The sequence below is a fragment of the Orcinus orca genome, chromosome 3, assembly GCF_937001465.1.
Source record: "Orcinus orca chromosome 3, mOrcOrc1.1, whole genome shotgun sequence".
NCBI classification, from domain to species: Eukaryota; Metazoa; Chordata; class Mammalia; order Artiodactyla; family Delphinidae; genus Orcinus; species Orcinus orca.
In genome coordinates, this window is record NC_064561.1 from 143,465,049 (window position 1) to 143,609,227 (window position 144,179).

General features: G+C 43.2%; 2 protein-coding genes across 4 annotated transcripts; both read right to left on the reverse strand.

Moving 5' to 3' along the window:
* Positions 1 to 12,956: 12,956 nt before the first annotated feature.
* On the reverse strand, positions 12,957 to 104,080 carry SNX18 (sorting nexin 18). 3 transcript variants are annotated; one of them, XM_049707143.1, is made up of 2 exons: positions 102,223 to 103,988; positions 12,957 to 13,412 (listed from the first exon to the last, which is right to left on the reverse strand). In XM_049707143.1, exons 1-2 carry the CDS (start codon positions 103,844 to 103,846, stop codon positions 13,399 to 13,401), a joined length of 1,638 nt encoding a protein of 545 aa, XP_049563100.1. In that variant the 5' UTR covers positions 103,847 to 103,988; the 3' UTR covers positions 12,957 to 13,398. The 3 variants fall into 3 exon arrangements, with proteins under 3 accessions (XP_049563100.1, XP_049563099.1, XP_004275182.1); XM_049707142.1 differs by lacking the exon at positions 12,957 to 13,412 and adding an exon at positions 54,017 to 54,593; XM_004275134.3 differs by lacking the exon at positions 12,957 to 13,412 and adding an exon at positions 76,591 to 79,337 and having other exon boundaries at positions 102,223 to 104,080.
* LOC101282486 (elongation factor 1-alpha 1-like) lies at positions 29,746 to 32,100 on the reverse strand. Its single transcript, XM_033437852.2, has one exon. It carries the CDS (start codon positions 32,017 to 32,019, stop codon positions 30,631 to 30,633), a length of 1,389 nt encoding a protein of 462 aa, XP_033293743.2. The 5' UTR covers positions 32,020 to 32,100; the 3' UTR covers positions 29,746 to 30,630.
* Positions 104,081 to 144,179: the final 40,099 nt, after the last annotated feature.

Below are 144,179 nucleotides of genomic sequence, written 5' to 3' on the forward strand. Positions count from 1 at the left end.
CACTGATTTAAAACAAACACCTCCAAAGAGAACTGACTTCCTGTGACGCCAGCAGAGAGCAAATGGCCTGTGTCCAGGTACCCTAGTTCTGAGGAGGGGTGAACAGCCAGCAGCCCCTCCCCAGGTCTCCACAGGGCCTCTGAGTCACAGAACACCCTATGCTGTGACCAGCCAACATAGACATTGACCCAAACAACCTGGGTGACTTTAGTTCCATTTCATTTAATTAATGTGGTGAACTCACAAATGTATTTTTAAAGGTACATTGCCCCTTTCTGAATTGTCTGCTTCCCCACTCTCCTAAAGTCCATTCAGTGGTTTTTCCCAGCATTAATTCCGTAGTGGCATGTGCCCAAAGTGCTCCTAGGGTAGCAAAGGTATCAGTGCCCCTAAGCTGCCGTGGGCCTGTGTGCTAGACATCCACTTCCCGTTAGAGCATGAGAGAAAGGGAGAAAGGAGGGAGAAAGGGATGAAGTGAACACGATGTGACACAGGCTTCTTAGACCTGAAAAACTTACATGTAAGGGATGAGATGGAGCGTTACATCCCTAAGTCCACGAAGATTTTTAAATGCAGAGTAAAATATACCTCCAATAGGCTCATGGAACAGAAAAGGGACATTAGGGAAAAACCGAGAAAATCTGAATAAAATATGGACTGTCTAGTTAATAATGTATCAATGTTGGTTCGTTAATTATCACAAATGTAATTACTAGTGCAAAATGTTAATGATAGGGGAAACTGGGTATTTAGATTTTAAAGAAATCTAAATTCTTTAGATTTAAAACTTTCAAAATAAAAAGTTTATGTAAAAAAATATATTTTAGGGAATTCCCTGACGGTCCAGTGGTCAGGACTCTGTGCTCTCAGTGCCAAGGGCCTGAGTTCAATCCCTGGTCGGGGAGGTAAGATCCCACAAGCCATGCAGTGCAGCCAAAAAATAAAATAAAATAAAAATTAAAAATATATTTTATATATATAATTATGTAATATTTTATACACTACATATGTAGTATATTTAATCTTCAATAGATTTGTTTCAAAATAATCTATAATCTGAGGGACGGGGGATATTGGCCGCAGTATAGAGGAAATAAGATTGGCTATAACTTAATAATTGCTGGAATTGGGTGATGGATACAAGGATGGGTATATTATATTATCCCTTCTACTCTACTTTCATATATGCTTAAAATCCTCCATAATAAAAAATTCAAAAATATATACACTCATGACCGGTTTGCAGGGCAGAAATAGAGACACAGATGTAGAGAACAAACGTATGGACACCAAGCGGGGGAAGTAGGGGGGGAGGGGGTGCTGGGTGGGATGAACTGGGAGATTGGGATTGACATGTATACACTATTATGTATAAAATGGATAACTAATAAGAGCCTGCTGTATGAAAAATAAATAAAATTCTAAAACTCAAAAAAATATATACACTCATTAAATTGAGAACTTAGAAGAAGAATTATAAAGTATATAAACTGTAGTCCTGGCCTCTTTTTTACTCTGTGAGTGTACACATAACTTGCAGTTGAAGGGTAGCGTGTTTTATTAGTGCTAAAGAGTGTGGTCTTCCCATTATGTAGGGTAAGTCAATGGTATTGACGTGTGTCACAGCATGTGCTTCAGAGGTTTTCCTTTCAGGGGGATGCATTATGTCAGGCTGGCCCACCAACCCACTGCCCCCTACGAGCAATGGCAGACACTGCCTTCTCCAGACTGAGTCAGAGCCAACGGAGCCATAGTTTTGGAAGGATATTTTTCTCTGTGTGATGATAGAGTAGGCAGCTCAAGTTCTGGGTCTGATCTGGGTAAAAATTCTTCAGTCATCTGTGACATGAAGTGGGGACTGATAAGCTCCTCTGCACTTTGCCTGCCACACCTCCCACTGCTGCCAAAACAGTACCATAAACAGACGGTAGCCATTGGTAAGACAGCGCCCAGCATTCTTCCTCTGAGAGTACCCCCATTAAGCACCTCTTCCCCCTGCATCCCTCTTAAGTGAAAAGTACCGGCAACCATCCAGGATCCCAAACAAGACGCCCTGGAGCCATTCATCCTTAACACCCAAATCTCTTCCTCTTCTAAAATCCCACCAATCCCCAGATTCTACCACCTTCTGCAGATCCTACCACCTTTTCTTCTCTCAAATCTATTCTCACCTCTTCAGCCCTGTTGCCTGTTGAAAGTTCAAACACACTCTCCATCACCTGGACTATTTCATGGTCTCCTACTGCTGTTTTCAACACCTGCAACCCATTCTGATGCTGCCATGAAGATGAGTAATGTGATCGTCTCACTTGTTTTCTGGGAACCCCCTCAATGTTGCCCTACAACCTTCAGAATGAAGGATTTTCTTCTTAGTTTGGAACACAGGGTCGATTACAACCAGGCCTCTGCCTACCTCTCCTTCCTTTTATGCCCCATCCCACCAAGTTCAACTGCTTGTAGTACCAGGACTGTGCCAGGTGGTGTCATATCTATTTACCTTTGCTCCACGGTCCCCTCCTCCTGGCATGCTGTTTATACCTGTCCTCTCAGCAGACACCTCCATATCTTTCAAGACTGAGCTCAAGCACCACCCCTGAAGAAAACTGTCCTGATCAGGACTTGCTGCAGAGGTGAGTGTGGCATCAAAACAGCCCATACTCCACTCACCAAATCCCATGTTCTGGGGTAGAGAATACCTGAGCCCAGAGGATGTGTCTCTGATTTACAAAAAAGTACTGTATGTACTAGCTGCAACCCTCCTGCATAAGTGGAATCTACTACTCCCTTTTTTGCATTCCCACTATACTCCCTACATACCAGCGGTCACTTACTGAACTTGTAGTTTAGTGGAGAGAGGTGAGACAGAGATTTGAATCCTTGGCCCACTTAGGGCAATGCCATCTCTTTTCTGACTTGTAACTGCTGCACGTAGCACAGAGCCTGGCCCATATTAGGCCCTTAATAAACGATTATTGAGTAAATGAAGCCATAAATAATGCACTAGTTCAGAGCACTGTATTGTTTTATATTTTATCAGCATATTTATTTAAGGCACAATCTGCAAACAAGCAATGTGTTAGAACATTAGAATTTCACATCTGACAAAGCACGACCTGGTTCAGTGAGCCATGTTGGTAAATCTCCAGCTCGTGACTAATGATCTGAAGATCCTCGTTAGAGGCATCCTCGGGAAGAGGCAGAGGCCACGGCTTCGAACCACCAGTCCCCAGCTCACTTTCAGAAAGGCAGCACAGCCGGGAGGACTCATAACAGGAGGCCTGTTGAAAACGAGCTGTGGTTTCACCCTGTGTTTGGATTTCTGTGCAGGGAAGGGCACTTCCTCTTGCATTTGTTAGAGCCAAATAACACATTCTGGGTAGAAAGGACTGCGGGTGTAAACCTAGTGCTGGACATAGGAAAAGGTGGCACCGTCCTAGAACTGGCTGAATACGTAGCTTGGAACAAGAACTTGTGTGGCAGACAACCAAGGGTTGGGGATTGCTTTTGCTACACCATTTTCTGCTGGGATTGCAATATGAGGGAGGCCTTGTTGACTTGTGTGTAGTCTGTTATGCTTGGCAATACCCTCTAGTTAGCACTGGTTGAATACTTGCTAACTTGTGAATTCTTCAGAAGAGAGGAGAATATAAAAATATCCCAAGGCTCTCCTGTCTTCCCCTCGTTGCAGTTAACTTAGGGCAGTGAGAAGCAGTGAGCTGTGGACCCAGGCACTGTCTAGAGAAGTAGACAGACCATGAGTGTGAGGCAAGCTGAGTCCTTGTCTGTTTCACTTCCATGATGGTATTCCCCAACAAGGCTATTTTAGTCTATTTTAAGGAAGAAGAAAATCAGACCCTAGAAAACCATTTCAGGAAAGTAGCCGGAAAAAAGAAAAAAAAAAAAAGGATTAAAGTCACATCTCTTGGAGAGAGAAATAAAAATTTGGGTTTTGTTAGAAACAATGTTCCCTTTCCCAATACTGTCAAATCCATAAAAATTGGGAGAAAAAAAAATCTTTCTGGGTTTTTGCATGCACAGGGCATTTATTCTCCCTCCCATTTCTTAATTTGGCATTTTGTTTCTTCAAGTACCAAATCCAGTAAATGTTCTTTAAATGGAAAGAAAAAAAGCATTAATGAATGCCAGAAAACAGTTTCCCAGCTAGCCAGCCAAACCACAAATATCCAAAAATGTGATTTCATTTTAAAAAATATAATGAACTGAAGAATATCAAATAGAAATATAAAGAAAAGGGGAAAATGTATTCTAAATATCTGTTAAAAGGATTTCCAACTTCAGATTATACAGAAATACAGATGAAGAGAGATAGCTAATCAACAATGGAAATCAAAACCCAGTGTTGACAAAATTGAGATGATATCAGTGGTCAATGAACGCTGAAACCTCATATGGGCTTAATCCGTCACCTACTCTGAGTTTCTTGAAATACACTCACTATTCAGTGTCTGCATTTTCCTCGACCGTAAAATGGAGTCAAGGAGTTCATATTATGAACCAACCGAGAAACTAAAGGTGGCATACATTGAAGACATTAGTGTTGGAATCTGTGTTTTCTAAGCATCAACTCTTCCTCTGGGGAGGCTGGTAGGCTGCCTTAAGTCCAAAGAGGATGGCCTCTGCATCCCTGAAGCTGGGAGAAGCAGCAAGATCACCCATAACTACTTGGGTGACTTCTCTTCCAAGAAATTTTCTCTGATATGCTCCATGGCCCAGGAGGGAAGGCTTAGCCTCCTAGTCTGTTTTCCCCAAACACCTGGGCATATCTCTCTTGTTGCATGTAAACAGTTATTGTAATGCAATGCTTACATGTATCCGTTGTTAGATATCTCTGGTGCCAAAAGTAGTGGCTGGAACATGAATTAACTAATTTACACAAAAGCTTCATTTCTTTGTATGCAAAGAACTCAAGTCTCTTTAGTTGTTCTACCCTATGATTATGTAATTCTAACTATGTTTTAGTACTAGCAAGTAGGTTGCATTATTCTTATATCTCTTATAAACAGAGAAACTGGGGTACATATACCAACTACATCTGTATTGGTGTTTCTCCAACTTCAGTGTGTGTGCAAAGCATGTGGGGATTTTGTTAAATGCAGATTCTGATTGAGTTGGACTGGGGAGGGGCCTGAGATCCTGCCTTTCTAACAAGCTCCCAGGTGATGCCAAAGCTCTTGGTCCACAAGGTAACAGTGAGTGAGTTGAGCCAGATGGAATTTACTGTTCTCTCCTGCAAGTTAAGTCCAGAGATGAGCAGCTTACGCTGCTTTGGAGGTTCTGCTATGTTATCACCTTCTATCTCCTTTACTATCCCCGGTGTGCTTTACAACCCCAAGGTCTCCTCTTGTCCTAAGATGGCAGCTGCCACTCTGGCCATCACATTAATACTATAACCAGGAGAGAAGAGGAAGCACCAAAGACAAACAGGTGTATGGCTGGGTCAGTCCTGCTATTGGAGTTTTCAGGAAGAGCTCCAATCAATAACCTTCACTGTGTACGAAAAACTCACTTCTCCCTTGTTTCTCCTTCACTCCTACACTACTACCACAATCACAACACTTCTGACACCAGACGTGTGATGTTTTCTCCCCCACACAAAGCAATTCTGTGATACCGGCTGGGCGTCCTACAATTTAACTTGGTTCTGACACTATCTACCTGGAGATAGCATCAGATTTCAGAGGCCAAGGGCTCAGTCCTACAAGACTGCTCACCCCCTGACTCCCCCAATTCAGACCCCAATCACAAGTCCAGGTTGTCACCTGTGCTTCTGACCAACTGACTATAAATTGGATGTTCCCATGACCCCCTTCTCAGTTTCAGTTAATTTTCTAGAATGGCTCACACAATTTACTTACTAGACTATGAGTTTATTACAAAGGATATTACTCAGAAACGGCCAGATGGAAGATACATGGGCAAGGTGTAGGGAAAGGGACTCGGAGTTCACATGCCTTCCCTGATCTCACGTCTCTCCTAGTAGCTCCTAGGGCTCACCACACCAGAAGCTTTCCAAACCCCTACCTTTGGGGTTTTCATGGAGGCTTCATTACATAGGCGTGATTGATTAAATCATTGGTTATCGGTGATGGATTCAACCTCCCAGCCCCTGTCCCCACCCCTGAGGTTAGGGGTGGGACTGAAAGTTCCAACCCTCTAATCACAGGGTTTGTTCCCCTGCAACCAGCCCCCATCCTTAGGTGTGGTCCAAAAGTCACCTCATTCACATAAACTCAGGTGTGGTTGAAAGGGGTTTCTTATGAATATCAAGACACCTTTATCACTTAGGAAATTTCAAGGGTTTTAGGAGCTCTGTGCCAGAAATGGGGATGAAAACCAAATATATACTTCTTAATATAAATCACAACATCACATTCACCTACATGTCAATGGCCAAAACAGCGTAGCCACCTGTGTAGAGGAAGATCGAAAATGTGGTTTATCAGCTGCGTACACTGCTGATAACACTGAATTGAGGTTCTCTTAGTAAGGAAGGAGGGGAAGTGGATGCCAGGCAGGTAGCAGCAGCCTCTACTAAAGTCATATGAGATCATCATGGATCCCCTGTTAGTCACCCATAGCTTTAACCTCTGCTGTTACCCTGTTCAGGTGCACATGAAAAGTCAGCTATCTTTGGGGCAAGTTCTGCCTTATATGCTCCCTGACTTCACTTCTTGACTGAAGCCATCATCATGCTTGGCTCTAAAACTTGAAGAAAGTTGGGGGGAATCAGCTCTTCATACTTCTGCTGCTTCACCTTTGGAATAACATTGATATTCAATGTTTCATTTGGTTCGGGCTTTTTTTACATTGGTTCTCAGGTGCTAGGGAAGCACTGTTACTGTGACATCAGCCGAGATGCTGGCTCAAGGATACGGTCAGGCCCTCCAGCTATTGTCCCTGAGGTTATGGCTTATAAATCAAGGAGTGAATCCAAAGGGGATGTGCCGTCTTCCCTACTCAGTGCCAATGCAGTTCATTCCTTGAGTAGAGTCACCCAAGGAGAAGAAATGCCAGGCCATTGATTTTCGCCTGAGCAATCGCATTCTTTTCCTGACTCTTTGCCCAGGACCTCCAGGGAGAAGGCAGGGGCCAAGAAGCAATATACATTCCTGGGCTTCCCTGGTGGCGCAGTGGTTGAGAGTCCGCCTGCCGATGCAGGGGACACGGCTTCGTGCCCCAGTCTGGGAAGATCCCACATGCCGCGGAGCGGCTGGGCCCGTGAGCCATGGCCGCTGAGCCTGCGCGTCCGGAGCCTGTGCTCTGCAATGGGAGAGGCCACAACAGTGAGAGGCCCGCGTACCGCAAAAAAAAACAAAAACAAAAACAAAAAACAAAAAAATATATACATTCCTGAAAGGGAGGTTTCTTGTGTGAATAAAATGATGCCACCTGTTGATGGCTCAAGGCAACGATAGAGGACACAGGTGGGCTGCTCTCCGAGATGCCTATCTCAAGGAGTTAACTCCTCCAAAATTTCAGTCTTCGGATAGTGAATAGCTATAGTGTGTTCATCTATTACTACTAGTGTTACTAGGACTTCATTCCTTAAAAATAATTTATGCAAATTAACCAAAAGCAGCTTTTATTTATAAATGTAATATGATCTATCTGTATTTGTTCCACCATCAGATTTGGGTGGGGGATGGGAGAGGGGAAGAGAGTAGTCCATGAATCTATGTATGTGTCAAGCATTGTTATAAATCAAATGTTTTTCATATATACTTATTACTATTTTTCAAGTGCTATAGATGTAGTTTTGAGTAATAAAATGCAAATTTATTTTTAAATGTGACTGAATTTTTAATTGAGAAAATATATTATGGCAAAAAGCAATGACTGGATACTAAACATACAACAACCATTATGTGACAATATGCCAAACTTTGAATATTAAACAGACATCCTTATACTTGGACATGTTGGGACCCTCTATGCTGTACTATCAGGGAATTAACATCTCTACACATTTTAGGGATTTTTTTTTTTTTTTTGTATTGAGTTGGATCTAAAAGTTGGTCTTTCTGTCCCATTCATCTCAAAGAATGTGGAGTAGATTGGTGGACCCTAGTAAAGGCATCTACAGCTGAGAAAAAAAAATGTTTAATGTTTGGAAAGTCAAAGAAGTTGATACCTGATTCCTTTTGGCCCATGGGCCTGAATTTCACAAAGGATTTGCAGAGAAGCATACTTCATACATTCATAAACTAGTTATTGAGTGTGTACCACTTACAAGGTATTGTTCTAGATGCCTAGAATACAACAGGGAATAAAAGAGACAAAAATGCCTACATTCCTGGAGGATAAAGTCCTTTTTATGACTTGGTAGGTGAGAAAAAATGCTAACCAAGCACTCTTCATATGATGTTTCCCAGCTAAATCACCTCTCCAACTTTGGCAGTAAGGTGAAGACTTTAGGACCAGAAAATGTCTACACATGACTGAAGGATTCTGCAAACCAATTGCTAAATCTTGGCATGCGATAGCCAGCTGTCATCTTATTCATTTATCCCTCAAAAAATAATAAAACTAACTCTGAACACCTAGAATCACTGGAAATCTCATCACCCCCCTCCAGAATGACGTTAGACACCATCAGATGAAATATTCATTTCTGAAGACAACACTAATTTTTTTAAAAAGTTCACCTTTATTCTCAGAAACTTGCTACAGACATTTTACTTTGAAAAATATCCCATAGGGTCTTGTGAGGAAGTCCATGAGAGCCTTTCAGAGTGAGCAGTGACTTGGGGCAACTACCCTACATTCTACCCCATGGGGACTCCTGGCAGGAGTTCCAAGAGGTATTTTGGGATGATAGAGGATCCAGAGAGCTGGTTCTTGAATGGAAGAAAGAAAAGAAGAAAGAAAGAAAGAAAGAAAGAAAGAAAGAAAGAAAGAAAGAAAGAAAGAAAGAAAGAAAGAAAGGGAGGGAGGAAGGAAGGAAGGAAGGAAGGAAGGAAGGAAGGGAAAGAAAGAGAGAAAGAAAGAGAGAAAGAAAGGGAGAGAGAGAGAGAAAGAGAAAGAAAGAAAGGAAGGAAGGAAGGAAGGAAGGAAGGAAGGAAGGAAGAAAGGAAGGAAGGAAGAAAGAAAGAGAGAAAGAAAGAAAGGAAGAAAGAAAGGAAGAAAGACTTGAGGTTCAGGGACAAATACATGACCAGCCCATTAATTAACATCAGTATCAGTCATCAACCATAGAAGGAAGAACGACAAACAGTTCATAGAAAATATGTTTGTTGCCCACTAGCTTCTCCCATACTTAAAGACATTCATTTTTTATTTTTATTTTTTAAAAAAATTTTTAACATCTTTATTGGAGTATAATTGCTCTACAATGGTGTGTTAGTTTCTGCTTTATAACAAAGTGAATCAGCTATACATATACATATATCACCATATCTCACCCCTCTTGCATCTCCCTCCCACCCTCCCTAACCCACCCCTCTAGGTGGTCACAAAGCACAGAGCTGATCTCCCTGTACTATGTGGCTGCTTCCCACTAGCTATTTTACATTTGGTAGTGTATATATGTTTTAAAGACATTCTTCATCCCCACCCTGAAGTCCCCGCCCTATTGCCAAAGAATGTAGATGTAACTGCCCCGTTCCTTTCTTCTTCCCCACTTCATTCAACAAGTGCTGAACAGGCCAGGCCTTGGGCTAGGCCTGGGGATACAGGAGCCCAAAACAAAGGATGGGTCTTCCCTCAGAGAATTTTCATTCCCTGCTGTCTCTTCAGGGATGACCCTCCTGGGATGTCCCCAATTCCAGCCCTGCCTAACTCCCCTTCCCGCCACCTCCCCTGCCCCCCACCCCGCCCTTGCATCTAGAGAGCTCCCCTTTACTTTCTGTGCTGAGGTTTCAGACATGATTTCATTCAGGGAAAAAAAATGTTCTGCTTTTAAATAATATTATTGAGGGACTTCCCTGGTGGTGCAGTAGTTAAGAATCCATCTGCCAATGCAGGGAACACGGGTTCAAGCCCTGGTCCAGGAAGATCCCACATGCCATGGAGCAACTAAGCCCGTGTGCCACAACAATTGAACCTGAGCTCTAGAGCCCGCGAGCCACAACTAGTGAGCCCGCATGCACAACTACTGAAGCCCGTGCGCCTAGAGCCCACGCTCCGCAACAAGAGGAGCCACTGCAATGAGAAGCCTGCGCACCGCTACGAAGAGTAGCCCCTGCTTGCCACAACTAGAGAAAGCCCCCGCACAGCAACAAAGACCCAACACAGCCAAAACTTAAAATAAATTTAAAAAAAATTTTTAAACTGTAAAAAAAAAAAAAAGATCATCTGAAATGTCTTTTAAAAAAATATGCTATTGAAAGTCTCTGGTCTTTTTTATAACCCTTGGATTTGAGGGATATATATACACACATAGTGTTTTCATAGATAATATAATATATAAATAATAGTATTAATATATTATATACAATATATAAATAATAGTATTATTAATATATTATATATGATATTATATATAATATATAAATAATATTGTACATAATATATAACAATAGTGTTATTTATAATAATACATCAGGACACAACAGTAATTCTGAGCCAAAGTGCACACTGTGCAGGCCACACCTGTGGAAGGGCCCAACTGCACTGCCCTGGCCTGACACTGGTGAGGAGCAAGGTGGTGTTGAACCCCTGGATGAAGTCTCATGACAAGAAGCAGAGTGGTGGATGTACACTGGGCTCTGGGACTGCTTTGTATTTTTGCCTGATTTTTTTTTAATCAACCTGATTTGAATGGACAGATTTCCAGGTTTTAATTACACATCCCCACCCCACCCCTGGAGGGCTTTGGGAGAACCCTCTCTTGGGTTGCCACCACAAGTTCCTTTCTGTCATTATGACAGTCAAGGAGAAGCTGGGAGACTTTATGAATCTTTTTTAAAGTCCATCCAGATGGTTTCCTGCTGGGAGGTACTTTTGCCGTGTCTGGATTGTTCTGGGCAATCCAGGACCTCCTAGAGGGCCAGTACCTAAGATAGGACACCCTATTTCTACTGACAGTGGTGATCCTTCTTCTCCCAAGGCTGGGCTTTATAACTCAAGGAGGTGTTTGAGGTTGGGCTTCTCTTACCTTCTCATTCTGCCGGGGTACATATTGGACACCATATTGAATTTAGATACTGACAACTGAGGCCCATAATCACCATATTCCAAGTTTCATTCACTTTTTTCCCCTCCCCTCATCCACTTTTAAAAGCATATTTTCAGTTGGATTCCCTACAGAACTCTGACAAAGGAGCACCACCTCCATCAGCCACAGGAAGTGACAACTCCCTTAGTCCCCAGCCTGGCCACAGCCCATCCTCAATCATGGCCCAACGTCATTTTGCCCTTGCATAACCTCATTGGTCAGCCTCATCACTAGACTCCAAGAGGTCCCTCCAGAATGCCTGCAGACCACTTTTTTTCTGGGAGTGACTAAACAGAGATTAATCAGGCCCAGATGAGCTTTGTTTCTTGGAGGGGACTTGTCCCGGTGGATCCCAGGATAAGCCCCAGGCTATAGGGCCCAAGTTTAAATCGTGGGTATACAACTTACTTTGAGTAAGTGTGAAACATCTTTGGACCCTGTATTCTTATCTACAAAATAAAGATTAAAAGTAGTCCTTACTTCCAAAGGTTGCTTGAGGGTTTGAATGAGTGAGTGTGCTATATATTTAAGCTATACCTGACACATAACAAGTAATCAATAAATATTAGATATTGCTGTCTTGGCCAGTGCTGGTATTGACATTGGCTTTGCCAAACTCATTCATCCATCTGCTTATTTAAAATGTATTTAGGGAATTCCCTGGTCCCGGCACTTCCACTGCAGGGGGCCCCGGGTTCGATCCCTGGTTGGGCAACTAAAATCACACAAGCCGCGTCGCACGGCCGAAAAACAAAACCAAAAACATGTATTTATTGAGCACCTACGATAAGCCAGCTGTTATGATCAGCCGAAAATTAAGGACAGCCATTTTATGTAAATTATAAATACATATACAGATTCTAAAGTGTTAGTTTTTCTGAAGGTTTTTTTTAACATGATAAGGCCTGCAAAAAACCTGGAGTTTTAAAATGCTCACCTCTCAGTTTCCTGGTTTTAAAGTTTTATTTCCTTGGTTAGGAAAGCCTCTGGTAGCCAACCCACCATGACCTCTGAGAGCAAATTTTCACTGTCAGCCTCAAGAGGACCGAGTTAGGAAATTCATGGCAGGACTTTTAAAATTTTGTTTCCAAATTAGATTTTCCAAAATGTAGACATGATTTTTGTCCACATTTATATTCCCCTCTATTGAGATGAGTACTGTCTAAAATGAGACGTATAAAAATAAAAGGTAAAAAGATATTTAAAAAACAGACGTTATATCTAGACAGATTTACTGCTCTGGCAGCTGGTCCGGTGGGAGGAGGGAGTCCCCACTCCTGGCCTTCAAGGGACTCTCACGATTATGAAGTCAGGCCCTAGAGGGATGTGACGGGGTTCAAATCCCAGCTTCTGCCGTTCTTCCCAGATGACCTTAGGCAAGTTGCTGACTCTATGCTCCTGTTTTCCTGAGCTATACAGGTGGGAAATAAAAATACCTACCCTGCAAGATTGTTATGAGGCTGAAATGAAGTAATACATCTATCTAAAGCATCAGTAAATGTGTAATAAATGTTAGCTGTCAATGCCAGCCACTGATCAATAATTCTTCCCCATGAGCCAGTCTTGTAGATTTCCTCCTAAAAAGAAATCTTTACTTTTTTAAAAAGATTACCAGGTAATGTCAACTGTCCTATCCTGACCCTCACTCTACCCCTGCTTATGTCCTCATTTGTCATTTTTGTTGAAACCTGGGGCCTAGTATGTGCTGTTTGTACGATAGTTTTCATCTCCCCTTCCTCCATTCCCTATCCCTGAACCTAGCCCACCTCCCCCTACCCCACTCATTCCTCATTGCTGGTGTCAACCAGAAAAATCTAAATGTATTAGGAAACTTCTTTCAGTAAATTATCTGAAAACCCACTCTTCTGAACCACAGGGGCATTTGATTAAAGTGGGTTTCTTACCAAACCAAACTTGGGTCTGCTTGTCCACTTGCAGCAAAATCAATCTACTGACCTCAGGTTGTGGTGAAGGAAAGGGCAGCGTTTATTGCAGGGCGCCAGGCAAGGAGTCCAGACAGCTAGTGTTTAAAAGACCCAAACTCCCTGAAGGCTTTCAGGGAAAGATTTTTAAAGACAGGGTGAGGGAGGGAGGTTGTGGAATGTGTGGTCAGCTCGTGGACACTCTTCTGATTGGTTGGTGGTGAGGTAATCGGTAGTCAGCATCATCAATCTTCTGGTTCCAACCAGTCTGGGGTCTACATGCTTGTGGGCAGCATACAGTTAACTTCTTCTACCTGGTGGGGGCAGAGGGTGAGGTTCAGTATCTATCAGACAGCTCAAAGGACATGACTCAGAATATTCTCTATAGCCCTCGAGGAGGAATGAAAGGTCCTTGACTTTGTTTAATGGCTAAACTATTATTATTTTGTATTCTGTTTTCCTTTCTTTCTGCATTTTCTCACTTCTCTGTTTAAATACATTCTTTGACTAAAGTTTTTCTACAGACAAAAGGCAGATGGAGGAGGGCCTGGTGGGAGGTCATTTGTGGGAAGGCACCATAGGGTCCTGCTCAGTTACAAATTCTGATATCAAACATTTTATTCATGATGAATTCATAAGAAAATTATAACGAGATTCCTCTCTGATAGTTCTGCATTTGTGTTCCATTTCCAGGCTCAAAAGTCTCAGATTTCTTCTCTCAGTCCTCGTACATTTAAGCACTCTCTATGGTGTTTCTTCTCCACAGATGTTCTGCTCATATTCTTAGTGTTTTCCAGATTGGACAAATAAAGTTCATTTATTAATTGCCCCATGTCAGCTGCTCCACAGTGAATTCCACTTGCATCTATCAGTGAGTAGATTTAATCAAGTTGTATATTTGGACATTGCCTTTCATTAATCCATCTTAAACTCTATATTTAAGGTAAAAAATAATGCATTTGGGGCTTCCCTGGTGGCGCAGTGGTTGAGAGTCCGCCTGCCGGTGCAGGTGACACGGGTTTGTGCCCCGGTCCGGGAAGATCCTACATGCCGCGGAGCGGCTGGGCCCGTGAGCCATGGCTGCTGAGCCTGCGCGTCCAGAGCCTGTGCTCTGCAACGGGAGAGGAGAGGCCACAACAGTGAGAGGCCCGCGTACCGCTAAATAAATAAAAAATAATGCATTTGGTGACCTCCTCACCATCTGATTTGAGGACACATGTGCAGGTGACACAGTGGTTAGGAACACAGTCTGGCTGGGTCTGAAGCATAGCCCCAACCCACTTGCATTGCAAAGTAATATTAGGCAAACTGTTTAACCTCTTTGTGCCTCAGTATGTTGTGAGGATCAAGTGAGTTAATATACGCAAATATATTACACATTATATATAACAAATACAAATACATTACACATGTTTATCACATGTGTCAGGTATTCTCTCAAGTGAGATACATATATATGCCATCATTTTTGTCAATTTAAAATTGTCTGTTTAGTGCACTGTTTAGATGGACACTTCACTTAAGTAATAATAAACTGTTGTTTTATCTTTTCTGTCTTTATTTTTTCCGTAACCCTAAGAACAGGGATTGTGGTTGGGAACAGAGGCAGGTTTGGGACGAGCAGCAGAGTAGAGATGGGGAAAGGTGCGGGGTTTGAGGTATGAATGAGGCACATGTTTATTCGGTAGTTTTGTCAAAGTGCTACTAGGAGAGAAAATGAGACATGAGTTGATCTTTCTGTCGTGCACATTACTCAGAATTTTTTCCCTGAAAGTTTGATATTTTGATTTTTTCCCCAGGCCAAAATGTCCCAGAGTCAAAACGGCTGCACCAAGAAGACCTCATCAAAATGTCACGTGCCCCATTCTTTAACAGGCGAGGTACTGTTATAGTGTGGAAGTATGAAGTTGAAATGGGTAGATTCAGAAACCCACATCCTAGTGCGGGCCCACGTGTGAGTGTACATGCTGGTGCAAAAGGCTGGGAGCAGAGCATGCCCCAGACTGGGCCATCAGCAAAAGCTCCAAGACCTAGAAAGTCTAAACACAGGCTTCCCTTAGACCAGCTTATTTTATGAATGAGTCAGTAATTTTTTTAATATTCCTAAATGGAGTGTATTTATAAAATGGGTTAAAATGTATCGTGTGTCTTTCAGAATTGCAGTGCATTTTATTCCAGTCTGAAGTTTGATTCCCTTTTTTCATCCCAATGTTTGCAGGTTTTACGTGTGTAATTCTGAGTGAAGTAGGTGCTCAGACACGGTTTTACCCTCTGGGACTGTGGCCTAAATTGTTTACAGGCTCCAATCTACTAAAAACAAACAAACAAAGGGAAACAAGTACCTCCATGAGAAAGAGCCCCGAGGCTCTGCCTCTCCTTCTTGAGCCTCAATTCTATGCCAAGGCCATCCTCTCAGAAGTCCTAATTTGCAGGAAAAAGCCAGATCTTGGATTTCTTCCTCCACACCACCCTCTACACCCAGCAGAACCTGATTTAATGACAGCTTCCTGAGGAAGTTCAAATAGTTAGAATAGACATCTTCTGATTGGAGGAAGTGTGTTCATGTGTACTTGGAGGAGGGACAGGGAGACCCTTATGTTCATTTCACTTCCCCGCTTGGCTTCTAAGGGCCTCCAAAGAACCCCACAAGTCAGAGTACTGAAAACCACTCTCCTAAATACTGCCTGCTTTTTGCCCAGGACTGTTGTCGGATCAAAATGAGATTCTGCCATGAAAGCAAAGGAAAAAGGATTCGAAGCACTAACAGATTCTTCCTTTGTTCAGAGTTCTTTGTACAATTACAGGCAAGTAAACCAACAATAAAATGCCTATCTCCCGACAAGACTAATAGCTGCGTGAAGGCAAAGTATATGCCTTTCCTCTGCACCTTTGTACCAGGTAAAGCCTTAGTAAATATTTGTTGACTCTAAAAGAACATAGCACACTATCCCAGCACATGTAGTAAAATGTACTTTCAAGCCCCAGGGAAGGTCTCAGTGATTAAGCTGGAAGGTCTTCCAAAGGATCATCTGTAAAACGCAAAATGCATACTAAAGCCAACATTTGTTGAGTGTTTCTACCAGGCAGGTGAGATTCTAAGTTCTTTACATGCTTGTAACACCTGGGAGGAATATCTAATTATTATATTCCCTTTTAGATGAGAAAATTGAGACATAGAGATGTTAAGTAACTTGCCCAAAGTCATACAGCTAATGGGTGTCAGAGTTTGGTTTCAAACAGGAAGGTCTTGCATCAAAGCCTAGTTTCTCAACCACTAAACCTCAGCAAAATAAAAGCAGATGCTGGTCACTGGCTCCTGGAGCCCATTTCCCTTGATGGGGGTCCTCTGTTCAACCCAGACAAAACCGGAAGAATTCTTGGTTCCAATTGCATTCAACCAGTCAACTCTACCCTTTTGAAAATGCAAAAACAGAAGCTCAGATGTATAAATTGTCTTGCAACAATTTGTCAGGCAACTAGCTGAGGTAGGCTGGTACCACTGCAGTCACTCAACTATTTAGTATCTAAATTATCACAGGGCCTCAGCTTCAGGATCTAAATATGTTTGGGGAAGTGAATGAATGTCTTGAATTTCATTTAGGTCTTCTGGAAGCCACCATCACTGCTTGGTATACAAAACGCAAGCTTCACAGTCCTTCTATTTGTAACTAGAGGCAGGATTTTTACTTATCTAGGGCAAAGGACTCACATGGGGCACGTGTCAAACTTTGCAAATTTCCCAAATTATCTCAGATTCAAGTTCACCAGGCCTGAAGTTTTTAGCTTTTTTAGCTAGCAAACCAAGTGATTCCAGTATCAGAAAGACACTGCCCTGAATTTGGAAGGGATACTTCTTATCTGCCTAAGGCTTGGCTAAATAGAAAGAACTTGTGTGTTTTCTTTTTAAAGAAACCAGGACAAGTCTCCTTATTCCTCCCTGGCCTGAAGCAGCACACAGCTCAGCTCCCCCTGTGACTCAGTCCCCTTCTCCATCGTTTGGCTGGGCTCCTGGGAAAGGCCACACCACTGAGAGGGAGCCCCACAGCATCCTGCATCCAGCCCTCATTCATCCTACACACGTGCCAGGTTTGAATGCATCCCAGACAAGCTGGGATTCAGTTTGCAAGGCCCGGTTTCCATCCCCCGCTGGTGCCAACAGCTCACTGTAGTCATAACCCTCTGGATTCCTTCAGAGGAAGCCACTTATCTGCTACACTTCCTTTGTTCTTCAAGGCTCTATCTTGGCATCTCCGCCAAGGACATGTTTTGGCTGGATCCACTACCCTGGCCTCTGCATGTCTCTGGGAAGCTGAGCTAAGAGAAACATGACCCAGGAGGTAGAATGAGAGGGGCGGGGGGGGGGGGGGTTGTCTGCTTGAATGCAGGACCCTACAAGGGAAATGTGCTCCAGGGACCAGGTGCTCATTGGACCAGTGACCAGCATCTTCCCAAGATTACTGTGAGCCTCCCTCAACCTTTTCAGAGACCGGACTGCTGGCCAGAGAAAGGACATGCCAGCCTTCTCGGGATCTCTGGTTAACTTCTCCCTGTGCAACAGGAGAGAGGTAGGAGTGAGGGGTCTTCTTGTCTCTGTTAAAGAGGGTCAATGTACAGTGCAGTCTGTGCTGACTCTGTTTGGGTTCTGCAGTGGGAGCTGAAACTTACAGGCCACAGCCTTCATTGACAATGAATAGCTACGGTGAATATGGCTGCTCCCCCAAGTGCTTGTACAGCATAATCAATCATGTGCGACTCTGCAGATGTCACATCTACTCAGGAAAGTCCTGCACATCATTTTAAGTCTGGTTCCAATCTCTCTCCTCTCAGATACCTCCTCTGACCCCTAGAGGTTCCTTCAGCTAGCGGTGATTATCGCATGGCTTGTTCAGATATTTTATATGTGGTGGTACCTTCCCAATATCTTCTAGAGAAGAGAAGGAGTGTCTTTTTCACCTTTCCATTCACCATAGCATCCAAAATTGAGCCTTACATGCAGTAGGTACTCAATAAAATTTACATTAATAACAGCCTTGTGTAGAGGAGAAGAGACTCAGTCATGTGCACTATAATATTCAGCATTTATTTACTGGCAGAGAGACAAGTGAAAAAGGAATTGGTCTGATTGTTTAATTTGGAGCCCTTCTAAACATATACTAAGTGAAACATCCACTGAAACAATAACCTGGTTTAATGATAATGAACTTTGACTCCGTGATAACCGATTACCCTTAAAACCATCCTGGATTTGTTTCCCTACAGAAGAGCTGGAGACTGAGCACAGTTCCGTGAAACATTCCTTAGAGAGATTTCTCAGCACTAAATAAAAGAGTGGCTTCTTAAAGTTGCAAAAGAAGTCCAGCTGTTAGTTTTGGCTGGGGACAAGCACTGAGCTGGCTCCAATCGGAGATGGCAGGAAAAGGTAAACATGGCTGTATGATATCACTGAAATGGCCTTATTTTCATCAGAAGCTAAATTCAAATACCCTCAGGGAGATGGGTTGTTTTGTTTTGTTTTGAATTACTACAGCTTTCTAAAATTCATTTTTACCTCTGTAGGCAGTGGAATTGTCCAATGGATTCCAAGTTCCATGAAGAGAAGCTTGGAAACCTGTACTCCTCTGGGTGCCTGGAAAGAGTGCTCACCAATGACTGTGAAGCAATAGATTCGCAGTCTGAGCCCTGCTTCCTGTACCATATCTTGACTGGTATGTCTTTCAAAAGGCAATGAGGTTCTGGATTCAAGTGTGGTAAATCAGAGGTGGCACTTGGTTCTCAGCAGAGTCAAGGGATCCAGACCAGAGAACTCAGTATTTCTAGTGACTAAAGAAATGGTAGGTGAGCTTTCAAAATGAGAAGAAACTCTAAGAAGAGTAGTGAGGCTGCAGGGTCCCCCCAAAGTATCTCCTTTCTCACCCATCACCCCCCAACACATACATGTAGGTCTACTCCACCTCTCTCCAAAACCCAAATCCATCTTGTGTAAGCAGTCTGGGGATCCTAACTTTAGAAGGAGAGCTAATCCAGATTATCACGTCAATTCTCCCACCCATGTTCACAGAACAGGGACTGGGGGTCTCAAAGCAAAGCAGAGCTGGGGCAGATTTGGCAAAACATTCATCTGCCAAGGTAAGACCTGATGATGCTATCATCAGACACTGCCTGGTTTACAGAATGGGTTAACTGAGTGGAATAGGAAGTCAACTCTCTGAATTCAAATCCTGCTGCTGCCACTCCTCTGATTCTGCTTTTTTGTGCTTTAGTTTCTTCCTTCATAAAATGTGATTACAAATCCTAACCTCATGGGACTCTCTAAAGGATTACATGAAGTATTCCTTGTAAAGTGCTTAACATGGAAAGAGCTTAATAAATGTTGAATTATGTTATTTCTTACTTGGTCTTAAAGGAAAGTTTAATTTTCCTCCATAATGCAAGGATGGATTGATCTCTCAACTGAGAGTGATCTTGCCTTTCTATGCTCCTAGTTTCTAGTCGTCTCTTTTAGTGATTCGGACTAGTATTTTAGTCCTACTATAATAGGGGGGTTAGATGTTCACAAACTATTCCAGGGAGAGCCAAGCTTTATACAACTTGGATAACACAAACCACTGTGTTAGTTGCTGTGGAAAACACACAATAAGCATTTAATCAATGTTTTAATTAAATTATCTCCTAGTTTCAACAAGAAGGAGACTCACCAAAGGTAAATGTAGCACCCTGGGCACAGTGGCTATAATAATCACATCATAGATGGCTTCATCTATGTGAAAGATTCTAACACAGTGACGAGAATCCAGTTGTCCTTTGGCTTTGTTAAACTGTATAAGTGCGATACATTCAAATTCATTTCAAACAGTACAGTGATGTACATTCTACACAGACAACACCTGAATCTGAGCGAATGGAAAAGTGGAAACTGAAATTTTAATTTGGTTAATGGTGATATAAAGTTTTCAGTTTTGTCACATAGCACTTGCACTTGTTGCTTATGTAAATAGTCATTTTTCTCTCTCTCTGTTAGAGAAGCAGCTTGAAGACAGGAAGAAGAACATGGACTTTAATTCACAAATAAGTATGATTATACCCTGATATATCAGGACACTAGGTTCAAAGATATGGAGGGACTTTCTCCATATCTTTGAGCCAGGATGCAAGTCTCAGAAAAAAGTGTTTTAAGTGAGGCAATGTTTTTGAAAGTACTTTGCGAGCAGCAAAGTACAAAACAGCATCTTGTAAACCACAGGCATTTAATAAGCAGCTACTCTGCCCTAGTGGCCATTTGGGCACTGTAGGTTGAAGACATCCTGGCCTTGAAAAAGTTTCCAGTGTAGAGGACACAGGTGGACTGAAGAAGTGTGTTCAGGACACCGCAGGGTGCTGAGGTGGGAGTGGCCACTTCTAGAAGGTGAAAGTAGAGGGTTTTCTCAAGAAAAACCCTCACATGAGCTGACTCATAAAGATGAATAGCTAGATGTTCATCAGAAGGACAAGGTGGAGGAAAAGAGCATCAGAGCAAAGGAGTGGCATGGGTTGGGGAACAGCATAATCAGACTTATGGTTTCATATTCTTTGGGGCAGCTGCCTAGAGAAGGGATTGAAAGCAGGGCTACACTTCACTGTAATATACCAGCCAACAGATGGTGACCACTGGACTGAGGTGGTGAGGTCTTCAGGGTGAGGAGGCAAAGATGGTAAAAGAGGGTGTTAAAGAGGTAGAGTTGACAGAATTTGGTCACTCTTCAAGCTTGGAGGGGAGAGAGAAATGGGGGTCAAGGATGACATCCAGGTTTCCAGCTTGAAGATGGGTGACTAGTGGTGTCATTCACTAAGAAGGAAATCCCAGGAGGGGAAAATCATAATATAGTTGGCTCAGTAATGTCCTCAGGTAGCTTTCTTAGAACTGAGACATGGATGCCTTCTCAGAACTCATCTTTTTGATTCAGGGTAGTTTCCTTTCACTCACCTTGCCGGGATCTTAAGTAATAATTAACTGCAAGAGGGGAAACACAACATCTCAGCTCTATTTTCCAAATGATTAACCTGCAGTAAAACCAAAGGCAACATGAACGTCAAGTGGAAGACACAGGTGCATGCTCTCAGCAAAGTGTCCACGTAATTTGTATTTCAGTACATGTCAAGGCCTAAGAAGCACCTGCTATATTTTTATGGTTGGGTAGTAGGATTTAACAGGACCCTGCTGAGATGAAAATTATACTGCCTGTGAACCCAGACTGTAGGTGTAGATAATGGAAACCTGCAATAAGGCCTGGGCTCCAGGAGCTCAGGGACATCTGCATGCAGGTTGAAAAATTTCTGTCAGACAGCCTTAAGGCAGCCTAGGTAGGAGACCTCATGATGTCTGCTAACCTCTGTTGAAGTCAGGGGCTTTCCTGCTATAAGAATGTAGCTCCACAGGGAGCATGGCTTGGCTAATTGTCAGTGTCTTTGGTGAACATAGCTCTGGGTCAAGCACACAGCTTGGGACAGAGTGCTTGGGCTGGATTCTAGCCCCATTGGTCCCCTCATGTGTACCCTGATGCTTGATACAACTGGCCACCACTGTGCAAGGCAGCCCTGGAACCTTGGATAACTGTCTTTAACCCTCCTCCAGTCCCCAGCCTGCAAGAGGGAGTAGGAGAACATATTATTGGCCATTGCAGAATCTCTTATAACAAAGCACGGTGTAAGGGGTATTGAATACCCACTGTGTGCTAGGCACTTTGGGGAATATGCAAGCATTTACTGAATTAATGAATAACAAATGAAAGAACATGTCTCTATTTATGGCAGTCCTTTATGGGGCTTAAAACACATCCCTGGGAAGGGATGGAAGCAGAGAAGCTAAATACCATCTGATCATACAAAAACTAAATTTCTTACTAGTACAAAGAGTAGGGTTATGTTTTTATTCCCGGTTTTTCCCTTCAAATCCTAATGTCATAGATTAAAATACTAATTGCCCCATTTTCCAGCTAGAAGAAAAAGCCCTTAATCTTTAAATTCAGGATCTCGACGTAGATTTGTGTCTGTAAGCATGATGTGGAACCAGATTCCACCAGAAATCCTAAATAATTTTCTGTCATTACTCAGCATCTCAGAACATCCTGAAATGGAAATCTTTCTGTTAGAACAGAACAGAGCATGCAAATATATGCCTAAGGACTGCATTTTTAAACGGTTTTGAAAAAAGCATTAGAACCCATTCTCTGTTGTATTACTTTCCAAGCTTTAGGGTCCACCATGGGAGGCAGGAGGAAGACAGACTCTCCTCCAAGTCAATACATTCTGACATCTTCAAGCTTGAACCCTCTTGTATTATTATTTAACCAGGAAAAAACTAACACCATCTTTGAGTGTAATTTGCTAAGTCACCCACAGATGGTTTAGAGCAGGATTTCTCAACCTCAGCACTACAGAGATTTTAGGTTAGATATTTCTTTGTTGGGGTTGGGGGGAGGTAGTAGTCCTGTACATTGTAGAAAGTTTAGCAGCATCCCTGACCTCTACCCGTTAGATGACAGTAGCACATCTGCCCCCTTAGTTGTGACAACCAAAAATGTCTCTAGAATTGCCAAATCACCCCTGGTTGAGAAACACATTCAGAGTAGCACTACCTCTCAAACCCAAGTTCAGTCAGACACAAGGAGCCAGATGAGCATCTGAAGAGCAACAGAGAACTACTCTACTTGCTGTTGTGATGACAAGGACTTAGGACAAGTGAGTTAAAACTCTCTTATTGGTCCAGGTCCCATAAATTTAAGGTACTGAGCAAATAGTTTACTACAAATATAAGAAGTGATTTGATCTATCAACACTGCCCAACTCTAAGATCTTGCTGGTTCTTTTTTACCAGGTAGAAATTTCTAAAAACAATTATAGTGTCTTTTCATAATATATCTGTCTATCAGTAGTCTTAGTAGCAAGTGACAGAAACCGAATTCAAAGCGGCTTAAGCAAAAAAGAGAAGCTTTTCATTGGGTTTCATGTAACACGAAGTCCAGGGATAGAATTGTATTTAAATACATCTGGATCGAGGTATTCAAACAATGACACCAAGAATATTTCACTTTCATCTTTTAGTTTTATTTTTCTCTGTGTTGGCTTTATTTTCAAGATGCTTTCCCAAGATGGTGACAGAGACAGCCACTGAAGGTGGTTTCTCTTAGAAACCGCCAGTGGAGAGAGAAGGTCTCTTTCCCAAGTGTTCTGGACAAAATTCCAGGGTTAAAAGTCTCATTGGCCTGACTTAGATCAGGTATCCATCGATGAGCCAATCATTGTGGCCAGAGAAATAGAACACTCCACATGATTTCCCAGGCTTGTAAGCACACACTGTGGTACACAGCCTCTAAGACGGCCTCCATTGGTTCCTGTCTCCTGGTTTTCCTGACGTCATGTATTCTCCCCTTCTTGAATGTATGCTGGACTCACTTCTAATGAATAGAATTCAGCAAAAATGATAAGATGTCACTTCCAAGATTGTTACAAAAAGACCGACTTCTGTCTCATTCACCCTGGCACATTGTGAACTGCACTATGAAGAGGCTGAAGTGGCAAGAAATTGATGGCTGTAAGTCATCTAGGACTCAACACCTGCCAGCAACCATGTGGGCGAGCTTAGAAGCAGATCACCCCCAGGTGAGCCTTAAGCTGTTTTTAACACTGACTAACATCTTACTGTCTTGAGAGAGATCTTGAGGCAAAGAGAGACAGAAAAAGCTACACTCGAATTCCTGACCCTTAGAAGCTATGAGATAGTGTTTTTTGTTCTAAGCCATTAAGTTGGGTTATTTGTTACATAGCAATAGATAACTAATACACACATACACACCCCTAGGAATACACGATGGGGACCTTTTCACCAAACACCGTGGCCTGAGATTGGGTGAGACCATAGCTCCAAAGGAATTCTGGTGCTCAAAAATACATATTCATTATAACATCCAACGTAGACTGCATTGATTGAACATATAAGCTTCAAAATAGAAAAAGAAAGCCCTCTTCTAACCCCCTAGCCTTAGAGGGAAAACTCGTAGGCTTTCAAATGACTATCAGGAATCAGTTTGTCCTGACCTGGCTCACAAGAGACTTTGCAAAGCCACATGTCCTGGGGGCAGCAGGGGCAGCCCAGTGTTGACAGCTATTTTTTCCTCCATTAACCCTGGAGATGGAAACTGCTGGAGAGAAAGTTTAAGTGGAATTTTTCTATTGTTTTAGACCTGTCTGTTCTGGATTTTTAGTTTCCATTATCACATAAGCTCTGAAGTCTCCCTGTTGACAAAGACAGTTTTTGTTCCCATTAAACAGGAAATTGAACAGCCTAAGAAGAAGCTGACATATCGATGAATCATCTGCCACAGTATCGTACATTTGTAGTTCAATTTTGAAATAGTGGCATTGAGGTCTTGATTGAAAATTTTCTTCCAAAATGTCCTGGAAGCACTAAAAGAAGTTACTTGTAAGGCTCTGAATTGCTTCAGGTTCTCCAGCAAACATGATATGTGGAACAGAATTCTTCTTTTCTCACTTCTATGTCCTAGTTTACCATTCCTGGTTCATGGTAAATACCTTGGAAAAAATAACCCCCCTGTCCAGCATTTGATCACAGTAAGAGTGAAAGTTAAATAAAGTACTAAGGAGACAATGACTGGCTAATGATAACCCACTGGAGCCCAAGACTCTCTAAATTGCCCACGATGAAAAGTCACATAGTGGAGAGAGCTTAGGAAGTGACTTGAATGCTGGGAGAACTCAATGTCAAGTACTATTAGAACCATTCGAAGTATATTATTTTATGTAGCTTCTACAGAGTGTGGTATTTGATTGATACTATATTGCATGATTAATTTATTTTTGGATAGTTTGATCTAGTAAAATGCTGAGCATAACATTGAGGGATTTAGTCAATGTGTGTTTTCAGATTAATAGCTGCTCAATGGGCTACTGGATGTCTGTAATCCTTCCATTGAGATTTTTACTAACCACATTTCTTTATAATGAACTGAGCAGTTTTTTTGTTTTTTTGTTTTTTTTTGGCTGTGTTGGGTCTTCATTACTGCAGGCGGGCTTTCTCTAGTTGCTGCAAGCGGGGGCTACTCTTCTTTGCAGTGCGTGGGCTTCTCATTGCGGTGGCTTCTCTTGTGGAGCATGGGCTCTAGGCATGAGAGCTCAGTAGTTGTGGCTCATGGGCTCTAGAGCGCAGGCTCAGTAGTTGTGGCGCACGGGCTTAGTTGCTCTGCTGCATGTGGGATCTTCCCGGACCGGGGATCAAACCCGTGTCTCCTGCGTTGGCAGGCGGATTCTTAACCACTGCACCACCAGAGAAGTCCCATGAACTGAGCATACTTTTAAAGATCTGCTTACTCATAGGTGAGGTTAAAAAAAAAAATTCTGTTCTGTTCCCATGACATAACTTTAGTGAAAGTTCCAGACGCTAAAAATCGGGGAGAAGAAAGGTGTATCAGATGAGATCTTTGAAGTGCCAAGCTTTCCATCCAAGGCCCAGGTAAGAAAGAGTCTTATTTGTCTTTCTCAAAAAAACAAAAACTGAAAAACTTTTTTTTTAAGTGTATTTTCTTAATTTGCACTGATCTGCATTTACCAAGACCATCATAATCTCAGTAATGGCAGCAGGACAATATTTCTCTAGCTCCAACCTACTCACACATTTTTGGGGAGTCTAGCTCCCTCTGAATTCTCCCAAGTAGCTGAGGAAGTTCCTGGGTGTATTAAGTGAATGTAGGACTGGAGATGATTTGATTATGAATAGAAAGCACCATTCCCTCCTGCAAGTTCTTTTTTTTTTTATTTTTAAAATTATTTATTTATTTATTTTTATTGACGTATAGTTGATTTAAAATATCATGTTAGTTTCAGGTGTACAGCACAGTGATTCAGGTGGATAAATAGAGAGATAATAGATAGATAGATAGGTAGGTAGGTAGATAGATAGAGATAGCTATATTCCTTTTCAGAGTCGTTTCCCTTATAGGTTATTACAAAATATTGAGTATAGTTCCCTGAGCTATAGGTCCTTGTTGGTTATCCCCGCAAGTTTTTGTAGTTGCAGCGTGTAACCTGCTGGTTCCTTCTCTCCTGCTTTGAAGACTGCTGCCTCAGTGTCAGATAGGACAGATCCCACCTGCCCCGTTCCAGAGACATGCTGGCCTCTGTGTCATATGATCCAGCGGTCCCCTCACTGAAGTACAGCAGTGCCTTCTGCTTTCAAGCTCCTACAGAGACGAGCAAAAAGGCCCCTGGCTCTTTTAGTTTTACTACTTCATCTCCCTAGGACTCTGGCACATGTTCTGGGGGATCTGGAAAATGAGCAAATCCCAAAAGTTGTAATTGAGCTTTCTCCTGAAGCTGGCTTCTCATCCTTGAGCCAAGTTTGTGTAGAGGACTCTTTCTGCCCTAAAGGGTGAGTCCTGACACCCCACTGGCCATCCAGACTTGTCTGCAAACCTAAGATACAAGCTTAGACACCCCAAGTTCTCACACCAGGTGGTAAGCACTGTAGATATGAGTTAAGTAAGACTGAGCCCACGTGTGAAATATAACACAGTGTGTTTGGGGGTATCCAAAACCATTTTCTTATATTTCTTGTATTGATCTTAATGACAGAAAACTCAGGAAACAATTCGCCTTGACTATGGAGTATAAGCAAACTAATTAAAGAATTTAATACTTATTTTTCTCTGCTACAAACATGGCCTAACTTTAAAGTATTTTAGCTTGTCACGAAGAACCAGGCTATGAAATCAAACCACCACTGGGAAGCTATGTAAATTCACCTTGTCACGTAATCTCCCAGAGCCTCAGTTTCCTAAATTGCAGAATGGGGATAACACAGCCATTATTGCATTGTATTATTATCAGGATTATGTGAGCTAATGAACATAAACAGAGCACAGCACATGGCATAGAGTAAGCACCCGGCCAAGCTTTCAGCTGTTATGTGTATGGCTTGTGTGTGGACATCGAACTTTCTTTATATTATAATACAGACGTTTAAAAGCATTTTCATAGTCCCACAAGGTCAAAGTATTTATGAAAAGGCTTGTTGCTATTTTAGAAAACCGACCTCAATGCTTGATGAAGAGTGACATTTCTAATTTTTCCTGCTGGTCTGTAAATAGCACAAAATTCCCACAAATAAATAGCCTCATTTTGTATAAACATTCCTAGCTTTCTCTGCAGTGGAGGGCAGCTCCTCACAAATTCTGAGAATGCTCTGGCTTGTCCCAGAATCAATACCTGCTGAGTTTACTATTCAGACCAGATTATTACCAGGCAGTTAGAGTGGTCAAATTCCCACAGCCAATTTTCTATAAAAATCCCAAGTAATTGAAATGGGAGGAAGGTACCCAATAAAAGTCAGTGTGAATAATTTAGCACGGTGGCTGTCTGCAGCCTCTGAGGTAACACATTCAAGGCATTTTATTAGAGGAAGCCACTGTTGTCTCCAGAGCCTCCGGGCTGCAACCCACCCACCTCATGAAGAACAAAGAGAGTGGGGAAACAAGCAAACCTGGGGATCTAGGATTACTGCTTCTCTGATACCTGAGCGATCCTGTGAATGTCGAGTGCGAACAGTGATGTTGTACATCTAAAGGTCAGTGTTGAGAAGCAGCACGACTGGCTGCAGTGGTCACTAAACAAGGGCCCTGTGTCCCTCCCTGGCTCTGTCGATCCCTTCAAGGGGTGGACACATCTGCTGGGGATAGAGATAGGCTGGTTGCTGTTTCATAAAACTAGCCTCAAATCTTGATTAAGAGTGACATTTCTGGGAATTCCCTGACAGTCCAGTGGTTAGGACTCAGCGCTTTCACTGCTGGGGACCAGGTTCAATCCCTGGTCGGGGAACTAAGATCCCGCAAGCTGCATGGTGTGACCAAAAAAAAAAAAAGAAAAGAAAAGAAAAAAAAGGGAGATTTCTAATTTTCTCCTGCTCCTAAGTAACTAGAACAAAATTCTCACAAATAAATGCCCTATAACCCTAGTCAGGACCAGTCAGAAGTTGGGGACACAAATGCCAGAAACCCAACTTAAATTCAGTAAAAAGGGAACTTGACATGTACTACTTATAAGAATAGAAAGTTACTCACAGGACTGAATGAATCTCTAGGTTAGAATGAAGTTCACTGGTATGGAATGAGTTTACTTAAAAAAAAAGAAGTTCACTGGATCTGATACCTGGAAATCAAGGACCCAGGTCAGAGTCTCCATGTCTCAAGGCCTGTGGTCAGAGGGGCAGAGATGGACATCCAATGCCAGAAAAAGGTGTTTGGAAGAATAATGTGATGAGCAATGAAATCAAAATGAGAGGCTCTGGATATTCTGTGAGCTATTCCAATTACCTACATGTTCACAGAAGCCATTTAAAGTTGGTATAGGGGACTTCCCTGGTGGTCCAGTGGTTAAGACTCCAAGCTCCCAATGCAGGGGGCCCAGCTTCAATCCCTGGTCCGATCCCTTGTCAGGGAACTAGATCCCGCATGCCACAACTAAGATCCTGCATGCCCCAACTAAAAAGATCCCCCACGTGGCAACGAAGACCTGGCTTGCCACGACTAAGACCCAGCACAGCCAAATAAATAAATATATTTTTTTAAAAAGTTGGTATAAAGCATATTGCCATCTGTTATGGATTGAATTATGCCCCCACCCCCCCACAAAGTTCATCTGTTGAAGCTTTAACTTTCTCTATCCTTCTGAGTTCTTGGCTGAGACCCTGTAATAAAAGATGAACAACAGAAGAAACAAACAGAAGTTTATTGACTTGTATACATCATGTATATGTGGGAGATACCCAGTGAAAAAGGAGTAACTCTCCAAGGTGGCTTAGAACTCCAGCTTAAATTCCATCTTCATCTAACGACAAAAGAAAGAAAGATGTGGGAGGAGGCCAGTTCTGGGAAGTTATCTGGAAAAGCAAGGTCAACAGGAAATAGTTTGTTGTACAGATTTAAGCAGACACCTTCTCCATCCATAAGGTTCTCCTGTGATTCAGTCATCCTTCTCTTCCTAACACAGAGAGGGAGATGCCCTTACAATAGAGAGTTCCTTTATAAATGCAAATGATCCTTACAAAAGGCTAACTTCTACTTCTGTGCTTGCTGTTTCTCAAAATAATCCTTATGCCAAAGAGGCATATTCTGCTACCCTTCAATATCTACTCCCCTAACTCTTTTCCTGCAAGGTCACCTTAGGCTGACTGTGCCCCTCAACCAAAGATTACATCTTCTCTCAAGGCAGTTTGTTCCTACATGACGCTCTCCTCCCCTCAAAGCCACAGGCTTACAATGGAAACAGCTCTGCTGGTAGCAGCCCTGGGACACTGTACCATCTCTTCTGCTTCTTCTGTGACCACACTTCTGCAAATAAACCCTTTCCAAATCATCCTAATTTGAGTGTGACATCTGCTTCTCAGACTGATAGAGCTCTCTATAAAACAGAGGTGGAGAAACTGAAGGACAAAACCTTCTTTTCCCCTCCACCCAGAAAAGGATCACAGATAGTGTCTACAGTACACTGGGCCCTAACACATAAAGTTCATGTCAGATGAGAAAATTTTTTAAATGTGCCATCTGTCATCAGAAATCACTTACTTAAATAATAATGTAGGCATTTTAATTGCTTTGGGGGGTCTTTTTCACCTTTGTTTTCTAATTATACTTATATCTTAGAATCTGTGGCCGCAGTATTGAGGTCAGCTCATTAACTGGAACCCATCTTTGTCCGTAATTTTTTTTTTTTTTTTAGTTTCCAGCATCTTTTGTTTTTCCTAGAATCTGGATACAATAACTCTAGCAGGGCGGTGCTCAATACTATTTAGGCTTCACATTTTAGGTTAATTACTTGAATATTGTAAATGTGAATGCACTTTCCCATAACTGGGAAACTAAAATTTGACGTAACTCATTTACTCAATACTTATGTAACCATGCAAAATTTTATACGCAACATGAGCTTTCATATTATAGAATTTGACCTTCTTACAAACTAGCTTACATAACAGTTACTTTGCTTATCTGTCCTAACCTGTGAAGTGTTGTACCAACGCTTTTCTATGATGTACTTAAACAGGTGAATTCTCCTTACATAAGGGTAAGAAACCTGAAGCTCCAACCCAGAAATATAAAATTCTTTTGTTTCAGCAGACTTAATACCAGAAACAGATTATGGGCAACTCTTACCTAAGTAGTAAGTACTATAGGAAGTTACAGTGTTGACCAAAAGAAAACACAGGCTTCTCATTAAATTTTTTAATGGGTCTCAAATTCTGTGACTGATTTTTGGTCAAGTTGTTTCCATGAAAAAGTACTGATTCTAAAAACTAATAACTTAAAACTGCCACACACAAAACAAATGGTCCACAACACAGTCTCCTTTCTTTCTGAAGGTTTTACGATGCATTGTTATCATTAACCAGTCTTTTGCTATTAAACTTAAATGGTCAATTGAGACAAACAGTCCTGAGACCGTTCTTCCACCACTGATTAAGACTGGGGTGGCAGGTATTGGGGATAATATTCATTTAGCCTTCTGAGCTTTCTGGGCAGACTTGGTGACCTTGCCAGCTCCAGCTGCCTTCTTGTCCACTGCTTTGATGACACCCACAGCAACCGTCTGTCTCATGTCATGAACAGCAAAGTGGCCCAGAGGAGGATAGTCAGAGAAGCTCTCAACACACATGGGTTTGCCAGGAACCATATTAAAGATGGCAGCATCAGCAGATTTTAAGAATTTGGGGCCATCTTCCAGCTTTTTCCCAGAACGACGATCAATCTTCTCCTTCAGCTCAGCAAACGTGCAGGCAATGTGAGCTGTGTGACAATCCAGCACAGGTGCACAGCCAGCACTGACTTGGCCTGGATGGTTCAAGATAATCACCTGAGCTGTGAAGCCAGCTGCTTCCATCGGTGGGTCATTTTTGCTGTCACCAGCCACATTGCCACGAAGAACATCTTTGACAGACACGTTCTTGACATTGAAGCCCACATTGTCCCCAGGAAGGGCATCACTCAAAGCTTCATGGTGCATTTCAACAGACTTCACTTCAGTTGTCGCGTTGACTGGAGCAAAGGTGACCACCATGCCAGGTTTGAGAACACCAGTCTCCACTCGACCCACAGGGACAGTGCCAATACCACCAATTTTGTAGACATCCTGGAGGGGCAAACGCATGGGTCTGTCAGTTGGGCGAGTTGGTGGCAGGATGCAATCCAGAGCTTCAAGCAGTGTGGTTCCACTGGCATTGCCATCCTTACGGGTGACTCTCCATCCCTTGAACCACGGCACGTTAGCACTTGGCTCCAGCATGTTTTCACGGTTCCAGCCAGAAATTGGCACAAATGCTACTGTGTCGGGGTTGTAGCCAACTTTCTTAATGTAGGTGCTGACTTCCTTTACAATTTCCTCGTATCTCTTCTGGCTGTAGGGTGGCTCGATGGAATCCATTTTGTTAACTCGAGCAATTAGCTGTTTCACACCCAGAGTGTAGGCCAGAAGGGCATGCTCATGGGTCTGCCCATTCTCGGAAATACCTGCTTCAAATCCACCAACACCAGCAGCAACAATCAGGACAGCACAGTCAGCCTGGGATGTGCCTGTAATCATATTTTTGATGAAGTCTCTGTGTCCTGGGGCATCAATGATGGTCACATAGTACTTGCTGCTCTCGAACTTCCATAGGGAGATATCAATGGTGATACCACGCTCGCGTTCAGCTTTCAGTTTGTCCAAGACCCAGGCATACTTGAAGGAGCCCTTCCCCATCTCGGCAGCCTCCTTCTCGAACTTGTCAATGGTTCTCTTGTGGATCCCACCACATTTGTAGATCAGATGGCCAGTAGGGGTGGACTTCCCCGAATCTACGTGTCCAATGACAACGATGTTGATGTGCGTCTTCTCCTTTCCCATTTTTGCTTAGGTTTAGCGGTGGTTTTCATGACACCTGTGTCCTGGCAGCAAACCCGTTGCAAAAAAGCTGTCCATAATTTTGACTGCTCAGGATTTCCATCTGTGACATGGTCAGCAATGTGTCATGCTTTTATTTTTGTTTTTTCAGAGTTTAATATCTGAAAAGTAAAAAAGTCTTCTCTACAGTGGTGAGGATTTAATCTCCTGGGGAAGCACTACAAAGTTTAAAAATTTGGGATTCCTGGGATTCCCTTTCCTTTTGCCAGTGACCTCAAATCCTTCTCTCATTTCACCAGCTTCACATTTAATCATTCTGTACTTCAAAGGCAAATTGCCCATTTGTTTAACGCCTACTATCTATGAGGCATTGCACATGATTTTCCTTCTTAGAGCAACCAACCCTATGAGCCACATCTAATCATCCCATTTTTATAACCAAGGAGACAAGCTTAGGAAGGTGATCCCTTCGATATGACCCAACTTGTGAGTGGCAAAGGATGGGAAGGCACCAGGTCTAAGTGATCGCTGAGAGCATGATCCACGCCACCTGGGATTCTGCTGCTGCCTGCTGCCCTTTGACCCGCTCACTCCTCCCACCATGTACCTTCACCTGAATCTGTAATACTTCACCTGGAATGCTGTGCCCACCGTGATCCTCCCCTCCCCCTGATTTAGACCTCACCTCCAGCATTTCCTCCATGGCTGACTTTACCTAACGGTGGGGCATGGCTACTGGCAGATTAATACACAGAGATACGAACAAATGCCTTCCAGAATTCACTCAGAGATGTAATCATCTTGTCTGTGGGGTATTTTTGTCTCCTAAGCTAGAACTTCTGTTTCTTGGGCACCTCCACCTCACCCTCCCCACAGTCTATTTCGGTCCTCTGCACACAGGACATCCTCAACAGATGCCACTGACTGACCGGAGAATTAAAACACTGGAAATTTCGAAAAGTCTTGCTTGTGAAGGGGAAGTACACCATTCCTCCCCTGCTTTTTAAAGAAATATTTTCTGAAGAATACTGTATTTTCCCTTGTGATATTTTCCCTTGTGATTTCCCTGAGGAACTAAACAGGAGCTGTCAGAACTGCTGGTGGAGAGATTTATTTGCACTCAGTGCTCTGTTCTGTCTGTCTGTTGTGCTTTATGAATTTTAAAGGAAAGGAAAGGAAACCTTTAGGCCGGGAATTCACCTGTTGAAAGGCTTTGTGCTACAGCCTACGGGAAGGAGAGGCCTTGTGGCTTCATCAGGAGTCAGAACGCTGCTCCTGTGTTTTGCCTGATGACTGACTTTCTTAGAAGGGGGCTTTGGCAGGGTCGTTTACTCTCATTCTATGCCTCAATATTTAAATCTCGAAATGAAGAGAGCTCCTTCTTGTCTAAGGACATGGGGTGCAGGGCAAAGGGAGTCTGCTACTCAAAAATACAGCCAGCTTAATGTGACTGGAAGGGCCCTGGAGAGATTTCCCAGCCCCCAAATATCTCCCGTTGGCTCGCTCCAGGACAGATAAAGAAGCCTCACGTTTACCTCATCTTCATTTAGGCAGCGAGGGCCTGGTTAAAATACAAATGTGTCATCTAGGAAAACGTGATGCTGTTTCGTTTTTACTCCATGATGCACATTTCACCCACATTTTAATGTTTCTGCATCGAGATGCGTTTTTACAATCACTGTGACTCTGTAATGTAGTAGCTCTTCTTTATTCCCCCTGAATTGTTAAGTTCATTGCTATTAAATATATAAGAACCTCTAGAAAACTTGCTAAAACTTGAGACACCTGGGACCCACAGGAACAGGTGCCAATTCAGGAGGTCTGGAAAGTGATGAGGAATTTGCATTTGCGACAAGCGCCCCGGGTGATTCTGAGCAGGGAGCCCTGCTTCGAGAGTCCCCAGTCATTTCCTTAGTTCAAAGAATACGATCTTTATGGATCTTAGTAGTTCGTAAGGTGTGTCCTATGGAGGCTGCTTGGGTCCTCAGTCCCTGGGTGTGCAATTCAGAACCAGGCCCTGGGGAGAGAGCCGCCCTTTAAGCATGGCAATCATGGGTCCTGCATTTTCTCAGTTCCGCTATGCTCTGCCGTTTTTCCCTGAAATGTTCATATTTTGACATCTAAACTCCATCTCCTAGATGCCTTTCACTTTCAGACATTTCACAGATACTTCCATAAATTAGGTAAGTTTCTGCCCTTGAGAAACTCACACTCTAGTGAGTGGGTCTTGCAAACTGACCTGAGCAGGATTACTGGTGCTAAAATGGGAGCCATCCAGGAATTGTTAAATCAAGGGTCAGCTACTCTCCTCTACAACTGTGTTACCTGATCATGGTCAAAGCAAGCCACCGGCAAAATTCCGCTGCACCTACAGACATTTACTAATACGAAGATTATACAACCTCGCATGCAAGGTTCTCTCAAAACAATTACCAGTATTACAGAGGCGGGATCCTGTCACCAGTATAGCCACCATGGGGCAACTAGAATCCTCCAAAGTTCATGGCTGGACCCAAAACCAAGTGAAGTCTTACCTCAGGCAGCATTCTAAGGGTACAGGCTATAATTCTAGCTGAATGTGTATACCCTGTTCATGCACGAGTGGAAGGTTTCTAAACTATTTTAACTTAGGCACTTATCTTGAATATCTTTATATTCATCAAGGAGATCCCATTTCTAACTTTCATCATGTTAATCAAATGCCACCAATTTCACCAAAAAAAAAAATTCTGACACAAACTATTCTAATTGGCAAAGTACCCATATTGATGGAGATGTGAATAACAGAAGTTCTTTGCCTCTATATTATACATTCTTGATTAGAGTCCAGAAACATTTGGTTAGAACCTAAACTAGGTGGCACACACATAAGACAGCACTGTATATTCAGAAATCTTTAATAACAGATCTCTTAAGACTGCATCAGACTCACACACACATTGTGGTACAGAGCAACAATGCCTCTTGGGAGAAGTATGTAACGGAGCTCTGAGGACACACACAAGAGAGTGACTAATTCTATCTGGCAGATGGGAAGTGAGGGGGTAAGGACAGAATATCCTCACAGAAGAGATGGCTGAAGCTGAGTTTGTTTAAATGGGCAGGAATGTATCAGTCAGGCAGATTCGGGGTACACCCAGCAAAGGGAAACAGCGCAGGCCTAGCACAGAGTCTTGAGAAGTTACACACCTCACATGGGGCACCTGATGGGGAAGATGGGCTAGAACTGTAGCCGGGAACTAGACAACAAAGAACCTTCTAGATCCTGCTCTGGGTTTGCTCTTTGCCTAGTGGGCATCCAGATGTGAGACAGCAATCTCTTATCTACTCCAACTTTGTTTTGTTTTTTTGTTGTTTTTGAAAATTTTTGGCTGCACCGCACAGCATGTGGGATCTTAGTTCCCCGACCAGGGATAGAACCCACACCCCCTGCATTGGAAGGCAGAGTCTTAACCACTGGACTGCAGGGGAAGTCCCCTTACCTACTCCACCTTTGGTTCAGAACACAGAATCAACCTGGTTGGTTGAGACCAGCATAGATCCAACATGGGTCAGGCTTCTTCCCAAGCCTTTCTAACTGAAGTCCCAGAGGCCTGAATATCTACTCCATCCATACTGTTTTTTTCCATAAAAATCCAAGTAGAAAGACCAGGTCCCTAGAGTCATTTACTGGTTGGTTGAAAGGGTGACTTGAACAAGTTTCTTTATCTCTCTGACCCTCAGTGTCCTCATCTGTAAAATGGGAGTAATTATACCTACTTCTAAGGATTGTTATGAAGATCAAGACAGAGCCTGATAGAGAGGAGATGCTCAAGTAATTTTAGTTTTAGTGTCTATGTCTTTTAAATCTTTATCATTATTTTTCCTTGTTTATGAATTCTTAGAAGGAATAAGATCTATGTTATACAAGTAGTATTTTATCTCAGTATAACCCATTTTATCTCAGTATTCACTGACCTTGTGCCATAAATCTTACTCTAAACCCTTTAAAATCTAGACAATTAGTCCTAAGGCTCCCAACCCTACTAAATTCCATAAACCTCTCTTATCTCTCTATTGGTCTTATCAGGGTGAGGCTCTCTTGTTGTTTCCAGAGAAAACAACAAGAACTATTTTCTATTTCTAGTCCCAGATGCAAAAGAAGATCACAGATACCAGCTCTCAAGCTCTTTTTCCTTCCTGTTTTTGTGTCTATTCATATATATAACAGCTCTAAGCTTTGAGAATCATGATGGCCAGTGGGCTGGCAGGGCTGCCTTCCACTATCTTAACAAAGTTTAACCTCAATGCCCTTGGCAATTTTTCCTGCAGGAGGAGCATTTCTTTTTCTAAGGACACCTCATTAGCCCTAACAGGACTTTCAAAAGAAGGCCAGAAATTTCCCCCACTCACAGTCTCATCATCGCTTACAGCCCCTCCCCTCAACAAAACAAACTTGGATGATTGAAACAGGGCTATGTCCTTTTCTCTTACTGATCTGATTCTGAGCAGGATTTTAAAGATCCACTTTTCTGCTTTCCTTAAAGAGATTAACACTTTAATCCAGGGCAGCAAGCTGCAAACACAAGCATTTTGAATCAAATTTAAATTCTGGGGGCTTTTGCTGCTCCTCAATTTGCCATTGGCTCTCCTCAGCCCTCCCAATTCTGGTACAGTCCTGCATCACACAGTTACCCACCTGCCCTTGAAGGCATCTGACCAACCCCCATCCCAAGCTCTAGTCATTATAACCCTTGCCACATTACAGGCCCCTTACCCCATTAACTAGTTAGTTGTCAAGGCCAGGAATGTTCATCCCATAATGGAAGTTTCTTTGTGGGGGGAGACGATAAGGGGAAGAGCAAAATTCTCTGACTGTAGGCCTGGATTAGGAGCTCTCGGGTAGGGAAACCAGTGGCTGGGGCCCGAGAAACGCTGGTGTGTGGAATGTCACTGACTGAGCAAAATGATGACAGATGGCTTCCATCACCTTCCCCAGAGGCAGTGCTTGCCCTGGTGAAAACTCTAACAAAGACAGCCTTTGTCATAGCCAGTGTTCAGGGACAGGAGAAGGAAGAGGGACCATGGCACAGGGCTCTGGGAAAAACAGAAACGTGATTCACCACTCCTTGCATCCTTGAAATTAAGAGGACATTGTTTTGTTTTCTGGTATTTATGACACACATAAACCCCAGGGCATTTGCCAATAAGGCCCAAGTTTAAAATCCCAGCTTCCAAGAGGAGAAATTAGAAAAGAATCCTCTCATCAATTGCTCTTCCACCAAGACAGTAACCTGGACTGTCCTTATTAGAAATGTCTCATTACTGCCAATAATAGTAATAATCACAATATTAAGTAATGACTAAAGAATAAGTACAAGCAGACTCCTTGTTCATAGTGGCTCCTGGTGAGAACTGTCTCTGATAATCAAAGCTGAGGATCCACATTTCATGATGGGCTGCTCCAGAGACGCTGCCTCACCCCCAGCGTTGTAACAATCCAGTCAAGCGGCTTGAGTTTGATTCTTTTGCAGGTTGGGGCAGACAGAACAGATTTGTGGCTCTTTCTGTCTTTTTTGAAAATTAATACCATCGTAGAGGTTGTGTGATATCACCACACACCTATCAGAATGACTAAAATGAAAAATAGTGACAATGGACTTCCCTGGTGGCGGAGTGGTTAAGAATCCACCTGCCGATGCAGGGCACACGGGTTTGAGCCATGGTCTGGGAAGATCCCATGTGCCACGGAGCAGCTAAGCTCGTGCACCACAACTGCTGAGCCTGCGCTCTAGAGCCCGCGAGCCACAACTACTGAAGCCCGCGCGTCTAGAGCCTGTGCTCTGCAACAAGAGAAGCCACTGCAATGAGAAGACTGCGCACCACACGAAAGGCAGCCCCAGCTCGCAGCAACTAAAGAAAGCCCACGCGCAGCAACAAAGACCCAATGCAGCCAAAAATAAATAAATAATTAATTAAAAAAAAGAAAATAGTGACAACACCAAGGTGTCTAGTGGTTACGGCTCAGCGCTCTCACTGCTGAGGGCCTGGGAACTAAGATCTCGTAAGCCATGTGACAAGCCAAACACACACACACACACACACACACACACACACACACACACAAAATCGACTTCTTGGATGATGACTGCTATATGACTCATACACACATACATCATTGGTTCGCTGTGAAACGTACAGCCACATTTTTCTAAGACCTTCAAATGAAATCTTTTTTTAAAAATGTCTAGGGCTTCCCTGGTGGCGCAGTGGTTGAGAGTCTGCCTGCCAATGCAGGGGACATGGGTTCGTGCCCCGGTCCGGGAAGATCCCACATGCCGCGGAGCAGCTGGGCCCGTGAACCATGGTCGCTGAGCCTGCGCTTCTGGAGCCTGTGCTCCGCAATGGGAGAGGCCACAGCAGTGAAAGGCCCGCGTACCGCAAAAAAAAAAAAAAAAAAATGTCTAAACTCCAACTTTGAGTCTTTGCTCATACTTCTCCTTCCATCCGGAACACTTTCCTCAGCCTTTCTCCCCATGAATCTCTATCTATGGCTTAAGTCCCAAGTAAAACGCTACCTCCATAAATCCATCTCAAAATTTCTGAGTCAGAATGTATTTCCTCCTTCTCTATATTCTTAAACCTACCTCTATTTTAGTTGTTATCCTCCCACTTAGGTACACAAGTAACTCTCAGAAGGAACGTGTGTACATGCCTAATAGTTTAGAAACACGATGGTTGTTTCCATCTTCCAGGTATGCTTTTCCTTCTGATTGCCTGTTGTTTGCTTCTTATTCTTGATGTTCAAATCTTAGCTTAGATAGCACCTCCTCAGAAAGGCCATCTTTTTTTTGTTTCTTTGTTTGTTAGTTTATTTATTGTGGTAAAATATACATAATATAAAATTTACCATTTCAACCATTAAAAAAATTTATTATTTTATTTTTGGCTGCATAGGGACTTCATTGCTGTGCGCAGGCTTTCTCTAGTTGTGGCGAGCGGGGGCTACTCTTTGTTGCGGTGTGTGGGCTTCTCATGGCGGTGGCTTCTCTTGCTGCAGAGCACAGGCTCTAGGCATGCAGGCTTCAGTAGTTGTGGCACATGGGCTCAGTAGTTGTGGCTCATGGGCTCTAGTGCAGGCTCAGTAGTTGTGGCGCATGGGCTTAGTTGCTCCACAGCATGTGGTATCTTCCCAGACGAGGGCTCTAACCCATGTCCCCTGCATTAGCAGGCGGATTCTTAACCACTGCGCCCCCAGGGAAGCCCTCAACTTTTTTTAAGTATACAATTCAGTGGCATTAGGCACATTCACAGTGTTGCACAAGGATCACCACTATCCATTTCCAAGATTTTTTCATCTTCCCAAACAGAATTGCTGCACTCATTAAACAGTAACTCCCCATTACCCCTCTCCCCCGCCCCTGGTAACCTCTATTACGCACTCTGTCTCTACAAATTTGCCTACTCTAGGTCACCTCATATAAAGTGGGATCATACAATATTTGTTCTTTTGTGTTTGGCTTATTTCACTTAGCGTAATGTTTTTAAGGTTCATCCACGTTGTAGCATGTGTCAGAACTTCATTCCTTTTTAAGACTGGATAATATTCCATTGTATGTATATACCACATTTATCCATTCATGCGTCAGAAGACACTGTGCTGTTTCCGCCTTTTGCCTACTGTGAATAATGCTGCTATGAAGATGGGTGCATATATATCTGTTTAAGTCTCTGCTTTTAATTCTTTGGGGGTTTATACCTAGAAGTGAAATTGCTGGATCACATGGTAATTTTATGTTTAACTTTTTGAGAAACCACCATACTGTCAGCCTGGCATATTTAAAATGCATTTGTGTGTCTGCTCCACTGAAATGAAACCTTCGTGAGAGCAGGGATCACATCTGTCTTTTCCCTCCCTGCATTCCCAGCACCTAAAACAATTCTGGCACACAACGGACACTCAGAAGTTTTTGCTGAGTGAATGAATGAAGCAGGTCCTCAGCAATTGTTAGTGTTCTGTCTCCTTTATACTCTTAAATCAATCGCAAACTACCTGAGGGCAGGGCTAGGTCTCATCATCTGTGTAACCTCAGCACTTAACACATTGAAGACACCCAATATATACTTATAGAGCTGAAGTATCAATAAATCCCCATTATTTGCTTACAGTTTGGTTTTCTCAGTTGAGTTCTCTAGATTCAGGCTGATGATTATGGATTCGGAGGAATGGAAGGCTTTTCCCTGGCTTTTTAGGGAGCAAAAGAAAAGGCCCACTGAGGCCCACATGCCAGAGCCTCCTAGGCATCTCTGCCTCACTTTTTCTCTCATCCTTTTCCCTTTGATTTCTGGATTCTAGCACTTGCCAGAGCCAGGACTAAAGGAAGCAGGATCAACTGAGAAATCCATTAAATTACCTCATCTGCCTCTGAGAATTGAGGCATGCTGGCTGAGTCTTTGGTTCAGATAAAATACAAGTTCTGATATCCCAAGACTTCCTGAAATTTCAAGTAACGTTCTTTGGAATAAAAATTGTAATGACTTTCAAGTAGTTCTGAGCCTGGTAATTCTGATTATATATGCCATATACAGATAACTAATACATTTTACCACTCTGTATTATATATAATAAATTACACACACACTGCATATTGCACTTTATGTATAATAATGGGTCACTACATGGGGATGGCAAAACCCAAGTGAAAACGCCCCTGGTACCTGGAACCACTTCCATGGATTTTCTCCCCAAATCCTGTCAGCCTCCTTTACTATTAGGAACACTCTTTGTTTCAGCCAGCAGTTTTCGAAACAAAGGAGGATAAGAGAAACCTCCTAGAATCTCAACAACAGTAGGCTCCAAAAGGCTGCCAGACTACAACTATTTTCCCAGTGGCTCCACCAACCCTCCCAGCTCTCTCCTGCCCTCTGCATCGGGGCCACTGGCCTTCACCCAGGTCCTGCCTCCATAGTCTGCTGCCTGCGTGATTCCCAGACAGGCGGCCTCAGGTCAACCTTCGATTATAGATCCTCAATCGCCCCTCCATTTCTGCATCTCCCCACATTAAAAAACTTCTTAAGGCTTTATCACTGCCTGGGCTCTGCCTCAGGTGAAGGCCATTCTAGTGGGGCCGTGATTCTTGGGGGGCTTTGCTCACTTGAGGAGCACTAAGTCTTGGGTGTGAGGAGGGTGAGTAAGATTACTGTCTAACCAAAGGAAATGCTGGATTCAGAAACTTGGCTCACAGTTAGACAGAGAATAGGGAGTTTTATAAAACTCCAGCCGTGCATTGAAACCACACCCAAAATCTGTCTCCAAATCCCTAGTTTCCAATGTGCTCTTTTTTCTTTAAAAAAATAGTTTGAGGATAAAGAAGATGTGGCACATATATGCAATGGAATATTACTCAGCCATAAAAAGAAACGAAATTGAGCTATTTGTAATGAGGTAGATGGACCTAGAGTCTGTCATACAGAGGGAAGTAAGTCAGAAAGAGAAAGACAAATACCGTATGCTAACACATATATATGGAATCTAAAAAAAAAAAAAAACGTTCTGAAGAACCTAGGGGCAGGACAGCAATAAAGACGCAGATGTAGAGAATGGACTTGAGAACACAGGGAGGGGGAAGGGTAAGCTGGGACAAAGTGAGAGAGTGATATGGACATATATACACTACCAAATGTCAAATAGATAGCTAGTGGGAAGCAGTCACATAACACAGGGAGATCAGCTCTGTGCTATGTGACCACCTGGGGGGGGGATGGGGAGGGTGGGAGGGAGACGCAAGAGGGAGGGGATATGGGGATATATGTATACGTAGAGCTGATTCACTCTGTTATACGGCGGAAACTAACACACCATTGTAAAGCAATTATACTCCAATAAAGATGTTTTTAAAAAAAATTGTTTGCAGGGAATTCCCTGGTGGTCCAGTGGTTAGGGCTTGGGGGCTTTCACTGCCAGGGCCCAGGTTCGATCCCTGGTTGGGGAACTGAGATCCTGCAAGCCAGTGGCACAGCCAAAAAAATAAAAAATGGTGTGTAACTTTTTCCCAATCATGTGTCACCTTTATTACCTCCTGCTGGAGCAGGCAGATGAGGGAAGAGGGAAGTGGACCACGTCTCAGCTGACAGATGAGTGAGAAGGAAGTGAGCAGAGTGAGAAGGTCAAGGTCAAGAGGAGCAGAAGGCAGAGGTGGAAACCAAGTGGGAGGATGACCCCAGGTGAACTTCATCTGCCATCTCTCCTCCCCTGTCAGTCCTTTCTGCTGCTGCCAGTTACTGGTTACTAAGTGTCCTGGAGCAAAGGCTGTCTAATAGGAACAGGACAGAAGGGTGCTCAGAACTCTCCTGTCAGGCCAGGCTGCTCCCTGCCCCCAGGCCACATGTAGGTTCTGGCCAAATTATAAGGACAGAAATGCCTGCTAGGATGTCCCAAAGGAAGGGCTAAAACAAAGACTGTCCTCAGGCTCTCTCACTGCTAGAGCCTAGCAAGTGCTCAGGCCCAGAGGAGAGATACAAAGGGCCTCAAGAGTGCCTGGGTACCCAGTTCATATGTGTCAGATGAATGCATTGAGAGAGACAAGCCATATTGGGTTGGCCAAAAAGTTTGTTCCGGCTTTTCCATAGCATTGTAAGAGCAGAAAAACCCGAACGGACTTTTTGGCTAACCCAATACATACATACGTACATGTGTACATACATACATACACACGCAGATAGATACAGAGATGATGGATGGATAATAGGAAGTTTCCATAGTTCATCCCTTTTTGACCTACTCACCTGAGTCTGATCTAGGGCTGTTTCCAGTCACCGGTTCCAGCTATTCATTCATACCCAAGTACACACTACTCAGGTCACCACTGCAGGAATGGGAGGGGAAGGGGCACAGCCATTCCTATTAGAAGCTCCTCACTGTGATGGCAGCAGTCCCATAAAAACCTGTACAGAGGATAGAGTAGGTGTTATCTGCCCCAACTGCAGATAAAAGTGAGACATAGAAAGTAGACTGTGACCATAGAACAGGCAGTTGGTGGCTGCAGAAGGTCTTAGAACCCAGGACATCTGGCCCCTAAGCTGGAACACTCTCCCACAGCCGGCCTCCACTGCCATGGGACAGAGTGAATGTGAACTTGACTTCACTTATTAATCATCCAGCCTCCACTATCTCTCACTGTTGGGGGAAGAGCTCTTTCCTGCTTGTTGTCCTAAGGAGGGCAAACAACAACCAAATTAGCCAAACAGGCCAGCCCTGAACAAAGTTCCAAAGCAAAGGCCTTTGTTTGCTTGCTTGCTTGCTTTCAGCCTGTCCCAGGACCCTTCATCTCCATCAGGAATGCTCTCCTAATTCCTGAAGAGTCTTTTTGGTAGAGATAGTGGAGGAAAGAGAGAGCACTGGCCCTCAGGCAGAGATGCCTCTAATAAACTCATTCATGTTGCTACACAGTTTCTTTTAAAATTAGGCAACATCCTAAGAGAAGTCTTAAACTGGGTAAATGATTGTATCCTCTTTTTCACAGGCATTTGCATTTTAAAAGGGGAAGACCAAGATTCTGGAATGGCCTTCTCCAATAGCAGTGCTATAGGCATGACCCAGGAAAGAGAAGGGACAGAGGTCAGAGGTGGAGGTCAGAGACCTTTCCAGCTACTGGTTGCCACCTACTCCAACCACAAGGCCAGTCTAGCAGCCCAAAGCTATGGGAAGGAGGAGGGGAAGAGGGCGCCCACTGATAGAAGCATCGCACTGGGGAGTGTCACCTTCTCAACTTAATCGCTCTGACATGCATCCTGGTTGGGGTGGGAGGTAGGTGGAGAGGAGCAAAAACACTTTGACAGAAGGCCGAGGATCTATCTTGCTTTCTGAAATCAAAACTGAAGCTGACAACATTCAGTTAAGAGGGAAAAAAAAAGGAACATGGCCATTAACTGATTTCTTCTGAATCGCTGACGAGTCACAGGTTCTTTCTCACCCCTCCTCGCCTTCAGTTTTCTGGAGGCTGTCTGCTTGTGTCTTATCTCTTCTCCCTGCATCCAGAGACAGTGCTTGCTTTGCGCAATTCTTGACTCCTGACCAAAGCTGGGTGGAATGCATACTGCTGAGAAAAGCCCCTCTTTGGACCTAGGACAAAGCCCTGCACCGGGGATAGGCTCCTCCCCCGGCCCCTGCTACCTGCCCCCGCAAGCCTGAGATGACAGTGTCAGCCCCTCACGCAAGTGAGGCCAGCCTGATGGTCCCTTGCTGCCTGCTCCATGGGCCAGTTCTCTTTGCTCTTTCTTCAAACTGCCTCACGAGGTTTGCTATTAAACTCTCCATGATTTTAGTATCACCTGTTGCCAACAAATGTCAGACAGGAATAAAGTTGACCAACAGTTCCAGCCTTTGTCACTGAATTTCAACCAGGAGTTGGTCCCAAGTCCAGTGAGAGGTGTCCTTCTAAAAGACACAGAGGAGAGACGGGCACAGAGAAGAGGAGGAGGAAACGTGACCATGGAGGCAGTGATCGGAGTGATACAACTGCAGATCCAGGAAACCACCAGACACTGGAAGAGACAAGGAATGGAATCTCCCCTAGAAGCCTCTGGAGGAAGCGTAATCCTACTTTTTTCTTATTTCCAACTTCTGGCCTCCAGGATTATAAGGGAATCAATCTCTGTGGTTTTAAGCCACCCAGATTGTGGTAATCGGTTGTTCTGATAAAATACAAGTAAAAGATGGTACCGTTGCCCAATCTGAATCCAAGGTTTGAGAAGCTGTGTGGTGCCCCACAGATGCACACATCTCACTAGTAAGTGATGGTAGTTATTTAAGAATGAAATAAAGAGTATCTTTATTTGTACTGGTTTTTCAGGTGGTGTCTATGTTGTTAGGACCTAAGTACATATTAAATTATTTGGATACAACTACTTAATAAATAGAATTTTTAAGCCTTTCTTTCTGGCCTAGGGATACTGTGAAGAAATCCCTGAGACAGTGTGCTGTGAAACAAGGGGAAGTGTAGGACACTGGGTGCTGGTGTCAGGAACCCAGGTTCCCTGGATTTTGCTGCTTTGCATCCCTAGCAGATTGCCTTCTTACAAATAGTCCAAGGGGCCCTCTACCATGAAAGGGAAAGGGGCAAAGGAGGGCATACTCCTTCCCTTTAAGGGCACATCCTGGCTGATGGACTCATCACATTTGTTCCCAATGCATTGGCCAGAATGAAGTCACATGGCCATGCCTAGCTGCAAGGGAAGCAGGGACATGCAAACTGTCCCCTAGGGGCCATGTGCCAGATAACAATGGGGGGTTTATTAATGTGCACAAGAAGCAGAGAATGAGTATAGGGGATAAACTTGCAGCCTCTGGCTCTGACATGAATGGAAAGTATGGAGCTGTATTCCTTCTTCTCAATAAGTGGTGATGTTACCCACAGTAATATTCATCGCTCACTGGTCTGAAAGAGAGCGGGAGACTCTGGGAGCAAGGAAGGGCACAATAAAACAGGTTGGAACCCTGGCAACACCAATGAAGAAGGCACACGGCATGCAGGTGCATGTAGTAGGCACCGTGTAGAGACAGCACAGTAAGAGTTTTATTGCTTTAGTTTTGTTTTCTGTCTTTTAGAAGTTATCAACAGTCTTCCATCTACAGAGGTAAGAACATTTTGGAGAACAGCCCTTTGTCCTCATAAGAGCTACTCTTTTTTAGGGCAAGACAGTAATAGATTGTATCTTTGGTTTCACCAGGCTTGTTATTACTATTAACTGCTTCCCTAACCACTTGTTTACATGCCAATTTTAACATAAGAACCAACAATTCCCTTCTTTTCTTTTTTGAGACTTAAAATTATTAAAAATATTGGATAGACTACGATAGCCTAGACCAAAACTTGATGACAGGGTAAAGCAGTGGGTTATCAGATTTTTAAAATTCACTATGAGAGTAGAGGTTGACTGGATGAGTAGGTTGGCTGTTCCACTAGCATTTGGATACCCAAGGGGACCATCTGTCTGGATGGGGGAGGCTTCAACCCTACCACCTGGAACAGGCTTCTCCACTAGAAGAGGCGCTGCAGTCAAAATAGTTGGCCATCACCTTACAAAGTCCCCTCCTTTTTCCCCAGCAAGGGTCCCTTCCTCCGCTCTATTTGCGCCACATGCATATATGTCTGTTCACATGCCACACAACTACGCTTCTATATCATAGGCTCCTTCCAGCCTTGGCTTCCCCTGGATTTGCTGCTGGCCTCACAGACGGGTGACATGGGCAAGCTACGTCCCGTGACCAGCTCTGTCCCTTATTTCCCCACAGCCAGACTGTAGATGTAGATAGTTACTAGTGAAGGGTTTGGGAGTGGCTGAAGGACATTACAGTGTAAAAGAACTTACAGCCTGACACAAAACTTGCCATTTCCAGAGTCCCAGGTCATGAGACCTTTGTTTATGCTCCTGCTACACTCACATCCTTACTAAATAATTTGTCCCTCACTCTAGGGATATTCTCCTACCAATCCCTCACAAGCTGGGCTCAGCAAATCACTCACAGTGGTCATCTAACTCAGGGGAAGTCCCATGTCCCTTTTAAAAAAATATTTCTTTATTTATTTCTTTATTTATTTTTGGTTGTGTTGGGTCTTCGTTACCGCGCATGGGCTTTCTCTAGCTGCGGCAAGCAGGGGCTACTCTTCGTTGCAGTGCGCAGGCTTCTCATTGCGATGGCTTCTCTTGTTGCAGAGCACAGGCTCTAGGCACGCAGGCTTAGTTGCTTCACGGCATGTGGGATCTCCCCAGACCAGGGCTTGAACCCATGTCCCCCGCATTGGCAGGCAGATTCTTAACCACTGCGCCACCAGGGAAGCCTCCATGTCCCTTTTACTTAAGATCACAGAGGCTAGTGTGACAGAAGACCAAGAGGGTGGGACGAGGCCTCTGGCTCCCACCCCACCTCACCCACCCAGCACAAAAGGATGCACAACCTTTGAGCCTTTCTGCTGCCTGATCCTGTGTGGCCAATTCCCCAGGCAGTCTCCCAAGTAGAAAGCAGGAAGCTCGTCAGGAAATGTAGATCATCATATGACTGCTTTACCTTCTTACAAAGGCTTCAGGTACATAGTCGAAGAAATGTGCCAGCCTCCCAGCCTGGCCTGTCTGGCCCAGGAAATACGGTCTCGAGTAACTGAGGCATTTCCACAGCACAGCCTGGGATGGGTCTTAGTACTTGGGGTTTGGTCACCTTCCAAAACAACCCACTCGTGTGAGGAAAAGCTGGGCACCCTCGTTCTTCTGGTGGTTAGCTACTGGAGCACACACATAAAGTTCCCAGTTCTAAAGAAGAGAAACATTTTTCCTAAGTGCCATATAATCTGTAACGATTCCCCTACCTGTGGAAAAGCTAGGGACAGCTTTTTATTGTTGTTCTTGCTGTTTCTGTTGATATTTCTGTATCCCAAACCAGCCCCCATAGGCCCTCAGTGCTCAAAAAGCTGGCCCGTTATTTTTTTTAATTTTTATTTTATTAACTTTTTATACAGCAGGTTCTTATTAGTTATCTGTTTTATACACATTAATGTATATATGTTAATCCCAATCTCCCAATTCATCCCACCACCACCCCGGCCCTGGCCACCTTCCCCCCTTGGTGTCCATACATTTGTTCTCTACATCTGTGTCTCTATTTCTGCCCTGCAAAACGGTTCATCTGTACCATTTTTCTAGGTTCCACATATATGCGTTAATATACGATATTTGTTTTTCTCTTTCTGACTTACTTCACTCTGTATGACAGTCTCTAGATCCACCCACGTCTCTACAAATGACCCAATTTCCTTTTTATGGCTGAGTAATATTCCATTATATATATGTACCACATCTTCTTTATCCATTCATCTGTCAGTGGGCATTTAGGTTGCTTCCATGACCTAGCTATTGTAAATGGTGCTGCAATGAACATTGAGGTGCATGTGTCTTTTTGAATTATGGTTTTCTCTGGGTATATGCCCAGTAGTGGGATTGCTGGATCATATGGTAATTCTTTTTTTAGTTTTTTAAGGAACCTCCATACTTTTCTCCATAGTGGCTGTATCAATTTACATTCCCACCAACAGTGCAAGAGGGTTCCCTCTTCTCCACACCCTCTCCAGCATTTGTTGTCTGTAGATTTTCTGACGATACCCATTCTAACTGGTGTGAGGTGATACCTTATTGTAGTTTTGATTTGCATTTCTCTAATAATTAGTGATGTTGAGCAGCTTTTCATGTGCTTCTTGGCCATCTGTATGTCTTCTTTGGAGAAATGTCTATTTAGGTCTTCTGCCCGCTTTTGGATTGGGTTGTTTGTTTTTTTAATACTGAGCTGCATGAGCTGTTTATATATTTTGGAGATTGATCCTTTGTCCATTGATTCATTTACAAATATTTTCTCCCATTCTGAGGGTTGCCTTTTTGTCTTGTTTGTAGTTTCCTTTGCTTTGCAAAAGATTTGAAGTTTCATTAGGTCCCATTTGTTTATTTTTGTTTTTATTTCCATTACTCTAGGAGGTGGATCAAAAAAAATCTTGCTGTGATTTATGTCAAAGAGTGTTCTGCCTATGTTTTCCTCTAAGAGTTTTATAGTGTTCGGTCTTACATTTAAGTCTCTAATCCGTTTTGAGTTTATTTTTGTATATGGGGTTAGGGAGTGTTCTAATTTCATTCTTTTACATGTAGCTGTCCATTTTCCTAGCACCACTTATTGAAGAGACTGTCTTTTCTCCATCGTATATCCTTGCCTCCTTTGTCAATGATTAGTTGACCATAGGTATGTGGATTTATCTCTGCTTTCTATCCTGTTCCATTGATCTATATTTCTGTTTTTGTGCCAGTACCATATTGTCTTGATTATTGTAGCTTTGTAGTATAGTCTGAAGTCAGGGAGTCTGATTCCTACAGCTCTGTTTTTTTTCCCCTCAAGACTGCTTTGGCTATTCGAGGTCTTTTGTGTCAACATACAAATTTTAAGATTTTTTGTTCTAGTTCTGTAAAACAAATGCCACTGGTAATTTGATAGGGATTGCATTGAATCTGTAGATTGCTTTGGGTAGTATAGTCATTTTCACAATATTGATTCTTCCAAACCAAGAACATGGTGGCTGGCCCATTATTAATCCTTTCAAATAACAAGGCCACAAACCCCTATGGCCAGGCTCCAGCTACACAAAGACTTGATTGAAACTGAAATCATGGCTTTTTTTACCTTAGACCAGATGAAACTTTTAGGTGAGGTATCCTCCTCTCTTAGCTCCATAAGCCATTGGGGGTTATATATGGATTGATTATTCCCCTTGATCCAGAGTAAACTCCAGCAATTAGGGAAGTTCTATTAAAAAATTGTAACATCAGGAAACCAGAAACAGCCTCCCTCCTAGTTGAGAAGGGAGGACAGCTGCTCTGGATCGCCCAGGTTGCAATGGGTTGCCATCATCATGCTTTGGCAGCAGCATGGCTACAGATGAGGTCATCTGAAGCCTGGAACCCCAGCAAGGTGAGTAGATCCAGGGCTAGCCCTTGAGACAAAGTAGGCACTTCTGTATCTCCAGGCTGGTCATTGGAAGTGGGTCCACAGGGAAGGAATAGGAGTATGAACCTTCCTAATCTGGACATGTGGGCCCTCAAGTGGCATATTCAGAGGCAGTGGGTGGAATTGCATTACCTACATACCAACTGGTGAAGTGGGACATATGGTTCTACATAATTTATTTTATTCCTGAAAAAATGTTATGAGGTGGTACTATTTTTATTCCCATTTTATACACAAGGAAATTACAGTTTAGTAAAGTAGCTTGTCCAATGCCACACAGCTAATAAGTGAGCAAAATTAGATCTGAGCCTAGGTTGCTGACTGTTCTTAACCAGTATGCCCCCCTACCGGTCGTGGCTGTCAACAAGGAATGATTGACATCATCATGACCTACCTCCACATGTCCAGCTGGACCACACTGAGCCCGAGCTTCCCCCTGCAGTAAAGGGAAGACCCAGAGCCAGACCTGGCTCCTGAAATGAGTCCCACATAGATGCTCAATAGTATTTTCTTTCAAAAAGTGCTGATCAAATACACTGAGTGCTGATGCACTCAGGAACATGCTCAGCTTTTAGGAAATAACAGGATCCATGCTTTCTAAAATACCTTGCCATCTGGTTGGGGGAAACAGGAGCAGCACATATAATGGTAAATGATACAGTTTACAAGGAAGGACTAAATTGTATGGTACTGACTATAATTTTTATAGCTGTTCAGAAAAGAAAGAGGTGAATTTGGCTGTTTTAGGAAAGGCTTTATAAAGAAGAGACTTGAACCAAACTCTCAAGGACAGATGAGATTTGGAAGGATTGGAAACATAAGCACCGTTACTAACCCTCTCCCCTACAACCAGATATCATGGCTGGTTTTTTTCTTTTAAAGCCAGTGATAATAAGTTATGTATTTTGCTTTTCTTTTTTCAACTTCTAAATAGATTCTACATTTAGAACAAAATGATATAAACACAAAATTTTTAAAAAACACGTTACCATTGAAACCATATAACTTTGTGTCCTGAACTTTTCTAGTTAATGCTCACGGGATGTCTTGTGATTTCTGACCCAGTCACAAATAATTTCAATTTAAGACACAGGCAACTGCTGCCTTCTAAGAGATTTTTTAAAACATAATAAATGATACAGGATTAAGGTGTCTAGTTCCAGGGGCCTGTTCACTTTCCTAATTTTTAACAAGAAGACCAGAAGCTTTGAAAGCTTTGAAAGCAGTTTTAGCCATGACCTGAGTTTTACTCCACAAAGCTCTCTACTTCCCATTTCTATGGAGGCCCTGTGCCCAGGCCTCGGCAAACTCTCACAGGCAACCTGAACAATGTGTTGGCTTTCTTGGCTCTCAGATCCCTGAATGATGCCCTACAAAGAGCCGGAAATGGCACTGCCTTGGCAATGGCCCTGAGATCAGTCTGGTGAGTAAGTGCTGGCTGGAGGTGATTGTGGTGGTGTCTCTGGGTTTGTCTCTTAACACAGCATGCTCTGCATCTTTAGATCCAAACAGGCATTGACAGTTGGATGTTTTGCTATGTTGGCGATAGTAACTGAACAGAGATTGGGTTAAATAAAACTACCACCACCCGGGCCTTCCCTGGTGGTGCAGTGGGTAACACTCCATGCTCCCAATGCAGGGGCCCCGGGTTCAATCCCTGGTCAGGGAACTAGATCCCACATGCATGCTGCAGCTAAGAGTCTGCACGCCACAACTAAGAAGCCCACATGCCGCAACTAAGACCTGGCGGAGCATAAATAAATAAATGAATATTTTAAAAATAAATAAATAAAACCACCACCACCCGCATGGAGGACTTTGATAGGGAAGATGGACAAGAGATCTGTCTGGACAAGAGATCCCCAAATGGCCAGCTGCCCACAAGTCTTGCTAGCCTTTACCAGACTGGGGATCTTTTTTTGTTGATTGTTGATTGGTGTAAGCAGGAAGCTGCCCATGCACCCCAGTCCCCTGTACAAGGGAGGGAGAAGGGAGCCCTGGGAGCAGGGGGTAAGCCCACAGTGCAGAGGAGAGCCTGGGAAGAAGCAGACGAGACATTCATCCTCATTTACACCCAAGGGGACCCAGGCCAGACCATATTCTTTAAATCTCCCCTTTCAGCATGATGTTGTTTTGGAATCTATAACCCCAGAGTGAGAAAGCAATCCCAGCCAATTTCCTAAAACACTCACTCCTTTCCTAGACAATTGCTCCTAAATGGTCCCCACCGCCCACCTCTAGTGTCTTTCTCATTCTGATCTTCCCTACACAGCGAAACCAGATTCGTCTTCCCAAATATAACTCTATTTATTCAGGGTTTATTCACATTACACCTTGGCACAGAGAGGATATAGAAGAGAACTGAAGTGGACTCTAGGTCATGGAATACAAAGATACACCACAACCTTCATTGGCCGAACAGGCCGCTCTAATCTGATCTCCCACAATACTCTTTAAACAACCCTCTGCTTCCTTGGGACTAGGGGGTCAGCTTTTTTGATAGGCCTTTACCCTTTCTCTCTGCTTTCCTAGCTCCAATGCTTCCTTAGCATCCTTTCTGAGTTCCACCTCCTCCATTAAGCCCCCTGCATGGCCCTTTCCTGGGGAACCGCTGGCCCCAGCTTCACACCGCTTAGGACAGTCAGTACTCACTTCTGAGCAAAGTTTCCCCCAAAGCAAAAGTCAAAAGTTCTAAGCTATCTTCTACTGTGTCATGGGAAATTGGTTTTTGAATGTCCCCAAGAAACACGTCATACTTCTACCTTGTCAGAATGCCCTGCTCATGAGTTCCCTGCAGTCAGAAGTGCTTGGCTCTAGGAGCTTTAAAATCATGAACATGGGGCTTCCTGGTGGAGCAGTGGTTGAGAGTCCGCCTGCCGATGCAGGGGACGCAAGTTCATGCCCCGGTCCGGGAGGATCCCACGTGCCACGGAGCGGCTGGGCCCGTGAGCCATGGCCGCTGGGCCTGCGTGTCTGGAGCCTGTGTTCCGCAGTGGGAGAGGCTGTAGCGGTGAGAGGCCTGCATACCACAAAAACAAAATAAAACACACAAAAAAATCATGAACATAAATCATAAATTGTAAAAGTAGGCTCCTAAGAAAAATGAGAGAGCAAGAGAGCAAGTGCAGTCCTGCTGAAAAGCCAATTAGCCCATCACTTTCTTAATCTATAAATTCAGACTTTTTTTATAAGTACCATCAAAAAAACCCCTTTTGAGACCTTCTGCTAAATGTGGTAATCCTTCAAAAATGAATATAAAATTCAAATGTAAGTCCAAGCTTAAGAAGGGGAAATGACAGAGGCTAGCATTTGTTAAAGCTGTACTTTGCAGAGCTGTTCTGTAAATGCTTTTTATTTTATTGACCAGTTTTATAATCCCCATCAGGCAAATGCCTACCTTGGAACTCTGTGTGTGTGTGTTTTGTGTGTATGTGTGTATGTGTGTTCTAGCCAGTGTAACCTGAGCCAGACTGTATGAACTTGTTAAATAATTAAATGTGTCTACATGTGGACAAACAAATGCATTATTGACAGATGACTATTGAGTCCATCTGGCAAATGCAAAATCATATCTTGTTCAGAAGGACAACATATTTCTTTTGTTCAACTCCTATAGTTAGAAACTACTGTTTCTTTGTTTTTCAAGAAAAATAATTTATTGAAAGGGAGGAAAATGCACTTTGCAATACTCCTAAGGCCAGCCACACATACACCCTAGCTACACCCAGGACCTTACCAGTGAGTCCTCTTGGGAACAATCTAAGGTTGTTCCCCATCTTTGATTAATTTCCCTTTCCAATCCAGAGTCCTTCTAGTTTCTCAGTATCATTGATTTCACTCCTAAAATCCTCACATGGGTACCTTCCTCTGCATCCTACTAACTAGACCCTTATATCACCTTCCATTTGGGGAGTTGCAGGAAGCTTGAATTGGTTTAGCTTCTCCCAAGCTCTCCAACTCCAAGCCACTCAAACCAGATGGATTAAGTGAACCAGTGACTGATAAATGGATGAATGAAGGAGGGAATAAGTAAAATTTGCATTTATTAAATAACTGGATTGGCTCTTGATTCTGTAATCACTTTTTTTGCTATTTAAGAAAAAAAAAGTTATTATAATTATTGGCTAAAATACGTCTGATACTGTCCCAGTCACCATTATGGGGTGCAAAAATTATATATGACATGGTTTTTGACATCAGGCCATTTTCAGTCCAGTTAGAGAGTAAAGATGAACAAACTTTGAATAATTAGTAAATAATAAACTGGTTAAATGATATTGTAAGTGAAACAGGACGGTAGATAAGTGTGGGTGTACTTATGAAGGAAAAAAAGACATGGAGGTTATTTCAAAGGGATCAATTAGCTACCTTATGTTGATCATTCTTTTTTTTTTTTTTTTTTTGCAGTACGCGGGCCTCTCACTGTTGTGGGCTCTCCTGTTGTAGAGCACAGGCTCCGGATGCGCAGGCTCAGCAGCCATGACTCACGGGCCCAGCCACTCCGCAGCATGTGGGATCTTCCCGGACCGGGGCACGAACCCATGTCCCCTGCATCGGCAGGCGGACTCTCAACCACTGCGCCACCAGGGAAGCCCAATGTTGATCATTCTTGACTCTCTCCAGAGAGCCTGGAATTGCACACAGTAGGCATCTTAGTAAAGAAAAACATTTGGTTGCAGGAGATAGAAACCTCTCAAGCTCATAGAAATGAGGAGGAAATTATTCTAAGCGTTCAGGGACATCTTGCAGGACCAGAGCAGGAAGTACAGCAAGCCTCGAGGGAAGCATCTGCAACCAGGTAACTTCTCTCCATCACCGTCTCTCTCCCTGGGGCAGTAGCACCTCTCGCTGCTGCTGTACAACTGATTCATTCTGGTCTCTCCGGAGATCAGTCAAAAATGCAGCTTCAGCTCCTTGGTCTACATGGCTTTCAGCTCACTGCTTATCGCTTCCTATTCCCAAGTACACACACAGCTGGAGAATCGGCTGGGCTCCCCAAGGGGTGACCAGCTGCTGCTTTGGAGGCAGGGTGGTCGGGGCCTTGGGGCCTCTGCTGTGGGTCCTAGGAGCAGAGAAGAAATGATTGGCATCTCCAGCACAGAAGCCAGTCAACACTCTCAGATCCTATCTTCTGTCTCCGGTTTTACAAGGGAGAATGTTTCTGTTTAGAGAAAGGCTTAATTCTCCTTTCTTCTCTGGGCTAACTCCCCTGGCACTTGGGAAGTGGAAATGTTTGTGATGTATCACTTTGCAACGGATGTGTTTGTTCCTAAAGTAAATTAAGTCATCAGACTTGATTAATGGGCTTAGGTTGAAGAGTTGAGAGGCATGGAGCTCACCTGACATCCAGAAATACCGCATTGATTTTCCACCAGCCATAGACCCAGCCCCTCCTGAAGAGCTTTAATTACAGATGGGAAGGAGGTGGGACCCAGCAAGCCTGGGAGCAAAACAGGGCATTTTGTGTAACAACTTGCAGATCTGTGGCATTCTTTCTGCTTTGTGTCAGGCTTGGATCTGACCCAGTTTACTTCACACCATGGGCTCTCAAAATTCATGGGAGTTTCAACAAGCACACATGGTGTTGTAGCCGCTTGCTCAGTTCCTGCACACAAAACTCAGAAGGAGACGGAAGGAAACAACTATGTGTAACTCCTTCCCCTTCCTCCTGGCCTTTCCAGAACTTCAGCCACCCTGTCTCAGTTTTGCACTTGCCTTCAGGAAGGCCAAGCCCTCAGCTCTTACAGGATCCCACTTCATCCCTACATCTGCTTTAACCTCTTGCATCCCTTCTCCTGAATTACTTTGTGCAGCTTAATGTGGCTGAAAGAACAACAAGGACTTAAATACAAATCCTAGCCCTCCCATAAATTAGCTGTGTGACTATGGGCAAGTTGCTTAATCTCTCTGGGCTCCAATTTTCTTCTCCATAAAAATGAGGCCCTACCAAAAGCAAAGTCCTAGCCCTAGGATTCTGCTCTGTCTCCCCTGAGCTAGTTTCGATTTGCCCTTTCCAGAATACATTGCCTCTTAAGTTTTCTCCTGCCATTGCTAGAGCAGTAGGAGGTGGGAGAGGGGCAGAGTCTATTTTAATATGGATTCACGAAACATCTAAATGTTCCTCATCCTCATACTAATTCTGTGCACGGGTTTTCTCATCTCCCTTCTTATAGATGGGAAACACTTTCTGAGAAGATGAATGACTTGCCAAGGTGTCCTGGCTTAGCCTTGATGGAGTTAGAGGACTGAGGTTTAAAATCAAGCTCAGAATCGAATCCTCATTTAGAACAACACAGCTATTTGCTCCACACCAAATAAACACCAGGCTCCAGGGCTGCTGTGGCCTGGTGGAGGAAGGGGAATGATCCTTGAGTCGTTCGGCCATGGTTTGAAGTTCATGCTGCTACTCTGATGAATTAGATGCTACTCTGAGGATCAGAAAGGGAGGATGGTGCTGAAGCAGCCAAAAGTCGTCAACAAACTGTTCTGTCCTTGGTCCTCACCAGTACCATCAGGGCAAAGGCTAATGATCCCAGAGGGCTGAGGTCTATTCTGATTGAACCCAGCCACCTAGTCCAGATGCGGAATCAGAGGCTGTGAAACTCTCCAGGGACTTCATTCCCACTGGCCACTCTGCTGAGAGGAGTCCAAACCACTACATCCCAAGGACTCCAAGCCTCAGGGATACCTGCAACCCACAGTTGCCTTGTGTTCCAGTCACTATGGTTACATAACCCATCCCCACAAAACTTAGTGGCATGGACCAACCACTCATGAGGCCCATGGAGTCCATGGGCCAGGACTATACACGTGGGGAGGTGGCTTGTCTCTGACGTACCTTGTCTACAGCCTCGACTGGCAGACTCGAAGCAGGGGGGTGGGTGGCTGGAATCATCCTAGGACTCGTCCACTCAGACATTTAGCACCAGGACTAGGGAGACTCAGACAGCTGGGTTCACTGGGCACCCCTCTCTTTCCCCCCAGCACAGCGGCTGCAGGGTGGCTGGACCGCTCACAGGACACCTCGGGACTCCAAAGGCATGTGTCCCAGGAGAACCAGAGCCAGGTGGCAGCCAGAGCACCTTTCATGACCCTGCTCCAGGAGTCACACAGGATCACGTCCACCACATTCAGTTCATCAAGCAGTGACAAAGTTGGAGGGGCGGGGGCGGTGAGGGGCTTGAGGAGCAGATAGGGCTGAAAGTCTTGCTGAGACCAGTCTCATAAACTACAATCTGCTATCCTTAAGATCAAGATTCTTCTGAACAGTTACATGGCCACCTCTACAGGAGGCTGGCAACATGAATAAATCAATCACCTAGGGCTGAACAGGCTGTCATCTCCATCCACCCCCACACACACAAATTAGGGCTCTATTAGCAAAGAAAGGAGACTAGATCTTGGGGAGGCACTTAGTGACTTCCCTCCAGCCGGCTTGGTTAACTGTTTGATCCTAGGGTGTGATACAGAGTAGGGGCCCAACAAACACTCAGCTATCATTTGCAGGGGAGTAGAAAGGGCAAGTGTGCAGCACCCAGTCTCCCTCCTCACCCTCCCACCCCACCCAAACACAGCCTCACAAGGAGGGACTTCCGGCCTGCTGGGAGCCAGCACAGTGGTGAGCCACAGGGGAGGCCCTGCCCATCCAGACACAGAACTCAGCCTCTGGGAGCAGCAAAAAGAACTCTCCATCCAGGTAGCAGATACATTTCCATTTGCCCCGAGGGAAATGGGGAGGTCTCTCTGGGGGCATTTCCCGAGGACACCACCTCCCAGATATTCAGAAAATGTGAACATTTCAACCCATTCCAATCAGGTAGCCCTCAATGAGCACCTACGTGTGCAGCACGATTTTCTTTGGATTTCCATACTGAGCTAAGGATTCAGGGCAGTTTTTGTTGCGCTCCAAACAGTTGTCCAGACCGTTGTGTTCAGAGAAGCTAAAGACTTTTGGAAAATAGCAAAAGCACTGCCAAGCATCTTAGAGTTAAAACAGGCTTTATGTTTTTTCCCTACAGGCACTTTTGGAGAAGACTCGTGGTCTGTGGAAGAAAAGAAAAGAGGAGCTTGGAAGGGCATGCAGCCTCGTAATTTACAGAAATAAGCACTCCACCTGCTGCTCTGACTTGACACCGTGAGGGACAAGGAGGGTCACCGTGGTTCCCTTCCAGGTTTGCCCCGTGCCCGCCCTTCTGCGTACAGGAAGTCACAAATGGAGCTAAGAAACAAACAGAGAACTGAACTCGAGAAGGAAAACACAGGAGGCCTCATCCAACCCAGAAGTCATAAAGAAGCAGCAGAAAAGGTCTAGAACGCACAGGGTACCTTTCTTTAGTCGTCTGCCAGGATTACATTTGAGTCATTTCTTAACACTTGGCAAAGAGGCTTAGATGTTTAAAACTCCTTTTGTGGCCGGGGAACTGGAAGGATCACATCAGTAAAGAGCAATGGGATTTAACCTTTTCGTACTACAATCACTTTCACTTTAAAATATTTGATGTTTTATAGGAGTGCTCTGTTAGGTTGAAGCTTTAACCTGTTCCTCCAGTCACCTAACCGAGCAGTTTTCCAGAAGGGACAGGACTTTCCTGAAATCCTTAATATCCTTAATATTTGGAATCCTTTAATATAATACTTGTAGGTGATCAAACTTTGTATTTTCTGGTACTCTCTTGCTGGTGATTACAAATTAATTGATATGTATTGAATGCTAGGCCCCTGTGGAGGAAACAAAGTAAGTCTGTGAGAGAGATTATGTCACCCACTTATTTGCATAGACTATAATCTCATGCTAATTATTATTATTATTTTTTAACTTCATCTTTTTTTTTTCTTTCTATTTTTATTTATTTTTGGCTGCGTTGGGTCTTTGTTGCTGCAGGCGGGCTTTCTCTAGTTGCGGCAAGCGGGGACTACTCTTCATTGCGGTGGCTTCTCTTGTTGCAGAGCACAGGCTCCAGAGCACAGGCTCAGTAGTTGTGGCGCACGGGCTTAGTTGCTCCGCAGCATGTGGGACCTTCCCAGACCAGGGCTCAAACCTGTGTCCCCTGTACTGGCAGGCGGATTCTTAACCGCTGCGCCACCAGGGAAGCCCCATGCTAATTATTGAACGAAATTTCTTAGACCTATCAAAGATTGATTAAGTAAATGATGATTAAGCGTTCTATGGTTACTGTGCAACTATGAAATTATGATGCAGATTTATGTCGATATGGGTAACTGCGTTTTCTTCCTAGGGCTGTTGTAACAAAGTACTTGTCATAAACTTTGGTGGCTTAAAACAACAGACATTTATCCTCTTACAGCTCTAGAGGACAGAAATCCAAAATCAAGGTGTCAGCAGGAGCTTGTTCTCTCTGAAGGTTCTAGGGGACGGTCCTTCCTGGGCTCTTTCCAGCTTTGGGTGGTTGCTGGCAATCCCTGATATTCCTTGGCTAATAGATATATCACCCCCATCTTTGCCTCCATCTTAACATGGCATACTCCCCCTGTGGCTGTGTGCCTGGGTCCAAATTTCTCTCTTCTCATAAGGACATCAATCATTAGATTAGTCATTCGCTTCAACTACCCTGCATCTATCATGTTGTGAGGAAGCGCAAGCCACATGGAAAAGTCACATGCACGTACTTTTGTCAACAATTGCAGCTGAGTTCAAAATCTCACTGAGCCTAAACCAGGTGCTAGCTCTGTGAGCGAAGAAAGAAGCCTCTAGGTATTTCCAGACCCCAGATGTTCCAGTTACCCCCAGCCATTTGAGTTTTCCCAGCTGATGCCCTGGACTTCATGGAGCAGAGGCAAGATATCCCAGCTATGTCCACTCCAAACTCCTCACCTAGAGAATTCATGAGCTGTAATAAAATGGTTGCTCTTTTATACCTCTAAGTTTTAGGTTGGTTTTGTGTGGCAATAGATCAGATGGTTTACAAAACATCATGAATGGTACAGTCACATTTTTTTTTTAAGTATGAATGTATGTGCATGCATAGGAAAAGCCTAGAAAGTTTGACCCCCAAACTGTTAACCAAGATTATTTGAGGGCAGGGGTGGGGATGGATACCCTCTTCTTTACACCCTTCTGTATTTTCTCAATTCTTTCTACGATGAGTTCATATTACTTAGACAGTCAGGAAAAAAGAAGACACTTTTTGTTTAGAAAAAATGTACCACTTAAATATGGGGGTTGTGTTTCCAGCCACAAGTAATGAAGGTGGAGGCCTCTCTGTACCATAACCATAATCAACACCCAAATTATTTTGCAACCAAAGCTCGTTTTAGCTAAGTCACTTGGCACTCCCACGGCTAAGTCTAGTCTCTTCAGGGCTGGGTTATACGGAAGTAGCAGGAACTAAAAAAGAGGTTTGGGCACTTTCGTGGGCACTGTCCTCCTTCAGACCCAGAGCTCCCCCTCCTTTGGGAATGGGGAGGGCAGTGGCTGTGCAGAAGTTTGGGGTGGAGAGAAGGTGGAAAGGACAACAAGAGAAGTGGGAGTGTCCACTGAGGGCCTGCCGATGGAGACCAGGTGACGTGGCAAGGGCACAGCTCATGCATCTCCATGGCTCAGCATGGGGTTGCCCACACATGCCATGGAACCGGGCCTGTGTACTGCTGTTATTTCTACCACCGCCAACAAAGTCTCTAACATAAAGTGTGTCACTAGAGCACATCCATTTCCTTCAGAGATGTAGTATTGAAAGGTTAACAACAAGTCCTGCCAAGAGCACAGACACAAATCTTGGCTTGACAAATGAGGCCTTGGCCCTCTTGAATGGTCACACTTTGGAGACCGAGGGAATGCAGGGAGAAGCAAAAGGCCACAATTAAAAAGAACAGTTCTTGTGACTTCCACAAAAAATGTGTCAGGATGGGGCCAAGGGTGAGTTCAGTATTATATGCATGGTTTCTAAGGAAACTTTAAAAGCAAATAGTACATTAGGGAGGAAGGCACTCATTACACACAGGAGAAGTTCCCAAACCCAGGGACCAACATTCCCTTCCAGCAGCAACTCCCCACTTCCACAGAATATTCCACGCAGAGATCCCAGGCATAACTGGCACCCAGCGGCCTCCACAGAGGTGGAGGGAGCCCCAAGACACCAGGCAAGAAGTGGGTGCCAAGGTGCTCTGAGAGGCTGGGCCAGCATGGGATACTTCCCGAGTATCCTCCAGGGTGCCACCACTCTGTTTACAGCCAATAGCCGCTTCTGCTAAATCTGTGATCTTGTCTGTACTCACTTGCCTATTAGCAGATACTCTGGTGGTTTAGAGTGAACTACTTAAGTGGCTCTGGTTTCTATAAAGAGAGTAGGACATGCAGTGCAAAGCAAAACACATCCTCCCAGCACCTTCCTTTTGTTCTTCCCTGCCTTTCCTTTTGTTCATCACATTGCCCTGACGTTTTCATAAGAACAAAGGGAAACATCCTCATCTCCCAGCCAAGGCAGTTTAGGGCTGGGGAAAGCCCTAAATCTGCCTACTTCAAAATTTATATGATACTCTCTGCCTGCTTCAGGTCTCCCTCTGTTTGGCCTTCACTGTACATACAGCTCCGACAGGATCCTTCACACTCTACTCTTCCCCAACCTTTCCTGGGCCAGAAAAACCTCACTCTAGTTCATTTCCCAGTGACCTTTGTCCTCACACACAATTCCTGAGGACCAAAGCACACCATAAACACACACACACACACACACACACACACACACACACACACTAAAATCCATGCTTCTGCTTAAAAAAGGCTAAGTCACCTTTGTTCCCAAGTCAGCAAAATTTGATTGTACTTGCCCAAGTTTGACAAATCTAAAGAAAGAGTGTGGGGTGGAATGGAATGTTTTGTCAAATCCTAGAGAAGAAAACTAGAGAAGCAAAATTATTTCTTTTCCCAAGAGTATAACAACATTCCAGTAAATGTTCATCTTAAATGTTGATGGTTTATGTTTTGTAAATAAATCTGATCGTAAGGATTTATAATTTTTTAAGGATTATAATTTTTTTTTCAAACAGGAAGCAAATTGGTCCCAATTTATTTATGAATAATTGTATCTTTTCTGCAATGATTTGAGGACCTTCTTTTGCATCTACATGTTTCCTTTAAAATTAAAATCTATTTCTAGACTTCATATTCTGTTCCATTGATCTGTTTAGTTCTGTCTCCGTATCATACTATTGTAATTAGTGTAACTTTATAATAAGGCTTGATATCTAGAAGTCGAAGAAATTTCTTTTGTACTCCTCTAGGATAGCACACTTTAATTACTAGATAAGGTTTAGCATCACTTTAATAATTTTCTTCAAAAATTTACTGGAGTTTTGATTGTGTTTATATTGAATGTAGAGACCAGAGGAAAGTTGTATTATTTTTAAGAGTCTATACTTTAAAAAAAATTATATCTCTCCATTTATTCACCCTCTTTAATAGTCTCATAAAACTTCATAGCTTATTTTTATGTGTTTAATGTTTTTTCCTATGTGTTCAATTTTTGCTACTATTGTGAATGCTGTATTTTTTCTCTCTGTTTTATAACTGATTATTATTTGAATATAAGGAAGTTGTGTTGAATTTCTTTGATAATAGGTTTTTTTCCATCACAACTGTTATCTTCCAAACCACAGTTGGGGAATGCTACAGAGAGTTTCAGAAAGAGATTATTAGATGTGGTGACAGTATAATTCTTTATAAAAATATGAATTCATAGTAGAAAAATCTGCTTTATTACACATTTTGATACATTACACTATAAGTTTCTCTGAGCTTGAAACAGCTACTGTTTTCTTATTACAGAACACACCATCCATTTCATAGTGTAAACACAACATTAAGATCTAATAATGGAGTTGCATATCTCTTTAGAGACTGAACTTCTTTCAGTATGCCTTTGCACCTACAAAAAACGGAATCCTAATGCACTCATGCTTGTAAGTAAAAAAAGAGAGGGTCTCTATATGGTCCATCATTCACTAAAATAAAATAAATCTTAATTGTGGCTATTTTAGAACATATAGAACTTCTAGATCAGAGACAGTATATTTATTTACCCACACCAATCCTATTTCAAAAACCTATGAGGAGATCAGAAGAACGTGCACAGTATACTACCATTTATGTAAAAAGGAGGGACACATCTACACATGTGCTTATAAATGTATGGAATATCTCTACAATGATATATAAAAAACTGGCATCAGTGGTTGCCTCTGGAGTATACAGGTAAGCAGGAGACTTACTTTGCACTGTGTACTCTTTTGTACCATTTGAATTTTCTATCACATGCGGGTGTTGTATTTATTAATCTCCGATGTTGGAAAGACGTTGAGGAACAGTAATACTCCATGCTAGCAATACTGTGGTGAGAATGAGATGGGAATTTTTTAAATTTGTAAATGGGATATAAGCTGGTACAATTATATTCGACATGTCAGAAGCTTTAACATTTTCCTTTATCTGCATCTCTGCTTCTTTCTGCTGGATGGACTCCTCAAAGCAGAATTACTGCATGTGGTAGGCGGAATCATGTTTCTCCCAAATGGTCCCCGCACATCCTAATTCCTAGAACCTGTGAATATGTTATGTTACATGGCAGGGAGTCAGGCTGCAGGTGGAACTGAGGTTGCTGATCAGATGACTTTGAGACAGAGAGATTATCAACGATTACCTAGGTAGACCCAGTGTAATCACTAGGGTCTTATAAGTGAAAGAAGGGGACAGGAGAGTCAGTGTCAGAGTTATGCAGTGTAAGAAGGATTCAACCAGCCATTGTTGTCTTTGAAGATGGAAGGGTCCAGGAGCCAATGAATGTGGGCAGCCTCAAGAAGCTGGAAAAGGCAAAGAAACAGATCCTCCCCTAGAACCTCCAGCATGAATGCAGTCCTGCCAACACCTAGAATTCAGCCCAGTGAGGGTCATTTTGGACTTCTGGCTTCCCAGACTTCAAGGTAAGTTTGTGTTGTGTTAAGCCATCAGGTCTATAGCCATCTGTTACACCAGCAATAGAAAACTAATGCACTATGTCAAAAAAAGTACTCATTTATAAGTGTAAAAATATGAAAAGAATCTAAATGTCCATTAATAAAGGAATAGAAGATAAATGATGCTACATTTATATGAAGGAATATCATACAACTAGTGAACACTTAATTGTAAAATTTGTTAAAAGTTATGAGAAAACAGTAAGTTGAAAAAAGCAATTTGTAAACCTGTATCTGCTTTCAAGTATAAAAATTATATATGCATATAATAGCTATGTCACATAAGTCCAGGCTTCAGCTCCAGAAAAGAGAAATTATTCAAGCTATTTCAAACAGAAAGGGAAATATAAAGAATCAGACCCATACAAAATCATGGGGGAAACTGTAGGAGTGGACTTGCAAGGGGTCTCCTAAAAGGTCAAACCAGCCCTGCCAGGGTTAGCACTACCTCGACATGGATCACAAAGGGGGAGCGTCAGGTAGAGTCCTAGCCTGAGATCGTGCAGCCAAAAGGCAGGGGAGGGACTTCCCTGGTGGTCCAGGGGTTAAGAATCTGCCTTCCAATGCAGGAGACATGAGTTCAATCCCTGGTCAGGGAACTAAGATCCCACATGCTGCGGGGCAACTAGGCCCACGTGCCACTAGAGAGAAGCCCACACGCCACAACTAGAGAGGAGCCCATGCACCACAACGAAAGATCCCACGTGCCACAACTAAGACCTCCTGACACAGCCAAAAATAAATAAATAAATAAATATTTTTTAAAAAGGCAGGGGAGAGGAGATGGTCCCTTTTCTTATCGCTCCCTTTCTCATGACCATTCTACTCAAATGGTATAAAGAATATTTAAATCTAACGCAAAATTTTTCTGCCTTTATAATATTTTTAGAAGACAAGCCAGAAAGAAACACCAGAGACTCTATTATCATTAAGAACACAGGTTCTGAAGTTAGATGACCTGGATTTAAATCCCTCTGGCCAGTTACCTCACTCATGGTGCCTGAGCACCTTTGCCAGTAAATGGAGTAATATTAGTGCCTATCCCGCAGGGCCGTCAGGAGGGAATGAGCTCATTGTTGCCAAGCACTTAGCAGGGAGCTTCATCCGTAAAGGAAAACTGCTCAATAAATGGGAGCGATTGTCTTTATAATACTTATACTTATCAGGTATTACTTATCATGTATTAATTTTATCATCAGAAAAACAAAAACCTCATTTCAGAAAAATCCAAGCTGGATGTTAAGCTTCCCCAAATAATCATGGTCTGATGAAAAAAATATATAAATTTTAAAACTTGTTGCCTTGTATCAGGTTCTTTCCTTTGTATATCTGCTTCCTGTTGATAAGGGGAATAATAAAGACACACAAGGTCTATTTAAAAGTCAAGATTCAAAAGACCCCGAGTATTTTCATTCTCAAGGCCATTAATTCTATCCAACAAATGTCACTCTCTGTTTGTTGCATTAAAAGCAGCCTATTTCAGCATTTGACAATGAATGAATAAGTTTTGGGGGACAAAGGGAAAAGTTCTGATAATCAAAGGGGGTAAAGGAGATGATCGGTTTTCAGTGAAGGTTGATTTACTAGTTTGACTCTTGATCATAGAGCCATCTAACTATGGACATTTATAACTGATTAAATGTAAACTTCTTAGAGGCCACCCTCTTGGTAGTGGCTACTGAATAAGCAGCCTGGTCTCCTAATGAAGAGCACAAATTCGGGCACCACTACCCCTCCTTATGGGACAGGGACCCTGAAGGAAGATGCTTGATGGTTTATACTTTCACACAGAGATTTGTCACTCGGTGCCACGGCCTCCCTTTGGGAGAGGCAGCTCCAGATTCATGAGTAAGGAATCCATGATTCTCACTGAATTTCAGCATGTCATGTTTAATGGCTTGTTCTTTTTCTACATCACACAATCTCATGGTCCCCAGGGACAAAAAAAGCATCCAAGTACATGAACTTTAAGGGACCTAAGTGTAAACTCCAATAGGAAGTGATTTTACTTTTATTCCTAAATTCCATTACACACAAGTAAAGGAAGTAAGGCTAATAATTTAGTCAGAATTAGAGATAAGGACCAAGCAGGAAATGACTTTTTATGTGATGTCATCCAGGGCCCACATTAGGGGAGGAATGGGCAGGGCAAGCCCTCTGTCCCTTACAGATCTTTCCAGCCCTCTCTGAATGAAAGAATGGTACAGGCAGGGGCAACTTTAATGATAAGTTACCTCAACGTAGGTTGTACTGCTCTGTGTGACCGTGATGTAGACATTACTCTAATACTGAAACAAAAAAAGAATGAAAAGAGGGAAGGAGGGAAGAAAGGAAGGGAATTAAAATCCTAATTGTTTAGTAAGATAAACCTCAGCTGGGGAAGCCAGTGAATGTTTCTAGGAATTTTATATTCCAGTTAAGTAATTGTGTCCTTGTGTCACTTTTAATATGGGCATGTCTACCTTAGAGAATATTTGGGATGGTGTTCAGAGTGCAAAACACTTTCATCTCACTCACGCATCTTTAATTATTGGGCATGAGGGCGCAGGAGAAAGATAAATCTGGCTCAAATCCCAGCTTGTGTGACTTTGGGCAAGTTACTTAGTCTTTTCACCTATGAAATAGATCAATTAATACCTACCACAGAGGGTTGTTGGGAGGATTAAACAAGGTGATGCATGGAAGTGCCCAACAGAGTTGGCACTCAATAAATGTTTGCAGTAAATTTCTCCTATGACTGCTTAGTAGATAACTATTTTTTAGATTTTTTAAAGTTGTGGTAAAATAAACATAACATAAAATTTACTGTCTCGGTAATTTTTGAGCGTACAGTTTAGTAGTATTTAGTACCTTTCCCCTTGTTCTACAGCTGTTCTCCAGAACTCTATTCATCTAGCAAAACTGAAACTCTATAACCATTAAACAAGTCCTATTTCCCGCTCTCCCCAGCCCAGCAACCACCATTCTACTTTCTGTCTCTATGAATCTGACTACTCTAGGTACCTCCTATAAGTGGAATTTGTCTTTTTGTGACCGGCTTATATTAGAAAATCAAGTTTTTAGATTATTTTTTGAGACAACAAATTTTTAAGAAACAAAAGTTTTGGCAACTGCATGTAATATTGATATATTGCCTGAATATCTAACTATTTAGGTAAAATTATAAAGTTTTCCAAAATAAAGGTGATCTATTATAATGTTAAATCATATAAATTGCAATGGATGAATTTTACACAAGTACAGTCAATTCTCAAATCTCCTACCATGTACTGGCACTTGTGTCTTATCCTTTTTACTGTTTTGGAAATTCTTGGAAGTCAGGTAGTACCTGGCATGCATTAAGAGTATATTAAATACTAATGGACTAATTAATAAATTAATAAACCAATGGCTTCAGATCCTATTTTATGAATTGCTAGCAAGAAAATGTCCATCATAGGGTATTTCCCTTCCCATTGATTCTGTGCCACATCTTTACTCACTGACTGATGGTACTTAGAGAATGCAAAATTATTTAAATATTAACCTAAGCAAAACAGTTTCAAAGATGAAGTAGATGAAAAACACCTGCATTAGTCCTTTGAAATGCAAACTCAATCAACTTTTGGATCAAAAACACTTTTGTGTCCCATCAGCTTCTTTTCATTAAAAAAATTTTTTTTATTTGTTGGCTGTGTTGGGTCTTCGTTGCTGCATACAGGCTTTCTCTAGTTGCGGCGAGCAGGGGCTACTGTTCACGCAGTGCACAGGCTTCTCACTGCAGTGGCTTCTCTTGTTGCAGAGCACACGCTCTAGGTGTGCGGGCTTCAGTAGTTGTGGCATACAGGCTCAGTAGTTGTGGCTCACAGGCTCTAGAGCGCAGGCTCAGTAGTTGTGGCGCACAGGCTTAGTTGCTCAGTGGCATGTGGTATCTTCCCAGACCAGGGCTCGAACCTGTGTCCCCTGCATTGGCAGGTGGATTCTTAACCACTGCACCACCAGGGAACTCCCCATCAGCTTCTTAATGTCAATGCACATGCCAGATTTGCTCAGTTTTCAAATTCTGGAGTACTAATTGATTAACAGTAGGATTGGCAAATATTTAAAACAAAATATTCAGGCCTTGGGAATTCCCTGGCGGTCCAGTGGTTAGGACTCCAGGCTTTCACTACCAAGAGCCCAGGTTCAACCCCTGGTCAGGGAACTAAGATCCCACAAGCCACATGGCACACAGCCAAAAAAAAAAAAAACTCAGTACTGGTTAGGGTGAGGGAAATAAGGGCATGCTAGGGGAAATCTAAACCTTTAAGAGGGCAATTAAAAATTTTTGTGCATTCTCCCCCCACCCTGCTCCCCCCAGCCCTGCAAGTTCATTTCTAGTTAATTTATTCCACAAAGACAGTCATACAAATGTTCAAAGAGATGTAGCTGTAGTAAGGTAAACAATGGTCACCCAAAGATGCCTACAATTTAATCCCCAGAACCTGAGTACCTGTGAATATCTCATGTTCACGGCAGGAGGTGATAAAGGCTGCACATGGAATGAAGGTTGCTAATCAGCTGACCTTAATATAAGATGCTCCTGGATGATACCAGACGGGCCCAATGAAATCCCAAAGGTCATTTAAATGTGGACGAGCGACAGCAGCACAGTCAGTGTAGGAGTGATTCGATGCTGGTGTGGGAAAGACTCAATCAACATTTGCTGGTTTTGAAGAATGGAAGGGAGCCGGGAGCCAAGGAAGGAAGCAACTTTTAGAAGCTGGAAAAGGCAAGAGAAAGGATTCTCCCCTAGAGTCTCCACAGAAAAATGCAGCCCAGCTGATACCTTAATTTTAGCTCAATGAAATCTGTTTTGGGTTTCTGATCCCCAGAACTGTAAGGTAATATATTTATGTTTCAAGCCACCAAGTTTGCGATAAATTTGTTAGAGCAACGATAGGAAACTAATGCAATGACTAAAGAAGCTCACTGCAGCATCATTTGTGACTACCCCCCGCCAAATTGTAAACCACCTAAACACCCATTAATAAAAGCCTGACAAAATATTGCAGCATTACCACGGATGTTGAAGACTTTAGGCTTTCATCAAAGAGAGAGCTGCGGGAGATAACCTCTCTTTCTGCTTTCGTGAGGGCTTGCCAATCAATTTAAAGTAAAAGGGAGGGAAAATATAGCAAAGAGATTCCAGTCAATAAATTATAAATGCATAGCAAATAGAACACAACACTGAGATTATAGTACTTTGGGGTCACCCAGTCTTATTTCCTTCTCACCATCAACCTATAAATATGCCAAGCACTGTGCTAAACACTGGAAAATATAGAGAAAAGCAGCTCACTGACTAGAGAAGAAGCAAGAGAAGTATACCAAGTGCAAGACATGGCAAAGCAGAGGAAAGCATGGGTACCTCGCACAGGGAGCTTCTCATGCGGGAAGTCAGGGTGGGAAGGCGGGACAGGACAGCTGCCAGGAGGAAATGCCTGAACCCGGTCTCAGGGGAGAAGCGGGATATTCAGCCAGACAAAGAAGACTTGGAAGGCCGTCTGGGGGGAGGGAACAGCTTACACAAGGCTAGTTGGTATGATGTCCAATGTGGGTGGGGCAGCATCTGAAAAAACCAGAAAACTTTAAAACCCTACACAAGGACTTTTACGTAATTAGCTTTTTTACATTCTCTGAACCTCAGTTTCCCCACCTTCATCATAGAATCATAACATCTTCTTTTCAGGAGAGAATGAAGGGATCAGCGTCTCAGGGCCAGAAAAGGAAGACCTGGCTCCTGGAAGTCCCTGCCCTGTCCTCTTCCCTCCAGGCCGAAGCCCCTCAGCCCCAGGTAGGCTGGAGCCACTTCTGGTTCTTTAAAGCCCTGATGTATTAAAGAAGGAAAACCATTTTGTGGTATATTTTAATCATTTATATTTAACAGATCGTTCCTTTTAACACATACAAAATACAATGAAATAAAATTATGTATTCATTCAAAGTTCAGGACAGAGCATGTGTTCTGGGACTGGAACAGAGATTTGAATTTATATAATGAAGGTTTTCTTCTTTCAATCCCTTCCCTGGTTATGACTCTGTAAGACCTCATGTAGAGGGAAACTTTGAGTGCCTTGGTGAATGAGAAGCTGCAACAGCCTGCCGGTGCCAGGCCCTGTTTATGTTGACGGGAAGAAAGAAAGCCAAGTTGTGCATCAAAATCATCTGCGGAGCTTTTAAAACAGGCTGAAGCCTGTGCCCCACTCTCTAGATTCTGATTCATTTGGTCTAGAGTGGGGTCCAGGCTTCTTAACACTTTCTAAAGTTCCTCAAGTGATGATAATGTAAAACCAGGGTCAAAAAATACCATAAATGAAAGTAGGAGAGACTGAGACAGGAATCCCTTGAAGTTTTATCAACTCGTTTACAGATATTTATTAAAAGACAAACAATGGTAAAAAACGAAAACAAAAGACAAAGGAACAAATGGGAGCCAAAGGAAGCTTCAGTAAAAAGGCTCACCAAGGACAGACAGTGGTACTGCAGGGGCACCCTGGGCACCCAGTGGGCAGAGCACAGAGCACGGTGCAAGCCCAACCATGAAGAGCAATGCACGTAGTGTTTGCACATAGTTGCGTAGTGGGAAGGAATCCAAAAGAATTGTGAACAGTCTGTTAAAGTTTGTCAATTCAGTTTGCAAATATCACGTGACAGCATCCTGACCAGGCAGTTAGGAGGTCCCCAGGGTGGATGGAGAGGCAAGCGCTGGGTCCTCAACCCCTATGTTGGAGACACCAGCACTGGTCAGAGGTAGCCACCATGGTGACCAGGCAGACATCACGGTACCAAGAGAGAGACAAGATTCTCAGGCCGTGACCAGGATAGCCAACCTACTGCTGTAATACAGATGCATGCACCCAGAATCATGGAAGTCAATTTTCTGTGTCAGACCTCTAGTCAGGCTCTTATACCTGGGGACAGTGATGGAGGGGCCCCTAGGGACTTAAATAAGAGTGTTCTCTGAGAGCTGAGTTACAAAATCAATGCTTAATAGAAGAGCCATGCTAAGGAGAATGAACGGTCCTGAAATCAGAGCAAGGCAGATGGTGAAATTATAGAGTAAGCAGTTATCTAATTAGAAGGGGTGGTCATCTGCCATATGGGGGCATAGGAAACAAGGAAGACACTGTTCCTGGGCTTGCTAAGCTCTGTACTGGGGATGTGGCGCCCTGGTCAGGAGACTCAACCCAACTGTCCTCAGCCTCCGCTGCCTCCATTCTACTGTGGCCCCCAGTGTGTCTGGATTATCACAAAGCCTCCTAACTGGCCTCTCTGCTTCTGCCTTTGCTGGCCCCAGCGAGCAGCTAAGTTACCCTGTCAAAACATGAGGCGGATCATGCTCTTTTCCCCTCAAACCCTTCATTGGCTCCCATCTCACTCAGAGTAAAAGCCAAAGTCCTCCCAACAGGGCTTCCCTGGTGGCGCAGTGGTTGGGAGTCCGCCTGCCGATGCGGGGGACGCGGGTTCGTGCCCCGGTCCGGGAAGATCCCACATACCGCGGAGCGGCTGGGCCCGTGAGCCATGGCCGCTGAGCCTGCGCGTCCAGAGCCTGTGCTCCGCAACGGGAGAGGCCACAACAGTGAGAGGCCCTGTTGATGCTCTGGAATGTTCTTCCCCTACGTATCCACAGGGCTCACTCTCAAGTCCTTCAGGTCTTTGCTTCAGGTTGGGAGGTCTGTCCTGGCCACCCATATTTAAAATAACAAATTCTCCCACCTCTCACGACTCATTCCCAACCCCACTTTTTCTTTCTCCATGCCACTTATAATCATCTAAATATCCTATATTTCACTAATACATGTGATAATTATGTCTCCCCCACTAGAATGTAAATTCATGAGGGCAGGGATTTTGGATGGTTTTTGTTAACTGCTATATTCCCAGCGCCTAGAACAGTGCCTGGAAAATAGGCATTCAGTAAATATTTGTTCAAACAAATGAATAAGCATCCAGGATATCTCTATTGTACCAATGGCTTCATCAAGTTTTCGAAGGTAAGTGATTCAAAGGTGTGTTGATGTTGGGGTAACTACCTTTTTCACAGCAACCTTTTGATGATGATTTGGTGTCCCACAGAGTAAAGGAGAGAGGATGTGCTGGTCAGAAGGCATGTGGTCTGGTTCCATTCAAAGTTTTCGTATTGAAGGAGTGAAAGAACAAGCATGGCAACTGGTGACTTGTTCATCTTATTTAGGGCTTCAGACTCCCAACAGCTTCCATGATGGTGAGTTCCTGGTCTTGACCTGTGAGACCCCCTTGGCCATCCACTCGGAGGACAGCTTTCCTCTTGATTCCTGGAGCTCAGCTTGTGCCTTTCAAACTCTGCCAGTTGTGTTTAGGGAGAACACACAGCAGCAACCTGGCATATGTGGATCTGAGAGTCAAAACGATGGCTGATCACAAAGGGCTGGGTAGGGAGTGACATGCGACCATGGGTCCTGCTGCCCAGGTGCTGATTCGAATTGGACGGGCTGCGTGGAAGCAGGCCCGCGGCTGAGCAGAGCCGGTCCGCCTGCGGCCGACACCTCTGTTCTCCTGGAACCAGAACACAGGTCTGTCTTTGTGGAAAACAGCCCTCACAAGAAGGCCCACTGCTTGCGCTGGTGGTGCGAACACAGAGTTTTGGCCTTTCGTTTCTTTCATAAGATGCAATTTAGTGTGATTCACAAACCTGGCGAGTCCCAGAGGTCCTGTTCTCCAAGCACAGTCCTCCTGCACTTAACTTCCCAGGCCTCGATCACGGCCAGGTCCCGAGGCAGTGAGGACAGGGGACAGGGCTGGTTCTCAGAGGGAATATCACCGCCACCTCCTCCTCGGCTCAAGCACTTGTGCCTCTGTTCTCAAATAGGAGTAACCCAAGCTGTGGGGTCAGCTGACCTGGGTTCAAATCCCAACTCTGCCTCTTTCTGGCTGTTGCGACCGTCACGGAATGTCTGGAAGCCTCAGTTTCCTTGTTTGTGAAATGGTTTTGTAATTGAGTTCTGTAGATAAAATAATGTACGTAACGGCCAGTTATAGTACCATACCTAGAGCAGAATACACACTTGAAATCTAAGTGGTAGGAAAAAGAAATCCATCTCAGCCCAGGATCCATGCGTGCTTAGTTGCTAAATGTCATCACAGAAGTGACAGGGGTGCAGAGAAGGGACCAGACACAGGGATCAGAGCATTGTGGAAGGTTTCACAGGGCAGGGAGGAAGACAAAAAGAGTAACCTGTACCACAGAAAACAAGACTATGGTTTGGTCATACATTTCTCGACAGTCAACTTTACCCATTCTGGTAACAGTACACTTCCTAATAATGCTGTTGGATTTCAACAAGGAATAACACAATGAAGATTGATTTGCTCACTACTGTGAGTCCACTGTTCACATGAGATCGTTCGTTCTACGTTTGGATAACCTGCTTCCGGGTCTCAGAGGCGCTGGCACAGAGCTATGGCTCTATCCTCCTTTGTATATCTTTTTTTTTTTTTTTGGCTAGTCCCTCTGTCAATTTTAAAATTTATCCTTATTTTTATTTTTAAAACAAAAAATATATTCAATCATTCAAATTCAAACATATACAAAGGCATGTAAATAAAAATCTCCCTCCCACCCCTAACCCCCTGCTGCCCAGTTCCCAGAACCCAAAGCAAACAATGTTACCTTGTTACTAATTGTTTGTCTCTACTTTTAGAAATAATCCAGGCATATATAAGCAAACATAATTGTTTTCTCTTTTATTCAAAGGGTAGCATATAAAATATGATTCTGCCCTTTTCTTTTTGTCATGTAATTTTTCTTGGGAAAATTCTATATTGGTATCTGAAAATCTTTGGGTTTTTTTTAGATGATTGACACCTACAGTTTTTAATCCTTCAGATAACTGTGCAATTTATCATGGGATCACCTGTCAGCATGGGTACCTAAAAAGTCAAATTTTCTTCCCATGGATTCTAGAATAGGAGCTATTACAAAGCACCACATGTTAAGAAAACTGCCTATTTCCCCAGGATTACAGGTTTCACTTTCCTCATGGGTATTTTTGTTCAAATACAGGACAACAGACGTCAATAAAATCATTATTAATTTGGTAAGCAAAAACAGAATTCCAAGCTGTCTTCAGATATTCTGGTAGAGAACAACTTCCTGAACATACTGGTATTTAAACTCTTTAAAAGCAAGTTGGGAGCCTTATGGAAAAGGGCTGATCTCTGGAGAGCTGAGCCCCTGCCCACCCCAGCAGGAGAAACTTGGTCGGTCTGAGCAGCAGTGAATTAGGCTTCGAGTCAGAATACGCAAGGATGCTGTGCCAGGGTTCTGGAACCAGGATGGGGGTTTGGACCTGAGGCCGGGCTGGATGGGGAGAGCTGGCCAAGACAGGTGCCAAGGTGAGAGCGCCGTGGCTGACAGTGGGACCTCCCGCCTGACGGGGACTGGAGCGTGGATTCCTTACAGCTGATGAGAAGTTCTTATTATTTAAACCCTTCATCTCATCCCTTCTCACGTAATCACAGGGGATCTTTATTGTTCTTACTCTTGCCATGCATTGGGCTCAGGGCGTTTCATATGTCATTCAATTCTTGCAGTATTTCTGAGAAGCAGATACTCTATCCCACTATGGATAGAAAACTGGCTCAGAGAGATTAAGTGACTAGCTCAAGATCACACAACGTTTGGGAACATTGCTATCATTTATTAAGTACCTACTTCTGGAATTTTTATCACTTCCTATGGTTATTCAGAGAGGGAGTACTGCCAAATAGTTAAGGACTGTACATACTAGTTAATCTAATACTCTCTAATAAAATCTAAGTAGGCCTATCATACAAATGAGGAAACTGAGGCTCAGAGATGGGTTGGTGAGTTGCCTGAGGTCATTCAGAGAGTAGACAAGCTAGAATATGACCCCTGGCTCCAATGTGTTGCCTTTCTCACCGATATGCTGGGTCAGCTTCCCCACTATGCTCACAGAGAAGTCCAGCAACTCAGCAGTTAGTTAAGTCCTGAAAGCCATTTCCTCGAGTGACTGAAAATTTAAACCACTAGAAAAATAAGATCTGATGCGTCTGACCATTTCAAACTTAGAAATCATTTCCAGATAGGCTGATGGGACCCACAGCAAAGGAATACCATACACACACCTTGTGTGTTTCTAAGCCTCTTAGAAGTTGAACTGCCTTTAATAAAAGAGGCCACTTTTGGAAGCTCCATCTCTGCCACTGGAATGATGGGATTGGGACATCCTAGGGTCAGGACCAAGTAGGAGGAACTGATGATCCCTAGAAAGGCTTTAGCTATGATCCAATCCTAGATTAACTGCCCACCAACTCAGAGGCCTGGGATAGACATGAATCCTCAGCTGGGTTTTCCCATGTTCCTGCCCCCAGACCCCTAGCATGGCACCCTTCTGCACTCTGCCTAGAAATCTACTCCACCCACCTCAGACTCACCAGAGCCTACCGCGTGGAGCATTGTTAGAATTCTAACAATGCTCCACGTGGTAGGTAGAAGCAACCTGTGACCAAGGGGAACTTGTCATGGCTGATTCTGACCCTGACCAAGTGGAATTAAACCTTTGACTTGACATTAGCTCCTGTGGTTTCCTTTCTTCCCTCAAACACCCTCTAAGAGAACCTCTCCTTCTCATGCCCCACCCCCTAATCCCAGGCCACAGCTGATTTGTCCAGCTTGGGTCAGGTGTCCGCCACTGGCCCAAGGAAACTTATGAACTGCAAGATGGCTTGGCCATTTTAGATGTATTAGAAGGTGCTGAGAAAGCCTAGCCACAGGAGAAGAATAAAATAGACCCATAAAGAAAAGAAATTGACAAATTAAAAAGCCCCACGTAGAGGGCAAGCTTAGTTCTTGTTCTTAGTACTTAGTCCCAAAAGATGGGACTTTTGGCCCCGTGTGGGGTTCGCCAGGTTCCGGTACCCACCCGTGACCCTTTACATTCTGGATCAGGCTGGTTTGAGCTGGGAGCCAACAGCATCAGTTTCCAATGGAGACAGCGTGTGAAGTGCTTTCCTTACGTACCTACTATGCGTCAGGTGCTGGGCTCACGACAACTATTATTTCAAAACGTCTCACTCACAATTTATTGCTATAAGCTTAATAGTTACTGAAGTTACTAACATAAGCAGATACTCAGTGGGACCGCCCAAATGGCTTATAGATTTAAATTAATCAAATTTACTACAGAATTTCATGAACAATTTATATGGCAACTGCAGATGGAAGCTTAAGACAGTGAACTCACTCTTCTATCTTTCTGTTTAAGTCTTTCACATTAAATAAATGCCTCCTTGACTACTGGAGAAAAAATAATTATAATATTCCATTGAAGCTGAGAAATAAAGCAACCTTTGTTTATTTTTAAAAGATAAACATGGCTGATCTGCACTAATCGTAACATTTTGAAGGAAAAAAACAATATTCAAGATTTTTAGCCTGTAAATAAATAGTATCCTGTTTTACTTATTCTGTTAGCCAAAGATAAGGTTGGAAATGAGAAAACTGGGTAATGCTTATGGATTTAAAAGTATCAGACATGGTATTCGATTCTGAGGAAATAAGGGCATAAATGGAAAAAATGGCTTAGTAAATGAATAGAAAAAATGAACTTAGGAAAGAATGACATTTAAAAGTTATGCTTGACTTGAGAGACTAAAACATTTTTTCAAGTCCTTAATGATGAGAACAGCAGCAAAATTCAAGACAATTAAAAATCGGCATTTAAGAATCTGCTGTATTGTCGTGAATAAATCTAAGACGACTGTATCAGTGAAGCCTAAGAAAATCCCAATTATGACTCTATTCAAGCCAAGGAGCACTGACTTTCCGTTTCATTTTCAAATGTGTTCCCTTATTCCAGCTTTACACTGTACCTTCAGATACAAAAGCCTAGAAGAGAAACAGGGTTCCAATGCACGGCTGTAGAACCAGTCTCGCTGCATTAGACTTGCAGCATATAAACGATTCTGTCTCTAATTAAAATAGCAAAGCCAAGCTCAAGTGCATGCCCTCCTGTTCTAAATACATCATATATCTGAAGTATAAATTATAGAAATAAAGACAAATAATGGCATGAAGGGCATGATAGTTTATTTTAAAAAACTGTACCACACTGATCATAATGACCAGCATACACATTATGATGGCTTTTCTCTTGGGTATTAACATTGCAGTATTTTTGTATACTGAAATGTTTCAATAGGACCAAGAACGTTAGAGATATAAAGATCTTAGATGAAAATGAACACTAATAATTCCGGTGTCCTACCCCACAGAATTAATTTAAACCCCTTATGAATCAGTGGCATTATAATGTTATATAGTTATGAAGGATGAAAGTTCTCTTCTAAATAGGCAGCATGAACTTATACTTCCTTTTTCTTTAATCTTTAGTTTTTATAATTTAAGCTATGTCCACCCTGGCCAAAGCACAATCATACAAGACACCTCAGATAATTTCAATGCTACCATTGCAAAGTTTAGTGATTTTTACTTAAACAAACAAACAAAATCAAACCACTGCCAAAAAAGGAGGCAAGTAAAACTGATTTTCCAATCATTTGAAAAGCATAGTGCTTATTTGTCCAATACAGACTCAAACTTAAATTAAATGCTATCATTATAATCTCCAAACTTCTGCAATAAAATTAACATTTATATATATATATATATATACACACATATATATATATATATACACACACACACACATATATATATACACACATATATATATATATGGGTTTTGTTTATAGAACTGTATTTTGCAATCAACAAGAGAAAGTTATTTTTTAAAGAACAATATATTTGGTTACAGTTCCACATGTTGGTAGTAGAGACGAAGCCACATGATGTTAAATCTGGCTCTAAGTTACCTAAGGTATAAAATTTTGATCAAAATTATGATACTCTGATCTTAAAAATTCAACCCATGTGAGATTACTTTTTAGAGTAAATGTGCTGTTGAGTAATCATTTCAATAACCTTCTCTTTGTATGACTATCTGCAAATTGACCCTTTTCTTTAATCAATGTGACTCAACAGCATTTCAAACTGACCTCTTTACTTCTATGTTACCACTTTTATACCCAGGGATTTCTGAGGCAGCATAAGTTTGACTTCATTAAAAACAGTAAATCCTTTAACCTTTCAGTGACAGTTTTTAAATCTGTAAACTCAAGAATCACCTTATTGAGCTCAGCAACTAGAAAAACATTGAGATTTTGGCATTTCTAACCAGAATCTCTTTGTGCTTTTTAAATTAAGCTGCTTTTGAATCGTTTTGGTATTTATCAGCCATCGTATTTCCCTTATAATAATAAAAGAATATACTTAAGGTAATTTTTAAGGTTAAATGTTCTGGGGGCTTATCAATACTTAAAAACAGAAACAAAAACAAATACTTTTTTCCGTCAGCATTTGGAATAGTAGAAATTATTTCTGGTCCCTCCTTAGATCAACCAACACTACTTTTCATCACGTATAACACTGAATTTTACAGACATCCCTGAAAAGTTTTTGATAAGTAAACGAGTGAATCACAGTGGAGTCTCCATCAGTTAACAGTGTAGATCCAGTAACAAAACAAAACAAAACAAAAATTACACTGAATGTTAAAAGAAAATCTTCAAGCTAAAAAAAAGAAAAGAAAAGAAAAGAAAACCCTCCTTAGAATTAAAACCGAGTGTGTGTTGTCACTGATTCTGTGCTCGTGTCTCCAATTGATTAGACTCCTTCTCTGGGTTATAAGACATGTTCGATGAAATCTCCACACCAAGTTTCCAGGACACTTGAGTGAAGAGGCTATGCTACTGTAGCATCTAAGGGAACAGAGTGGCACCGTTTTCTTCCCTAACAGACACCACATCCAAAGATGAGCATGCGTGTCCCTCCACTGTGCTCACCAGCATGTATCAGGAGACAAAACTTGCTGGGCAAACTGATGACAGCTGATCCTCCCACCCCACCCCCAGCATCAACAGGAGGTTCCCAGCAGTTTGTCATTATGTGCACTGGCCTTTCACTCTTTCAGTCAGAAAAGTTGTGGTTACTTTAAAAAGGGGGTGGGGGGGTGGAGAAATGAAAAAACCGAGAGTCTAAAGGCACAAAGTCGCATAGCTGCTCTAGTTGGAGTTTGTAAACAGAGAATAAGTTGAATTTAGGTAATCCCAATCTGTGAGAGTAAAAAGGCATCCGCAGCAGGCTTTTATCCAGCCAGCTTCTTTGAGACCCTTCATGGGTTTTGAGGTCTACAAAGTATGCACTAAAATACCCATACTTCAAAAAGCAATAAGGCAAATAGTATAATCATTATTCCAAAAGTTACAATGGTAGTGTAGGCATACATAGTATAATTTAGTTACAATGTGTGGTACTGTTTCTATTATATAACCATATTAACTGCTTCTTTCCTACATAATTATATATTCAGCCGAGTTTCAGTTGAACACAAAACCATCCTTGTACCACTGCTGACAGTTGGCAATAGCTCTTTGATAGCAGTTTTTATTCTGCTGTAGAAATTATCCTTGAACTGAAAAAAAGTCCATAATCCAACCTCCAGTCATTAAACACTATCATATTTGTGAAGAGCCTCTTCCAACTTCTGCGTCACTTTTTGGAAAAATATTATTTGTTGTTGTAAGAAATGCTGCATCTGTGATTTAAAGTCTCTTACTCGAATTTGATGGAAGTGGTGAATTTCTGCCAAAGTGGCAAAAGAAATAGTGTTACAGCGATCCTGAATGCCATCAGCCTTTTGGATCTCCATCTTCCCTTCTTCCACGTGTCGCCTACTCTCCTTTACTTTGGTAAGAGCTCCTGTAGTTAAGACAAAAATTAATTAAAAAATATGTATGTATCCCAGTGGTTCAGCTACATAGTAAACAGAATGCTGGGCATTATAAATACTTGCCTGAACTATTTTAAAGTCCTTTGGCGTTTAAAGGGTTGGCCATAATCACTTATTAAAAAAGAAGAAATCTGGTAAAGTTCCTGAAAACACCTCCATTGCTGCAACTTCAGTTATCAAAACCAGCTTTTGCCATTGACCAAGTAGCTATAGCATGTTTCATCTCTTGCAGGCAGAGAAACTATAAATGACAGATATCAAACTCCAAGGAATTGTCCCTAAAAAGACAAACTAAGCAACTTTGCAGTTTTAACATTCTTAAGAGAAAAGGTGTGACACCATTATATATGCATATATTAAGAGAGACATTTATAAAGGGGAGAATACTGCATGCATGCCTGGTTTTGACTCCACATTCTATCAGGAGACCCGTACCTGCAGCATAATGGCCCTGTGAAGTAAAAATTTGCCTCCTTTTCTTTCTTTTCTTTTTTTTTTTTTTGGCCACGTGGCATGTGGGATCTTAGTTCTCCAACCAGGGATCAAACCTGTGCTCTGAGCTTCATTAGAAGCTCAGAGTCCTAACCACTGGACTGCCAGGGAAGTCCCTCGCCTCCTTTTCTTTAGGAGCTGTAAAGATCAGTGAGTTTTGAGTCTGCCCTAGTGATGATCTGGGAATGAAGCCAGAAGGTGTCATAGCCTCCAGTCAAGAAATGTCTCACCAGAGGGTGTGTGCAAGGAGGAGGGAAAAGCACGGTCTCTGTGGCAGGTGCCACATGAGGGCAGACCCTCCCCTAGAAGCATAGTCATATGAAAACACAAAAGGCTGAGGATGCTTAGGGGGTAAGAAAAATAAAGACTATTCATGGGTTCGTAAAAATGATAAAGCTCAGATCACTTGGGCACAGCCAGCTCAAGAATCCAGAATACCTGACTCCACGTGGCACCCATTCTACTAAACCATGATGAAAGAGAGAAACGTCTAGGACACCTGGCTTGGAGGTCTGCGGACATGGTGATGCTACAGGGGGGGAAAGGTAGCCTGTTTAGAAGGCAGTGGGAAAGCTGAGCAACTTTGTTGTGGAAATGTTCAGTTTTAGCTGATGGTGAAATACACAGGGGAAAAGCCCTATATCTAAATTTCTTCAAATCTACAAAATAATATAGAGTAAACCTAGTATTAAATACAGCGCTTAGAGCCTAAACAGCGTCTTTTTTTTTGGCACAGCTCAAAGACCCGAGAAATTAAAACCCACCGACAACAAATGTTATAGCTACGTATGTATGTATGTATATTTTCATTTATTTATTCTAAAGAAGATCTTTACCTGAAAAGCAGGTGAGCCCTGGAGTAGAGAAAATGCCCTGCTTCCCCTGTGACCACACAGCGGAGATGCCGTTCGTGTTAGCAGAGCTACAGGAAGACCCCTGACCCATTCCCCTAAGAAGCCATCGCCCTGAAAATACAGCGCTGTTAACATTTTCCCCATGGCGGACGGGACTCGGGAAGCAGTGAAACCTGCCTGCTTGTGGTCTCAATACTAAACAGAGAAAGGGCGCTCCCCCTCAGAGAGAGAAAATAATTTTTTGTAGCAAACTTATGTTCATTATATTTGTACAAGTGTCCTGTCCCGGTTTATATGTAAAAATTGAAGTTGAAGAGACCAGGAAAGCATGAGACAGAAAACTAAAAAAGAAAAGAAAAATATTTCAAAAAGATGGCTGAGAATATGAAATTTATGTTTCAAATGGTTGAGAGTGAGAACAAGAAGTCAAGAGAGCCAAGTCTCAGGAGATCTGACTGTTCATGTGATTCGGGGCCGAGGTGCGGGGCCCACCGTGCGAACACAGAGGACAGGCGCCGGCGCCCTGCTCCCGCAGACCCCCGGGCAGCTGTGCAGCAGCTGGGGCCTGTCCTGCGAATATGCTGCAGGTATTACTTGTTCTAGTCACTAGAGTCCAGCACAGAGGAGCTCAGAAACCTGGCCCTGAGCTGTGCCAATGTCAATGAACCTGCAGCTTGTCAGACTCCAGATGAGATCGCCATATTCTCAGAAATGACATTCTATTACACAGAACTGCAGACTGCAGACGTGCATCCATGAAACCAACTTACAAATGAACAAGACTGAAGTTTTCACAACTTGAATCACATCGGCATACATTTTCAAAACTCCTGGACACGGTACGAGTATTAAATCTCTGCAAGGTCTGAAGGCCTTTTGGCATTTGACACCTTTAAGCTTTCTGAGTGTACATACTAAAGGAGCCGAGAATTTAAGACTCACTTTTCTCCCAACTATAAGTTTATTTACTAAATAACACAGAGCCCCAAACAGTTGGGCTCTGGGGCTAGAATCTCAGCTTTACCAACATTTATGGAGGGTCTAGTGTAGAGCACAGAGCTGGGACACGGAGAAACTCACAAGAAATGTTCAAGTCCCCACCCTCCGGAAGCTCTCGAGGAAATCACCTCGCAAAGCACACTGAGGACAAGCACACAACCATGACATGAAGTGAAACAGGACCACAAAGCACAGAATTCTGCATAGGAGCTGAATATGGCTTTCTCCAAGATAACGTGATCGTGTCACAAGGGAAAATGCTCGGAGGGCCTGCTATGTGCCAGGCAGTGCTGTGGACAAAGGGGGGAGGAAGGGCGAGAGGCAGGGAACAGGCGTAGATAACAGTAAATGGTAGCAGCCAAAAATAGTCACAATATAGGCGAGGCACTTTCCGTGTACCAACTCTTACCCTGCTGCTACTTTGCAACAGACATTACTACTATTTTATGACAAGGGAACTGAGAAAGCCACCCAACCTCTTCGAGCCTCAAAGTCAGCGGTAACCCAGTAAGAGGCAGAGGAGATGGGATCTGAGTGTACAATGACTTCAAAGCAAACACTACAAATATTCAGAAAAGAAACTGGAGCCTGAATAGGCAAAAAAGCAAGGTGGGCGCTGGTGAGCAGGGTGCAGGGGATAAGGGCTGGGCCACTGAGGATCAGCTATCCCCTCTCCTCCCCTTGACCCCAGGCCTCCCCACCCCCTGCCCCAGAGCTGGGGCTCCCGCACTGCCCTTCTCCCTTCCCACCTTCCTTGCAGGTCCCGGACTTTTATTCTGACATGCAAGTCAGAAGACCTTGTGAGTATGTAAAATAAACCATATAGGTTTTGAAAATTTCCCTCTGGAATCTTACGAACCTCATTCAATTCACTAATTGTACCTGCAAAGCCTTTTAATATTTATAAGATGTCTGATTTTAATATTTATAAGATGTCTGATTTTCTTATCTTTGTAGCATATGATTAGGATGCCACAAAACATCGAAAAAGCAGTACATATTTCATTATTTTGAAAATGTAAGCTCAGACCTACACGGGGGAGGGGGGCCTCTCTTCCCCTGCCTCTCTCCCCCCCGACTTAGATCTTACTGGAAGGTTATATAAATTAAAAACTACCACCAAAAATAGTAACATACAACCCCTGGATGGGCTTTGCCTTTGTTTGCTCTAGTGCAGTTGGACATCCCAGCAAAAAATTATTTTGCAAACTAGGAAGGACAGAAAAAAATACTGAGGAGAGTAAGCACCCAAAGGCCAATTTTACTTGGAATTTTGGGTTAACGCACTTAATGCAATTCAAATCCATTAGCATAATGCATCAGGATTGCAAGTAGCAAGGAAATAGGAGGAGATATAAGATATGTTTTTTAAGAAGAGACATACTTCCTATCTTAGGGACTATTTTTTGATGTGACAAGATTTACATGCCTGAAACCATTAAAAAGCTATACAAGGCAGCATATGTATCAAACAGCATTCTATGAATGTACAAACTCTGGTAGAAGAGTGAGTGCTAGGTGTAATCAAAGAAGATCACGTCTCCACAAAACGGGACCCACGAATTTAGAGCAAGTTTTAAAATAACAACAGCAACAACCTCTTTTAACTAAAATGTAGCTAAACTGATTTTCCCCCAGATCCACCTTCAGAACAAAAATGATTAACAATAAAACAGGCTGATAGCAGTATACTTTTTTTTGGGGGGGGGGCTGCACTGGGTCTTTGTTGCTGCGCGCGGGCTTTCTCTAGTTGTGGCGAGCAGGGGCTACTCTTCATTGCGGTGCGCGGTCTTCTCATTGCGGTGGCTTCTCTTGTTGCGGGGCACGGGCTCTAGGCGCGCGGGCTCAGTAGTTGTGGTGCGTGGGCTCTAGAGCGCAGGCTCAGTAGTTGTGGCACACGGGCTTAGTTGCTCTGTGGCATGTAAGATCTTCCTAGACCAGGGCTCGAACCCGTGTCCCCTGCATTGGCAGGCAGATTCCTAACCACTGCACCACCAGGGAAGTCCCAGCAATATACTTTTTGAAAAATCATAAGAGTTCCTGAGTTGAGACAGCAGTCCAGTTCTTCTCTAAGCAGCTGGCTGTTAAAGTTCAGGATGACAACCCCAAAGACCTTCAACGCCAAACCCCCCAAAAAGGAAGTTATCTTTTGTAAAATATTATTCAAAGTTTAAAAAATTATTTCCTTTAAGAAGAAAACCATTTTGCTTTTAAATATTCACCTTACAATCCTCTGGTTAGTTCTTGCTATACATTTTAACACTATACATTAACACTTCCTATACATTAAACACTAAGGGTTTAGTGTGTTTGCTTTCTTATGAGAAAGATAAAGTCAAGTCCTTCAGTAAAGCTAATTATGGAAGTTAATTAACTGGTTTACTGTCTGAGAGTGAACAGGAAAAAAAAAAAAGTGACATCCTTTAAACAGCTCAAGCTATCCATCTGAACAAACAGCATGGGTGTTTAAACACTTGGGGATTGACAAACAGAACTATTGGGTTGGGCAAAAAGTTCACTCGGGTTTTCAGTAACATCTTAAGAAAAAACCCAAACGAACTTTTTGGCCAATCCAGTACTTTCTGGAGTTTCCCTGAAGCTTCCCTCTTACCCCCCTTCTACCCACTGCATTTCTAAATTCTGGGTTCTCTCAAGATCAAAGTGGGTACATACTTTTCCAATAGAAATTATATTACAAACATTGGTTTAGATGTAAGAAAAATAGTTTAAGTAATAGAACTAGCACTTGGGTTTTGTCACAAATGGCGTATTCTCGCAGTTTGCCGATTCTCAAACTGGGAATTATCTGTACACACTTCTACGCTTCACATATTTTCATACTTAAAATATTAAGTATCACAAGGAAGGCAGAGATAGCCACATTTTCAATCAGGTTTAGCTTCTAAGGAGTGAGAGTTGGAGAAAGAAAACTACTGGAGCAGAGTTAGATCACTACAGACTTGCTACTTCTAAGATAGCTTAAAAAATTAATTTGTAGCTTAAGAAACAACTGCAGAGGTACAATATAACCAGCTGTAGAGTTGTAACAAAGCATTACAGCATATTTTTAAGTACTCTCTCAGCCGTACTGCATTTTTTACCAAACCCAAGAGGAGTGTAAATAAAAGCTAAAACCATGGTCCAGAATCTAAAGAGCAGAGGGAACACACATTTTTATCATGCAATTGATAAAAAAACAGGCAAGGGTTTTCAAAACCTGTACTTTTTATGTGGCTAATTTAGAAGGTATCTATCCCCTGCCAGGTCTCTCCTCTCATAAACATCACATTGCTATCTTGCTTTCATAACAGAAAAGGAAAAACAAAGAATTAAGGGAGAGAAATGATAAAATAAAGCCTAAGATGAAAAGTAGTTGCTGTTGTATTAAACAGAAGTCCCCATAACACTCATGGGTAGGGCAGTGATTTTAAAATGAAAGAAAATTAGTGTCAAACACATAGCTAGTGGGAAGCAGCCACACAGCACAGGGAGATCAGCTCGGTGCTCTGTGACCACCTAGAGGGGTGGGATAGGGAGGGTGGGAGGGACATGCAAGAGGGAGGGGATATGGGGATATATGTATATGTATGGTTGATTCACTTTGTTATACAGCAGAAACTAACACACCATTGTAAAGCAGTTATACTCCAATAAAGATGTTAAAAAAAATGAAAGAAAATTAAAAATAGGAGAGATCAGAGGGAAACACATTTTAGAATGGGAACCTAAGTACATAACTGTAAAACTGTCTCTCGGGCTAAAAGACAGACATTATATGGAATAATATATGGGCAAAATAAGATTTTACTATGAAAAGAAAATGGTGGAGGCAAGTATTAAATCCTGACATTAAATAAGAAGGGGCTGACAACACAGAGCAGTATTATATTCTTCATTTAAAAAAAAATAACAAGACAAAATAACAAGAAGGTAACAAATGAAAAATGGTTCAGCCTCCCCAAGTTACACAACTGAAAATAAACTCTTAAAGTGTATTTGAAGTACAGGAAAAAGTATTAATGAAAGTGGGGCAATATATTTCCACCACACCCATGACTTTGCTTCCAAACAGGCAAAAGCAACCCAGCTCCCGTTCAGGACACCGGGCTGAGCTGGACACATTTCAGGTGTTTCTTCCTCAGAGGGTGGCTGAAAGGAACACAGAGACAGCCCCTCCTAAAAAGGCTAACAGGCTGAGAGGGAACCTTCAGCTGAGCACTCAATCTAATTATTAAATCAGTTGGACAAATTATTTAAATTTCTCCACAGGATAGAATGTTCACCCAGGAACTGATCACCCTAAGCGTTTATTCCAAAGGGTGGAGCAGGAACCCTGAGGACTTCATTCTCATCCATCACTCCATCCTGGCAAGGCACCCACTGGGGAAGCCGGGAGAGCTGATTCCTCAGTGAGAAGGGCAGAGTTGGGTCCCAGATTTTCTTTTTAATGCACAATAAGGGCTTTAGATGAGTTTTTGGTACAGTTTTCTCAGTCTCTCTAACAACAGGCTAAGTGACTTGTCCAAAGTCCCACAGCTAATTCCTGGCAAAGAACCCACCCTTCCTACCTGCCTGCCAACCCTGCCACTTCCCACTTAACATACCAGGCAGGGCCTCTGCTCCACTCTGCTGAAAAGGGTCCTTCCTTTTCCATGTTTGGAGAGGTAAAAGGAAAACTAAACCAGTATTTCAACTTTGCTTTAGGACCTGCTATTAACAAAATCTCCCAGACTTCTTTGGCATTCTTAGCTGACTCTGTACATGCAAAATTCCTAACACGTTCATCTGTATACTTATCGCAATTGCCCAGTCTCAGAGAAAGGCACTTTGCCTGCTTCACCATCACCAAACCCAGCAGAACTCATGTCCTAAATTCACTCCCAGCCCTCTCCTACCATCTGCTTGGTATCTTACAGTGTGAGCACAGTTTTAAAGCACGCTCAGGCTGGAATGAGCATCCTGCCTCATAATCCGCATGCACTCAATTTCAGAGGAATATTACACGTTTGTGGTGAACATAAAAACATAAAGAAATCAATCATATGACAAAGTTCATTAATATTATAACCTTAAAAGGCTCAAACTCAAACAAACTCATTTTATAGATTAATTACAATCCAGGAAGTCAGCACCATTTTTTCTTTCTTTTTTTTTTAAATTTATTGATCGATTGATTGATTGATTGGCTGCGTTGGGTCTTCATTGCTGCGCACAGGCTTTCTCTACTTGCAGCGAGCGGGCGCTACTGTTCATTGTGGCGTGCGGGCTTCTCATTGCAGTGGCCTCTCTTGTGGAGCACGGACTTTAGACGCGCAGGCTTCAGTAGTTGTGGTGCATGGACTTAGTTGCTCTGCGGCATGTGGGATCTTCCCAGACCAGGGCTCGAACCCACGTCCCCTGCATTGGCAGGCGGATTCTTAACCACTGCGCCACCAGGGAAGTCCCAGCACCATTTTCAAAAGCATCATGTTATTTACACACCATGCCATTAAATTATGTACATCAGTAAAACTGTTTAGGAAGCATTTTATTGCCATTTTGGTTTTTCTAAAATGAGAGCAGTGAAGCTCTGGTGTCATGTAGTCAATTAGCACATTTTAAGAACCCACTACCAGCTGAACTAAAGCACATTAGCAAATACAGTCACACTACATTAAACTCTGCTGTATCGTTTGCTTCTGATTTGCAGAGAGAAAGCACTTTCCTGGCAACTTCTGACCCAGCAAAACTAGACAGGGGCAAAAAACCACTGCAGTGCCTCAGGCATTTTAACCAGGGAGGCCCTAAATTCAGCTGAAGAAGTTGTCCAGCTTCCTTCCAGTTTCCCTGGTTAAGGCCTCTCCTCCACCTCCCTCAGGCCCCCCAGGGCTTGCTGGCTGCTCCAAACGCTCCCAACCCACCAGTTTCTGCACCTGAACTTTGCCTTCCTTTCTTCAACCAAATCTCTTATTCTCAGTATGCTTTGTCCCTCCTCAGACCAATTATACAAAAGGCCCAGTCACTAAGCAACAGGGATCCAAAAGCTACATTTTCTCCCTTTAAAAAAAAAAAAAAGCAAGCATTTTATTTAATTTTGAAATCATGACTGTGCCAGAAACATTAACTAGATTTTCTGTCTTCCCAGGGCCCTGCCCCAGAAAACCCAGACTTTGGTGTGAGGGACAGAACAGGAGACGGGCTGAAGGGCACAGGGACAGCTGCGCAGAAGTTGCCTGAGACTGGACTAGACCTGTTTTTCTTCATTCCCTCGTATGCGTAAAATGTTGAAAGAGAATGCTAATTTGGTCAATGTGGCCTACTTTGCTCTTATCCTCTCATCACTGGTACCCACCCCTCTGGGTCCCTGCTAACTCCCCATTAACTCTTTCCCCTCCCCTTTCCTTCCTCCTTTTGGTCTCCACCCACCCACTTGTTGATTCCTCCTTCCCCTCTCTGCTCCAATATTTACTTTTTGATTTTTTTTTTTTTGAGTAAAATGGCTCAAAAAACAAAGGCTGGCATTACGTAACAGAGACAGGACGGCCGTCCATCCAGGCAAAACAGTCCCACGTGAGCACCTGCTCTATGCAAAAGCTGTGGTCTGCACCTCGCGGGGTCTCATTTTCTTCTCTCAGAGGTGGCCAGGAAACTTAGACAAGGTAAGCAACTTTATGAGGTGTCAGCTGCACATGAACCTGGGCTGCCCAACTTCCCAGCCCAAGCAGTTCCCTGTACCTGCCCGATGGGGGCTGCCTCCTCCCTGAGATCTCAAAGCCCCATGGACCAGCCCCGGTACACAGCACGCCACGCCAAGCCTTCCAGAAGCCTCATCTCAGGGATAAGCAACCCCTGACCTGCCTCCAGGCCCTCAAAATTCTATTCCTGAATCACATCCTACTAAGTGGGCTCCAGATCTGGACCACATTAGTAATCTCTGGAGGGCACGAATAGCACTACTGAACTCAAGACAGTGACAGCAATTTTTTGAAGGGATTAAGTGTCCTTAGAGCCAAGAACTATCAAAATGCAAAGATATAATTAATTTAAAATTCACTTTCAATTCACAAAGAGAACTTCTGAGTCATTTTAAAAGGAGGGAAGAGGCTCTCGGGACAAGGATCATAAATTGCAAAAAGCAGCAACAACAAAAACCTGGTTGCTTGATAATGAAAAAATTAATCATTTAAAGAACTCAAGCCTCTAGGCTTGGTTTGGTCCTGAAGGTACAAGAAGAAGTCGTTTGTTCTAGGTAAAAGCCTTATTATATCCTAATTAAGCAGCCCTTACAGCTTCATTCAGCAATCACCACAAGTGTAAGGGCAGAAGGACATTTTGTATGAATGAAAGCATTCACTTGAGTGCACCACATCTTAAAACATTTGATTACTTTTACTCACTATGTACATACATTCACACAGCTCACCTTGTTCCAAAAATGAAGAGGGAAATCACATGATTGTATCTCTTGTGGCTCATTTGGTAAAATAGGCTGTTCATCGCTAGGAAATTTTACATATAATAAACGTTCCTATGTTTCAGCTGATACTGAATATTAAATCTGTGATAAAGATACTAGGGTGATAGATTCAAGAGAATTCTGCAAAACAGTGTCTTTATTTCAGCAGCGTCTGGATACAATGGTGAAAATGTTGATTTGCCTATGGCCAAGCAAACATAGATAAAGACTTTAAAATCTGAGAATAAGAAAAGCATGTATCATTTTTTTCTTAAAGGTTTTATACCCAGAAAATCATAATAATATAAGGTAGAAAGAATATCCTTGATAATCATGAACATACAATAAAACTTGAAAAAACAACTGATGTTGTAAAACAGAATCCATATAATGGTTTAAATTCAGAGAATACAGTTGATGACTGAGGTCCATTGTTCACAGTTCCTAATTTCCTAATTCTTTTGTTTCCTGATATACATGCATGAATATTGGTCTGTACAAATAAAGCGGCATTAGATATGTTTGCAAACTGCCAGCACTTTGAATTGAAATGACCTTTGACATACAACAAAACATACATGTACCCAAGAGAAAAGTGAACATTGGAAACTACCTTTAACCAAAGGTAAACCTTAGTTTCTTTTTTTCCAGAAGATAAAGGGAGACCTAAGCTAAAATAAATCTAATAGAAGCTGCTAAACAGATAGGCCCCTCTATATGGGGCAGGAAGAGAGTGAGGTGGCACCAGCCCTTTAGAATGGAAACCAGGGAGATGTGAGCTACCCGCCCAAAGCCAGGATCCTTGATTGCCACGACTGCTTCTGAGAGGGCTGCAGTTCGTACTACAGTTAGAGTAATATTTTCAAAGAATCTTTCTTTCAAGTATTCTTCTCAAATAATGTCTAGTTTTTAACTTTAGAACTGTAATTGTAAACCCTGGTGTTAACCAACTGCTATTTAAGCTATGGTGGTACCAGTGGTGAGCAGCTAGCCCAGCATTAATCGCTTTCCTTAGTGCCGTCTGCTGTGGCCCTTATGACTGGAACTTCACATGGCTTTATAATCACTAAGCTTTGGAGACAATTTCTAAATCAGCTGCTGTAAACTTAGGAACACTCTTGACCCTGGGGTTTTCCTGCTTCCTGACACTGGCAGGGACCAGGTTTCCACTGGCTCTGAGTCTTTACTCTGGCCACATCTGGACTTCCTGAACTAGTTGTAAATAACCAGCTGAAGCCAAAACAAAGAGCTAGAAATATATCATTTTAAGATAGACATGAAATACAACTCAAAAAGCATGGAAACTTATAGATCACCCATGTTGACATTTACTAGTTTTTAAAGAGGTCTCACTGCAGGCAATAGGTGGGCTTTTGTGAAAATCACAGATGTCAATATAACTAAGTATAATTTTAAAAAAACAGAAAATAGGATTTCTAAGACTCCCTTCAGCCCCATTCCTTCTCTTTCCCTTTAATCCTTCTCCTTTTCTTAACCTGCCTCTTTCTATTCCTGGTATCACTACTTTCTGTCACCCAGACGGAAAACTTCAAAGCCCGCGTCGAGCCTGGTCTACTAATAAGCCTCTGCCGGCCTGTACTCAGCCCACAGGAGCAGCTTCTTGGGGACCAGGCTGCACTCACTGAGGGATGCCTGCAAGAGCTCACAGTTAGGTTTCTGCGGCTCACTTCCTGTCTGCCAAGTGGGGATGAAGAGAGAATATACCTCAAAATCTCCCATGAGGTTTAAATGGATATAATGCATAGAAAATGTGAAGCATCGTGCCTGGCACACAGGAAGCCCCCAAAGCATGTTCCCTACTTTTATCACAATTCCGATGTCACTCTTCAGTTTCAAACCTTTAGTGGCTGTTGACTGCCTACAGGATAAAACTCAATTTTCTAGCAGATGTACTACTTACTGTAGCATAAAGAGTACTGACCAAGGTCAAGGCAAAAAGTGAACTCAAATGCTGGCTCCTTATTAGCTGTGTGATCCTGGAACTCACTTTACGTCCCTGAGCCTCAGCTCCCACAGATACCCAGTGGGGGAGTTAACAGCTGTGCTGGGTTCAATAGTATCTACCCCCCAACCCCGCTCCAACAAAATTCACATCCACCTGGAAACTGAGAGTGTGATCTTATTTGGAAACAGGGTCTTTGCACGTGTAATTAGTTTAGGTAAGGTTGTACTCGGTTAGGATGGGCCCTAAATCCAACGTGATTAGTTAGCATCCTTAAAAGAAAAGGAGACAAAGGGACACACAGGGAGAACGCCAGGTGAAGACGGAGGGAGACCGGAGCCAAGAACAGCAAGGAGTGCCGGCAACCACCAGAAGCTGGAGGGAGCCTCCCCTAGAGCCTTTGGAGGCAGTGTGGCCCTGCCGACACCTTCATTTTGGACTTCTACACTCCAGAACTGTGTGTGAGAGAATAAATTTCTACTTTTTTTAAGCCACCCGGTTTGTGGTAACTTGTTTCAGCAGTCCTGGCAAACAAATACAACAGCTAATAGTTAATGCTTAAAGACATTTGCCATAGAAATGGCAAATGGTCCACCCAAAGAAACGGAGGCTGAGAGGAGCTGCTGGTGGGAACTCAGCCCCACGCAGCTGTGCGTCCAGGCGCACTACCACCCTGCTGCTATACCCACTCCTGAACAGAATGAGACACAATGGATGTGACTGCCCGCAATACCGCTGCTCACAAAGCAAACAGTCCAAACTGGCGGCCACAGCTACACATACACCAGCTACCTAACCTGCTGGACCTCCAAGTCAAGGGTCAGCAAACATTTTCTTTAAGGGTCAGATAGTAAATATTTGATGCTTTGCAAGACGAGGCAAAATCAAGGCCTATATAACCATTAAAAATGGAACCTTTAAAAAATGTAAAAAGCATCCTTCGCTCAAGTGCTATAAACAGACAGGCACCTGGGTGGGCTGGACCCGCAGGCTGTAGTCTGCAGACCCCTGCTCCATCTCCAAGCATCTCCACTGATGGCTCCACAGGCCCTAGTGTGCAGGTCATTTTACACTCCTTTCTGTCCCTTGCCCCACTCCCACACTGTTGGCACACAGCCCCTGTGTCTCCTCCTCCCCACTCCCACACACTGCCTCAGTTTAGGACTGCAACATGTCTTGCCTGAATCACTGCAAGAACTCCCCATCTTGCCCCACTCTGAGCCACCCTTCACACCTGTCTCCAGGACCTGCGCATCTAAAGTGCCGGCCCGACCACATCAATACCCTTGTCTGATCTTCCATGATGCTCCCCCCATCAACTCCAGCAGCACATCAAAATCACGTGAGGACCTTTCTTAAGAACTTCAATGTCTAGGCCACACATTCCTGACATTCAGATTCAACAGATCCAGGGTGGGGCCCACATACAGCTAGCTGCAACCACTCCAAGGCTGACTGTGCGAGGCACCCAGAATTTAATCCCTGATTTTTGTACATATGGTTCCCTCTGCCCAGAATGCCCTTCCCTGCTCTGCCTACCAGGCAAACTTCCAACTGCTTTTCAAAACTCTTCTTAGACTGAGACTGGGAGAAGCCACCCCTGAACTCTCCCGTTCACTCTGCATAGTTAACCATGCCTGCCTCCTCTGTCCTACTTCACACCATGGCACGTGCCCACGACTGCATGAGTCACGCTGTACAGTGACAGCTAACTCACCCTGTCAGCCTCCCTCACTGACCTGAGCCCTGCGCTTGCAGCGTATCAGCTTTCATATGCTTATCAAAGCTAGCCTAAAGCATTCTCAAGATCAACCATGCACCTTCCATCAATGTTCCTCCAAAAGTCAAAATACAATTATCTTTCAAAGGGAAAACCAGTGCTACCACCCAAACCTCTAACACAAATGACAGCAACTCTCCATCCTCCTGACTCCCACGCACTCTTATTATACAGGCACTAAGTTAGATCTACCTCCTATTTCAATTTTCTGCACGCACATCCTCCCTCCCTCATGGAACTGCATCTTCCCTGAGGGCAAGTACCTCCTGCTTAAGACGCTCAGTGCTGTGTGTATCCAAGTCACTCAACAAGGTGAAGGCACTCACTCTGGATCATATGCTTCGAATGAAGCAAAAGGGACCTTCAGTATTATCATGAAGGCTTACCGAAGAGGAAAGAAGTGTATGATATACAAGTTTAAACACCAGCAATCAATATAAAGTGAAACCTGAGGTACATAATATTAATTTTTCTGGCACATAAAGCATTTTCAAACTTCCTCCCCACCGTCTCAATGAATTATGGAAAGTCATTTCGTAGATACTTAAGTCTAAGACGTTTAAATCGCTCACATGTTAATGACTTCATCCATAATCCATAACCAGATCCTATCTTTATTTCCTGTACACTTTTAAACCCTGTTATCCATCATCATATAAATTGAAAAACAAAAACATTCTATGAATCACAGAAAAAATCTATTTTAAAATCAACAAAAAATACTTACGGGAGTGACTACTTCATTAATTCAACAAGCATTCATTAAGTACTTACTACGCATGCACAAAACGGTGGAACTTCATACTAGAGGAACGTAAAAACTCCGATCCCCACACACTAACCAAGCAATGTATAGTCTCTGGCACACCAGTCAGCGTTCCATCAGCGATGGTGACTTGGAAAAGGGCTGAGATACTCCAAGGAAGAGAACTCGACCTGAGGCTTGACTGTGCACGTGTTGGATGGGGGAGATGTGGAGCAGAACACAGGAGCCTGTCAGTCTCCAAGCATTACACTCACGTCCTGACGGCCCATCCCCACCTCTGTGCCACTCACGGCCTTCCTCATCTCAGCTGACGGAAACTCCATTCTCAGTGTTGGTGAAGCCAAAAACCAGTCACCCTTGATGACTCCTCTTCCTCTCAGGTGCCACATCTGATCCCTTAGGAAAACCTGCAGATTCTACCTCCAAAACATACCTACAGTGGGACCCCTCCTCACTGTCTCATCATCTCTCACCTGGATTATTAGATTATTGGCTCCCTGCTCCTGCCTTTGACCCCCTCCCCCCTCCCCATCCTGTTCTCAACACACCAACTGGACTAGGTCTCTTCCAAGGCCTATTGGTACATCATTCCTTCGCTCAAGACCTGCAATGGCTCCCTTCTCACTTGAGCTTTTACTCCAGATCCTGACAATGACCTCTAAAGCCCTATAGGCCGAACCTTCTGGGACCTCATCTCCTACTCAGACCCTCTTAGCTCCAAGCACCTGGCCTCCTCCTGCCTGGCCAGCACACACCCATGCCAACGCCTTTGCTCTAACTGTTATCTTCTGCCTGAGAAGCTCTGCCCCATACCTGCTTGGCTAATGCCCTCACCTCCTGCAGGCCTCGGCTGAAATCTCACCTTCTCAGGGAGGCCTCAACGATCACCCTTTTCATTCTTCCCCATGCCCACTTGAACCGTTCCACTTTAATTTTTCCCCCTAACACATATCATCCTTTGACGTACATTATAATTACGTACTGTGTGTTTTCCCTTGTGGCTCCACCCTGCTAGAATGTAAACGCCACAAGGGCAGTGACCTTTGTTTTGACTACTGATGCAACCCTAGCATCTTTATAGTGCCTGACCTATGATGGGCACTTAAATATCTGTTAAATAAAATCAGGTTTATCTTTCAGAGGATCCCATGAATAAATCGAATGATGTTAAGCTCCCCTCCGTAACCACTGTCTTCCTACCTGCTAAATAACACATAAAATTTCTTTATCAGAAGAGAAAAGTCACATCACAGTAAGAGATGTAAAGTTCTAAGAAAAGGAACAGAAATGACGTGGACTAAAACTCGTCCACACTGAAGTTTAACCAAGCTACAAATCCAAGACCAACAATGCAAGACTGGTTCTACTTCCGGAGAGGAGACAGCACTTAGAACCCAAAGCGAAGTACAGTATGTAGGAGGGAAAAAGCCCGTCACACCTTCTCTCTCTCGTGGCCCTATTAATAACCACCTCACTGGGGTCGGAGGGAAGCTGCTCCAGCACCCAGCTCACCTCGGCTTCGGAACACCTGGGAGCTCTCGCCCGCAGGCAAGAGGCCAGGTAGTCATCACTTTCACATCCGCAGCACCTGGCAGGGCAAGCCCTGCATGCACGTTTGCTGATCCAAACTAAACACGCATGACTCTTCTTTCACGTCAACTGATAAAGGATTTTCACACTCCTAGATTGCACAGTCTCGTAAGCAAATAGAACGCTACTGAAACTAGCCTGAAACAATGTCAAAATGTTCATCATATACTTAGGAGTATTTTATTTTCAATGCAGGAACGATGCTATTAAAGTCAACCAACAGAACGATACCTAGGAAATCGTGAACCTCACATTTACAGATGAGGGAACTGAAGCTCAGAAATGCCAGTGCTTGGTGCAGGCCACAAGTAATTTGGAGGAGGAGAGGGACTAGCGACAGCAAACTGGTGACCCCACTAACACTGACGTTTATTCCTCTGTTACCATTTCTTCTGGTGTGCAATACAGGACAGCTGAGTTAAAATACAACGCTCAACTGCTATACCGATGCTCCCTTGGCGTTTCATCCTTTTGCCTGCAATTCTGGTGGTAAAAGGCCACCAGGAGGGATGATAAGATCCCTGGAATTGCCTTTTAACGGACAGTACCTCCCATTTTAAAGGTACCATTTTACTTTGCAAAAATAAAGCATTTAAGTGAGCAGTTACTAAGAACCATAACATTTGATCCTCATGATAACCTTATGAGGAAGTGTTCCCACTTTGTCAATTCAAAACAAGGCTTACAGAGGTTAGAACAGCTTGCCCAAAGCTCCGCTCACATCACACACTGGTCGCCCAGATGCCAGGCTGGCCCACAGTGGTGAGACTGTGCCTGTGGGGCTCTAGAGCTGACTCAGCTCCCTGTCAGAACTGGGCCAGCCCCATCTCCTCTGTGTAGCCCTGAGGGCTCTCAGCAACCTGGCACACAGCTTCTCCGCCACTAGTCAAAAAACTCCATGAGGGGACTTCCTGGTGGTCCAGTGTTTAAGACTCCATGCTTCCACTGAAGGGGACACGGGTTTGATCCCTGGTCGGGGAACTAAGCTCCCACATGCTGCTTGGCGCGGCCAAGAAATAAAATTTAAAACAAACAAACAAACAAACAAACAAAATTCGTGAGGATCAGAGTCCTGTCTGTCCCTCCTGCAGACACGAATCGAGTCTCTAAGCGCGGGATGACAGACAGTACAGGTCTTCCGGGCACTGTCTCTCTAAACAGATCTAAGCATTATTGTGCTGTGTGTGTGTGTGTGTGTGTGTGTGTGTGTGATCATCATAAATTGATGGCAAATCAAATCTAACTTGATATTACACTTTGGTTTTAAAACACTTTGAGAGACAATATAGCAGATTTTTATTCAGCCTGAAAAGAGGGAATGTAGTTTAAGAAAAATGTCATGTTTGTATCGGTTGTTTGGGTTCCACACAGTCTTTGGAAATCCAAAGATGACCAGACAGGAGCCTGTGAGGAGGCTACTTCTGAATAAAGAGGAAAGTCCAGCTGAGTCCAAGAGTCCTCAGAAGACCATGGGTGGGAGTGTGGGTCCCCGCCTCCTTTGGGCTCTGTGGTGACCAGCCTAACAGACTGGGCTTCCCGGTGTGATTCTCACGAGGGCTTTGTGGCTCAAAAAAGAAGTCAGAGAAACCAATGACAGGGTGATGTGAGCAGTATCCCCATCTAGATCGTGACCAAGACTGTTGGTGGCCAGTCATGCTGACATTTTTTTTTTTTTTTTTTTTTGCGGTGCGCGGGCCTCTCACTGTTGTGGCCTCTCCCGTTGCGGAGCACAGGGTCCGGACGCGCAGGCTCAGCGGCCATGGCTCACAGGCCCAGCCGCTCCGTGGCATGTGGTATCTTCCCGGACCGGGGCACGAACCCGTGTCCCCTGCATCGGCAGGCAGACTCTCAACCACTGCGCCACCAGGGAAGCCCCATGCTGACATTTTAACCAAGGAATTCAGTCATCTATAACAAAAGCCCCAAAAGTAACCTCATCTTCACTAAGAAAATATAGTTGGACCAAAGATTAAGGCCTGGAACTGAAGTTTCCTTACAAAGTAGCTGGGAGGGCTTCCCTGGTGGCGCAGTGGTTGAGAGTCCGCCTGCTGATGCAGGGGACACGGGTTCGTGCCCTGGTCCGGGAAGATCCCACATGCCGTGGAGCGGCTGGGCCCGTGAGCCATGGCCGCTGAGCCTGCACGTCTGGAGCCTGTGCTCTGCAACGGGAGAGGCCACAACAGTGAGAGGCCCGCGTACCGCAAAAAAAAAAAAAAAAAAAAAAGGAGCTGGGGATGGAAGGAGGGAGAGGAGAAATGGGTGCAGTTAAGACGGGGCTAAAGCAAAAAAGATGAATGACCTCGGTTTCTAGCCGAGGTTTCAAAATAAGGATGAGCTTGTAAACAGCCCGCCTATTAGACCTTTTCTCTGTATTCCTGGCACCACCCTCTCAGGGCTATTTTTAGCTACAGGAGAAAGGGGAGCAGAGAGGGAAGGGCTCACGGTGGCCCAGCCTCACCTCATGTGCCCTGCCGGGACTCCGGCTATCTTTAATTAATGTCTGAGGGACATAAGACCGACCCTCCCTGTGCTGAAAGGAAGCACAATGGTGAAATTCTACCCCACAAGACTGATAGGCCCACTACTGGTGTACCATTCCTGAGGTCCCGGGGCTGTTTTCTGTTCAAAAGAAGGCTCCATCTGGAACGTTTACAGAGGGCAGTGAAGTAGACCCTGCCTGCATGTTTAATTTACAAGTACAGAAAACAGCACTGCCTTGTTTATATATCTAGTTCTGCATCCTCACTTCACACACTAAGACTACATTTTACCAACCAATCACTTTTACATGATTTTATACCTTTTCTCTGGAATACAATTTCATAAATGACTCCCTCTGGCTATCTAGTCCAGATTCATAAACAAAGATGAAACCAACATTTCTCATCATCTAACATTACAGCCTTTCCCTTTCGCAATATTCCCCAAGAGATAAGCCTAAAGCTTTTAAACCACCACAACTCACTGCCATTCAGATTAAGCTTCATTAAATATTAGAGGTTAATTGTATCTTTGGAAACAGAACTGAATATGCTAGGAAACTGATAGTGAAATATATTCTATGTACCACCCCAAACTCAGCAAGGCCGGCATTATAAAGACATACTGCAGGCAGGGGCGATAAAGAGGGAAAGGATAAAAGGCTGCCATTTCAAGAAAAGACAATCAAGACCACAGGGTTACAAAGCTCACTGATAAGACCTGTGTAGACTGCTTAGTCAGCGATCGATCAATGAACTGCCCATGAACAAAGAATTTAAGGGACTCCTGTGAAGACAAAGCAAAATATGAAGAAAATTCAAACAGGTTCTGAATTCCACCTACTGTACTTCAAACTACAGCAAACTGCCTTCTTCCCACACTCAACTCCATTAACAGAAATAGGTCTGTTTATTTAAGACTTCATCAGTTAACGAAAAAAATCAGAATTCTAACCATTCCCTTTTCGCTGAAGGAAACACAAGGCTCTTTTCACTTCTGCAGAAAGTACTTATACTAAAACCATTATTAAGTTTAAGCGATGGTTTCGGTACTAAGTAGAGTCAGAAAATCCCAGTCCACCACATTTGAGAGTATTTGAGTTTTCCACCCTCTTTCTGGAGCTGGTTCCTCACCAGCCTCAGATGTCCATCCTGAGACCAGTTGCATTTTCTTAATGGGACATGAAGGCAGGCTGCAAAGCAGGTGGACGTCCTCACACTGCAGAAATATTACTCACTGGTTGAGTGCCTGGGAAGTTCCGTAGAGAGGGATCTAGCAGGACCTGTTTCCCCTCCCATTTTTTATCGCCTAAGCCTATATGGAGAGGAGATGCCAGGCGATGACCAAGAAAAAAGCAAACTATCTGGAAAGTATGTGAAAAGATCATCAATTTGCCGGGCAAACTTATGACAGGACTGACAGTTAAACTATGGCCAACGGTCCAGCTCGACACTCTCCAATTAGAACCTGCAGCGGGGATGGAAATATTCCTCACCTCTGTTGTCCAATATGGTAGCCGCTAGCTATAAAACACTTGAAATATAGCTAGTGTGACTAAGGAACTGAACTTTATTTTAACTAACTTAAACAGTCCCACGTGGCTTGCAGACCCAGCATGGAACAGCACAGGTTCAGGATGCTAGGAAAGCTGGCTGATGGCAGCAGTCTCCTGGATAAGAAAAGGGCTCAGAGGAGCCTACTGTTCCTGTCCTTTCCCCCAGAATTAAGGGGGGAAAAAACTAATTAACTCTCCTTCTTAACTGCTTTAGTAATTGAAAAGCACTTTCTAATCATTTTGTGACTCAACTGAATGTGGGTCTCTTAATATATGATTAGAACATGTAAAATGTAAAAGTGGTGAAACTGTTTTTCTCTTACTGTAAACAATGAAGATTTCAGACTTGAAATAACTATTTTGAATTTTTAAATTTCTCCCAAGTTGAAATATAAACTTTGGACCAAATACTTACAACAAAAGATTGTATACGCTGCTTAAAGATTTTCACTTTTTTTTTTTTTTTGGCTCTCCTCTCAAAAGTCACAGTAAGACCTCTGATATGATTACACTTTGAGGCCTTGGAGGAAAAAACAACTTGCAAACAAAATCCCCAAGTGCTCAGACTAAGAACGATTCATTCCAACAGCAACTGTGTATGGGGCTGTGGGGGGAGGTGTCTGAGCTGCTCTTTACAACCACGTGAACATCCAGAACATGTTCAAAAAGCTTTAGCCTGGCTAAAGCTCATCTGCATTCCTAAAAATGCCAGCACTAGCATCCTTGATAAACGCTGGCTGTAAACAAATGCTTTTAGCCTTATGTACTGCACACTATAGCTTTAAATGGCAGTACATTCTAAAGACACGTCATCTAGGGACACAGGTTCCCTGTACGTTACACACCAAGGATACCCCAGAAACAAACTACGTTGAATATCAACTGGTGTTCTTTTCCGAAGTTCCTAAAGATTATGTTTAGTGCCCTTGAATTGTTTAAACAACGTAAAAATGGTACTGGTTTTAATGAAGGAAGTTTCTCAAATCCCAGCAGGAAACAATTTTAGTTCTAGAGTTAAAAAAATAAACTATGTATATGGTTTAACAGGCTGCATATAAACTCAAAATAGACCTTAGAGCAAACATCACACCTTTTCTAATAAATAATTTCAACGGCAGAGCACCTGACAAGACTGAGTGTGTGGTCTGATGACAGTAAAACCAGTGAATGGATGGATGAAACCCTGTAGTAGCCAGTCACCCATGTGTGGCTGCAGGAGTCTGTCCTGGCTCCACCCTTTCAACTACTTACCAACAATTTGCATAAACTTACAGAAACAGTTAAAAAGGCGGCCAGCACTGATGTAACACAATGGAATTTAAATGTAAGGTCCTGCATTAAAGGCTCAAAGAGCCAGTTGCACCAGCACCATCCAAAATGTCAAGGGTTCACAGCAATTTATGCAAAAAAGCATAAGGAATGTAGATGCAGCTTCAATGCAGGTCCAAAGCGATATGGCTGCTCAAATAGCTAATTCAGCCTTACACTGCACTTACAAAATGTAAATTGCCAAGAAAGTTACTGTTCTCTACTAAAACTAGTACTGCAGATGTTTGGGGTGCATTTTATCAGGGGCAAAGCCAAGATCAATGTGTCTGAAGGACCCCCCCTTTGGTAAGTTAGAAGACTGTCACATACTTGGAAGGGGAAGGACTGCTGCAGAGGGGAAGGAAGCTGCTGTCCCCAAAGGTCTGAAGGGCTGACATGTTGGTAAGGAACAGACTTATTTTGTGTGGTTCCAGGGAACAGAAAGAGAATCAAGAGAGGCAAGTTTTAGTTCAATACCAGGAAGAATAGGTCAAAGATCAGGGCTGTTCATAAAGGGACTGGCCCACATGGCAGGGCAGTGAGCATTTCATTACTGAAGGCGAGACCTGGTGGCCCAAGGTTTCCACCACCTCAGGAAGGTAGTTAGGTGACTCCCTCTTCCCTCTCCACACTGAACAGAAGACATTCACAGGCAAGGCTGCCTCCCTAACTCCACCCCCTCCCCATTCTCCCTCACTTGAGGCATGCTCTCAGAAGTTAGTGACTAACGTTAAGACAGGAATTACTAATTTATTTATTGCAGATTGTAAAAAAAACAATCTGCAAACTTCAGTGCTTTAACAATAGTTAGGGACTCTAACAACTACTAACAAAACAAGCTCTGACAGGCAGCTAGGCAGCTAACTCACTGGGATACCAGAAACACTGCTCTCAGACACAATACTCAGAGATTCTATACGTTCTACGTAGCATCCCTGCATCATTCTCCTAAATAATGCTCTTAATTTCAGTCTGTTAATAGACTCCAAACTCAAAATGACCGAACCTAAAGAGATTAATTTTCTTAAAACTTCCTGAAATTAGAGTGGGTCTTTTACCTCATCTCACAAAGGTTGCAAGCAAGAAGCCTGTGCAGACAATTCCTAAGCTGCCCCAGCCAGTACCTCAGAGAACTGACCCTAACGTCTACCAACGCAGTGACTGAGTGGTGTGCAGGGCGAAAGCAGAACTTACCTTTATTTGCAGATATCCATTCCCCCCCCCTTATTTCCACACTTCCGGAAACCCACGACTAAGTGACACTACCAGTGTCCAAATGGATGCCTAACATGGTTTGGGTCCCCTTCTAATTCTACCCTAGACACAAGATTACAGATTCCAGAAGCTCATTGCCCGACTATTCAAACTCTAAAATGACAGCATTGTCATCAAAAGTACTCTCAGAAACTCCTCTGAAGAGTACCGGCGCCCTGTCCGCAAATATTTTAAGGAGGAAGCTACCGGCCCCCAATCCGCCCTATGCTCAGGGCACCGCTTGGCTGTCCACATCCCTGCTGTATTCCCGACCTGTGGGATATTAATCTGAAACAGACGATGGTAGTTCTGTCAAAGTCACCCTTTCAGCCTGAACAACACATTCCACACCACCTGCTCTAAAGGCCAGGCTTTACCTTTCTGAACGTGGATGATGTCGGGGAAGTTGGCCAGGTGCCCCTGATACAGCGCTAACAGGTCCATGACGGGGTCCAGGTCCTGCCTGGGCTGGTCGGCGAAGAGCTCGCCGATGGCGTCGTAGGCATCTCCGGTGAAGGCGATGGCCTGGTTCAGGCCGGCCGAGAAGGCCTGCTGGTCCAGCTCAAAGGCCTGGCTGAGGCCGCGGAAGGACTGGCCCACCTTCTGATACTCCTTCTTGAAGCCCGTCACCTGCTTGCGCGCGAATTCATTGGCCGTGTGGTTGAGCTGCAGCGCGCTGTCGTCCATCTTCTTGGTGAAGCACTTGAAGCCGTCGATCTTGCTCTCCACCTCCTGCAGGTCGAGGGCGGCGGCGGGGGGTGTGCTCAGGGTCAGGAAGAAGTTGGCGCCCACCATCTCATCCTTCTCGGCCTTCCTCTTGCCCTGTTTCCAGGCCTTCTCGTCGGTGCTGCTGGGGCAGGTCAGGAAGTGCTGGAAGACGTCGCACTGCGCCAGCACCGGGTGGCTGGCCATGTGGTTCATCCACCAGATCAGGCCCTTCCTGCGCTTGGAGATGAAGTCCTCCTCGAAGCGGCCGGTGGCCTGCTTCTCGGGCAGGTGGGGCACCGAGATGACGGGGAACTTCTCGGCTAGGCGCGCATACAGCCAGTCAAAGTGCTTGTAGCGCCGGTGCACTGGCACCTGCGTGTGCGTGGGCACCAGCTTGTAGGAGATGTAGCTCTTCATGCCCTTGAACTTGGTCTGCTTGGTGGGGTCGTCGATGGTGCACTGGAAGGGGTAGGGGTTCTCCTGCCACTCGGGGCCGTAGGGCCCCAGCACCACGCACAGCTTGTCCCCGTCCTTCACGAAGCCCGACGCCTCGCCCAGCACGAAGGCCTCCCCGCCCGACTTGACGAAGGTGGAGAAGCGATTGAGGTTGCGGCTCACGGTGGCCGAGCTCTTGGCCCCCGACGGGTGGTGCTGCGGGGGCGCCGAGCCGCCGCGGGAGCCCAGGGACAAGTCGGTGCGTGTGGACAGGCGGTAGCGGCCCGCAGCGCCGACGCCCCCCGACGACGAGCCGTCGAGGTCCGGGTACGCGCCGCTGCCCAGCACGCCCGGCTCGTCAGCCACCGTGGAGCTGTCGTCCCACTCGTCGTCCCAGTCATCGTCGCTGCCCTGGCTGGCCTGGTAGCCGCCGCCGTAGAGCTGCTGCGGCGACGGCTGCAGGGCACCCCCGCCATACGAGAAGCCAGCGCCCGGCGGCTGGAAGGTGCTCGGCGGCGGCGCCTGCTGCGGTTGCAGCAGCGGTTGGAAGGCGTCGGGCGGCGGCTTGAAGGAGGCGGGCGGCGCGGCGGGCAGGGGCTCGAAACCGCCGGGTGGCACGTTGGCGTAGCGAGCCGGGGCGCCCGGGCCGCCGTCGCCCGCCGGGCCGGGCTCGGGGACTCGGATCACCTGCACGTACGAGGCCGGGAAGAGGCCGCGGTCCCCGCGGCTGTTGATCCCCTCGAGCCAGCCCTCGATGTCCTGCTCGCTGCACAGGCTCAGCACCTCGTGCTCCCGCAGCGAGATCTCGCCCGGGTTCTCCGACCTGAAGTCGTACAGCGCCCGGGCGCGCAGCGCCATGGTCCCGGCGCCCCGGAGGGCTGCCCCCGACTCCTGGCGCCCCGAGCCTGCTGCCGGCCCGAGGGGCCCGCGGTGGTGCCCGCGCCCTGACGCGCGGAGAGAAGCCCCGAAGGCGGCGCACACTCCTGTGCCCCTGCCCGCCGGTCGCACCCTCCGCGCCCTCCGCGCCGCTCGGCTTGTAGCGCTGACTGCCGCGCTGGCCGGCCGCCGCGGCCGGTTGGGGGCGGGGCCCGCGGCCTCCCACGTCCTCAGCTACGCTAATCCACGGCCGAGAGCCGCGCGCCAGGCAAGAGCAAGCGATGGCCGAGCCGCCGCGCCCGCCCCCGGGTGCGACTCCGTAGCTGCCACTGCCGCCTTGTGGCCTGTGACGCGCAGTGAGGCTCAGCGGTGAGAGCTGCGGATGAAGGTTTCTATTCAGAAGTGAATTGTCTGAGACTTTTTTAGGCTTTTAAGTTAAAAAACGTATCCTAGAAAGTAAGTAAATGTTTGCGTTGCTGATAAGCGTTCCCACTCTGAGCGCTCATTGAATACTCCTACAATGACTTAACCCATGCCTCTGTTAAAGGATTTTCAATGAATATTAGCGTTGCGCTAAGAAGAGAGAAGGATGCCTGTGTCGGGGCTGTAGACGGACGGAGAAGCTCCCTTTCATCTTCTCCCCACTGGAGGCTTTTGGTCAAAAAAGGGAGAATGACAAGAGCAAAGTAAGGAAAGGCGCTGTGTTTGACCAATTAAGAGGCTAAGGGTGGTGTGGGGAAGGAGGCACTGGAGAGTTTACACTAAAAGAAGTGTGCAGAGAGAGCTAGCATTTTGCATGTGTCCCTTCCCCTCCCTAAGACACATGAATGAGACCTTAAGCTTCCGCGCCAGGCTGCTGGGTTCAATCGGCCTCCTGTTAATAGCTATCTGTAAGACCTTGAGCAAGTTACTTACTGGACTCCTAGGTTTGCTGTGGGGATTTGATAATCACGTAATCCCTATTTATAGATGAGGAAAATGAAACAGAGCTTAATATATGACTAGCTTTATTCGTGGTAAGCACAGTTTAAGTGTTTGCTGCTGCTGTTGCAGTTGTTATTGTTATTTTGGAAAGCAAAACCTCTGTCCTCCTTCATAAAGATAATGGGCGTCCTAAATTACAATCTTGGGGTATATGCCCCAGGAAGGGTACCAGTGTTCACACCCCTGCTTCTAGTCTGAGATCAGTGACCATCCCTCTCCATTCATCTCTGTCTCACTATATTTATATTATTTTTAAGTAGATAAAAAAATCACTTCCTGAAATATTAATCAACTCCAGTCTACTAGAGTTGCCTTGTTTCACATCTTCTTTTCCTTCAGTGTATAATTTGCCTAAAGCTTTTTCTTCTCAGAACCTCCTCTTATTGTCTAACCTAATTATTCTTTTGAAGACACCTCTGATTGGGTGTTAGCATTCATATGTCATTAATTTCATCCTGTCCTCTGACCTTTTTCAAGCAAATCTGGGAAACAAGCCAGAAGAGTATACAATTATTGTAAGAGCTGTGGTATTCTAAGCATTCTGTACAAAACCACCAACCCAGTATACCAGAATCACTCCCATAGTGTTTATCCCTAATGCAAAACCTTAATTCAATGCAGTAAGCAAATTCTGAATTACACCATTTGTAGCTGAAAATTCTGGGTTAGGACAATTCTCACAGTAAGTAACAGAGTTCATTGAATTTCGGCATCAACAATTTATGTGGTCAGAAACATGAAGGCAACATTTGTGAAACATCTAGAATACAATTTATTTTACTTAGTAACTTCTGAGAAGCTAATCTAGAATATTTAAGATAAATACATTTAGTTTCATCCTTACTATTCATCTGGTATTACTCCTTAGGTTAAAGAGTTAAAGTAGCAGGAAACTTGCAACGTTTCAGGCTTTCAAATAGAGAGGGAGACTGAAAATCTCTTTTGGGTGTGAAACTTCCAGGAGTTTGAGAGTATGGCATTTACAGACAGGTTGGACTGCTCTGTAGAGCAGTGGTTGAGGAACCGTTGGGATTCGGAGGTTGTTTGCAGTGCCAGTGCACGAGCAAATGCTCGGGGTTCATGAAGAACAGGGACGTGGTACCTGGCCCTGTGGCACCCTAATGGCAGGAAAGACCCTACCACTTAAAGGTCTTGGATATCTAGAAAATATACTCCAGTATTAGAAACTTAAAACTGTTCACTCACAGAAGTAGATACAGTAATAACATTTTAAAAAGATTTCTCTAGAAAATGGAGCATATTATTCATAATTCAATTTACAGAATCATCATTATAGCCATCAACTATTTCTATTTCATTACGCTTTTATAAAGACAAGTCATTAAGGGACACTAAATGGCTCCAAACAACTGCATTTTCACACTTCTTCCCTTGGCCTGAGAGGTGGCCAGGCCCCTGCCTCTCTTTCCATCCCTCTCTTCCACTAGAGAGAAACCACAGTGGTTTCTTTGCTATTTCTGGAACAAGCCAAGCGTGCCTTTCATTTTTTTTTCTTTTTTTTAGTAGACTTTTTTTTTAGAGCAGTATTAGGTTCATAGCAAACTGAGGAGAAAGTACAGAGATTTTCCATATGCTCCCTCCCCGCCACACACACAGCCTCCCCATGGACACATCATTATCACCCGAAGTCCATAGCTTATGTCAGGATTCACTCAGTGTTGTACATTCTATGGGTTTGGACAAATGTATAATGACATGTATCTACCATTATATTATCATACAGAATAGTTTCACTGCCCTGAAACTCCTCTATTAATCCCTCCCTCCTTCCCTCCTAACCCCTGGCAAACACTGATATCTTTTCTATCTCCAAAGTTTTGCCTTTTCCAGAATGTCATGTAGTTGGAAGCATACTGTGTAGCCTTTTCATATTGGCTTCTTTCATTCGGTAATATGCATTTAAGGTTCCTCCATATCTTTTCAATGGCCTGATAGCTCACTTCTTTCTAGCGCTGAATAATATTTCATTGCCTGGGTATGTCACAGTTTATCCACTTACCTACTGAAGGACATTTTGGTTGTTTCCAAGTTTTGCCGATTATGAATAAAGCTGCTGTAAACATCCCTGTGTGGGTTTTTGTGTGGCTATAAGTTAGCCACTCCTTTGGGTGAATATCAAGTAGCACAATTACCGGATTGTATAGTAAGAGTATGTTTAGTTTTGTAAGAAAATGCCCGTGGTCTTCTGTGGTGACTGCACGACTTTGCACTCCCACCAGCAATGAATGTGAGTCCCTCTCGTTCCACGTTCTCACCATCATTTGGTGTTGTCAGTGTTCCGGATTATGGCCATTCTAATAAGTGTGTAGTGGTATGTCACTGTTGTTTTAATTTGCATTTCCCTGATGACATACGATGTAGAGCATCTTTTCATGCTCTTATTTGCCATCTGTATATCTTCTTCAGTGAGGCGTCTATTAAGGTCTTTGGCCCATTTTTAAATTGGGTTGTTTGTTTTCTTATTTTTGATTTTTGAGAATGTTTTTGTATATTTTGGATAAGAGTCCTTTATCAAATGTGTCTTTTGCAAATATTGCTGCCAGTCTGTGGCTTGTCTTCTCATTCTCTTGACATCATCTTTCACAGAGCAGAAGTTTTTTGTTTTTCAGGGTTTTTTTGTGTGTGTGGTATGCGGGCCTCTCACTGTTGTGGCCTCTCCCGTTGCGGAGCACAGGCTCCGGATGCGCAGGCTCAGCGGCCATGGCTCACAGGCCCAGCCGCTCTGTGGCATGTGGGATCTTCCCGGACCGGGACACGAACCCATGTCCCCTGCATCGGCAGGCGGACTGTCAACCACTGCGCCACCAGGGAAGCCCAGAGCAGAAGTTTTTGATTTTAATGAAGTCCAGCTTACCAATTATTTCTTTCATGGATAGTGCCTTTGAAGTTATATCTAAAAAGTCATTGCATACCCAAGGTCATCTAGGTTTTCTCCTATGTTATCTTCTAGGAGTTTTATAGTTTTGCATTTTTACATTTAGGTCTCTGATCCATTTTGAGTTAATTTTTGTGAAAGGTGTAGAGTCTGTGTCTAGATTCATTTTTTTGCATGTGGATGTCTAGTTGTTCCAGCACCATTTGTTGCAAAACCTATCTTTGCTCTTTTGTCAAAGATCAGGTGACTCTGTGAGTCTGTTACTGGGCTCTCTATTCTGTTCCATTGATTTCTCTGTCTCTTCTTTCACCAATACCACGCTGTCTTGATTACTGCAGCTTTAGAGTAAGGCTTGAAGTTGAGTACTGTCAGTCCTCTAACTTTGTTCTTGTTCGTCAATATTGTGTTGGCTATTCTTGTTTTTTACCTCTCTGTATAAACTTGAGAATCAGTTTGTCGATATCTATAAAACAACTTGCTGGGATTTTGATTGGAAGTGCATTGAATCTATAGATCAAGTTGGGAAGAATTGACATCTTAGCAATATTGAGTATTCCTATTCATGAACATTGAATATCTATTTGTGTAGTTGTTCTTTAATTTCTTTCCTCAGTTTTGTTGTTTCCTCATGTAGATCTTACACATATTTTGTTAGATTTATGCCTAAGTATTTCATTTTGGGGGGTGCTAATGTAAGTGGTGTTGTGTTTTTAATTTCAGTTCCACTTGTTCATTGCTGCTGGAAAACAGTTGGCTTTTGTATATTAACCTTGCATCCTGCAACCCTGCTATAATGTATTATGAATTTCAGGAGGGAGTTGTTGTTGACTCTTCCAGATTTTCTGCATAAACAATTATATCATCTGCAAACAAAGACAGTTTTATTTCTTCCTTCCCAATCTGTATAACTTTTATACCCTATTCTTCATTGCCTTAGCTAGGACTTCCAGTATGATGCTGAAAAGCAGTCATAAGAGGGGGAAGGACAGGGACAAGCTGTGTGGTACTGGGGGTCTACAGCCACAAGTGGAAGGAGAACCCCTTTTTCCAGTGTACCATAGATGACCCCACCAAGCAGACCAAGTTCAAGGGCATGAAGAACTACATCTCCTATAAGCTGGTGCCCACACACCCTTTCCTCAGTCATGTGCAATCTACTATAAATTCATCAAAGGCATTCTTCATTTCTCTTACAGTGTTTTTGATCTCCAGCATTTCGTTTGGTTCTTTCTTAGAATTTCCTCCTCTCTGCTTACACTGCCCATCAGTACTTGCATGTTGTCTCCTTCATCCATTACAGCCCTTAGCCTATTAATCATAGTTGTTTTAAATTCCTGATCTGATCATTCCAGCATCCTGGCCATCCATGAATCTGGTTCTGTGGCTTGCTCTTTCTCTCTTCCAACTATGTTTTTTTGCCTTTCAGTATGCCTTGTAATACTTTCTTGATAGCCAGGCATGATGCACTGGGTAAAAGGAGCTGCTGTAATTAGGCCTTTAGCAACAGACGGTAAGGTGTAGGAGGCTGGGAAGCTTTAATATAGGCTACGATTAGGTTTCATGAGCTTGTACCTCTGCATTGTAAACTTCACGTGTTCTTCTCTTAGGTGGGACTGGATGGCTAGAGGGGACTGGAGTTGAGCCAGTTCCCTTCCCCTAGGTCAGCTGGGCTCTGTTAAAGCCCAAACAGGTTAGGCTTTGGTTAAATAGTTTCTCCTGAGGGCGGGCCTTGTTAAGAAGAACAGAATACTCTGGCATATTTCAAAGTGGTTCCTTTTTCCCTGCCAGAATATTTCTCCGGCATGCACTGTGAGAACCTGGTAGAGATCCAAGAGGCAAAACGCACACAGGTGTGGGACCCCCGGATGACTGGGTCTCCCTGGAGTTTGTAACTCTCGGAGCTGTCCACGCTAAGCCTCCAGCAATTCCTGAATTACAGTTCAGGTTTTCCTACCCCGGCACCGGTTCCTGTGGAGGTTTCTCCTCTTGTAAGTTGTGATTCTCTATAGTCTCCTGTGGGTCTCTCCAGTTTTGGAGGGTTTGTCCTGTGACCTCACTTCTTTTATGGATCTAAGAAGAGTTGTTGATTTTCCACGTTGCCCAGCTTTGCTGTCTTTGCTGTTTTCTCTTTCTGGATTCCTCTTCCCCCAGAGATCCACCGTGCTGCACCTTCCCTTCAGAGTCACTGTGGCTCCTCCATCTCTCCCTTCTTCTCCTGCCTTGGAGAGCCCGGAAGTAAGATGGACGGAGCCTGGGCCCCTGAGTCACCAACCCCAGTTGGATTTTGTGAGAGAAAAAGCCTTTGTTTGGTAAGCCAGTGAGATTACATGGTTTGTTTACTGAGACAGCGGGCTTTAATTACTCTGATAAATACCATCTCCCTTTTCCTCATCTCCTTCCATCATCCAGTGCCACTTTCCTTCATAGCACTTACTACCTAATATAAACACATCGATATATTCACAGTCTCTCCCTATTAGAATGTAAACCTTTTTCAGGGCAGCAAGTCTGGGGGAGTGAGAATACAGCAATGAACAGAACAGACATGGTAGGAAACCCACAAATATTTGTTCCGTGCATGAATGAGGGAATGCCCACTTATTATCTCCCTGGAGGTCAGCTCTTCTTAGTAGCTCTTGCTGTGTCTGGCTCTATTTGCCTCAGCCTCTCGGCTGCCAGTTATAACTAACTATTTCTAAGGACAGATAAATGACACTTCTCTAAACCAACAACCTTGGGCTTCCCTGGTGGCGCAGTGGTTGAAAGTCCGCCTGCCGATGCAGGGGACACGGGTTCGTTCCCCGGACCGCGAAGATCTCACATGCCACGGAGCGGCTGGACCCGTGAGCCATGGCCGCTGAGCCTGCGTGTCCGGAGCCTGTGCTTCGCAACGGGAGAGGCCACAACAGTGAGAGGCCCGCGTACCGCAAAAAAAAAAAAAAAAATCAACGACCTTAAAGCTAACTCAACCACCCGGAACACCACTCGATATTTTCTGAGATTACTGGAAATTTCACAGTTGGCTAATTTATATTTGGCTCTTTGTATACTATTATAAATAGCACTATATTTACAATTTACTTGAAAGCTCTTTGTTTACTGTATCAAGAATTACACAAATATATACATAGGATTTTACAAGCACTTCCATCTTTTAAAATCTTATTTGCTGCTGTATTTTCACAGCAGCTCTTCCATGGGCAGAGCAGTGTCACAGAGAGCGGAGAGGGTTCTCTGCTGAGGTCGCGAGGCTGGGGAGAGGGCCAGCGGCTACTCAGTTGTCCTGAGAACTTCCACTGTCTGGGGCGCAGGTCTTCCCCCTGCTGGCGCCTCAAAACTGCTGTTATGAAACAATAGTGACCACTTGCTAGAAGTTTTGTAGCTGAGATTTAATAGGAGGAATGGGTGCAAGGGCAGCTTTGTGTCTGAAAGGAAGGCTATTTACTGTGTCTCTGTGTCTACCTGGTTTCACCAGGACTAGTAGCTCCATGAGGGCAGGGATTTTTGTCTGCTTTGTTCACCACTGTATGCCCAGCATATTAAATCAAATAAATAGTTGTCAAATGAATGAATGAATCAATGAATGAATGAAGCTTTCTGAACACTAGTTTCTTAGTCTGCAAAATGGGAATAAAAATAACTCACTTCATGGGTTTACAATAGTATTTAATGAAGTACTGAGTTTGTGTAGTATTTTATAATGCTCAAAGTGTAAAAGTAATTTTAATATAATTTAAAACATAGTCCAATTTAAAAAAAAATTTTATTTTATTTATTTTTTTATACAGCAGGTTCTTATTAGTCATCCATTTTATACATATCAGTGTATACATGTCAATCCCAATCTCCCAATTCATCACATCACCACCACCCCTCGCCGCTTTCCCCCCTTGGTGTCCGAACATTTGTTCTCTACATCTGCGTCTCTATTTCTGCCCTGCAAACTGGTTCATCTGTACCACTTTTCTAAATACCACATATATGCGTTAATATACAATATTTGTTTTTCTCTTTCTGTCTTACTTCACTCTGTATGACAGTCTTTAGACCCATCCACGTCTCTACAAATGACCCAATTTTGTTCCTTTTTATGGCTGAAATATTCCATTGTATATACGTACCACAACTTCTTTATCCATTCGTCTGTCAATGGGCATTTAGGTTGCTTCCATGACCTGGCTATTATAAATAGTGCTGCAATGAGCATTGGGGTGCATGTGTCTTTTTGAATTATGGTTTTCTCTGGGTATATGCCCAGTAGTGGGATTACTGGGTCATATGGGAATTCTATTTTTAGTTTTTTAAGGAACCTCCATACTATTCTCCATAATGGCTGTATCAGTTTACATTCCCAGCAACGGCGCAAGACGGTTCCCTTTTCTCCAAACCCTCTCCAGCATTTGTTGTTTGTAGATTTCCTGATGATGCCCATTCTAACTGGTGTGAGGTGATACCTCATTGTAGTTTTGATTTGCATTTCTCTAATAATTAGTGATGTTGAGCAGCTTTTCATGTGCTTCTTGGCCATCTGTATGTCTTCTTTGGAGAAATGTCTATTTAGATCTTCTGCCCATTTTTTGATTGGGTTGTTTGTTTTTTTAATATTGAGCTGCATGAGCTGTTTATATATTTTGGAGATTAATCCTTGTTCCGTTGATTCATTTGCAAATATTTTCTCCCATTCTGAGGGTTGTCTTTGTGTCTTGTTTATGGTTTTCTTTGCTGTGCAAATGCTTTGAAGTTTCATTAGGTCCCATTTCTTTATTTTTGGTTTTATTTCCATTACTCTAGGAGGTGGATCAAAAAAGATCTTGCTGTGATTTATGTCAAAGAGTGTCCTTCCTAAGTTTTCCTCTGAGAGTTTTATAGTGTCCAGTCTTACATTTAGGTCTCTAATCCATTTTGAGTTTATTTCTGTGTATGATGTTAGGGAGTGTTCTAATTTCATTCTTTGACATGTAGCTATCCAGTTTTCCCAGCACCACTTATTGAAGAGACAGTCTTTTCTCCATTGTATATCTTTGCCTCCTTTGTCATAGATTAGTTGACCATAGGTGCATGGATTTATCTCTGGGCTTTCTATCTTGTTCCATTGATCTATGTTTCTGTTTTTGTGCCAGTACCATATTGTCTTGATGACTGTATCTTTGTAGTATAGTCTGAAGTCAGGGAGTCTGATTCCTCCAGCTCCAGTTTTTTCCCCTCAGGACTGCTTTGGCTATATGAGGTCTTTTGTATCTCCATACAAATTTTAAGATTTTTTGTTCTGGTTCCATAAAAAATGCCATTGGTAATTTGATAGGGATTGCATTGAAGCTGTAGATTGCTTTGGGTAGTATAGTCATTTTCACAATATTGATTCTTCCAATCCAAGAACATGGTATATCTCTCCATCTGTTGGTATCATCTTTAATTTCTTTCATCAGTGTCTTATAGTTTTCTGCATACAGGTCTTTTGTCTCCCACGGTAGGTTTATTCCTAGGTATTTTATTCTTTTTGTTGCAGTGGTAAATTGGAGTGTTTCCTTAATTTCTCTTTCAGATTTTTCATCATTAGTGTATAGGAATGCAAGAAATTTCTGTGCATTAATTTTGTATCCTGCAACCCTACCAAATTCATTCATTAGCTCTAGTAGTTTTCTGGTGGCATCTTTAGGATTCTCTATGTATAGTATCATATCATCTGCAAACAGTGACAGTTTTACTTCCTCTTTTCCAATTTTTATTCCATTTTTTTTTCCTTTTCTTCTCTGATTGCCGTGGCTAAGACTTCCAAAGCTATGTTGAATAATAGTGGTGAGAGTGGACATCCTTGTCTTGTTCCTGATCTTAGAGGAAATGCTTTCAGTTTTTCACCACTGAGAATGATGTTTGCTGTGTTTGTCATATATGGCCTTTATTATGTTGAGGTAGGTTCCCTCTATGCCCACTTTCTGGAGGGTTTTTATCATAAATGGGTGTTGAATTTTGTCAAAAGCTTTTTCTGCATCTACTGAGATGATCATATGGTTTTTATTCTTCAATTTGTTAATATGGTGTATCACATTGATTGATTTGTGTATATTGAAGAATCCTTGCATCCCTGGGATAAATCCCACCTGATCATGGTGTATGATCCTTTTAATGTGTTGTTGGATTCTGTTTGCTAGTATTTTGTTGAGGATTTTTGCATCTATATTTATTAGTGATATTGGGCTGTAATTTTCATTTTTTGTAGTATCTTTTTCTGGTTTTGGTATCAGGGTGATGTTGGCCTCATAGAATGACTTTGGGAGTGTTCCTTCCTCTGCAATCTTTTGGAAGAGTTTGAGAAGGATGGGTGTTACCTCTTCTCTAAATGTTTGCTAGAATTCACCTGTGAAGCCATCTGGTCCTGGACTTTTGTTTGTTGAAGATTTTTAATCACAGTTTCAATTTCAATGCTTGTGATTGGTCTGTTCATATTTTCTCTTTCTTCCTGGTTCAGTCTTGGAAGGTTATACCTTTCTAAGAATTTGTCCATTTTTTCCATGTTGTCCATTTTATTGGCATAGAGTTGCTTGTAGTAGTCACTTAGGATGCTTTGTATTTCTGTGGTGTCTGTTGTAACTTCTCCTTTTTCATTTCTAATTTTATTGATTTGAGTGCTCTCCCTCTTTTTCTTGATGAATCTGGCTAATGGTTTATCAATCTTGTTTATCTTCTCAAAGAACCAGCTTTTAGTTTTATTGATCTTTGCTATTGTTTTCTTTGTTTCTATTTCATTTATTTCTGCTCTGATCTTTATGATTTCTTTCCTTCTGCTAACTTTGGGTTTTGTTTGTTCTTCTTTCTCTAGTTCCTTTAGGTCTAAGATTAGATTGTTTATTTGAGATTTTTCTTGTTTCTTGAGGTAGGCTTGGATAGCTATAAACCTCCCTCTTAGAACTGCTTTTGCTGCATCCCATAGGTTTTGGATTGTCGTGTTTTCATTGTCACGTGTCTCTAGGTATTTTTTTATTTCCTCTTTGATTTCTTAAGTGATCTCTTGGTTATTTAGTAACGTATTGTTTAGCCTCCATGTGTTTGTGCTTTTTAAGTTGTTTTCCCTGTAGTTGATTTCTAATCTCATAGCGTTATTGTCAGAAAAGATGCTTGGTATGATTTCAATTTTCTTAAATTTACTGAGGCTTGATTTGTGAACCAAGATGTGATCTATCCTGGAGAATGTTCCATGTGCACTTGAGAAGGAAGTGTAATCTGCTGTTTTTGGATGGAATATCCTATAAATATCAATTAATCTATCTGGTCTATTGTATCATTTAAAGCTTGTGTTTCCTTATTAATTTTCTGTTTGGATGATCTGTCTATTGGTGTAAGTGAGGTGTTAAAATCCCCCACTATTATTGTGTTACTGTCAATTTCCTCTTTTATAGCTGTTAGCATTTGCCTTATGTATTGAGGTGCTCCTATGTTGGGTGCACATATATTTACAATTGTTATATCTTCTTCTTGGATTGATCCCTTGATCATTATATAGTGTCCTTCCTTGTCTCTTGTAACATTCTTTATTTTAAAGTCTATTTTATCTGATATGAGTATTGCTACTCCAGCTTTCTTTTGATTTCCATTTGCATGGAATATCTTCTTCCATCCCCTCACTTTCAGTCTGTATGTGTCCCTAGGTCTGAAGTGGGTCTCTTGTAGACAGCATATATATGGGTCTTGTTTTTGTATCCATTCAGCAAGCCTGTGTCTTTTGGTTGGAGCATTTAATCCATTCATGTTTAAGGTAATTATCAATATGTATGTTCCTATTATCATTTTCTTAATTGTTTTAGGTTTGTTTTTGTAGGTCCTTTTCTTCTCTTGTGTTTCCCACTTAGAGAAGTTCCTTTAGCATTTGTTGTAAAGCTGGTTTGGTGGTGCTGAATTCTCTCAGCTTCTGCTTCTCTGTAAAGCTTTTGATTTCTCCATCGAATCTGAATGAGATCCTCTCAGGGTAGAGTAATCTTTTTTGTAGGTTCTTCCCTTTCATCACTTTAATTATATCATGCCACTCCCTTCTGGCTTGTAGAGTTTCTGCTGAGAAATCAGCTGTTAACCTTATGGGAGTTCCCTTGTATGTTATTTGTTGTTTTTCCCTTGCTGCTTTCAATAATTTTTCTTTGTCTTTAATTTTTGCTGATTTGATTACTATGTGTTTCAGCATGTTTCTCCTTGGGTTTATCCTATATGGGACTCTCTGCACTTCCTGGACTTGGGTGGCTATTTCCTTTCCCATGTTAGGGAAGTTTTCGACTATAATCTCTTCAAATATTTTCTCAGGTCCTTTCTCTCTCTCTTCTCCCTCTGAGAGCCCTATAATGTGAATGTTGTTGCATTTAATGTTGTCCCAGAGGTCTCTTAGGCTGTCTTCATTTCTTTTCATTCTTTTTTCTTTACTCTGTTCTGCAGCAATGAAGTCCACCATTCTGTCTTCCAGGTCACTTATCCGTTCTTCTGCCTCAGTTATTCTGCTACTGATTCCTTCTGATGTATTTTTCATTTCAGTTATCGTATTGTTCATCCTGTTTGTTTGTTCTTTAATTCTTCTAGATCTTTGTTGAACATTTCTTGCGTGTTCTCAATCTTTGCCTCCATTCTTTTTCTAAGGTCCTGGATCATCTTCACTATCATTATTCTGAATTCTTTTTTCTGGGAGGTTGCCTATCTCCACTTCGTTTAGTTGTTTTTCTGGGGTTTTATCTTGTTCCTTCATCTGGTACATAGCCCTCTACCTTTTCATCTTGTCTATCTTTCTGTGAATGTGGTGTTTCTTCCACAGGCTGCAGGATTATAGTTCTTTTTGCTTCTGCTGTCTGTCCTCTGGTGGATGAGGCTATCTAAGAGGCTTGTGGAAGTTTCCTGATGGGAGGGACTGGTGGGGGGTAGAGCTGGATGTTGCTCTGGTGGGCAGAGCTCAGTAAAACTTTAATCTGCTTGTCTGCTAATGGGTGGGACTGGGTCCCCTCCCTGTTAGTTGTTTGGCCTGAGGTGACCCAACACTGGAGCCTACCCAGGCTCTTTGGTGGGGCTAATGGCGGACTCTGGGAGGGCTCACGCCAAGGAGTACTTCCCAGAACTTCTGCTGCCAGTGTCTTTGTCCTCACAGTGAGACAGAGCCACTCCCCATCTCTGCAGGATACCCTCCAACACTAGCAGGTAGGTCTGGTTCAGTCTCTCCAAGAGTGGAGTCTCTGTTTCCCCCAGTCCTCTCAAAGTCCTGCAATCAAATCCCGCTAACCTTCAAAGTCTGATTCTCTAGGAATTCCTCCTCCCGTTGCCAGACCCCCAGGTTTGGAAGCCTGACATGGGTCTCAGAACTTTCACTCCAGTGGGTGGACTTCTATGGTATAAGTGTTCTCCAGTCTGTGAGTCACCCACCCAGCAGTTATGGGATTTGATTTTACTGTGATTGCGCCTCTCCTACTGTCTCATTGTGGCTTCTCCTTTGTCTTTGGATGTAGGGTATCTTTTTTGGTGAGTTCCAGTGTCTTCCTGTCAATGATTGTTCAGCAGTTAGTTGTGATTCCAGTGTTCTCACAAGAGGGAGTGAGAGCACCTCCTTCTACTCCTCCATCTTGAACAAAATCCAGTCCAATTCTTAATTAAAATCAATTTCCCAAATTGTGCATTTCATCCCTGAAATGAGCAGAGAGCTCATCGACTTAGACACATTTTCATATTTGGCTTCTATGATGTTTGCTTCTTCTGCATGGTATTTATAGCTGAGAATATACCACAAGGACCCAAAATACTGTCTGCCACTATTGGACAAATCCCTTGTTTTTTAGTACTGGACCCCTTTCACACACAGGTGATTCCTACTCCAAAATCAAATCAAGAACCTGATTCAATATTCTTTACCTGATGGCTCCCTTTATAAAATTTCCACTTTCTTCAAACATGTGTTTCCTAAGTTAACTCAGCTATTGATTGATGAGGGCGTTCTTATAGATACATTTCCTCATTTGATTTTTTACTGTCCTCTTTCGAATTGTGACCTCTGTTTCATTGTCAATATATACACAATTTGATAGTTTAGAAGTCAACATTCCTCAGTGTTTTGTACCAAAGGTCACAGTTTGTCAAGCCAAGGCCTGAATCTGGCCTAATGTTTAGTTTGACCAACATTTAAAATGTAGGAGATTTTTCATTCATCCAAAAATATAGATTTCTGACTTCTTTTGGAAAAATATCAGAAGATCTGACTACACTGGGCCAGCACTTCCACATAGCAATTATTGGCTTTTCCCCTTTAGATAAGGACGTTCATGTGAGTCCTTGTTACTCTTTGGTACCTTATACCAGAGACCAACTTCCATCTCAGCTCCTATAGACATAGGAGAGTTCGTCCCTCACACATCTTCCAGGGCAAAAGCAATCACCCCAGTGGCATCACCATAGATAATTCACATCCCTGTCTGTCACAGATTTCTTCCAAGCCCCACACTCATTTTAAAATATGTTTTGGATGTCTCTCACAGAATTCCTATCAGTTTGTCTTTCCTTCTTTGCTTCCTTCCATCAAGCAAGTAGGCACTATGGTATTACGAAGATACCTGCTTCATCCTTTAGCGAGCTGGTGGATGAACTTGGCATGGAAGCCATATGCTGTGAACTATGGTTAGGATGTATGCAGGAAATTATGGAACTTAGCAGATCTTGGAGGGATGTGGGGTGGTAGTTAGGGAAGTCTTTCTGAAGCAAATGGTGCTTGCTTTGATTAATTCAGACCAAAGTGGGTTGGGAGGAGGGTAGAGAATGACTTTTATTCCAGGAGGATTGACAAAACTCAGAAACCTAAGGAGCCAATCTGCCTCCTTCATTTGTTATACCAATACATGTCTGCTATGTGTGGGCCACTCACTATGTTAGTGGTAACCAAGATGGACATGGTCCAGTGGAACTTAGAATTGAGAGGAGCCTGGGTAACCAAGTGGATAGAGGGGTCATTTGCTGAGATGAGACATACATGAGAGCAGGTTTGGCTTGGGAAGATGAGAGTGTAGTTTCAGACACTGAGTTTGAGGTGCCTACAGGACACCCAGGTGGAAATGTTCAGTAGGCAGTTGCACAAAAAGGTCTGGAACCCAGAGAGAGATGAAGGATGCAGACTTGGAGTTAGAAGTCACCAGTTCATAGGTAGTAATTGAGGAGCTGTGAAATGGGAAATTACCATAGTGAGAGAGTGTGGACAAAAGATAGGAACAGTAGCCAACAACAGATAACCTCCTTCAGACACCCCTTTTCTTCTGCATGCCTGAGAAGGAGGGATCAGATAGGTAAGAGGAAATTCAGGAGAGTGATGTCTTAGGAAATAGAAAAAAATTCACAGAAGAGAGGGAAAAAGTCACATTGGCAAACGAAAATGAAGAACATCCATTTGGATTTAGCCACAGAGGTCATTCAACGGGGTCACGGTATCCAAACCCTGCTGGCTGACCCCAGACCTGCCCACTCCTGGGTTTTCCTCCTCTGGTGATGGTGTTAGAGTACAGAGATACTCCCAAGATGGAAACTTCAGTTACCCTTAACTCCTGTTGCCCCTTCATCTCTTACCTGTATCCTGAGGTTAGCCCCTCTCCTCCATCCATTCCACCACCACCTGAGTTTAGGCTCATTTCTTACTATAATGGACTGTTGCAAATGCCCTGGTATTATTTACTTTCCACTTTAGCCATACTAGCTTTCCCACTGTTTCCTCAACAGGCTATGTGCCTGTCAAGACTTGGGACTTTTACATGGGCTCTTTCCTCTGCCTGGAGTACCCACCTCTCTTAATCTGTTTGGCAAAACTGTTGGTCATACTTTGAAATCCTGTTAACCTTCCCCCAAGAAGCTTCTCTTGGCAAACCTGGCAGAATAATTTATTCCTTCCCTTGTGTTCTCACAGTATTCTGTTCATATCTGTTTCATGGCATCTGTCCCATTGTGTTGTGGATTTGTTACCAACCTGCCCCCTTTACATGGATTTCAGAGTGAAAATTCCAAGAGTTTGAGGTGATGGTTCTTACAGATGGACATTATCCTTGGTTCACACATATATTCTCTGTGGCTATCCTAATGGCAGGAATACAGGAGGTACTGAAGTAGTTCATGTTGGAAGTCAACAAATATGTAGCAGCTATAGGAAATATAAGCATGTTACAAAGTGGTCATTAGCCCACGTTGGGAGAAGAATCAAAGGAGATGTTTGGGATAAATACGGTGAGTTTCAGTTCTTGGATATGGAAGTAGGAAGAGTCTTCCATTTTCATCCTTTAGCTCAGAAAAGAAAAAAGTCATCTCTAAAGTTAGACTATATGAGATCAAGAAGAGAAGAGGAACAGAGAAAAGTAAAAAAGCATCCTGTTGAGAGAAGCCCTTGATTTCCTCAGACGAGGGTGGCTTTCCCTGGAGCAGCTGTGTCCTTCTCTCTCGCCTATTAATTCTGATGAAGCCTTTATCTCATTACCATTTCAGAACTGCATTCATCCACCTTTGCCTGGAGGTCAGAAATTGCAGGAGAATCTAAAATTCAGAGAAGTAAACCAACAAGCAAACCTAAAAGAAGAAACTGCCAAACAAAACCTAAGTGAAAATTTATTCAGGATCGGTTTTCACAATATCTTAATAACTCCCCCAAGACACCTATCAAAACACACTAACAAATGTCTCTAAGACAAGGAAATGAGTTGGAAGGGAAATGAATATGCATGCAACAGACAGAACATTCATCACCCTGAGAACTTAATATAGAATTCTAGGAGAGCACTGCCATTTATAATATAATCTAAGGGTAAAACGATGTGCTAATCCAGTAATCTGACTTACGTGAAGTGGGTTCAGAGCAGACCTATTATTTAAATGTGAAAGATAGATGCTTAAATATGAGAGGAAAATAACATTTTAAGTAAGAAGTCATCAATTCAAATGCCCATGTGGGAAAGAAGTAACATAAATGGGACTGGTGGGGACGGGGCGGTGGTGAGTGGTAGGAAGTTGGGGGCCTGTGGTGAAATGAGAGTTTGCCCCGTCTAAAGGGGACATTGACACACAGCACTGTCCCCTGGGGACAAGCTGGAATATGGGCCCTGTATTGCCATATGCCTTAATTTTTCTAAGAAGCCAGAAACCCTGATCTGTATGTAAAATGTCCTGATTCTGAAAACATTATGTGAGTCTGATAACATGTTTCCACGGGCAACATTTCCTCTATTGGCTTCCAGTTTGCAGCACCTGTTTTGAAAGTCCAAGTTACTTCTTACCTGTCTGAATCCTGAAGAGAGAAAGAGCATCTGAGCCCTGTGAAGTAAAGCTGTAGCATGAACTATACTTCTCCTGGAACATACAGGTATGTATTTATATCTGTATCCATGTGTGTGTGTGTGTGTGTGTGTGTGTGTGTGTGTGTGTGTGTGTATACAGTTGACTCTTAAACAGCACAGGTTTTAACTGCAAGGGTCCATTTATACATGGAGTTTTTTCTAATAAATATAATACCTGTATTTTTATTTTAAAGATCTTTATTTTTTAAATTTTATATTGAAGTATAGTTAATTTACAATGTTGTGTTAGTTTCTAATGTACAGCAAAGTGTTTTAGTTACATATATATATGTTTTTTCCATATTCTTTTCCATTACAGTTTATTATAGGGCATTGAATATAGTTCCCTGTATTATACAATAGGACCTTGTTGTTTATCTATTTTAGACATAGTAGTTTTTATCCACTAATCCCAAACTCCTAATTTACCCCTCCACCACCCCCTTCCCCCTTTGGTCACCATTAAGCTTGTTTTTTATGGCCATTTTAAAGATCTCTAAATGAAGTATGGGGACAAGTTTGTTTTCAGTTAGAGATCACAGCATCTGGAATCAACGGAACTAGGGTTTGAGTCCTGATTCTATCCAAACTGTTTCAACTTTCTGCCCCTGGGTGAGACATTTATCAATTCCTTTGTTTTTGAGGCAGAGATAGCAGTACTTGGATTTATGACTGCATGGGGTTTCAGCGCCCCTAACCCCCATGTTATTTAAGGGTCAACTGTGTGTGTGTGTATACATGTATATACACAAACACACATATGTAGGTATATGTAAATATGTATGTATAAAATGTCAAGTGCTGATTTTATATAAAGCATTGTGTTAATTACATTACAAACATTATCACACCTAATATTCATCTAAAAGGGTTGTTTTGAGGGTTGTTATTCCCAAATTATAAAGGAGGAGACTCAGAGAATACATGACTTTCCTAAGGTCAAAAAGCTGGTAAGCGGAGCCATGGGATTAAATCCAGGTTTGTGGGATGCCACGCCTCTGCTCCCAGCCACCACACTGGACTTCCTCTCATATGAAGGAGACATAAAGGAACAGAGGTGCTGCTTGAGGTTTTGGTTTTTATTTTGTTTTTGTTTTAAGTCTTTTGAATAACTCATCTAATTCAACACTCAACAACATAAAATATACAGTGGAAAGTCTTGGCCATATACTGTCCTCTCTACTTCCAACCCTCTCCACTATCGCTGTCCAAAAGCAAAAACTTTTATAATTTCTTGTTATCATTCAAGAGTTTCCTTACACAAATATATTTATCCCTCCTCCACCTTTACACAAAGGTGGCATATTATATACATTGTAAAGCAACTTTTTTAAACAACATATCTTAGACATATTTCCATGTCAGGATATGGAGCGTGTCCTCATTCTCTTTTACTATACCATAACATCACACTGTATGGATGTACCATAATGTATTGAAACATTCCGTTCCCTATCTGATGGATGTTTCTGGGTACTATTTTGATCAGACTACCTTACTGAATTATTGCTTATCGTAATTTTTCTATTGATTGTATTGGGTTTTCCTGGAGTATAATATCATTTCCAACTTTATACTCCTAATTTCCTTTTCTTGTATTGCATCATTGGCTATTACCAGACCTGAGTTTTTAAAGGAGTAGGGCTTAGTCACAGAGAGGATTGGCATTCCATGTAGGAAGAGCAAAAGAGACCCAAAGATGTAAAACACCATGGTGGGAGCTGAGAAACACAAGAAGTAAGTAATAATAATACAAGGTGAGGTGTAGAAGGACTTAAGGATCATGCTGTAAGGAGATCATGTAAGGATCATGTAAGGATCATGCTGTAAGGAGACTGGACTGGATGAGGATGAGAGGTATTTGAAATGAGGGAAATGAAAAGACCAGGCAGTAAGATGGTTCCACTGAAGGGTGGTGAGCCTGATGCTAGAAGCTCCTGAGGGAACTATTGAGTGATTCCAGGTGGAACATGATAAAGATGAACAATGTCAGGGAGGAGAGTGAGTAGAGGATGATAAGAACAATACTACTTAGAAGGTAAAGCTGGCAAGCCGGAGGCAGAGGCATGGGGGACAAGAATCTGGACAGGTAGATGGTGTCCCTACGTGAGATAAAGAATGCAGGAGGCAGAGGAACACGTTTTGGGAGGAGGAGAAGTGTGACTTGCAAAATGATGATCTTGAAGTGTACTTCACTAAACAAAGGGAAGGTACTATGTTAGCCCAACGTTGAATTGCCTGATGGGCTTGGTGGTTTCTTGTTTGGTAAATGGTAGAGCTTGGACCTAAACCCAGCTTTCTTAATGCCAAGATCAGCAACCATGCCACTGTGCACGCTGCTTTCAAAATCAGCAGAGCATGCAAAAGAGCATAATTGAAAACAAGCACAGCTGAGTGAAAGGAGGCAGCAAACTTCAGGAGACGGCAGTGGTGGAAGCCGTGCTAGCTAGCCGGACTGGGTCCCCCAAAATAGCAGAACCCTAACAAGTGGGGCTTTGACTCCCATTGTTGGAGACTACAAATGGAAAATAATAATCTTTTTAAGACTGTACACATTTTAAGTTATCCCCCAACACCACCTCTGTGGGGAAAGTTATTCTACCATGAGCCCTGAGAGGCCCTGTGCATTCTTGCTGGGTGTGGCAAGAAGGCAGGGCCACGCTTCTCCTGGGTCTTTTCTCAGGGTTGTGTCTGCAAAGGGCAACCTTGAGGAATGAGATAATGTGTCCCCCCGGGACAAAGCGGGAGGCTGTTTACTGCTGGCTCGAAAACGCTGGACTCCCTAAGCTCAGTGTCCCCTCCTGTAACGCAACTCACCGCACACGCAGGTGGCCACCCCAGGCCCCCTGTATTACCCCCAGGGGACTTGCCGGTGGCAAGAGGAGTCCATGTCAATGTGGTAGTGGTCATGCTGTGCCGTGAGTGTGGTCAAAGTTCCTTCTCTCTGAAGCACAAGTCGATGTCTTCTGCCAGCATTTGTTGAATAGTAACGGGCTAATTTATGAGCTTAAAAATAGGACAAAATCAAATCCCAGATCCTGAACATCCCCACCCCTGCCAATTTTTATTTTATACTGTAGTATAGTTGATTTACAATGTGTTAGTTTCAGGTGTACAACAAAGTGATTCAGTTCTACATATATTTTACTTATTCTTTTTCAGATTCTTTTCCCGTTTAGGTTATTACAGAATATTGAGTAGAGTTCTCTGTGCTATACAGTAGGTCTTGTTGCTTACCTGTTTTATATATAGTAGTGTGCGTATGTTAATCCCAAACTCCTAATTTATCTCTCCCCCCCTTTCCCATTTGGTAACCAGAAGTTTGTTTTCTATGTCTGTGAATCTGTTTCTGTTTTGTAAATAAGTTCATTTGCATCTTTTTTTTGGATCTTAGCTCCCTGACCAGGGATCAGACCCATGCCCCCTGCATTGAGAGCATGGAGTCTTTTTTGGGGGGGAAGGGCATACAGCGTGGCCTGCGGAACTTCCCCGACCAGGGATCAAACCCACACACCCTGTAGTGGAAGCACGGAGTCTTAACCACTGGACCACCAGGGAAGTCCCTGTATCATTTTTTTAGATTCCACATATAAGTGATATCATATGATATTTGTCTTTCTCTTTCTGACTTACTTCACTTAGTATGATAATCTCTAGGTCCGTCCATGTTGCTGCAGATGGCATTATTTCATTCTTTTTTATGGCTGAATAATAATATTACATTGTGTTTATGTACCACATCTTCTTTATCCAAATTACCTTCTTTAAGCTAATCGATTATTAAAATAGGATCAAATCAAATCCCAGACCCTGACCATCCCCACCCCTGGCAGTTTTGAGTCATGGCACTCAGTTTGCCTTCCTCAGCTCCTGGGAGCCCCCTTAGCAGCCCAGAGATGGTCTGGCGGGAAAAACAAGGTCAGGGAGCCCACTGGCCTGGGCCCTTTTGTGCTTGAGCAGGGACCCTCCTCCCACCCTCATTGTCTCTTCGTGATGTGACAAGGATGTCACAGCTTGTGGTACCCTCATTACTAATGTTCACTCTCTGAAGCAGAGAGTGAGGTTAGATCGTTCAGGGTCTTTCTAAAAGCTCAGCATTGAATTTCCACTCATCCATTTCTGTACTTCCCTGTCCAGTTTACTGGTTGTGTTCTCACCCTGACCTTTCACCTTGCCACCTGCCTCGGTCCATAGCCCAGAATCACAAGAGTTGATAGAACCAACTCGTGATGAAAATAGCAATCCATTCGTTGCTTTCTCATTATTTTTATAACATTTTTCCATGGTAAGTAATCCTTTGCTTTGACCTAAGACCCAAAAGTCCTCTCCCACAACCAGAGGAGAAAGAGTAAATCAGAAATAACCCAGCTCATACCAGGCTTGGTTTATCATCACCTGGTAGTTCAGAAAACCTCAGGCCTTGAACTTGAGTTAAGCTGATCCCAGATTGCCAGCACTCCCCAGAAACAAACAAAAGTCTTTTTTTGAGGATGATTAATACAAGTCTAGGCTTCAACATATTTCCATAACTTATTTTTCATATACAACCCCACCTCTCAATGATTGCCAGAAACATGAGGAGACAAGGCCCTGAATAAGAACCAACAGAAACAACAGACAACAGATCCACAGGGACTCTAGCTATTGGAATCATCAGACACAGACTGTACAACACAGTGTTCCCTGCAGAAATGTTCAAGCTTGGCTGATGTCATGTTAATGTAGCAGAGACTTTCTCACAGAACCGGTCACTTGTCCTCTCCTCTCCAGCCCTTCCCATCTCCTTCTAAGAGCTCCCTCCCTCATTTTATCTTTTCCAGAGTCTTCTCTCTTTCCCGAAAGACATCTTCTCTTCTTTTTTTTCAAGGTTCTTAGATTTGCCCATAGTGGTTAAACAGGCAGACTCTGGAAACAGCCTGCCTGGAATTCACTCCTGGCTCCACAATTTACCCAGGGCAAGTTACTTAACCTTTAAGCCTCAATTTCCACATCTATAACCTGCACCTACCTCATAGGGTTGTTATGTGGGTTAAATTAATTGACACAGGCAGTGTATATAAGAGGGCATGGAGTTAGACAGTGTTCAATAACTATTAGCTATTAAAACTCCAGATCACTAAGCTTACTGTTAGGGTTATATAGTCAGGGCACACAAGCAACTGCTTCCCTACCTGAAGCTTCTATTATGGGTTTCACTTCCCCCTGGGCTTCAGTCATATCAATCCCCCCATGACCACCGGCCCCAGGGATCCACTTCCTCTCTAAAGCTGTAGCATAAGCTTGGACAGAAATCCACTCACCCCACCCAACACCATAACACCAGTGTCACATGTAGGGGTTTCAAATGTCTTTCTTAATTTATCAAAATACTGAAAGAAAATGAAAGAGAAGGTATATGAAACATGTAAACCCTCTGGCTTAAATGGTAGAGGTCTCTATTCCTACCATAACTCAGCCTCCAGCCTACCCGGCCTTGTTCCACTCTGCTCCCCGTCTCAGTATTTTTCTCGCAGCTTCTAAAGGGTGCTGGGAGGGTGTTGGGCTCCTCCTCAATCAGGGCAGTGTCAGCTAGTAGTTAAGAGGGTGTTGGGCTCCTCTCCTTGACCCTTCACTCTCTACTTCTCAGCCCATCTCCCTCCATCTAGGAGAAGCCGTGTGGCCTACCACACGAGAGCCACCATTAGGCGTCTCGATTCTTCTGGAACTGAGGCTGAAGAACGAGTCTAATTGGTTTCTGGTAGAAATGACTTCACCCTCAGGTGGGCCTTGGCTCTTCTGTACAAGGAAGAGACCGTCCCCATGATGGGTCAAAGGTTATAAGAGCACCGATCAGGTCTGATACATGTTTGCCCTCAGGTGCCCCCCTGGCCAGTCCCCTGCTTTGCCCTGTGTCCTGGGGCCTGACCGCTCCTGGGTGCATTTCCCAGGCTCCCCTGTCAGTGAATGTCCAGCTGGACTTGGCCATGGGAGGTGCTGGAGGGAGACTGGAGTGGGCGGAAGGGAAAAACTAGAGTCTATCTGCCCCGCTATTCCCGGGATGCTCGGGCAGCAGCTGCACCTCTTCTTCAGCCAGTTTTCCCGACAGGCCCACCATTCCCAGTTTCTACAGGTGAAATTGGCCTCTGAGTTCCAGTGATCTGGCCTCTTCTCTTTGACCCTATAGACTTGGCAAGGAAGTGGCTTCCTGCTGTTGCTAATTTCTAGGTTGCCTCACGGTCCTCAGTTTGGCTTTTTGACTTTTTCTGTCACCTACATAACAAATTACATGCATTAAATCTCCCTGTTTCAAGTAGTCATAGTGGCTTCTGTTTTGCTGGTGGGAACCATACTGATACAAAGATCTTAATAACGTACTCACGGCATTTTACAGGAAGGATCAAACACCTATGATACCGTGGGCTGTGTGTTCTGTTAAGTTCTATCTTAAAAGACCTTTGAAAAATCTGCTTCCCTTTCCTGATTTCTTTTTATTGCCCAGCCTCTCAAAAGTGTACCCCCTCAGGGCTTCCCTGGCGGCGCAGTGGTTGAGAGTCCGCCTGCCGATGCAGGGGACACGGGTTCGTGCTCTGGTCTGGGAAGATCCCACATGCCGCGGAGTGGCTGGGCCCGTGAGCCATGGCCGCTGAGCCTGCGCGCCCGGAGCCTGTGCTCCATAACGGGAGAGGCCACAACAGTGAGAGGCCCGCGTACTGCAAAAAAAAACAAAAAAACAAAACACTGTACCCCCTCACCACCACCACATCATCTTAGCCAACTTAAAAGATGCCCTGTGCCCTGGGAGGGTGGAGAAGTAAGAAGCATGACAGGAACCAGGTGTTCCTTTCCTTACCCAATGTACTAGTGATGGAAGGGAAGAAACCAAGCTTCATTTCCTCTCTTCAGTACTTTTCAGCTCACTGTTTAATCTCCTGGCTTCATACTTGTACTCATCTTCTACCACCCCTTCAGAGTAGCCGACCGGGATCTTCTTACATTGTGCAGATCGGCTGACTTCCACAGCACTGAGTTGCCCAAATTCCCTCTTCCATCGGTATTTCTCTCCATCCTCCTTCGGCAACTTTTTTTCAGGGAGCTTCACATGTCGTGGTTTCAGCTCTTAAATACATATGAAATCTCAAACTCATACTTCCAGCCTTGCTTGTCTTCTAAGCAGACAGCTGGAAGGCAAGAATGAATGAGGATGTGTTTCACGGGCCCTGCCCATCGGTGGCCCAGCCCATGCACAGAGGGATCAGGTGCTGGTTTTGTTCTGCCATATCCTCATATTTACGTAATGTCCATTCAACCAAACTGAAAGCCTTGAAGCCTTCTTTGGAACTGCTATGATGAGCAATACAGAATTGTTCTTGAGTGGGCGGAGCATGTTAGGGTTAATCCTGCCTTTTCTTTTTATCTCTGCATCCAAACCTCTGGCTTTCCAACGCCTCTATCAACCAGCCCCACCTACCTCTCAGCCTCCCGTTGCAGCCTCCGAAGTCCAAACCTTCGCTCTGGTCAGGCTGGTCTCTTTACTGACCACCTTCACAAGGAAGGCTCACCCCAAACCCCTCCCTTGGACTGGGAAATCACAAAGCAGACTGAGGTGAGAGAATGGAGTCTGGGGTCAGACTGCCTGGGTTCAAACCCCTGTTCTATCTCTTACTGATATTGAACAAATGACCACTCTCTGTGCTCTGGTCTCCTCAGCTGTAAAATGGGGGACATAATAATATCTAGATCATAGGGTTGTTGTAAGGAATAAGTGACTAATATGTGTAAAGTACTTAGAACTTTCCCGGCACTTGGGTCACACGTGATTGGAAAATCAGGCAGCGAGGAACTACGTCCCCTATTTCTCTGCCACAGCTTGGCTATGGTACCATGTAGTCATCAAACAGAAAATGACTTTCTAATTTTAACCAATATTTTATATTTTATTCCAATTGCATAGAAGTGCAAACTGCTGCAAGGTTTAGGAAAAAATTGCTCTGCTTGCAGAAGCATTCTTTTTTCCTCCCTCCTCCCACCCAAATTCTATCCCATTCTTTAAGAGCCAGCATAAGTCCCGTTTCCATGAACTCTTTTCTGCTGCTTCAACCTACACCAGATTCTCAGTTCTGGACAGGTTTATATGGTAGGTCCACACCATACAGGTTAGTATTGAATTGCTTTTATGGATCAATGTGTTCTGTTGGGGTCTCCAAGGGGGTCCCCTCAATAAATAGCTGTCCAGTTCTCAGACTGAGTTCTGAACAAATGGAGAACTAGACCAGATGGTTGGCTGGCAGAATCCAGTCATCACCTGTATTGTTGACCAAGCTAAGTTGGAGGATGTGCTATAGAGTGAGGGTCAAATGAGCCTGTACCTGCGTTAAAAAGATGCACCTCTTCCTCATGGGGTTGTCCCCAAGGTCACCCCACTCCAACTGAGTCACTCCACTTCTCGCGGGGAGGACAAGAATATGAGTGGCCCTGGATATGTTTCAGGAAAAGTCCTCCCCTTGCAAACCAAGAAGTGGGGAAAGACCCACCCCTCTAACAAGGTCTTCCCATGTAAATCATAAACTCTTTGTGGGCAGGGCCTGGATCTTAAGCTTCTGCTGCATTCTCTGTAATACTGAGAAGGAAGGGCACATAAGAGCTGTGCAATAATAGTAATTCCAGGATCTGTTCTAATCACTTCCCACATATGAACTTAATCAATCCTTAGAACAATCCTACGAAGCAGCTGATATTAACACTGCTGTTTTCTTGATGAGAAAACTGAGTCATAGAGCTGAACCCAGTCTGGCCTCAGAGTTCTTGCTTTTAACTACTAGCTGACACAGCCCTGATTGAACTTCAAGGGCAATAGTGCTGGTAGAAGTGGAGATTCTGAGAGTTCAGGAGCTAGATGGGAGCAGCTTCATTAATGTCCAGTTAAGGGAAGTTCTGTATCAACTAATGCTTAGAGAGAATCATTGGAGAAGATTATATAGCCCAATTCCTGTTTTCTAAACTGTCAGAGACTACCAGAAATCCTGTGAAACGATCAGTGAACTTGGAAGGAAGTCTGTTAATTCACCCTACTGAACTAATTTCTTTATGTAATACTTAGTCATGAGTGCAAAAATGAATCAAAGTGGTCACCTTTGATTGAAAAAGAAAATAGTTTCTGGCTCTGATTCTTTTGTCACTCATATGATTAAACTGCGATTTGTCTTATAATAGGTAAGGTTTTCCTTCATTTCATTGTTTTATAGGATGGTGTGAAAGTTAAAACCCTATCCAAATATTAATTATATTTGACCCCATGATTTTACATTCTAGGTATTTCTGTGACTTCAGTCTGAATCCAAGTAAAAACATAGATGTCCTTCAGACGTTTCACCCGTTTACCACTAGAGGGCACTATCTAGTCTTTTATCTCTGAAACAAGCCCTAAGTGTTCTGCTTTGTTTCCCACATGTTTCTCACATATAGGAGGAGCCGTAAAAGGCTGTTATCAATCTGTCTCCGATTTATTATCGGGAAATCATTTAAAGTAGGAATACATTTCAAGTCAAGCCCGCTGATCTGCTTTGTTTAGTGGAGACACCTATTGATTCGGGCCTATTATGGCCTAGCACAGAAGTGCTCGGTGCTTTAGGTACATTACTTCTGAATCTCACATTACCCTCCTTTTACAGATGAGGAAATCGAAGCTCAGGAAAGTCATATAACTTCTCCAAGGTCACACAATTGCGCAGCAATGACTTAATTTAGGCTCTGAACCTAAATCAGGATTGAATACAAAAGGAAACTTTCCACGATGCCACTGACTGATTTCCTGAACTGAGAAGAGGCCCAGAGAGTTTCGTCCACCTGGTGGTTCACTCTGATGATGGGAAGTTATAAGGAGTTGAAGACAAATGATAGTAACAACTCTAAATGTAATTTATAGCTAACAGATTCTAACAAAACAGCCATGGAGATGCACTAGACCCTTTGTTTTAAATTCCACATAATCTAATCTGTTCCCACCCTGCTTGCTTGAATGTAATTAGTGGGGTCGTTTAAGGGGCCAGATAAAACAAGGCAGTTTATTTCATAAAGGAATCGTGTATTCTGCCTTAGACCTGACCTTCTGCTGACCTTCCTCAGCTACTCTTTCTTGGGTGATCAAGATACAAGTGGGGGCTTCCCTGGTGGCGCAGTGGTTGAGAGTCCGCCTGCCGATGCAGGGGACACGGGTTCGTGCCCCGGTCTGGGAAGATCCCACATGCCGCGGAGCGGCTGGGCCCGTGAGCCATGGCCGCTGAGCCTGCGCGTCCGGAGCCTGTGCTCCGCAACGGGAGAGGCCACAACGGTGAGAGGCCCGCGTACTGCAAAAAAAAAAAAAAAAATACAAGTATAAATGCCTAGGAAAGGGACCATTTTTAGTGGTGACATCTATGGGTCTTGATAGTACAATCTCTGTTATGAAGCGATACTGTAATGACTTCCTGTATTTCCACAAGCATGGCTGCATCTGACAGTGATGTGCATAAATTTACTCATAAACTCACACTAAGTAATGACTCCACTGAAATTGATCAGGCATGTACTTTATAATCATTTCCGGTATTGTCCTGAATCTAAACCTGTTCACTAAGACCATAATGAGCTTAGAAGTATTATAACGCCCTTGCATTTCTTGGTCTAGGTGCTGTTTAATAAGGTGCTTATATTATTTTCTATGAGGAGAGAGAAAATAAAATTTCAGTCCTGACTGTACCAATTATATATAGAAAAAGGAATCCAGAGTCATCCTGTATGAAGTACATCCTACCGAGAGATAAAACTACTTAATCTTCAAGGAAAAGAATAAAGAGCACACACTATCAGTGAGAGTTGTTTTGTATACAGGGCCGAGAATTATCATTTTTGTTCTGTAATCTTAGGCTACCAAGCCATTCCATATTTAGCCTGTGAAATGTAACATCATAGAGCTAAAAAATCTGAAGAAAAAATGTTCAAGGAAACTTTATACATTCCACACATATTCCAAACACATTTCAATTGAGTTAGACATCAGGCACTTTCAGTCTAGAAATGTCTTCAGCTGGGATCAGGTTTTTAATTCCCCCTTCTCCTCTGGAATCTTGGAGCAGCTGTTGTTTCCCAAATGAGCTTGTTAGTGTAGATTTGTTTTCTAAATTACTACTTTATTCTAATGATAAATAAGCTAGTTAATTCCATTAACTAAGAGCCTCTGAAAGGAAGCAATAACATCTAAGGATTTTTTATTATTGAAATATAGTTGATGTACAATACTGTTAGTTTCAGATGTACTACATGGCGATTTGATATTTGCATATATTACAAAACGATCACCTTGATAAGCCTAGTAACCCTCTGTCCCCATACAAAATTATTACAATATTATTGATCATATTCCTTATGCTGTATATGATATCCCTGTGGCTTATTTATTTTATAACTGCAGGTGTGTTTCTTCTTAATCCCCTTCACCCTCTGGCAATCTAAAAAACAAACAAAAACAGACTCATAAATACAGCATCTAAGGATTTTAAGATCTGTCTGTAGAAGCATGGCCTGCCGTGCAGAGCTGTTCTATCACAATATCAGTGCAAGGAGTAGACCGAAGTGTGCCTGTGAAACAGACCCAGTTATGGTCTATTTTGGTCACTGGCATTCCGAGGCCTCAGGCCCCTCTCCTGGGCCTGAGATTCATTCTTCCTTATTCAAGGCAGCAACAGCTGCGTTCGACAGAAGCACGATCCAAATCATAGCAGATCAGGTGACTCAAAGTTTTCATTCTGATGAGATGAGAATGCAAACTAGCTCAGCGATTCCTGGGGAACTCTGCATCACTTTTAAAGCTTCAGGTTCAATTATCATAAGTGGAATGAGCGGAATATGAATAAGGGAATGCGATTTTAATTGCATGTTTTATTTTGAAATGATTGAAGATTCACATGCAGTTGTAAAAAGTAGTTTTCCTGTACCCTTTTCCTGTTTACCTCTGGACATCTTGCCGGACTCTAGTACAATGCCACAGTCAAGACACAGAGCTGAATATAATTTCCTAGGAAAGTAATACTCCGGGGATCAGACCCGTGGCCTCTTTATCTACGATCTGTTAGTGGCATCAGGGACACTATGGGAGAAGAGAGGAGTAGTTTCTCTCAGATACTATCCTTAAAACTTAAGTATACCCCAACCTTTGCAGTTATTTTAAATCACTTCTAAGAGGGAGCTGGTCATGAGCACATCTAATTCTTGTCTGCTGAACACCTTTCACTTTTGCCCTTGCAGAGCCACTTTCCAACCTCCTCCGCCCTGCCTTGTGCCGCCGGGGCAGCCAGCAGGGAGCTGACTTGTGTGGGCTGCACCAACGACTCCTGGACCGTCTGGCTCCCAGGTGGGTTTGGCGGAAACCCAGAGGGCAGGAGGAGAGTGAAGCCAGCGGGTATGCCCTTGGCCCTGCCAAGCATCCTTGGATCGCTGGGTCCCCCTCGGAAGGCCCCGGCTCCCGATGGACAGCCTTTTCCACAAAGAACCTCCCCTGCGTGCCCTCCCTGCCCTCACCCCTGCAGGCCTGGTGGCAGGTGGTGCCTCAAGGTCCCTCTGGGGCTCCCCCCATCCCTGGCCACAATTCTGTCAAGAGTCCCTTCATCAAGCGTTTTCTGTCTCTCCCCTTGAGTCTGTCGTCTGTTTTCTCCCGAGACCCCAACCGTTACATTCAGCGACCACCACCTTCTTCCTATTTCTCTCCTCCTCCTTGCTTTATGGACACCAATCTCCCTGGTTTTTCTACTCAGACATGGAGAGGAAGTCAAGAATGACACCCCAGGAAACCCCAACATTTAAAAGGAGAGCAGTGGTAACGAAGAGAATAGGATGCATGGCGGATACTCCCAGACTGTCAAACTCTCGAGTCCTAGCTTACCAGCACCTTTTTTGTGCTCCAGAAGCTTCTTTCTGGAGGCCCATAGAAGCCCCAAACTAAACACTTCATGGTGAACGCTGTGATGAGCTGCCCAGATCCCTCCTGAGGAATAAAGGACTGACCCACCCAGCTGGGGAGAACGTTGTTGGTAAATAGCCTTCAGCGGACTGCCCTCTTCGGGGGCTGCCTTAGCTGAAGGAAGCGGCCTCATCCAAATCCTCCTCCTCCGAGGAGCGGCCTGCACCCCATGACTAGTCAGCGAGTCAGATAAAAAGGCCTGGCCTCCTTGGCCCAACTCAGGACAACTCTTATTCCTTATCTATGGCCACATGACCTCCAAACTAGCAACTTAAAACAACATTTATTATCTCACAGTTCCGGAGGCTGGGAATGCAGGAGTGCCTGAGGTTCTGTCTCAGGATTTCCCATGAGGTCGCAGTCATCTGAGAAGGGCCCACTTCACTGTTGGCAGAAGGCTTCGGTTTCTCACTACCTGGGTCCCTCCTCGGGGTTGCTCACATGGCAGTGACTGCTGCGTCAAAATCCCCTTTCCCATGGAAAGTGGGCTTCCTTAGTGATTTCAGCCCATTGCTCTAACTTTCTGGCCCTCTCAGTTCTCAGAACTGTTACTTCCAGCTGTTAAAACAATGACTTCCTACCCCCAAGATTCAGTGTCTCAAAGCTCTAGTTTCATCCCCAATCACCGTCTCTCTTCTCTCCCATCTCCTCTCCTGACCCCACAGCAGAACAGGGCTGTGGATGCGGTCTGGCCCACACAGACCTGCCCATGTCTTTCCATCACATACCCCTCTGATAGAGCTTAGAAAGGAGGGTTAAGGAAGGGCGAGGGGACTTGCGGGACCCAGCTTACTGTCCTTGTGCTCAGTGTGGGCAGATGGAGGCTGACACATTCATCTGACAAGGAATTTGCTCCCAAGCAGCAGCTCTGGGTGTTAGGGGTCCCTCACGAGAGAGCTTCATTCTCAGCGTCAGGCCCAGCCCCCGAGCTGGCAGCCATATATCCCATTCCTCTTTGCTGTGGCTTTCCCAGGTAAGAACAGCGCTCCAAATATGATCTACTCACCACAGCCAACTCCTGCGTCTTCAGGCACATGTGGGATCCATCTTCCAAACTGAAGGTTCAACCTGCTTCACCCAGCAGTCCCGCACCATAGCATCTCTCCCCCATGTGCATTTCCTCTACCCTGGTAGCACGGGGGCTGCACAGTGAGCCTGTGCCCTCTAACTGTCCAGACAGGGACCGGCACAGGCGGAGACCCACACACCTGGGAGCAGTTCTCTTGTCAGCTCCTCCCCTTGGCTCTGAGGATGAGAGGTAGCCCAGAGCCACCCTGCCCTGTTCTGGAAAATAAGTAGTTCTACGTGAGTAACGTACTTCTACAAAAGGCAACAGCCTTCTCCCTTTCAGCCTCATCTTATATTAGGGTGGGATGTGGCGGTGCTTGTTCTGCTTCCTGGTTTCTCTTAGCAAGCCCTGCTGAGGATGTATGGCCCTAACAGCTGGGATTCTAGGAATTTAGAATGTGGGGTATTTAGCTCATTTGATCCTCAGCTGTGAGCTTTAGGGCAGCCTTAGTCACCAATACTTAGCAGCTGTCACCCATGTTTAAAATTAATCCTCTTTCTCCCAACCACACTCTGATGCCTATTACTTATTTTGGTAAAAGTTATCACTATCCTTCCTGTAGGGTGATCAACTGCCCTGGGATGACGGAGCATCTGTACTGAAAGCATGATACTCCAGAGAACTTAGAAAGGTCAGTCATCTTACTTCCCATGTCAATGACTCCAGCCAGAACCTGTGAGTAATTCAATTCCTCCCTGTCTTCACGGCCCCTGCTCTGTTACTTAGTGGTGGTGTTCCTCTACCTTTAATAGCCCGAGTATCTATGCCTCCTTTTTCCATTCTGCAACCATCTTATGCTACTCAACTTCATGTCTCACCGGAATCACCTGGGACAATTTATAACTACTGATATCTGGATTCCATCTCCAGAGATTCTGGTTCAAATGGTCTGGGGTGGGCCCTGGACAGTTACCGGGCAATTCTTGTGTGTATTCTCCCAACTGAATGACTGCTAATCTGAATGATCTTCCCTACTCCAGAGTTTCCCCCTCTAATCCATCCTTCACACTGCAGCCAGAATTATCTTTCTAAAACACAAAGCTGACCATGTCAGAGCCCGACATAAAACTACGCTCTGGGCCCCCCCTCCCCATTGCTTTCAGGATAAAGCCTTAACTGCTCAGCATGACGGAAGGGGAGCAGAGCATGGGAGATGGCAGCTGGAGAGGGAGGCAGGGCCCGATCATGCAGTACCTGGACCCTTTGGCTGAACCAGCATCGTTTCTGTGCACATCCACCATGCTTTATGGCAACACCATCTTTTGCTCATTAAGAAACTATTTACTGAGCACCTACTAAGTGTGAGGCAGTAGAGATCAATGATGAATAAATCAATCACAGTCACAGACCTTCTCCTCCAGAGCTGGTAGGCTAGATCTCTACAGGGACCACAGCCCAGGGAGAACGGACTACACCCTTACCTTGTAACGTGAATATGCTTTGACTCTAGCACCTGTCACCTTTATTATTCACATGTATGTAACTTTCTAAAAACCATAGCGTCCGTGCCTTGAGGTCAAGAATTACACTATTTTCATTGTTTTATCTACAACACCAAGCAGAGTGCTCAGTATGTACTAAATGCTCAATAAACGGTTTGCTGAATGAAAACAAGGAACAATGGTTGAGTCAGACTTCCCCCAGAAGTACTTGAGAGTCTTGGATTTCACTCCCTTCGTCTGTTAAGAATCTCAGAGTTCTGTGCTTTCCGCTAGAATGAATTAATTACGGAAGAATAAGTCATGTATTCAAAATTGTCTAATTTGTCAAATAGGCATCGTGTGCGCCTGGAAGCAGGAATCCTCTCTCACAGGGGAAGTGAAGAGGTGACAGAGCTGCTCTTCCTATGGCTCCTAAAAATAAAACAAACCCTGGGTCATCAGTTAGCATCGCAGTGGGGATGAGTTATATTTTAGTATGGCCTTTGACTAAGGATATTGGCACATACAAAGACAATCTGAAGGTAAAAGAGGAATGGTCCTTTTCATGGTAGAACAACAGGGGTGGTGAAGCTTGTTTTCGGTCAGACATTTTAGCCCCTAACTACTCTAATTCGCTCTGATCCAGAACACTGGAGAAAGCCACAGAAGGCTGTTCGGGGCTCCACTGAGCCCCTGAGAGAACGCCCACTCAGCTCGCCGGTGAGAAGTCTCTGATCCTGCAGCTCAGACTGGTAAGACTCAGCCTCCACAATGCTTCCCAGAAGCAGGAAGAGCCATTTCTGCCTCTTCAATGCGTCCTCCTGATTTGTCGGTTACTCTGGAATAGACTACGTCATCAGTGGTTTTTACTCGGCTCAAACATCTCAGTGCCAAAACTATCCTCTTTTCTCCACAGGCACGGCTACACATCAGCTTCACAGCCTTCAGCTCTAATGACCAATTCAGTCTCTCACACTGATCTTCCAAGTCTCTTTTAGTCACATACTTGGTTTCTCTGGTCCTTCACAGAAAGGACCAGAGAAACTCTTGCTAATAATTGGTTCTGACCTCTATTTGGTTTATTTGCATTTGCATGCTCTTCCAACAATCACTAATTAAAAAACTACAGCCACCCAGCAGGGTACTACCAATAACAGAGTTATTCCTCCCTCCACCTGATGTCAGTGTATTATTTCCCCAGGTTACTGGTTAAGTGGAATGATCAGCCATCCTGGTTGGCCTGGGACAGAGGGGTCTTAGTACAGGGCAAACTGGAACAGCTGGTCATCCCACATCAGGCAGCTGGCCTGTAACATCCAAGGAATGATACAGGCACTAAAGGTTCTAGATCATAAGGCAGGAGGGACTAAATGCTAGAGAGAAAATGAAAGAAAGAGAAGTAGATGGACAGAAGGTAAGCATGGGAAATAAAGGCACTTGGGGGAGAAGAAAATACAAGAAGAAAACTTAAAAGGAGAAGACAGAACCCTAGGAAAATTAAACCTTCCAGGTATAGAGAACTATACTTGAGAACCACTGCAGAAAGAATAAAAAGGTAAATAGGAGGACAAGCATTATGCATGCCATGTTGATGAGCAGTAAGTAGGAAGGAAATGACGAACAAGACTTGTTAAAGAATATCTTTTTACACATGGTTATTTCTTTTCTTTCAGAATGTCCCTTCTGAAAGGAATAGTACTCTCTCTCCTGGTGTTACATATAAAACATAGCATTATATAATCTTTGAAGAAAATAAGAACAGGAATAAATCTGTTTAAAAATAATTGCTTGTATGAAAGTAATTTTCCCTTATCCCTCAAGAGGGAGATGTTATCATCTGCAGGTCGGCCTATATTTAGTCTAGCTCCTTGGGATACTGGTAATTTTGTTAGATTAACAAACGTTAATGGAGCGTCTGAATGAAGTGTAGAGTTCCATTTAAAATTCTATGCAGTGGTTGTCCTGTTTCCAGGGTTTGTTTTGTGTCTTGTGTTGGCTCAAGCACTGTGGGATGTTTAGCATCCTTGGTTCCAGGGCATTAAGTGCTTGGAGACCCCCAGGCATAATGACAATCCCGGGTTGAGAACCATTTCCAAACTTGCCCCATCATAAGCGTCTCAGGGGACACCAATCAATTACAGGTTCAAGGGCTCTCCGCCCCCTCTCTGAATCAGTATCTCTATTGGAGGAACCCAGAAATCTGTATGTTTAATAAGAGCCCCAGGTGACTCTTAAAACCAGACAAACTTAGAAAACAATGGCTCTGCATCCCTTTCCCCTGATTTGTCAATGTGATCCCAAGAGCTTTTGGTCAGCCATGAGTTTGCCAGGATCTGAGGTCACCTGATAAGCTCCCTCCTAGTCTCTGCAATGCCTGAGAATAAGGACAAAAGAGAAATTTATGTTGTTAAATAGGACTGACAGGTAGGAGAGGACTGATAAAGAAATGTGCTCAGTAGGCCGTCTTAACTAGAAATATTTCACATGGAAATATTGTATCCAAAAGCTTGATGTCCCCTAAATGACTTTTTATTCGTTGTACTAAAAAGATTATTCTACAAGTCATTTCTTTTTGTGACAAAGCTTCTTATCTTGCCGCAGTGCACTTTTTTTTTTTTAACATCTTTATTGGGGTATAATTGTTTTACAATGGTGTGTTAGTTTCTGCTTTATAACAAAGTGAATCCATTATACATATGCATATGTTCCCATATGTCTTCCCTCTTGCGTCTCCCTCCCTCCCACCCTCCCTGTCACAGTGCACTTTTGAAGAAATGTGTACTTACGTACTACTTCACAGAGCAGTGTGAGGTTTTTCAAGACTTGAAGTCAGTAAGCAAAAAAATAGACTTGTAGAATTTTAGAAATAACCAAGTAGACCTTAAAAATGGACAGTGATGCTGATCTACTAATGAAGCATTTTTTCTTGTTATATGTTTTAGTCTTTTTATAAAGCATAAAGTCGAGATGTGTCTAATTAACCTATGTAGAAAACGTGTCCATGGGAATATGCTTAAAGATATCTGTAATACATAAAATAATGGCTATCATTTATGGATACCAGGCATTATATAAGTACCTGACCTCTTATAGGGTGACCAGCCATCCTAGTCTGCGAATATCTCAGCTTTAGCACTGAAAGTCTTGTGTCCCAAGAAACCCCTCAGGCCTGGGCAAAAACCAGGCCTGTTGGTCACCCTATATCTTCATCTCATTTAATCTTCAAAACACATGTGATCAGTACTATAATTATCCCCATTTTACAGGTGAGGAAACTGAAGCATAGAGGGGTTAAGCAAACTGACCAAAATGACCAGATTAGAAAGTTACAAAGTTAGTACTCAAACCCCCGTCTGTCTATATTTGTTTGCTTTCAAAGTCTACTTTCCTAATGACTCTGTTTTTTTGCCATGAAGTTACAATCCTTAGAGGGTTTTTATTTTTTAAGAGATATTTCTTCCTTGCCCCAAGAATAAAGTTTATTCATAGACTTAGCACCAAAAGAGCCTATTTAGAAATTCCTGGCAAATTAAAAAAAATCAGTTCCACAAGAAATTAATTGTATCCCATTTGATAGCAACTGAAAATTAAAGCCACACTGAGTTCTCCAAGACTTTGAGCATTGCTTGGAGAAGTTGAGAATACTGGGCTTGGGGAGATGAAACAAGAGCACAAGGAAATTCCACCCTTTCGAAGAGTAGTGTTTCAGGAGAATGGCATGTATGTGCTTGGCAACCTCAGTGTAGCATTTCACAGAGGGACATGATGGTGGCTGTCCCATCCAGTCAAATCCACCAGGGGGAGTGAGGAAAGGAGACATGCTTTCCTGGCCTGCCGTTCAGCCAAGACAGCTCATTTGATCTCCCCCACTAATAAACTCTGAGCTTAAATGAAGTTCTGGGCTGCGTCTCAGTTCAAATTGGAAAATAATTTGCAATGCACTGAAAACTAGGCTTTTAGAAATAAAAGTGATCTGTGCTTATTGCATTTTATAGCTCATAACCTCTTAGGATTTTTGGTCCTGAAAATGCTGATTTCTTCAGAATAATCCAATAGAATAGAGATGGGACATGTTCATTGAATGAGTAAAACACTTTTGCCTATGCTGAACCATCCTTGTGACTCTGGAATAAATCCACCTTGATCATGGTGTATGATCCTTTTTATGTATTGTTGGATTTGGTTTGCTAATATTTTGTTGAGGATTTTTGCATCTATATTCATTAAACATATTGGCCTGTAATTTTCTTTTTTTGTGGTGTCCTTGTCTGGTTTTAGTTTCAGGGTAATGGCCTTGTGAAATGAATTTGGGAGTGTTCCTTCCTCTTCAATTTTTTTGAACAGTTTGAGAAGGATAGTATAAGCTCTTCTTTATATGTTCGGTAGAATTCTCCTGTGAAGCCGTCTGGTCCTGAACTTTTGTTTGCCAGGAGTTTTTCTTATTACAGTTTCGATTTAGCTTCTAATGATCAGTCTGTTCAAATTGTCTGTTTCTTCTTGACTCCTTCTTGGTAGGCTGTATTTTTTCTAGAAATTTGTCCATTTCTTCCTGGTTGTTCATTTTATTGGCAAATGCTTGTTCATAGTAATCTCTTGTGATCCTTTGTATTCCTGTGATGTTGGTTCTAGCTTCTCCTTTTTCATTTCTGATTTTACTGATTTGGGCTCTCTTTTTTTCTTGACGAATCTGACTAAAAGTTTATCAATTTTGTTTATCTTCTCAAAAAGAAGCTCTTGGTTTCATTGATATTTTCTATTTTTTTATCTCTATTTTATTTATTTCCTCACCTTATTATTTCTTTCCTTCTGCTGATTTTGGGCTTTGTTTGTTCTTCTTTTTCTAATTCTTTTAGGTGACAGGTTAGGTTGTTTATTTGAGATTTTTCTTTTTTCTTGAGGAAGGCCTGTATCACTATGAACTTCCCTCTTAGAACTGCTTTTGCTGCATCCCATAGATTTTATAAGGTTGTGTTTTCATTGTTGTTTGTCTTGAGGTATTGTCTGATTTCCTCTTTGATTTCATTGTTGACCCACTGGTTTTTTAGCAGCATGTTATTTAGTCTCCTTGTGATCATTTGTTTTCCCCTGTTTTTCTTTCTGTGGCTGATTTCTAGTTTCACACCATTGTGGTCAGAAAAGATGCTTGAAATAATTTCTATCCTCTTAAATTTGTTGAGGCTTGTTTGGTATACTAGTATGTGGTCAATCCTAGAAAATGTTCCATGCATGCTTGAAAAGAGTGTGTATTCTGCTTTTTTTGTTTTTCAGATGTACTATCCTATAGATATCAACTCAGTCCAACTATTCTATTGTGTCATTTAGGATCTCTGTTGCCTTATTGATTTTCTGTCTGGGAAAGCTGTCCATTGATATCAGAGGAGTACTAAAGTCTTCTATTATAATTGTATTCCTGTCAATTTCTCCCTTTATGTCTGTTAGTATTTGTTTTGCTCCTATACTGGGTGCATGTATGTCAATGAGTGTAATACCCTCTTCTTGTATTGATCACTTTTATTATGTAATGCCCTTCTTTGTTTTTTGTTATAGCTTTCCTTTTAAAGTCGATTTTGTCTGATACAAGTATTGCTACTCCTGCTTTCTTTTTGTTTCCATTTGCATGAAATATCTTTTTCCATCCCCTCACTTTCAGTCTGTGTGTGTCTTTTACCCTGAAGTGAGTCTCTCATAGGCAGCATATTGGAGTATCTTGTTTTTTTATCCAGTCAGCCATCCTATGTCTATAGATTGGAACATTTAGTCCATTGACATTTAAAGTAATTATCGATAGGTATGCATTTATTTACTCAGCTGGAACTGGGGATCCCAGTATATGTGGGGGAATCTTTCTTGCAGCCTTGGTTGTGTAGGAGTTCTGCCAGTTTCCAGTTAGTTTTCCGTGAGAATTGTTCCTCATGCAGATATATCTTTGATATGTTTATGGTGGGAGGTGAGCTCCATGTCTTCTTACTCCACCATCTTGATCCCTCTCCTCTTTTGACATTTTTAAACTTAACCTTTGATTCTTCTCGGCGTACAATAAGTTTTGGCATATCCATATTATGAAGTACAATACTTCCATTAGAATCACATCCTAAACAAAAACTTATTGACATGGAGATATGCCCACTGAAAATAAAGGTGGGAATTTTATATACCTTTTGTAACTTGCTTTCCCTCCTTAAATTTAGTGAGCATTTTTCCACTTCACTCAGTATTTTTCTGGAAGATGATTTTTATTGACAGTATAGTGTTTTATTATATGGATAGACTTTAGTTTGTTTAACAAATTTCTTACATTTTCAATACTTCAAAGTAAAGAATGCCTCACAAATTTTTGTGCAAGTTTTTATTGTATCATTAGAGTTAATTCTTACTCTTCTACTTCTAAAATTATACTGAGCCTTAACATACTATCTGGCAGAACGATTGTGCTAATTTATGGTACAGATCAGCAACAAAGAGGTATTGTTTACCATGCTCAGCAACACTGAATATCATCATACTTTTTAGTCTCAAACATAGACTAGAAAAAACCCAAAAAATTGCAAATATTCCTTAATTTTTAAAAATTTCCTTTTATGTTCTCCCATTTTTTTGTTGTCTTTCTGTTTATTTGTTTAAAGATGCCTTTTTTGTGCCAAATGAAGAATATATAGGTGGATACATCATTCAGAGTTCCGAGGGGAAACAAAAAGCATACTTAGCTTGGATTTTTTAAAAAATATATAATAAAGTGATTATTTACAGAGATGTGGGCAGGGCTGAGGGACCAACATAAATGTTGAGGCACTGTGATATTGGGATTTCTAGTAAGAAATATATAGTTGGTCTTAATCTCCATTTCTGTTACAGAACTCCTAAAATCCTTGGAGTTTCCTAAGTGGGGAGAGTCACAGAGCTGTCTTTTGTTAGGTTAATGGTGACTTTTGGAAAGCCCCTTGGTAACCTAGGATGGGGGCTGATGCCAGGGGAGCCAATCATGTGGTTAGAGGTTTGGAAAATTTTTAGTCCTCATCCCTGGAAGAGGAAAGGGGCTAGAAATTAAATTCAATCACCAATGGTCAAGGATTTAATTAATCATACCTATGTAATGAAACCTCCATAAAAACCCAAAGGAAGGGGTTCAGAGAGTTTCCACGTTGGTGAACGTGTGAAGATTCAAGGAGAGAGGCACCCAGAGAAAGTATGGAGGCTCCTCACCCTTTCCCCATACCTTGTCCTATGCATCTCTTCCATCTGCCTCTTCCTGAGTTATATACCCTTTTATAATAAACTAGTAATCTAATAAGTAAAATGTTTCTCTGAGCTGCTCCAACAAATTAATCCAACCCAAGGAAGGGGTCATTGGAATCACCAGTCTATAGCCAGTTGATCAGAAACACAGGTAATAACCTGGGATTGCAACTGATGTCTGAAGTTGGGGTTAGGGGAGCAATCTTGTTGGGCTGACCCCTTAACTTGTAGGATCTATGGGTAGATAGTGTCAGAACTGAGTTGAATTTTAGTATACCCAGCTGGCATGGCAGAATTGCTTGGTGATAAGGGAAAAACTCCCACACATCAGAATTGATGCAGACTTATAGGCACCCAGAGACGAGTAACAATGGGAAGTCATTACCCCCTTGAGCCTGAGGAACAGGGAAAAGGAAACAGAACTATTGGTCC

What these genes read in the sequence shown, in the direction of transcription:
- SNX18 (XM_004275134.3), bottom strand. Translation starts at nt 103,846, where the DNA reads ATGGCGCTGCGCGCCCGGGCGCTGTACGACTTCAGGTCGGAGAACCCG. An exon ending in CATCATCCACGTTCAGAAAG is followed by an intron (nt 79,338 to 102,222) that starts GTAAAGCCTGGC and finishes TCTTAACTACAG; the next exon opens with GAGCTCTTACCAAAGTAAAG.
- LOC101282486 (XM_033437852.2), bottom strand. Translation starts at nt 32,019, where the DNA reads ATGGGAAAGGAGAAGACGCACATCAACATCGTTGTCATTGGACACGTA.